This window comes from Cervus canadensis, chromosome 28 (genome assembly GCF_019320065.1).
Source record: "Cervus canadensis isolate Bull #8, Minnesota chromosome 28, ASM1932006v1, whole genome shotgun sequence".
Taxonomy (NCBI): Eukaryota; Metazoa; Chordata; class Mammalia; order Artiodactyla; family Cervidae; genus Cervus; species Cervus canadensis.
In genome coordinates, this window is record NC_057413.1 from 37,728,283 (window position 1) to 37,872,461 (window position 144,179).

The window sequence follows — 144,179 nt, forward strand, 5'->3', positions numbered from 1 at the left end:
CACATACACATACATACATATAGAACATTTTTAGTATTTTTGTAATATTGTTCAATTTCTACTTTAATTGCCCATCCAATATTATGGGAAAATAATATCATATGAGTAAATTCTTGTTGTTGATCAGTCGCTCAGTCATGTCTGACTCTTTGCAACCTCATGAACTGCAGCATGCCAGGCCTCTCTGTCCTTCACCATCTCCTGGAGCTTGCTCAAACTCATGTCTTGGTACAGATAGTCATTTCTATTTCAAAACTAGTTAACTGAGGATTTATTCCCAATTGCTTTCTGGGGCATAGTTAATTCCCAAGACTTATTTAGCCTTCCTTGGAGCATTGCATGATGAGAGGAAGGGAGAAGGGTATTTGGACCTCATCACTGGCAAAGAACTTTAGTTCTTTGATGAAAATGAAAGAGCCTCTTGATGAAAATGAAAGAGGAGAGTGAAAAAGTTGGCTTAAAACTCAACATTCAGAAAACTAAGATCATGGTATCTGGTCCCATCACTTCATGGCAAATAGATGGGGAAACAGTGGCAGACTTTTTTTTTTTTTTTTTTTTTTTGAGCTCCAAAATCACTCCAGATAGTGACTATAGCCATGATATTAAAAGATGCTTGCTCCTTGGAAGAAAAGCTATGACCAATCTAGACAGCATATGAAAAAGCAGAGATATCACTTTACCACCAAAGGTCTGTCTGGTCAAAGCTATGGTTTTTCCAATAGTCATGTATGGATGTGAGAGATGAACTATAAAGAAAGCTGAGTACTGAAGAATTGATGCTTTTGAACTGTGATATTGGAGAATACTCTTGAGAGATCACTGGACTGCAAGGAGATCCAACCAGTCAATCTTAAAGGAAATCAGTCCTGAATATTCATTAGAAGGACTGATGCTGAAGCTGAAACTCCAGTACTTTGGCTACCTGATGTGAAGAACTGACTCATTTGGAAAGACCCTGATGCTGGGAAAGACTGAAGGCAGGAGGAGAAGGGGACAACAGGATGAGATGATTGGATGGCATCACTGACTCGATGGACATCAGTTTGGGTAAGCTCCGGGAGTTGTTGATGGACAGGGAAGCCTGGCGTGCTGCAGTCCATGGGGTTGCAAAGAGTCGGACACAACCGAGCAGCTGAACTGAACTGATTGGCATTTGTCCATATCACATGCAGACATGATGCTCATTCTCCAGTTTGGTCTCCAGCAGGAGCATCCCTCTATTCAATGAGATGTCAGTCTCGTTGTCATTCTCCAGTCCATTTCTTTTTGGACTAATGTAATGATTCTTCCAAACAGATGTTTAACCTATGCTTGTTGATGAATAGCCAATTTATTCAAACTTAGAAGCCACTCTTGATATTTCCCTGTACCTGTTTGTTATATGAGATTTTTATGGTCTCTCTTATGTAACTTTAGAACTATGGGAGCCTTATAGTCATATCCATTTAGCATACCTAAGTGTGAACTCTTGTTTTTATCTCAAAGCTGCTTTTCCTGATTCTTCCACATCTCAGTGAATGACACTACCATCAGCTCAGCTGGCCAGGGAAAGATCTGAAAGATCTAAAATTCTCTGAAAATATAAGTTATTGTAGCTACTGTGGAAAACAATATGGAGGTTCCTCAGAAAACTAAAAACAGAATTACCATATGATCCAGCAATCCCACTCCTGGGTATGTACTCAGACAAAACTATCATTCAAAAAAAAATAGATGCACCCCTATGTTCATAGCAGCACTAGTCACAATAACAAAGACATGGAAGCAATGTAAATGTCCATGACATCACTTACATGTGGAATCTAAAATAGGACACAAAAGAACTTATGTAACAGAAATAGAATCACAGACATGGAGAACAGACTGGTGTGCCAAGGGTGGGAGGGGGTGGGGAATGGGTGGAGTGGGAGGTTGATGTTAGCAGAGGTGAGCTTTTATATAGAGAGTGGATAAACAACAAAGTCCTACTGCATGGCACAGGGAACTATATTCAATATTCTATAATAAATCATAATGGAAAAGAATATTTAAAACAGTGTATGTATACATGTATATCTATCTGAATCACTTTGCTATACAGCAGAGATTAACACAACATTGTAAATCAGCTGTACTTCAGCTGAAAAAGAAGATAAAAGTCTTCCACAATCACACAAGCACGTCTTTTTCTCCCTGCTTCTCATCATCCCCCACTCTTCAGTTGCTGCCCTGATCTGAGCATCCCCAACCTGTCACCGGCTCTGTAGCTATAACCTCCTTACTGTTTCCTTCTTCATCTTGATTTTTCTTCATTTTCCACACAGAAAGTAAAGAGGTAATAGTTTCTTAATGCCTTCCCACCACACTGAGAATAAAATCTAAGCTCTATATTATGGCCTTCACGGTCCACATGGGTTTGTTCTCTGCTGTTTCCCAAAATCACCTTGGTCTACCTCCCATCACATCACATCCCACTGCACTTTGGCCAGTTTATTTTTCCTTCAGCTATACTATTACATCGAGAATATTTATACCTCCCTTTTGAACAGGCTGTTTTCTTTTCCTAAAATGTTCTTCCCTTCTTCATTCACCTGGCTGATTTGTGAATACTATCAGGTAACTTCCCCATAAAAGGTTTTCATGATCATGCCATCTAGATGCATCCGCCCTTCTCCTATGTCCTCTATTCTCCCTTATTCCAGCCTGTTTGAACCACAAAACTAAGTCCATTTTTGAACCCCTACATTGAGAGAACTGGTCTCAATACTTAGCAACAGAGTAGTCATTCAAAAGATCTGTTGAATTAGATACCAAAAGTGCTGAGACATAAAAATTTACATCCAGTTAACTTTTGCCTTGAAAGCAGTATTTCTAGGATAGATTCAAGATTTGTTATTATTTTTCAGTCACTAAGTCATGTCTGATTTTTGAGACCACATGGACTGCAACACATCAGTCTCCTCTGTCCTCCATTTCCTCCCAGAGTTTGCTCAAACTCATGTCCATTGGGCCAGTGATGCCATCCAGCCATCTCATCCTCTGTTGCCTCCTTTTCCTCTTGCCTCCAATCTTTCCCAGAATCAGGGTCTTTTCCAAGGAGTTGGCCCTTCACATCAGGTAGCCAAAGTATTGGAGCTTCAGCATCAGTCCTTACAATGAATATTCAGGGTTGATTTCCTTTAGGATGGACTGCTTGGGTCTCCTTGCTGTCCAAGGGACTCTCAAGAGTCTTTTTCAGCACCCCACAATTTGAAAGTATCAGTTCTTCAGCACTTGGTCTTTTTTATGGTCCAAATTTCACATCCGTACATGGCTACTAGGGAAACTATAGCTTTGACTATGTGGACCATTGTTGGCAAAGTGATGTCTCTGCTTTAAATACACTGTCTAGATTTGTCACAACTTTACTTCCAAGGAGCAAGTGTCTTTTAATTTCATGGCTGAAGCCACCATCCACAATGATTTTGGAGTCCAAGAAAATAAAATCTGCTACTGCTTCCACTATTTCCCCTTCTGTCTGCCATGAAGTGATGAGACCAGATGCCATGATCTTAGTTTCTTGAATGTTGAGTTTCAAGCCAGCTTTTTCACCCTCCTCTTTCATCCCATCAAGAGGTTCTTTAGTTCTTCTTCACTTTCTGCCATTAGAGTGGTATCATCTGCACATCTGAGGTTATTGATATTTCTCCCACAACCTTTATTCCAGCTTTTGATTCATTCAGTCTGGAATTTTTCTTGATGTACTCTGCATGTAAGTTAAATAAGCAGGGTGATAATAAATACACATCCTTGTCTTCTGTGTGTTCTTGCCACCTCTTCTTGATCTCTTCTACTTCTTCTAGGTCCTTACCATTTCTCTCCTCTATCATGCTTATCCTAGCATGAAATGTTCCCATGATATTTCCAATTTTCTTACCTATGCTATTGTTTTATTCTATTTCTTTGCATTGTTCATTTAAGAAGGCCTTCTTATCACTCCTTGTTATTCTCTGGCACTCTGCATTTACTTGGGTATATCTTATATGATAGATTATGACCTCCATGTTGTAAAATTCAGGCTTATATTGAAGAAATTAGGGAAAACCACTAAGCTGTTCAGGTATGATCTAAGTCACATCCCTTATGATGATACAGTACAGGTGATGAATAGATTCAAGGGGTTAGATCTGGTAGACAGAGTGCATGAAGAACTATGGATGGAGGTTAGTAACTTCACGTATCCCTCTGAAAATCCCTGAGCTTTAACTTGGTTTAATAACCCAAACCTTTGGAATCCTTCTGGAATCCTCTCTTTCTTGCTCCTCATCATGGGTTTTAAATCAAGTCCCGATAATCTTATAACCTAAACACTTTGCCAAACAGGACATTTCTCTTCTCCATTTCCTGGTCTAAATCACCACTACATCTAGTCCCAAGCTTCTTAATCATCCACTTGATTAGTGGGAGCCTTATCTCTGGTCTTGCCCTCCTCAATCAACTCTTCAGCCAGCAGGACTTTTCAAAAAATTTTAATAGTCTCCCCTCATCATGGCTTTGGGGATAAAGGCAAAGTTCTCTAACATCATTCCTACTGTCTTATACAATTTACTTATCACCTACCTCCCTACCACCCTTATCTCACTCACTCACTTGCAAAAGAGCCTCTTCTTAACTCTTCTTAACTCTTCGCCCCCTCTTCCGGGTCTTTCTTCAGTTTAGTTCAATTCAGTCACTCAGTTGTGTCCGACTCTTTGCGACCCCATGAATCGCAGCCTGCCAGGCCTCCATGTTCATCACCAACTCCTGGAGTTTACTCAAACTCATGTCCATTGAGTTGGTGATGCCATCCAACCATCTCATCCTCTTCCGTCCCCTTCTTCTCCCACCTTCAATCTTTCCCAGCATCAGGATCTCATCAAATGAGTCAGTTCTTCGCATCAGGTGGCCAAAGTATTGGAGCTTCAGCTTCAACATCAGTCCTCTCCAATGAACACCCAGGACTGATCTCCTTTAGGATGGACTGGTTGGATCTCCTTGCAGTCAGAGGTAATCTGAAGAGTCTTCTTCAACACCACAGCTCAAAAGCATCAGTTCTTCAGTGCTCAGCTTTCTTTATAGTCCAACTCTCACATCATACATGACCACTGGAAAAGCCATAGCCTTGACTAGATGGACCTTTGTTGGCAAAGTAATGTCTCTGCTTTTTAATATGCTGTTTTGGTTGGTCATAGTTTTTCTTCCGAGGAGTAAGTGTCTTTTAATTTCATGGCTGCAGTCACCATCTACAGTGATTTTGGAGCCCCCAAAAATAAAGTCTTTCACTGTGTCCACGGTTTCCCCATCTATTTGACATGAAGTGATGGGACCGGATGCCATGATCTTAGTTTTATGAATGTTTAATTTTAAGCCAACTTTTTCGCTGTCCTCTTGCACTTTCATCAAGAGGTTCTTTAGTTCTTCTTCACTTTCTGCCATAAGGGTGGTGTCATCCGCATATCTGAGGTTATTGATATTTCTCCCGGCAATCTTGATGCCAGCTTGTGCTTCATCCAGGCAGCGTTTCTCATTTGCCACCCAAGTGTGACTCTCCCTAGTCTACTCCTACTTTTCCTTTGGGGACTAACCTAAATATTCCTCCTGAAAAGCCGTTTACCTGCCACCACCCTGAACTAGACCAATTCCTCCTGTTACAGCTTCTAGTCATGTGGAAATTCCCTCCAAAGTATTCCTCATAAATTATTGTAATTCTGCACTGAATATCTATTTTTAATACTTACTTATCTCTTCATTTGTCCACATTATAGTTGCAGCATGCAGATCTTCCTTGCATCATGAGGGATCTTTTGTTTCTGTGTACAGACTTTATTTGTGGCATGTGGGCTTAGTTGCTCAGGGACACGTGATATCTTAGTCCCTTGCAGCCATGAAATTAAAAGATGCTTGCTCCTTGGAAGAAAAGCTGTGACCAACCTAGATGGCATCTTAAAAAGCAGAGACATTACTTTGCTGACAAAGCTTCATCTAGTCAAAGTTATGGTTTTTCCAGTAGTCATGTATGGATGTGAGAGTTGGACCATAAAGAAAGTTGAGTGCTGAAGAATTGATGTTTTTGAACTGGTGGTGTTGGAGAAGACTCTTGAGAGTCCCTTGAACAGCAAGGAGATCTAAGCAGCCCATCCTAAAGGAAATCAGTCCTGAATATTCACTGGAAAAACCGATGGCTGGATGGCATCACCAACTCAATGGGCATGAGTTTGAGCAAGCTCTGGGAGTTGGTGGTGGACAAGGAAGCCTGGTGTGCTGCAGTCCATGGAGTCACAAAGAGTCAGATGTGACTGACCAACTGAATTGAACTGAACTGAAACAGATATCAAACCTATGTCCCCTGCATTGCAAGGCAAATTCTTAACCACTGGACCACCAGAGAAGTCCCTGGAAATTTTTTCATGACAGACTAAAAAGCACATTTCTGAAAGGAGAGCCCAGGTCTTACTTTTTCGCCCTAAATATCCCTGGTGCCTGACACAGAGTCTAATACAGAACAGACTCTCAATAAATTTCTATTTAAGTAACAAACTTCCAAACTTGGACATGAAAGAGACTCCTATCTCCAAAGTTCCAAAAAGACCAAGTGTGTCTGTGTCTACATGTGTGTACACATGTGCACATTCCCACCATAGAAAATGTCAGATTATTAAAACCATTGACAACAAGTGAATGTTGAAATTATCCTCCCACTGCAAGAAGTCTAGACGATCCTGGAAGACACAGATTTCCATTTCCATCTCCTAAAGTGAGATGATGTGTGTTTACCTCCAGGTTCTATCTGTAACTTGGAAATCTCTTTTCTCCCCCTGTCCTAGGTAGTCCTTGAAGGATAACTTGAAAACTAGAGGAGTGTCTGTTCTGTCTATTTAGAAACATTTATTCACATAGCATCCTGAGTAGTAGATTCTCCAGAGCCATCATGATGTCAAATAGAAGATCCCATGATCTCCCTAAGCACACGTGTAGATATCTGTCTAGGCACCCTAATGGTTGGATCAGAAAATATGGACACTGGCCTTACACAGAACCACTCTGAGGCAAGCTGCCCACCCTTAGTCACGGTGCAGGATTGGGAGTCAGGAGTGGGGGAAAAAAGCTTCAGAGACTTGTTTGGATCATCTGTGTTCCCTCCCTTTTGCCTTCACTGCACCTGCTGCCATCTTAAGATGAGGAGAAAGTTGTCCTGTCATTAAAAGAGCCTGTGTCTTCTTTAAATTATATCTCCTGGAGCTGCGTGAACCACCTGTTAGGTGAAGTGGAGACTCTAAACAGCACTTGTCATTATCACTCAGTATATAACAAAGGCTCAATAAATGTAGGTATGATTAATATGTTTACTTAATTGAATATGACCCCCCAAGAAGCAATAGACATTTAGTAACTTCTCAGAGGTCTCAAAGCTGCTTTACTTGATAATTTGATATTCACATGGAGAATTAAGACTAGTTTTACTGTGCAGTTGTACCTTGAACAATATGGTTTTGAACTGCATAGGTCCTCTTATACAGAGATTTTCTTCAATACTTACTACCTGATCCACAATTGGTTGAATCCATGGATGTGGAAGCAGAACCTTGGAAATGAAGGCCAACTGTAAAGTTATACACAGAATTTTGACTTCCCAGAGAGTCAGAGCTCTTAATCCCTACATTTTCAGAAGTCAACTATATTTCACAGGCACTCCTCCAAACTACATTAAAATAGAAAAATGCTATTTTTATTACTTCATTGCATAATCATCTTAATTATTCTATAATCCTTTAAAGCACTGTTCATATGCATGTCATATACATATGTCAAGTATCTGACAAATAGTCAAAAGGGGTTTTTTTCTACAATGGAGTTGCTTCTGTTTGAAATTAATACATTTCCAAGGAAAGATATCTTGTGTTGTATTAATTCATGAATCAAAAGAATAAATTAGACAGAGCTGGGTAAATGCTAAAGAGATTGCAAGTGACAATTATCACTGGTATTTGCAATGGTAAGAATAAAACTTTATTCCTGTGCACAAATATCTCTTTACTGGGAATGTACCTGTGAATTCGACATACCAAATGCCAAAATATTTTAGAGAAACACAACATAATACAAAATCAGAAATGAATTTTTAATGCAAAATCATTTATAGCATGCTTGGCTTTTCTGCTACTTTATTTTCTTTATCTGAAGGAAACTAGTAGGCTAAGAAGGGAGGGATCTCATAGCGAATGGCTCTTCAAAAAGAGAATCTTGTCACTTGAAATGAAAGAACTAACACTTAATGGCCTGGCCACAGAGAGAAGTTCTCCCTGGAAATATGACTTTCATAAGTAAATACATCTGAGAGCTAGCCTGCTGTGAATGTTCCAGCTTCAAATATGTATTAGAAACCTAAATATTGAAACGTGTTTCTTGCAATGCAAAATACATCAATACAACTAGTTACTAAACCATATAGTTGACACACTATGTGATTAAGTTAGTTCTACATTGCATTTGTAAACTCACTGGATAGAGATGAGCTAAGAGAGTACCTGAGAAGTAAAATATAACTGCAATTGATGCAACTTTTTTTGAGGTTCCACTTAATAGAAAATGTGTGTCTTTAAAAAAAAACAAGTAATTAGAATTATAAAGAGTGAAAGGAAGCCATGATTATACTGAGAAGCATCATTTAGAGGGCATCGTACATAAATACTTAAATTAGAACACCAGAAAAGCTCAGAATTAATGAGTTAAGGGTTTACTTTAAGAAGTTAGAAAAAATATTCAGAATAATTGCAAAGAAATTAGGAAGAAGATAACAAAGATGGGAACAGCTATTAACTATAACTATATAGAAAACAATGATGCAGAAGAAAATATGAAAAACCACAATTGTTTCTTTGAAAAGGAAAATGAAATAGACAAATACCTGATAAGTTTAAGAAAAGAGAAAAAATGTGTAAAGGATAAAGGATATTAAGGAGGAAAAGTGAGAAATAAATACATATCCAGAAAAATTAAAAGAATGATAGATAGTAACACTATAATATAAACTAATATTTTTTAGTAATATGAAAGTATATGAAATAGGAAAATATATATTTCTATTGCTTAGTATGCCACAAATATTTTCTCATTTACTTCATCTCTTCATTTTCCTTATTGTTTCAGTTGTGTCTTTTGTGGAATAATGTTATAAATTTCATGCAGTAAAATTTAGAAAGCCTATTTATTTCTTGGTTAGTGCTTTCTCTGCCTATTTATTTCTTCTTGGGTCATTTTGTGTTTTATATATATATCATATAATTTACATAACTATATAATATCTAATATATGTGTATATAAAACACAAAATGACTATATACACTATTTTATAAAACAGTAGTTTGTGAAATAATACATATAGTTGAGTCTGAAAATGTGAAACCCATGGATAAGGAGGGCCAACTGTCAGCACTGAACCATGCTATTTTGTGCATAAAAGGGACTTGAGTGTCTGCAGACTTGGGTATCTGTAGGAGCTCCTAAAACCAATTCCCCATGTATACTGAAGGACAACTGTAATAAATGTAGAATTGATAATGTGTCTTATTTAATGAGGATTTTTAAGAGGAAAGGGCTGTGGACATGCATGGAATCATTGTACACAACTGTACATGCTGTGTACAATGTTGTGTATGTTGTATACAATGAACCATTATATACAATGGTACATATCATATACATGTACAATTATGAAATAAGTCACACTTTTATGGCAAGACCAGAGAAATTTAAACAAAACTTTGCCCTTTGGTCTCCTCACCCCATACTGCACATTGTATATCTGCTTTATTCATCAATCAGACCTCCCCCACAGGCAGGAAGACTTGCTCAACCATAAAGAGCAACACTGTTTTAACATCAATGACAAAACTCTTTAAAAGGTCCATTCCTTCTTGATCATGCACAGGGTCATATGACACACCATGATGGTGCTAGATCTGATTATGTAGCTGTCAATAACACATCATTTGACATACAGACTTCTGCCTCAAAAATATTTATACAACTGTGCCTTGACTTCTAACAGGTGGAAGTGCTCTCAGAGTTTTCTGAGATTTCTGGGTTATAATCTTCAAAACTGCTTAAAAATAAAACTTTCCACTTCTTTCTTAGATGGACTTAATAATTTTTTGTCACTATGATGATCCATTGCATATAATGATACATGTTGTATACAATGTGTATGTTGCATACAATGAGCCATTGTACGCAATTGTGGATTGTATACAGCAGTACATGCTGGTCCCCACAGTGAGCACCTGGCCAGGTGAGTGAGGACAGAGCCAGGCAGAGTTTTGCCAGGTGTCCCTGCTACAGTAGAACTTCTCAGTGGCCTAACTGTAACCTGGGAACATTTTAAATGGTGGGTATAACCCAAGATAAATCTTGTATTCTATATAACTGACACTTTTTTATAATCTCAGAAGAAACAGACTTAGTTAATTGTATAGGGGGTGGAGGTTACAAACAGGGGACCAGGGAATGGATGATAGAGGGAAAAGTTATTTCCAGCTGCAGTAATTCTAACCAATGAGGTTGTGACTAGTGGTTCTTGGGAGAAACCTCACTTTATTGGGGTTACCCGCCAATTAAACATTTACTTTAGATATCTAAACAAAATGATGTATATTAGTGCTCACTACTGAAGGTGGAAGAGCTTTCACCTTCATTCAGTCACACCATTTCTGACAGTGCTGGCCTGATTTCCCTGCTTCATAGATACCTCTGAGGAGAGAAATGTCTGTATGCCCTTTCAGCTCAGTCGCTCAGTCATGTCCGACTCTTTGCGACCCATGGACTGCAGCACGCCAGGCCTCCCTGCCCATCACCAACTCCCAGAGTCTACTCAAACTCATGTCCATTGAGTGAGTGATGCCATCCAACCATCTTATCCTCTGTTGTCCCCTTCTACACCTGCCTTCAATCTTTCCCAGCATCAGGGTCTTCTCCAATGAGCCAGTTCTTTGCATCAAGTCACCAAAGTATTGGAGTTTCAGTTTCAACATCAGTCCTTCCAATGAATATTCAGGACTGATCTCTTTTAGGATGGACTGGTCGGATCTCCTTGCAGTCCAAGGGACCCTCAAGAGTCTTCTCCAACACCACAGTTCAAAAGCATCAATTCTTTGCTGCTAAGCATTCTTGGGCTTTCCTGGTGGCTCAGCTGGTCAAGAATCAGCTTGTAATGCAGAAGAACTGGGTTTGATCCCTGGGCTGGAAAAACCCCCTGGAAAAGGAACAGCTACCCACCCCAGTATTCTGGCTTGAAGAATTCCATGGACTATATAGTCCATGAGGTCACAAAAAGTAGGACAGGACTGAGTGACTTTCACAAGCTTTCTTTATGGTTCAATTCTCATGTCCATACTTGACAACTGGAACAACCATAGCTTTGACTATATGGACTTTGTCACAGCTTTTCTTCCAAGGAGCAAGCGTCTTTTAATTTCATGCCTGCAGTCACTGTCTACAGTGATTTTGGAGCCCAAGAAAAGAAAGTCTGTTGCTGTTTCCATTGTTTCCCCATCTATTTACCATGAAGTGATGGGACTGGATGCCATGATCTTCATTTTTTGAATGCTGAGTTTTAAGCCAGCTTTTTCACTTTCCTCTTTCACTTTCATCAAGAGGCTCTTTAGTTCCAGCTTGTGCTTCATCCAGCCCAACATTTTCATGATGTACTCTGCATATCAGTTAAATAAGCAGGGTGACAATATACAGCCTTGATGTACTCCTTTCCCAATTTGGAACCAGTCCATTGTTTCATGTCAAGTTCTAACTGTTGCTTCCTGACTGGCACACAGATTTCTCAGGAAACAGGTCAGGTGGTCTATGCTCCCATCTCTTTAAGAATTTTCCACGTTTCTTGAGATCCACACAGGCAAAGGATTTGGCATAGTCAATAAAGCCGAAGCAGATGTTTTTCTGGAATTCTCTTGCTTTTTGTATGATCCAGTGGATATTACCAATTTGATCTCTGATTCCTTTGCCTTTTCGAAATCCATCTTTAACATCTGGAAGTTCATGGTTTGCATACTGTTGAAGCCTTGCTTGGAGAATTTTGAGCATTACATTGCTAGCACATGAGATGAGTGCAATTGTGTGGTAGTTTGAGCCTTCTTTGGCATTGCCCTTCTTTGGGATTGGAATGAAAACTGACCTTTTCCAGTCCTATGGCCACTGCTGAGTTTTCCAAATTTGCTGGCATATTGAGTGCAGCACTTTCACAGCATCATCTTTTAGGACTTGAAATAGCTTAGCTGGAGTTTCATCACCTCCACTAGCTTTGCTCATAGTGATGCTTCCTAAGGCCCACTTGACTTCTCACTCCAGGATGTCTGGCCCTAGGTGAGCAATCACACCATCGTGGCTGTCTGGGTCATTAAGATCTTTTTTGTATGGTTCTTCTGTGTATTCTTGCCACCTCTTAATATCTTCTGCTTCTGTTAGGACTGTTTCTGTCCTTTATTGTGCCCATCTTTGCATGAAATGTTCCTTTGGTATCTCCAATTTTCTTGAAGAGATCTCTACTCTTTCCCATTCAACTGTATTCCTCTTTTTCTTTGCATTGATCACTGAGGAAAGCTTTATCTCTCCTTGCTATTCTTTGGAACTCTTCCCATTTCTCCTTTGTCTTTCAATTCTCTTCTTTTCTCATCTGTTTGTAAAGACTCCTCAGACAATCGTTTTGTCTTTTTGCATTTTTATTCCCTTGGGGATGGTTTTGATCACCGCCTCCTCTACAATGTCACAAACCTCCGTCCACAGTTCTTCAGGTACTCTGTCTATCAGATCTAATCCCTTGAGTCTATTTGTCACTTCCACTGAATAATCATAAGGGATTTGATTTAGGTCATACTTGAAATGTCTGACTTCCCTGGTATCTCAGTTGATGAAGAATTCACCTCCAGTACAGGAGACCCTGGTTTGATTCCTGGGTCAGAAAGACCCCCCAAAGAAGGGATAGGCTACCCACTCCAGTATTCTTGGGCTTCTGTGGTGGCTCAGCTCATAAAGAAACCACCTGCAATGCAGGAGACATGGGTTTGATCGTTGGGTTATAAAGATCCCCTGGAGAAAGGAACAGCTACCCACTCCAGTATTCTGGCCTGGAAAGTTCCATGGATTGTAGAGTCCAGTGGGTTGCAAAGAATCGGACACAATTGAGCAACTCTCACGTTCAGTTTGAATGGTCTAGTGATTTTCCCTAAATTCTTCCACTTAAGTCTGAATTTTGCAATAAGGAGTTCATGATGTGAGCCACAGTCAGCTCCCAGTCTTGTTTTTGCTGACTATATGGAGCTTCTCCATCTTCAGCTGCAAATAATACAATCAATTTGATTTCAGTATTGAACATCTGGTGATGTCCATGTGTAGAGTTGCCTCTTGTGTTGTTGGAAGAGTGTGTTTGCTAGGACCAGTACGTTCTCTTGGCAAAACTCTGCTAGTCTTTGCCCTGCTTCATTTTGTACTTCAAAACCAAGCTTGCCTGTTACTCCAGGCATTTCTTGACTTTCTATTTTTGCATTCCAGTCCCCTATGACGAAAAGGACATCTTTTTTGGATATTAGTCCTATAAGGTCGTGTAGGCCATCATAAACTTTAGCATCTTTGGGATTAGTGGTTGGGGCATAGACTTGTATTACTGTGGTATTGTATGATTTGCCTTGGAAATGAACAGTACCATTCTGCCATTTTTGAGATTGCACCCAAGTATTGTACTTTGGACTCTTTTGTTAACTATGAGGGCTACTCCATTTTTTCTAAAGGATTCTTGCCCAAAGTAGTAAATATAATGGTCATCTGAATTAAATTCACCCATTCCAGTCCATTTCAGTTTCACTGATGCCTAAAATGTTGATATTCACTCTTGCCATCTCCTTTTTGACCACTTCCAATTTACCTTGATTCATGGACATAACATTCCAGGTTCATATGCAGTACTGTTCTTTATAGCATCAGACTTTACTTCCATCACCAGTCACATCCACAACTGGGCATTGTTTTTGCTTTGACTCCATCTCTTCTTTCTGGAGCTATTTCACCACTCTTCTCCAGTAACATATTGGGCACCTACTGAGCTGGGGAGTTCATCTTTCAGTGTCATATCTTTTTGCATTTCCACACTGTTCATGGGGTTCTTAAGGCAAGAATACTGAAGTGGTTTGCCATTCCCTTCTCCAGTGGACCACGTTTTGTCAGAACTCTCCACCATGACCCGTCTGTCTTGAGTGGCCCTGCATGGCATGGTTCATAGCTTCACTGGGTTAGACAAGGCTGTGATCCATGTGATCAGTTTGGTTAATTTTCTGTTCTTGTCCTTTTCATTCTGTCTGCCCTCTGATGGATTAGAGGCCTGTGGAAGCTTCCTGATGGGACAGTCTGACTGTGGGGGGAACTGGGTCTTCTTCTGATGGGCAGGGCCATGCTCGGTAAATCTTGAATCTGATTTTCTGTTGGGTGGAGCTGTGTTCCCTTCCTGTTGCTTGGCCTGAGGCCAAACTATGATAGGGGTAATGGCAGTAATGGCGGCCTCCTTCAAAAGGACTTATGCCCTCACTGTTGTATTCAGTGCCCCTGACAGCACAGCAGGCTACTGTGATCCCACGCCTCTGCAGGAGACTCCTGGACACTCACAGGCAAGTCTGGCTCAGTGTTTTATGCGATCACTGCTCCTTTCTCCTGGGTCCTGGTGCACACAAGGCTTTGTCTGTGCCCTCCAAGAATCTGTTTCCCCAGTCCTGTGGAAGTTCCGTAATTAAATTCCACTGGCCTCCAAAGTCAAATACCCTGGGGGTTCTCAGTCCCCTTGCAGGATGGCCAGGTTGGGAAATCCATTGTGGGTCCTAGCACTTCCTTAACAGTGTGAGAATTTCTTTGGTGTAATTGTTCTTCAGTTTGTGGGTCACCTGCCCAGCGGCTCTATGGTGGGGCCAATGGCGACCTCCTCCAAGAAGGCTTATGCTGCGTGTTCCAGGTCTGCTGCAGCCAGAGCCCCTGTCCCCACGGCAGGCCACTGCTGCCCCGTGCCTCTGCAGGAGACACTCACACACTCAAAGGCAGGTCTGTCTCAGTCTCTGTGGGGTTTCTGAATCCTGGTGCATACAAGGTTATGTTTGAACCCTCTGAACATCTCTGGCAGGTATGGGTTTGACTTTAAATGCGATTTCACCCCTCCTACTGTCTTGTTGGAGCTTCTCCTTTGCCTTTGGACCTGGGGTATCTTTTTTGGTGGGATCCAATGTAATCAATCCGTGATAAATTGTCCCTTCATGAACTTTTAGTTTGCAGTATCTACATGGACTGAAACAAAAGTGTATTTTCTGTTTATTCTATCATTTATCCCTTATCCTCATCCTATTCTTTGTATCTGGTAAAGGGCGGAATTTAACCATGACAGCTTGATTTCATCACCTCCTGTATCCATTGTCTTTCAGCAGTATCAGCCAATGAGAGGCACTGTTGAGAGTTTGGAAGGTTTGAGCAAGGTAGAAGCTTTAGTATTTGTCTCCCTCTCTGCTTCAGGTGGCACAGTTGGCAACACCTTGCCTTTTCATAACTCCAGCTTTCACCAAACAGGTCAGTCCTGCTCCCATCTACCAGCAGGAAAACACCTGTCCCCAGATCCCAGTCACCCACTGCTTCACTTTGAGCCCTCAGTCTAGGGATTATGATAGCCTCCTCCTGCAGCACGTCCCTGGACTGACTCAGCATACTTTATTCTCTTCTCTGCTCCTCCATCACCTACACAACCAAGTCTTTTCACTCTATTCCTCTTATTGCAAACACTTAGAGACATTTCCTTTATTTCTGGTTGAATATCAACTAACAATTCCATTTGGGGGTTTAAAGAGAATTCATGAATATGAATTTTAAAAACCTGGAGAAGCCTTTTTCTTGTTTAGAATACAAACAGGTGGGACTCAAACATTGTGAACCCTGAAAGGACATGAGTCCTATCTTCCAGATCTTCTCTACTTCTTTCTTATGTATGTTTCCTAATGACATTTGAAGAAAGAAGCATGATTCAACAGCGTGGAGCAGCCAGGCTGTAGTTCAATCTGCTATCTTGGGAATATTTCCTCTTTTTTCCAGGAAAAACTAGACGAAGTAATGGATTTCAGCTGAGACCCATGAAGAGCATGTAAGTGGCACATACTCTGAACTGAACAGGAAGAAAACCAGGTCTGAGTGCTCACAGTGTCACCTAATCTAAAACATATTGTCCTGGCTGTTATGTGATCATAAGGACAATTCTTCCCTCCTATGCTCTAAACACAAAATAATAAGACCTCATATGTGTAAGCAGAGACTGGAATCCTGAAGACACATGGACTGAATGTGTGGTTCTTCCCATTGCTCAGTCCAGGCCAAGGTGAGTAGGGCATGCCTACAGGCCAAGAAAAATCACAGCATAGGAGGGCACGGTCTAGTCAGCAGTCAAATCCATTCCACAAACAGCTACTTACTTCTTAGTGGGCAAAGGAAGATGCCAATCACTATTTTCTGAAGGCCAACTCGGGGACTTCAGATAATAAATATAACCAAATATGCTCTTTAAAGTTAAAAGAATGAGAAAAATTTGATTATTATGTTTATTACAAGATATTGAATATACTTCTGTGTGTTATACATTAGGTCCTTGTTATTTAACTGTTTTATATACAGTAGTATAGTATATATCTGTTAATCCCAACCTCCTAATTTATCCCTTCCTCAACTTTGTACTTTGGTAACCATAAATTTGTCTTCTGTATCTCTATGTCTGTTTCTGTTTTGTAAATAAGTTCATTTAAATAATTTCTCTAGATTTGACATAGAAGTGATAACATATGGCATTTGTCTTTCTCCACTTGATTTATTTCACTTAGGATGATAATCTCTAAATACATCTGTTATTGCAAATGGCATTATTTCTTTTTTCTTGGCTGAGTAATATTATATATTACATTATATATATATGTACATACAAACATATATATGTGTGTACATACACATAGGTACATATGCATATATATATGCACATCAACCAACCACAACAAGGTGAATGAGACTCCTGTATGGTTTCTAGGGGAGAACTAAGTGAATAGATGCCTCTTCTGATGACACAGCAGAGATTAATGGAGAAAACAACCATTGCAGCAGCACTTCACAATTTTGTATTCCATTTTCTCACATTTTCAGCACATCTGGCTCATCTAACCAGGGAATTGTTGGATGCGACCACATAAAAGAGCTCTACACTGGAAATCCAGACAATAGAAGGCCCAGAAGTGAAGGTCATGGGTATCCCACCACTGTCATTATAATCCGCTAGGCTCACTGACAGGTCAGCTTTGCTTCTTCATTTATTAGTTTGTCATTCAAGATGTCAGTGAATTATTAGAAGATTGCATCCCTTCCCAACAAGGATGATGAGGCTATTTTTGTTTCTCTGACTATTGAGAACTGAAATTAGATGCAAATTTGTGACAACTGAGCTTATTTTTTAGCATCTCCAGCAGCAAATTGTGAAATGGTTGTGATAAAAGTGTATGTATTCATTCTGAGTCATGACATCAGGTTGCTGCTTTAGGGGGTAAATATGTGATCTCGCCAAATACAGTTTTGCAGCTCATTTTAATAAACTTTACACCAAGTGCACTGGTTTTCAAAAATAGGAGTGTGTGTCCTACATACACATTAAGACTGTACTTCCATTGTCAGCATCTAAGTTTTTTGTTACTTATTATCTTCCCCACATCATAAGCAATTACATAGTAGGGTAAAGAGTAGTTCTTTCCTATGGTAGTGACTCTCCCTTTGAGTTAGATTGCAAGCTCAGTTTAAACGAATGAAAAAAAACAAAATGTGAGCTTACTGAGAGGAACAATATATTTCCACTGCTTTTTAGCAAATCATAAACAATGTCAGAATTAAGAAAGCATTATTGGGCTGAAAATAATTGTAAATGATGGCAAATTGGTGTTTTCAGTGCTTTTTGTTGTCTAACATCTTCATTGCTCAAAGAGAGAAACTGGGTCATTTCCACAAACAAATGCTATGAACTTTTAAAACAAATGCCATCACACTGTTTGCAAATGATCAAAGTCAAAAAGAACATTGTCATGCGAGGGACATGAAGGCTACTAGGGAACTTAAAAGGCATTCAGTCCCTCTGCTGTCCTCTGTTAGTGTTTTTACACTCTCAGCGACATAAAGGAAAGCTTAGGGCCTGGGGTGAAACAAGAAAACATGCAGGTTGTGATAACAAGGTGAAAAGGCCAAGACTGCACTGTCACAGAGAACCTCACATGGCTTAATTTCAATTTAAAGGGTGACTTGAATGCTTGGCCTGATGGAAATTTAATGATATGCTATGGTTCATCTGCACTTGTCAGCTGGCCCCAAGCTGCGATAATCAACTTTTCAATGTCAGACTCATTTACTCCTCGAAGAATCCTAAAATAGCCATTCTCTCCCCAGGACTTTCCCCAGGAATTGGCAGCAATCTGTAGAAAAACCAAAAAAAAAAAAAAAAAAAGAGAGAGAGAGAGAGAAATACTGAGTACCATGCTTGGATATTTTTAATCCAGTCTGTAATGTTACAAGGGATTCCTGTGTCACTTAATATGACACTATGACTTATTATAGACTGTGATTATTAAGAACCTGCATATTTTCTAAATAAGAACAAAACAATTATGTTAGTCATTAATTACATTCATAGGCATGTACCCTCATGTTCAATAAGCAGAATTGGTGAATCCCCCAGAGTACAACATATGCATGAGGGTTTGAAATGCCACATTCGAAGATGACACAAAACTGCACTCACAGAGGGTCTGCTACGTGACTGGTCCATGATGAAAAAAATATCCTGTGTTCAGGGAGTTTACAGTCTAACAAAAGATGATCAACATAAGGCAAGTAATAAGGTAGGAATATGTGCATAGAGAAGCATCTCATTTACCTGAATGGTTCAGGGAGGTTGTAATGGAGGAAGTACCACCCAAATGCTTATTAAAGTCTGGAAGTCAATTGACCAGAAGAAAAAAGAGAAAGAGAGATACAGGTAAAGGGAAACAGTAAAAACATAAATATAAAAGCATAAAGCATTGAAATAAAGCAACAAAGTTGTCATTGATCATAAAACAAAAGCATGTTGGTAGCTTATGAGGCTCGGAGAAGGCAATGGCACCCCACTCCAGTACTCTTGCCTGGAACATCCCATGGACAGAGGAGCCTGGTAGGCTGCAGTCCATGGGGTTGCTAACAGTCGGAAACGACGGAGTGACTTCACTTTCACTTTTCACTTTCATGCATCGGAGAAGGAAATGGCAACCCACTCCAGTGTTCTTGCCTGGAGAATCCCAGGGACGGGGGAGCCTGGTGGGCTGCCGTCTATGGGGTCTCACAGAGTCGGACACGACGGAAGTGACTTAGCAGCAGCAGCAGCTTATGAGGCTAGAAGGGGAGGAAAGGAAATCCACGCAGAGAAAATAATGGTGAAAACGATGCAAGTCGTTGTTACTTCCAGCAGGAAAGCAGGCGGACACATTTATATTTTGATTACATTATTCTCTATGAACTGAGATGGGTTAAGTTTTAAAAGGCTGGAAAGAAATGCAGGGGTGTAAGCAGCCCTTTGCAGAGAACAGTCCTCAGCAGGGAACCCCTTTTCTTGCCATGTTAGCGAAGCTATATTTTAACTAAACTTAAATCAGGGCCTCCTCATGCTCAGCTCATTTCAACCTAAGCATGCTTTTCAAATCTTTTGATCGCACACTACCGTGTCTAACCCGTTGGTTCTTCCCATAGATCAAAGAAGTAGAAATGAAGATTAAGTAACCAGCAGGTGACCAGACCTCTTCCCCAGCTTCCCCTTCAGTAATCTCAGGAACAAACTATGTGAATAAGATAACAACTAAAGAAAGACCACAAGAAGTTGACAAGGCAGAAGGCAGTGGGGGACACTGATGACTCTGACCCCCACCCCAGTGATTAACTGAGATCATTTCCCTTTTCCCTTTAAAACTTTTGTGATGGAGCAGAATCTTCAGATTTGTTTTTGGGGGGGCACAAACCCACCTTCTCCCCAAGTTACTGGTTTTCTGAGCAAAAGAAACTTCCTTTTCACCTTTATTTCCAAGCTCTCAATTCTGTTCCATTAATCTGTCTGTTTTTATGCCAGAATCATTACTATAAATTTATAGTATAGCTTGAAATCAGGTAAGATGATATTTCTTTTCTTTTGTTATTTCAAAGGATTGTTTTAGCTACTCTTTTTTGTTTCCATATAAATTTTAAGATGGTTTTTCTATATCTATAAAAGTGTCATTGGAATCTTGATAGGGATTACACTGAATCTATATTTTTTGGCAGTATTAAATTTTTAATAATATTAATTCTTCACATTCAAGAACACAGGATACCCTTCCACTTATTTGTGACTAAAAAGTAAAACAAACATCTTTCATCAATGTCTTATAGTTTTCAGAGTAAAGGTTTTTCACCTCCTTTTATTTTTTTTGACGCTAGTGTACATGGGATTGCTTATTTTCTTTATTTTTTCTGATAATCTGTTGCTAGTCTATAAAAAGGCTATTGATTTTTGTATGTTATTTTTGCCGTCCTATAATTTTACTGAATTAATTGATTTGATCTGACGACTTTGGGATGAAGTCTTTAGGATTTTCCAAACATGTATACCTTGGAGATTTTGCAGATTCAGTTCCAGTTCACTGCTATAAAATGAATATTGCAATAAAGTGAGTCACATGATATTTTTGGTTTCCCGGTGCATATAAAGCTATGTTTACACTATACTGTAGTTTATTAAGTGTACAGTAGCATTATGTCAAAAAATAATGCCCATACTTCAAGAATACTTTATTGCTAAAAAATGCTAACCATCATCTGATTATTTTGCAAGTTGAAATATTTTTGCTGTTAGAGGGTTTAAAATGTTGCAAGAATTACCAAAATGTGACGTAGAGACACAAAGTGATTAAACGCTGCTGGAAAAATGGTGCCTATAGGCTGCTCAACACAGTCCACTGCCAGAAATCTTCAATTTGCTAAAAAAGGAAAAAAGTTCACATAAAGTGAAGTGCAATGAAACACAGTATACCTGTATATAAAATCATGTAATCTACAAATAAAGGTGATTTTACTTCTTTCTTTCCAGCTCTGATGACTTTTATTTCTTTTTTTGCCAGATGGCTCTAGAAAGGACTTCCACTACTATGTTTGTTTCTTTTAAATTAATTTATTTATTTTAATTAGAGGATAATTACTTTACAATATCATGCTGGTTTTTGCCGTACATCAGCATGAATCAGCCACAGGTGCACATGTGTCTTCCATCCTGAATTCCCCCCCACCTCCTTCCCCACTCCATCCCTCTAGGTTGTTCCAGAGCACCAGCTTTGGGTGCCCTGCTTCATGCATCAAATTTGCACTGGTCATCTGTTTTACATATGCTAATGTACATTTCAATGTTATTCTCTCAGACTATACCACAAAATTACAGTGATCAAGACAGATTGGTACTGCCACAAAGACAGCAATATAAATCAATGGAACAAAATGGAAAGTCCAGAGATAAATTCACACACCTATGGATAGCTTATCTTTGACAAAGGAGGCAAAAATATAGAATGGAGAAAATATATTCTCTTCAACAGGTGGTGCTGGGAAAACTGGTCATCTATGTGTCGAAGAATGAAACTAGAACAGTTTCTAACTCCATATACAAAAAGAAACACAAAATGGATTAAAGACCTAAATGTAAGACCAGAAAAAGCATAACTTTTAGAGGAAAACATAGGCAGAACACTCTCTGACATAAATCCCAACAAAATCCTCTATGAACCACTTCCAGAAATGGAAATAAAAACAAAAATAAACAAATGGGACCTAATTCAACTTAAAAGCTTTTGGACAATAAAGGAAACTATAAACAAAGTGAAAAGACAGCTTTCAGAATGGGAGAAAATAATAGCAAATGAAACAACTGATGAACAACCTAATAGAAAAGTGGCAAAAGACCTAAACAGATATTTCTCCAAAGAAGACATGCAGATGCTAATAAACACATGAAAAGATGCTCAACATCACTCATTAATAAATAAATGAAAATCAAAACCACAATGAGGTATCACCTCACACTAGTCAGACAGCCATCATCAAAAAGTCTACAAAATAAATGCTGAAAAGGATGTGGAGAAAAGGAGACCCTCTCACACTGTTGGGAATGCAAACTGGTACAGTCACTATGCAGAACAGTGTGGAGATTCCTTAAAACCTGGAAATAGAAAAGCCACATAACCCGATAATCCCACTACTGGGCATACACACCAAGGAAACCAGAACTGAAAGAGACACTTGCGCCCCAGTGTTCACTGCAGAACAATTTACAATAGGTAGGACATGGGAGCAACCTAGATGTCCATCGTCAAATGAATGGATAAGGAAGCTGTGGTACATATACTGAGCCACAAGAATACTGGAGTGGGTGGTTTATCCCTTCTCCAGCGGATCTTCCCAACCCAAGAGTCAAACCAGGGTCTCCTGCATTGCAGGCAGATTCTTTACCACCTGAGCTATCAGGGAAGCCCTCATATACACAGTGAAATATTACTCAAGTATAAAAGAACACATTTGAGTCAGTTCTAATGAGGTGGATGAGCCTGGAGCCTATTACATAGATTGAAGTAAGTCAGAAAGAGAAAGACAAATGCTGTATATTAATGCATATATATGGAATTGAGAAAAATGGTAATGACCACCCTACATGCAGGGCAGAAAAGGAGACACAGACTTAAACAACAGATATTTAGGCCTATGTTGAGTAGGTGTGGTGAGAATGAGCACCATTTTCTTGTTTCTCAACTTAGAGGAAAAGATTTCAACCTGAAACCATTAAGTACATATATATATATGTGTGTGTGTGTGTGTGTGTGTGTGTGTATAATGCTAAATATACAGTAAATATATGTCACATATATGTTATTAAGTATAATGTTATCAGTATATATATATTAATTATGCTATATATTATATACAGGAGATATAGATATATATTATCAGTATATGTATATATATAGTATATACTGACAATATACAGTCTTTATGCACTCCTTTCCAAATTTGGAAGCAGTCCATTGCTCCATGTCCAGTTCCAACTGTCGCTTCTTGTTCTGCATACAGGATTCTCAGGAGACAGGTAATGTGGTCTGGTATTCCCTACTCATTAAGAATATTCCAGTTTGTTGTGATCCACACAATCAAAGGCTTCAGCATAGTCAGTAAATCAGAAGTAGATGTTTTTTGGAAAATGTTTGCATTTTCTATCATCCAGTGTATGCTGGCAATTTGATATCTGGTTTCTCTGCCTTTTCTAAATCCAGCTTGGACATCTGGAATTTCTTGGTTCACGTACTGCTGAAGCAGAGCTTGCAGGATTTTGAGCATAATCATGCTGGCATGTGAAATGAGTGCAATTGTAAGGTAATTTGAACCTTCTTTGGCATTGCCTTTCTTTGGGATTGGAATGAATACTGACCTTTTCCAGTCCTGTGGCCACTGCTGAGTTTTCTAAATTTGCTGGCATAATTAATGCAGCACTTTCACAGCATCATCTTTTAGGATTTGAAATAGCTTAGCTGGAATTCCACCACCTCCACTAGCTTTGTTTGTAGTGATGCTTCCTAAGGCCCTCTTGACTTCACACTCCAGGATGTCTGGATCTAGGTGAGTGACCACATCATGGTGGTTATCTGGGTTATTTAGGTCTTTTTTTGTATAGTTCTGTGTATTCTTGCCACCTTTTCTTAATCTCTTCTGCTTCTGTTAGGTCCTTGCCATTTCTGTCCTTTATTGTGCCTATATTTGCATGAAATTTCCCTTGGAATCTCCAATTTTCTTAAAGAGATCACTAGTCTTTCCCATTCTATTGTATTCCTCTATTTCTTTTCATTTTTCACTTAAGAAAGCTTTCTTCTTTCTCCTTGGTTTCCTCTGGAACTCTGCATTCAGTTGGATGTATCTTTCCATCTCTCCTTTGTCTTTGTCTTTCTCTTCTCTTCTTTTCTCAACTATTTGTAAGGCCTCCTCAGACATCCACTCTGCCTCCTTGCATTTCTTTTTCTTGGGGATGGTTTTGTTCCCCACCTCCTGTACAATGTTATAAACCTCCATCCATAGCTCTTCAGGCACTCTACCAGATCTAGTCCCTTTTGAATCTATTCATCACCTCCATTGTATAGTCATAAGGGATTTTGTTTAGCTCATACCTGAATGGCCTAGTGGTTTTCCCTACTTTCATCAATTTGAGACTGAATTTTGCAATAAGGAGCTGATGATCTGAGGCACAGTCAGCTCTAGGTTTTGCTTTTGCTGACTGTATAGAGTCTCTCCATCTTTGGCTACAAAGAATATAATCAGTCTGATTTTTGTATCTACCATCTGGTGATATCCATGTGTAGAGTTGCTCCTTGTGTTGTTGGAAGAGAATGTTTGCCATGACTAGTGTATTCCCTTGGCAAAATTATATTAGTGTTTACCCTGCTTCGTTCTGTACTGCAAGGCCAAACTTACCTGTTACTCCAGGTATCTCTTGACTTCCGACTTTTGCATCCCAGTCCACCATGATGAAAAGGACATCATTTTTCAGTGTTAGTTCTAGAAGGTCTTGTAGGGCTTCACAGAATCCTTCAACTTCAGCTTCTTCAGCATTATTGGTTGGGGCATAGACTTGGATTACTGTGATATCGAATGGTTTGCCTTGGAAATGGACCAAGATCAATCTTTCACTTTTGAGACTGTAACTCAAAAGGACTCTTTTGTTGACTATGAGGGCTACTCCATTCCTTCTAAGGTTTTCTTGTCCACAGTAGTAGATATAATGGTCATCTGAATTAAATTCACCAATTCCCATCCATTTTAGTTTACTGATTTATAAAATGTCAGTCTTCACTCTTGCAATTTCCTGTTTGATCACATCCAATTTATCTTGATTCATGGACCTAACATTCCATGTTTCTATGCAACATTTTTCTTTGCAGCATTGGACTTTACTTTCACCACCATATACAACCGCAGTTGGATGCCGTTTCTGCTTTGGCTCAACCTCTTCACTCTTTCTGGAGCTATTTTTCCACTCTTCCCCTGTAGCATGTGTGTGTGTGTGTGTTAAGCTGCTCAATCATGTCCCAACTCTTTGCAATCCCATGGAATGTAGCTCATCAGGCTCCTCTGTCCTTGGAATTCTCCAGGCAAGGTAATGAAGTGGGTGGCCATTACCTTCTCCAGGGGATCTTCCCAACCCAGGGATTGAACCTGGGTCTCCAACATTGCAGGCAGATTCTTTACAAGTGAAGACTCCCGGTAGCATATTGGACACCTACTGACCTAGGGGTTTATCTTTCAGTGTTATATCTTTTTGCCTTTTCATACTGTTCATGGGGTTCTCAAGGCAAGAATACTGAAGTGGTTTGCCATTACCTTCTCCAGTGGACCATTTTGTCAGGTCTTAACTAGCAGCCCTGATAGACAGAGTGTCTGAAAAAATATGGATGGAAGTTTGTGACACTGTATAGGAGGCAGTGATCAAGAGCATCCCCAAGAAAAAGGACAACAAAAAGGCTAAATGGTTGTCTGAGGAGGCCTTACGAATAGCTAAGAAAAGAGAAGCAAAAGGCAAATAAGAAAAGGAAAGATAGACCCATTTGAATGCAGAGTTCAAAAGAATAGCAAGGAAAGATAGGAAAGCCTTTCTCGGTGATCAATGCAAAGAAATAGAGGAAAACCATAAATGGGAAAGACTAGAGATCGGTTCAAGAAAATCAGACATACCAAGGGAATATTTCATGCAAAGATGGGCACAATAAAAGACAGAAAAGGTATGGACCTAACAGAAGCAGAAGATATTAAGAAGAGGTGGCAAGAATACACAGAAGAACTATACAAAAAAGATCTTCATGACCCAGATAACTACCATGGTGTGATCGCTCACCTAGAGCCAGACATCCTGGAGTCTGAAATCATGAGGTCCTTAAGAAGTATCATTACAAACAAAGTTAGTGGAGGTGATGGAGTTCCAGCTATTTTCAAGTCCTAAAAGATAATACTGTGAAAGTGCTATACTAAATATACCAGCAAACTTGGAAAACTCAGCAGTGGCCACAGGCCTGGAAAAGGTCAGTTTTCATTCCAATCCTAAAGAAAGGCAATGCCAAAGAATGTTCAAACTACTGCACAGTTGTACTCATCTCACATGTTAGCAAACTAGTGTTCAAAATTCTCCAAGCCAGGCCTCAACAGTATGTGAACTGAGAACTTCCAGATGTTCAAGCTGGACTTAGAAAAGGCAGAGGAACCACAAGTTCCAAAATAAGAGAGTTCCAGAAAAACATCTATTCCTGCTTTATTGACTACATCAAAGCCTTTGACTGTGTAGATCACAACAAACTGGAAAATTCTTAAAGAGATGGGAATACCAGAACACCTTACCTGCCTCCTGAGAAATATGTATAAAGGTCAAGAAGTAACAGTTAGAACCAGGCATGAAACAAAAAATTGGTTCCAAATAGGAAAAGGAGTACATCAAGGCTGTATATTGTCACCCTGTTTATTTAACTTATATGCAGAGTACATCATGTGAAATGCTGGACTGGATGAAGCACAAGCTGGAATCATGATTTCCAGAATAAATATCAATAACCTCAGATATGCAGATGTCACCATTATTATGGCAGAAAGTGAAGAGGAACTGAAGAGCCTCTTCATGAAAGTGAAAGAGGAGAGTGAAAAAGCTAGCCTAAAACTGAACATTCAAAAAATAAAGATCATGGCATCAGGTCCCATCACTTCATGACAAATAGATGGGGAAACAATGGACAGAGTGACTGACTTTATTTTCTTGGGCACCAAAATCACTGCAGATGGTGACTGCACTCATGAAATTAAACAATGCTTGCTGCTTGAAAGAAAAACTATGACCGACCTAGACAGAATGTGGTCCACAGGAGAAGGGAATGTCAAACCACTTCAGTATTCTTGCCTTGAGAACCCCACAAACAGTATGAAAAGGCAAAAAGATAGGACACTGAAAGATGAACTCCCCAGGTCAGTAGGTGCCCGATATGCTACTGGAGATCAGTGGAGAAATAACTCCAGAAAGAATGAAGGGATGGAGCCAAAGCAAAAACAACACCCAGTTGTGAATGGGACTGGAGGAGGAAGCAGGGTTCAATGTTGTAAAGAGCAACATTGCATAGGAACCTGGAATATTAGGTCCATGAAACAAGGCAAATTGGAAGTGGTCAAACAGGAGATGACAAGAGTGAACATCGACATTCTAGGCATCAGTGAACTAAGATGAACTGGAATGGGTGAATTTAACTCAGATAACCATTATATCTACTACTGTGGGCAGGAATCCCTTAGAAGAAAAGGAGTACCTGTCATAGTCAACAAAAGAGTCTGAAATGCAGTACTTGGATGCAATCTCAAAAATGACAGCAAGATCTCTGTTCGTTTCCAAGGCAGACCATTCAATATCACGGTAATCCAAGTCTATGCCCTGAGCAGTAATGCTGAAGAAGCTGCAGTTGAATGATTCTATGAAGACCTACAAGACCTTCTAGAACTAACACTCAAAAAATATGTCCTTTTCATTATAGGGGATGGGAATGCAAAGGTAGGAAGTCAAGAAACACCTGGAGTAACAGGCGAATTTGGCCTTGGAGTACAGAATGAAGCAGGGCAAAGGCTAATAGAGTTCTGCCAAGAGAACGCACTGGTCATAGCAAAGACCCTCTTCCAACAACACAAGAGAAGACTCTACACATGGACATCACCAGATGGTCGACACTGAAAACAGATTGATTATATTCTCTGCAGCCAAAGATGGAGAAGTTCAATACAGTCAGCAAAAGCAATACTGGGAGCTGACTGTGGCTCAGCTCATGAACTCCTTATTGCCAAATTCAGACGGAAAGTGAAAAAAGTAGAGAAAACCACTAGACCATTCAGGTATGACCTAAATCACATCCCTTATGACTATACAGTGGAAGTGAGAAATAGATTTAAGAGACTAGATCTGATAGATTGCCTGATGAACTATGGATGGGGGTTGGTGACATTGTACAGGAGACAGGAATCAAGACCATCCCCAAGAAAAAGAAATGCAAAGAAGCAAAATGGCTGTCTGAGGAGGCCTTACAAATAGCTATTAAAAGAAGGGAAGCAAAAAGCAAAGGAGAAAAGGAAAGATACGCCCATTTGAATGCAGAGTTCCAAAGAATAGCAAGGGGAGATAAGAAAGTCTTCCTCAGTGATCAATGCAAAGAAATAGAGGAAAACAATAGAATGGGAAAGACTAGAGATCTCTTCAAGAAAATTAGAGATACCAAGGGAACATTTCATGCAAAGATGTGCTCAATAAAGGACAGAAATGGTATGGACCTAACAGAAGCAGAAGATATTAAGAAGAGGTGGCAAAAATACACAGAAAAACTGTACAAAAAAGATCTTCACGACCCAGGTAATCACAATGGTGTGATCACTCACCTAGGGCCAGACATCCTGGAATGTGAAGTCCAGTGGGCCTTAGAAAGCATCACTACGAACAAAGCTAGTGGAGGTGATGGAATTCCAGTTGAGCTATTTCAAATCCTGAAAAATGATTCTGTGAAAGTGTGACACTCAATATGCCAGCAAATTTGGAAAAGTCAGCAGTGGCCACAGGACTGGAAAAGGTCAGTTTTCATTCCAATCCCTAAGAAACGCAATCCCAAAGAATGCTCAAACTACCACACAATTGCACTCATCTCACACACTAGTAAAGTAATGCTCAAAATTCTCCAAGCCAGACTTCAACAATATATGAAGCGTGAACTTCCAGATGTTCAAACTGGTTTTAGAAAAGCCAGAGGAACCAGAAATCAAATTGCCAACATCTGCTGGATCATTGAAAAAGCATGAGAGTTCCAGAAAAATATCTATTTCTGCTTTACTGACTATGCCAAAGCCTTTGACTGTCTGGATCACAATAAACTGTGGAAAATCTGAAAGAGATGGGAATACCAGACCACCTGATCTGCCTCTTGAGAAACCTGTATGTAGGCCAGGAAGCAATAGTTTGAACTGGACATGGAACAACAGACTGGTTCCAAATAAGAAAAGGAATACATCAAGGCTGTATATTGTCACCCTGCTTATTTAATCTATATGCAGAGTACATCATGAGAAACACTGGGCTGGAGGAAGCACAAGCTGAAATCAAGATTGCTGGAAGAAGTATCAATAACCTCAGATATGTCGATGACACCACCCTTATGGCAGAAAGTGAAGAAGAACTAAAGAGCCTCGTGATGAAAGTGAAAGAAGAGAGTGAAAAAGTTGACTTAAAGCTGAACATTCAGAAAACTAAGAACATGGCATCCAGTCCCATCACTTCATGGCAAATAGATGGGGAGACAGTGGACACAATGGCTGACTTTATATTTGGGGGGGGGGGCTCCAAAATCACTGCAGATAGTGATTGCAGCCATGAAATTAGAAGACACTTGCTCCTTGGAAGGAAAGTTATGACCAACCTAGACAGCATATTAAAAAGCAGAGACATTACTTTGCCAACAAAGGTCAGTCTAGTCAAGGCTATTGTTTTTCCAGTAGTCATGTATGGATGTGAGAGTTGGACTACAAAGAAGGCTGAGCACCGAAGAATTGATGGTTTTGAACAGTGGTGTTGGAGAAGACTCCTGAGAGTCCCTTGGACTGCAAGGAGATCCAACCAGTGCATCCTAAAGGAGATCAGTCCTGGGTATTCATTGGAAGGACCGATGTTGAAGCTGAAACTCTGGTACTTTGGCCACCTGATGTGAAGAGCTGACTCACTTGAAAAGACCCTGATGGTGGGAAAGATTGAGGGCAGGAGGAGCAGGGGACGACAGATGATGAGATGGTTGGCTGGCATTACCGACTCAATGGATATCAGTTTGAGTAAACTCCGGGAGTTGGTGATGGGCAGGGAGGCCTGGCGTGCTGCAGTCATTGGGGTCACAAAGAGTCAGACACAACTGAGCTACTGAACTGAACTGAATATCAAGAAAGCTTGCTAAATATGCTGTTTGTAAGTTTATTTCTAAATGTATTTTTTTAATTTTCTATACACATAGCCATGTCATCTGCAAAAATCTTCAATTGTATTTCTTTCCACACTCTGCCTTTATTTTTGGTTTGTTTGTTTATTTTACTATGCTAGATGGAAACTTCAATAAAATTTTAACAAAGATGACAATAAATGTTTTACTTTTCATTGATGAGGGGAAAATGTTCAGCATTTGATTCTTAATTATGATGTTAACTACTGGGTTTTTGAGAGTAGACTTTATAAGGTTAAGGAAGGTAGATTCTTTTCCTAATTTGCTGAGGTTTTTAGGTCATAAATAATGTCTGAGGTCGGCAGAATTCTGTTTTGTTTTGTTTTGTTTTGTTTTTTCAGCAGGATTCTATAATGACCCCCACATTCCTGCTCCTTGGTGTGGTTGCCCCACATAATCCTCTCACTTGATTATGGAAAGGACCTGAGGATATAATGGGATGTCACACCCATGATTAGATCATGTTGTCTCACAAAGTTGAATAAGTTTTGAAGATGTGATCAAATCCCCAATCAATTGGCGTGAGTTAATTAAAAGGGAGATTATCCTGCCTAAGCTAATCATGTGAGCCCTTTGAAAGAGTCTAGAAATCAGAAACTGTTGCTCTAATGATCTTGCAGCTACCATGTTTGGAGAGGATGTATAAGAGTATCTATGAGGGGGCAGGTTGCAAAAAGCTGTTACTATTACATTTTAGCACCAATTAAAATGAGGCTTCCCTGGTGGCCCAAACAGTAAAGAATCTGCCTGCAATGCAGGCAGTCCCTAAATTGAGAAGAAACCCTGGAGAAGGAAACGGCAACCCACTCCAGTATTCTTGTTTGGGGGAAAACTCCATGGGCAGAGAAGCCTGGTGGGCTATGGTCCACAGGGTTGCAAAGAGTTGGACAAGACTGAGTGACTAACATACACACACACCAGTTAAGATAATCATTTTTTTCCATCTTTAGTCTGGCAATGTGATGAACTGTATTCATTGATTTTACATTTAAAACCAACCTCACACTCCTGTCATAAACCTCATTTGATTATAATATTTGCCCTTTTTACCTCTTACAACTGCAACGTTTTGTTTAGAATTTTGTGTTCATGAAAGATACTGACCTATAGTTTTCCTTTCTTGAGTTGTCTCTGTCAAGTTTTGGCATTGGTGTTATGCTGATTTACAGTCAGGAACTGTTTCTCCTCTATTTTCCTAAGGTATACTGATGTAAAATTGATTTTATTTGTTCTTTAAATGTCTGGAAGAATTTACCAGTGAAGTGATGAGACCCTGATTCTGGAAAAGATTGAAGACAAAAGGAGAGGAGGGCAACAGAAGATGAGATGGTTGGATAGCATCACTGACTCAGTGGACATGAACTTGGGCAAACTCTGGGAGATAGTGAGGAACAGGGAGGCCTGGCATGCTGCAGTCTGTGGGGATGCAAAGAGTTAGACATGAGTTAATGACTGAACAACACCAACAATATCTATTGAACTGATAGATTTGAGACTTCCTTTTTTATTTCTACTGTAATTTTTTTCTCTCTCTCTTGATTTCTTTACAAGCTTTCCTAGGAATTTAATCTTATCAAAGAATCAAATCTTTGCTCTCTTGATATTCTCTATTGTATGTCTGCTTTTTCACTATTTTTCGCCCTTTTCCTTTTTATTCCCTTCCTTCTATTTTTTGTTTGTTTGTTTTTGAGGTTTGAGTTCTTTATCTAGATTATTAAATTGCTATTTTCAACTTTTCCTGTTTTAATATTAACCTTTTATTTTTCAAATACATTCATTTCCTATTAAATTCAGTACTGCTTTAGCTAACTAACACGAGTTTTTCCATAGCACACTCTGTAAAATTTAAATCCTTTCAATTTGTTGAACTTTCCCTATAACTAGCATATGGTCAACTTTGGCAAATATTCCATATGCACAAAAAAGTGTCCATTAATATTTGTTTCTAGTGTTGTATGAGTTTTAAGCACATAAAGCTAGCTAATAGTTTTTTTTTTTTTAACCTTCTATATCTTTACTTATATTTTAGCTGTTTTCTGTATGAAGTTATAAGTGGGATGTGTTGGAATATGCAACCAAATTGTAGATTTGTTTTTCTGTTTTTTCTATGACCTTTGCTTTATCTTTTTGATGCTGTGTTATTTTAGCTTTTGTTTGAATGTAAGTGTTTCCTATTTGCCTTCTTTGAAGAAAGTTGTCAATTGATATATTAATAAAATTCTAGTTTTGCTTACTTGGAGTTTATTGAGCTTCCTGAACTTAGGTTGATGTCTCTCGGTTTTGGAAAACTTTTGACCATCAGTTCTTCAGATTGTGATACTGCCTCATCCTCTCTCTCATCCTTCTGAGAAATATAGTTATACATACAGTGAATTAAGGCAGAAGGAGAAAAACAAATATCATATATTTACACATATATGTGGAATCTAGGAAACTGGTACAGAGGAACCTATTTGCAGGGTGAGTACAGAGATGCAGATGCAGAGGGCAGACAGGTGGACACGAGGCGGGGCAAGGAAGTGGGGTGGGATGATTTGGGAGATTGGGATCTCCATACGTACACTACCACATGTAAAACGGTGAGGAGCTGCTATACGGCACAGGGAGCTCAGGTCTGTGCTCTGTGATGACCCAGAGGGGTGGGACGGGGAGGTGAGGAGGAGGCCTAAGAGGGTGGGGACATGTGGATACACAGCTGATTTACTCCATTGTACAAAGAAACTAACCCAAAGTTGTAAAACAGCTATACTCCAATGAAAACCAACAAACAAAAGTCTGATGTGTCCCACTCATCTCTTACTAGTGTTTTGGATTTTCCATTATATTTTCCTTTGTGTTCTGCAACTTGGATATATTTTATTGCATTTATTTAAGATATCTAATTCTGTATGCTATTTAACCCATACATTGAGTACTTAATTTTAGACATTGCATTCATACCTACAATAACTTTTTTTTTTTGTATATTGAAACCATTCAATGAAATTCTCCATCTTTTCATTCATATTTTAAAATATTTTTTTTTGCAATGGTTATTACATCTATTGCTTCTATTGGTAGCCTTTTCCCTTGGTTATTGTCATGTTTTCTTCTTCACATGTCTCAAAATGTTTTTTCCTATATACTTGGTCATAATAATTACAGTTGTCCCTTGATGTCTGTAGGGGATTAGTTCCAGGGGACCCCTCTCCCTCTGCATCAAAATCCATAGTTGCTCAAGTCTGCCAACTAAAAATGGACACCTTCCAGCATGGTGACCCACTCCAGTCTTCTTGCCTGGAGAACTTCACGGACAGAGGAGCCTGGTGGGCTCAGTCCATGGGGCCACAGAGAGTCGGGCATGACTGAGCGACTAAGCCCAGTACATCTGCCTCCAAAAGGATGAAGTCACCAGCCACTGCAGCCTCTCAGCCTCAACACACCTCAAAAAAGTTCAGGGATGAGATCAGGAATGAGGCACCCTGCATTCTGGAAAACTGGCAGAACAGGCCTTTGGATAATTAAATATTTTCAGGAGACTTTATGAGCTCAAATTCTGGCATCTTCTCATATCTAGAAAAGCACTCAAATCTTTAATGGAGACATCTGTTCCTTGTGACTAGCAGTAACCTCCATAAAACTAGCAGAAACCTTCTGCAAAAACGTGTATTTGATTGCATGTACTCGCCCTTCACCCAACCATATATATATAGGCCTCTTCCTCATCTCTCTCAAGCAGTTTCTCAGAGCTATCTGAGAGGCTATCTCCTGGGCTATAGTCCTTATTTTGCCTCAAATAAAACTTAACTCACAACTGTCACAAGTCTTTTTTACAAACTTTTATATAAAATGACATAATATTTGTGTACAACCTGCACAACTCCTCTCATACACTTTAAACCATCTCTAGGTTACTTATAATACCTAATGCAATGTAAATGCTATGTAAAAAGTTGAAAATACAATATAAACACTATATAAATAGTTGTCAGTGTACAGCAAATTCAAGTTTTGCTTTTTGGAATTTGTAGAATTTCTTAAATATGTTGGTTGAATTTGTGGATGCAGAACTGGCAGATATGGAGTTCTAACTGCATAGATATTGACACTGAGATTATTTCCTAAAGAAGGTCAACCTTTTCTTCTCTGGGAGAGGTATGGTGAGGGATGAAATCCCTCAATTTAGTCAAGAACTGAGCAGGGTCAGGGCTACAGAAAAGTTTGGTTAAACTTAGTTATGCATGTGTGTGTGTGTGTGTACCTGTTTACAAATATTTCAAGGGCTATACCTACCATGTGCATGTTTCAGGCTCTCTTCAGGCTTTTCCATCCTCAGTTTTGGCAGCAATTTAGACACACTGTTCCCTACTCATACTATTCCAGCAATCAGAAATATTCCAGGAGACTCAAATAATATATTCTCTTTCAAATATTATAAAGATTAACTATTGAACACGAATGTTATTATTGACTACCTCAAGCTGTATTTTAATAAGGAAAATGATATTTGAGAAAGCTAAGTTTAAATACAAAAAAGCATCATTCTACTCAAGGGAACATGTGTGTGCCTGCTAAGTTGCTAAATCATGTATGACTCTTTGCGACCCTATGGACTGTAGCCTGCCAGGCACCTCTGTCCATGGGATTCTTCAGCCAACAACACTAGAGTGGGTTGCTATGCCCTCCACAAGGGGATCTTCCCAACCCAGGGATCCAATCCGTGTCTCCTGCTTTGCAGACAGATTCTTTACCACTGAGCCACCTGGGAAGCCCATACTCAATGGCATAACACCTCTATATATCAACAAGACAAATACAGGTGGTGACCACACACCTGTGCGATTGATTTTCTGTAACTGCGTTTTGGAAAAATCTAATTAACAAGAGTCACTCGAATGAGCACAAGCCCTAATAGTTAGCATTTTGTAAGTTATAATGTGCCTTCTAATGCATACGTTCAAATTACAGTTCTATGATAAATAGACCTACAGACTGTAGTCATGTATGGATGTGAGAGCTGGACTGTAAAGAAAGCTGAGTGCTAAAAACTGATGCTTTTGAACTGTGGTGTTGGAAAAGACTCTTGAGAGTCCCTTGGACTGCAAGGAGATCCAACCAGTCCATCCTAAAGGAAATCAGTCCTGGGTGTTCATTGGAAGGACTGATGTTGAAGCTGAAACTCATTACTTTGGCCACCAGATGTGAAGAACTGACTGCTTGGAAAAGACCCTGATGCTGGGAAAGATTAAAGGCAGGAGAAGAAGGGGACGACAGAGGATGAGATGGCCCACCAACTCAATGGACAAGAGTTTGGGTAAACTCAGGGAGTTGGTGATGGACAGGAAAGCCTGGTGTGCTGTATTCCATGGGGTTCCAAGGAGTGGGACAAGCCTGAGCGACTGAACTGAACTGAACTGATGATAAATAGCATTACCTAAACTTTATTTCTGACAGAATAGAGGGTATATGGGGTTTCCCTAGTGGCTCAGCAGTAAAGAATACACCCACAGTGAAGGAACTGCTGCAGGAGAGACGGAGTCCATCCCTGGGTCAGAAAGATCCCTTGGAGGAGGGCATGGGAACCCAGTCCACTATTCTTGCCTGGAGAATCCCAAGGACCAAGGAGCCTGGCGGGCCATAGTCCACAGGGTCACAAAGAGTCCGACACGACTGAAGCGACTTGGCACACACACACACAAAGGGTATATGATATAAGGACCTAGGACAATTCTTCAAAGTTTATTGTAATCAACCAGGTAATAATTCTAATCTTCTTCACTGTTTCTTACATATAGCTTTCTATAATGTTAGCCTAATTATTGTCTTTTGTCAGTAAAGAAATGTGTGTTATAAGTTGGTGAAAACAAAAATAAACTATATATGTATATTCAATACTAACATTACAAAAGCATCACCCATAACAAAAATAATGTAAGAATACAAAGTTGATTGACCTGTATGAGAGACCACTGATCAATTTTTTAAGTTTATATAGATGATAACAGACAAGTTTTTCTATTGATTTCCTTTTGAAAAAAAATACTGATTCACAGTTACAATTTGAAATAAGAAGAGTTGAAAACTATTAGGATAACATAAATGATTACAATGGATTTTGTCCTGGAGAAAATACCAATATTACCATCAACAGTATAGTGATTTAGGGCATGACTAAAGAATACAAAACAGGGAGTAGAGACACAGATGATTCTAAAATACTCACGTCACAGTAGGAATTCAACTGGAAAGTGTTACTTACCCAAAATTTTTCTTTCTGCCCCTGTGCTCCTCTTAGTGTGCCCCATCTAGAAATAATAATAAAAATTATTGGCGTGGTTAAAAATGCTTGAGTTGCATCTTCATAAAACACTAATTATTGTCGGAATTGTATCTTTTCTATTTCCCTTTCTCCCACCACGTTTCATTATGGAACTATCATCATTGCCTATATAAAGGTGAATGCACTGTTTCTTTTTAACCAAAACATCTTTGACTTTTCAAGAGTACACTTATCTAGTCCAAATGGCTTGAAATCAAACTTGCTGATCAAAGGAAATAAGCCTTAGGGCAGCTGGAATGTAAAGGTTTAAAGTATTTAAAGACATCTCCCCTCTTTATATCTCATCTTCTGAAACTCTACTAAAACTCTCCAAGAATACTGATAAAACCATGATGTAAATAAAGATAATTGCTATAAAAGTGTGTTTTTGCAAAAATATTCATATGCATATATTTTTTATAAAATGGCTATATGAATTTCTCTATATACACACACATATGGAAATCAAATCCTATATTCTCAGTAACTGAAGAGGAGAAAGTGGCAGGAAGCGAAGAGGAACTAAAGAGCCTATTGATGAGGATGAAGGAGGAAAGTGAAAAAGGTGACTTAAAACCCAGCATTAAAAAAACTAAGATCATGGCATCCAGTCCCATCACTTCAAGGCAAATAGAAGGGGGAAAAGTGGAAGCAGTGACAGATTTTATTTTTTGGGCTCCAAAACACTGTGGATGATGACTGCAGCCATGAAATTAAAAGATGCTTGCTCCTTGGAAGGAAAGCTATGACAAACCTAGACAGTGTATTAAAAAGCAAAGATATCACTTTGCTGACAAAGCTATAGTTTTTCCAGTAGTCATGTACAGATATGAGAGTTGGACTGTAAAGAAGGCTGAGAACTGAAGAATTGATGCTTTTGAACTGTGGTGTTGAAGAAGACTCTTGAGAGTCCCTTGGACTGCAAGGAGATCAACCAGTCCATCCTAAAGGAGATCAGTCCTGAATATTCATTGGAGGGACTGATGCTGAAGCTGAAGCTCCAAAATTTTGGCCACCTGATGCAAAAAGCTGACTCATTTGAAAAGACCCTGATGCTGGGAAAGATTGAGGGCGGGAGGAGAAGGGGATGACAGAGTATGAGATGGTTAGATAACATCACTGACTCAGTGGAAAGTGAAAGTTGCTCAGTCGTGTCTGACTCTTTGCTACCCATGGACTATACAGTCCATGGAAATCTCCAGACCAGAATACTGGAGTGGGTAGCCTTTCCCTTCTCCAGCAGATCTTCCCAACCTAGGAATCAAACTGGGGTCTCCTGGCAGATTGTTTACCAACTGAGCTATGAAGGAAGCCTGCTCACTGACTCAATGAACATGAATTTGAGCGGACTGTGGGAGACAGTGAAGGACAGAGGAGCCTGGCATGTTACAGTCCATGGGGTTGCAAAGAGTTAAACATGACTTAAAGACCAAATGATGAGGATGATTCTCAGCACTGGTACATTCTCAGTGTAACAGATGACGATTCTTTAAAAAAAAAAAAATCAGGACTTAAAATGCCTCTTCTTTTTCTCCTGATTAAAGCCAGGGACATAGATGTTACTAACATGTTCTATTTACTAATGAAATATCAAGGTTTGTCCAAGATCGAAGAGTGGGGATGTTGAACCACAGCTCCAAATCCCATGTTCTTCTCAATATGTAATATTGCTTCTTTTATGAACATTCAGTCCCCAACTGCAGTGTGCCGTGAATGGCGTCAGTCTTACATGCAGAAAGCATGTTGACCACCACTTTCATGAGCTTTGGTGGATTATGGGAAAACAATCCTGTTCACATCAATTAATCCCTAGTACCCCAAATCTCAACATCAGAGTGGTTTTCCATTGTATAAAAAGCATTCTGGAAAAGATATGAATTTGTTGTTCAAATATTATCACTATGTCTATTTCCCAGAAAGCTGTTTTTAATAGAGTATAAATAGAATTATGCTGTGGTACCATAGAAGTATTGTTTAAAGATGGCAAGTTTATTGCAAGGATCTTTGGGGCATTCATGAGAATAAGTAATAATGCATTTGGATCATTTTATCTTGTGACTAAGAGGTTATCTCCTCCTCCTTCCCTGGTGGCTGAGATGGTAAACAATCTGCGTGCAATGCAGGAGACCTGACTCCGATCCCTGGGTCAGGAAGAACTCCAGGAGAAGCAAATGGCAACCCACTCCAGTATTCTTGCCTGGAGAATTCCATGGACAGAGAAACTTGGCAGACTACAGGCATGGGGTTGCAAAAGAGTTGGACACAATTGAGTGACTAACACTTTCACTTTTCAAACTGATTCAGTTTTCAAAATCATTTTTCAACTTTATAATTACATCTACATTCTTGTAACTTTTCTAAATAAGCTACTGACATTGAAAAATTTACCAGTCAAATGGGAGAGGGCAAGGGTGGGGTGATTTGGGAGAATAGCATTGAAACATGATCATACATGAAACGGATCGCCAATCCAGGTTCGATGCATGAGACAGGGTGCTCAGGGCTGGTGCACTGGGATGACCCAGAGGGATGGGATGGGGAGGGAGGTTCAGGATGGGGGACACATGTACAACCGTGGCGGATTCATGTCAATGTATGGCAAAACCACTACAATATTGTAAAGTAATTAGCCTCCAATTAAAATAAATAAATTCATATTAAAAAATGATTTGACCCCAAATATTCAAAGGGTATTATATGCTTCTACCAGTAGATCATATCTGAAATGTTGAGTTGCTCATTTTCTGCTCATGATGGCTATCATGACAATTTCAGAAAGGGCAAATTCTGGACCACTCAAGAAAACATTCCTTCAGGCAGTCTGTCCACTGATCACTTTAGCTATTTATACCAAATACAAAATACACGACTACATCAGAAGAATCTAAGAAGCCACTTGACTTCAAAACCATATAGGCAGGAGAGGACCCCCAAATCTGAGATCCATCAGACATGGTGAGAAGTTGAGGTACATTATGCTTGAGGCACTAAAGAGCCTCATAGGAAAGAACTTCCATTAGAGAAAGAGATATCTAGACACAACAAGCTCAATCCCGTAGTTAAACATTTGTCAACAATGAGGAGGAGCCATTGAGAGTACAGTCCATTCCCTGTCACTCAGATTCATCCAAACTGAGCTCCATGCTAAACTCAGCTCAGTTTGGAGTTGGGGCAGAAACAGGTCAGACTCTTTATTAAAATCTGAAAAAGCTATTTCACTAAAAGCTGTGTATGCCATAAAACACTTTTAGTAATACTCAAATAGAGGGTAATGATAGAAATGCATAGGTTCCTTTCCCACTTTGTAAGAGATTTCTCACTTCCTAGGTTCCACTGCATTGAGGATGGTGCATGGGAAGACAAAGTAGTATACCAGAAGGAATTGAAAAGACATCATGGCAAAATGCACCATGAAGTAAGTATTGCATGTATTATTAAGTCCATTTTAGATATTCTTATCACTCTCAGAAATATTGAGACTGTTTTGGGGCATGAAGATCCACAATTGCATTATGGATTTAAGATATACCAAAATGATTGACTACACAATAATCCCATTACCAACAGATCAAAGACTAACTACAGTGGACATTTGAATAATATGGGCTTGAATTGCATAGGTCCACTTAAATGGAATTTGTTTTCACTAAATACATACTACAGTACCACAGGGTCTGAAGTTGGTTGAATCCATGGATGCTGAAGTGTGGGTGCTGAGAGCAGACTGTAGAGTTACATTCAGGATTCCAAATGTGTGGGGCTGGTGCTAACCCCAGCATTGTTCTAGGGTCAACTATAATTCTAAGAAGCAGCATTTCATCACAAAGGAGAAGAAATGTAGCTGTATAATTTTTCATATTCTAGTATCACTGAAAAAAAAAACAAATAAACTATTCTGGAGATATCTAAGAAGTAAAAACTAACACCTTTACTTTTGTTCAAATGTGATATTTTTCATATGTTCCTAGTATTTTGTTCAGTTCAGTTCAGTTCAGTAGCACAGTTGTGTCCAACTCTTCGTGACCCCATGAATCGCAGCACGCCAGGCCTCCCTGTCCATCACCAACTCCCGGAGTTTACTCAAACTCATGTCCATCGAGTCGGTGATGCCATCCAGCCATCTCATCCTCTGTCGTCCCCTTCTTCTCCTGCCCTCAATCTTTCCCAGCATCAGGGTCTTTTCCAGTGAGTCAGCTCTTCACATCAGGTGGCCAAAGTATTGGAGTTTCAGCTTAAGCATCAGTCCTTCCAATGAACGTCCAGGACTGATCTCCTTTAGGATGGACTGGTTGGATCTCCTTGCAGTCCAAGGGACTCTCAATATTTTGTTATGACTATCTAAATAATATTTAATGATATAATAATCATTCTTATCTTATAAATCTATTAACTCTTTGGACTTGCCTTAAATTTATTTTCAAGTAGTACTGCTGTTTATTATCATTTTAAGATGCATTATTTCTAGCACCAATCATTTTTAACCCAGGGAGAAAGTCAGTGTTCAAATTATTATAAACATTCTCAAGGTAGACAGGAAAGTTCATCAAATCCTTCAATAAAAGTGAAAGAGGAAAAGGAAAATAAGTAGGATAAAGCTGATAGTTTCAGGGGTTTGGCTGCTTGTGAAAAAATTATAAACAAAGGATGTTGACGTTTATGCGAAATTCAGTCAGAAAGAACATATCACACCTCCGCACAGAAGCTATTGTTCAGTTTCCCTGTGTTACAGCCTCTGTGTCAATGACAAGCAAGTTTCATCCATCAGAGACTCTAATGTTTGCACTGCAACCTTCAGCTATCTTTTCTTTCCTCTGTCTTCTGTAGACAGTTCTAAGATGGTAATCCAAGTCACAAAGAAGTGTTATAGCAAGGTAGACGAGTGGGTTATTTTCTAAATATCCCAGGCTCTGCATGACTGGGAAGAATCAGACCCTAGGTTATTAATATCATAGTGAATGTACATATATATATATATGAATAGTATATAGTGAATCCATACACACACACACATACACACATATTTATACTTTCCTGAATTATGGTACTGGATTTTGCTTGCCATTGTACCAACAGGTTGAAAATTTTAGGAATGTGTATATATTTTTTACAAATATCTACTCATCAGACAACAAATATCTTTGAGGACATGAAGATTTTCTTTTTATTCATATTTGCTCAAAACTTGTTTACACTCTTCTTTGCCTCCCTTGTACCTCTTCAAGTTGAGAAGTATTCACAAACATTTGTTAAAATGAACCAGTACCTTAACTATCCTTTGCTGAGATTCTTTCCTTAAGATGTTTTATATAAATTATTCCAATTTGGGGGCTACCCCACATGGCATGTGGGATCCCAGTTCCTCAATCAAGCCCATGCCCCCTGCAGTGGGAGGGGATCACCTTAATTAACCACTGGACCACCAGGGAAGTCCCTGAGATCGTTTCTTAGGGAGGGATGAATTGGGAGATCGGGATTGACATATACATACTACTATATATGTGTGCACGCGTGCTAAGTCTTCAGTCGTGTCTGACTCTTTGCGACCCTATGCACTGTAGCCTGCCAGGCTCCATCTGCCCATGGGATTCTCTCAGAAAGAATAATGGAGTGGGTTCCCATGCCCCTCTCCAGGGGATCAAACCCTTGTGTCTTATGTCTCCTGCATTGGCAGGTGAGTTCTTTGCCACTAGCGCCACCTGGGAAGCCCAGTGTTATAAATAATATATAACTAATAAGGACCTATTACATAGCACAGGTAACTCTACGCAATATTTTGCAATGACCTATATGGGAAAAGAACTTTTAAAGAAGAGTGGCTATATGTATATGCATAACCTAAACTCTGCAGTCTGGATTTATCTTATATGCTCACTTTCAGGTAGTTTTGGAAACACTACTCTTTTGCATAATATTAAGTCTTTCTTAGAGAGATCATAAATTCTGCAAAGTAAGCATTAAAGAATGATGTAAGATTTTGTATTGCTAAGGTTATTCCTTTTGAAAAGGATGTTATTCTTTTCAGACAACTGTACTAAATGATACTAGACTTCTTAAAATGCTGTTTTAAGTTCTGTCTAGATAGTAAATTCATTGGAACTAAATAAGTACTTTTTATCGATATAAGATTTTAAATGATTTTTTTTTCTCTCCTTTGGTTTCACTTGGTTTTGCCATTCAGACCCATTTATCCAATGTTGGTCATATTCAACATGGTAAATGACAGAAAACTGAATATGCAATTTTTTTAAAGTAATACTGATATTCCTATAAGTATTTTTTAATATGAAAGCACAGAATCTCTTGTGTACTTCATCCATTTATTTCTGCCTTTATTCAGCAAGCTACTCTTTCATACAAAGAAAATGTATCTTCTCCCTTCAAGATGCTGATTATCTAATGGGAGTGATGTTGGGAAATGAAAAATAAATGAGTTTTTGTACTTTGTTCATGTCCCTGGATATTTTCCAGTGTCTTCTAGTTTACAATCGAAGGGAACTTGAATAGAATTTGTATCCTACTGTTGTGTGAAATTGTATAAATCTTAATTATATTGAATTGGTTCAAAAATAAAAATAAAAAATAGTAGAAAATAAAATAAATAAGTCATGGGCATGTAATGCACAACTTAGGGAATATAGTCAATAATATTGTCATAATTTTGTATGGTGACAGATAGTAAGGAGAGTTATTGTGGTGATCATTTATTAATGTATAAAAATATTGAATCACTATGCTGTATATCCAAAACTGATATGATATTGTAAGTCAAAAATGTATAAGAATAAATTGAACTCTATAATAGCTACTTTTTTGAAAGAGTGTTTCACAACTTTTCCATAGGTTACAGATGAAGACATTAACCGTGAGGGCAAAGACAACTCCCTTCACAGAGTGGAACAGAAATTCGTCAGGTGGAAATGGAGGGTAGAGTTGTAAGCATGAGGGCAAAGTCACAAGAGAGCGGGGAAAGCTCTCTTGCAGCCTATTCTTACAGTAGCACTTAGTCCAGGGGGACCGGAGAACGGCAGTGGGAGTGGCTCAGCCCATAGAGAGCACTCCAGGCTACAAGCTTGGCATTTACAAATGCCATAAATCTGCTGATAAAGAGTCATCCAAATTCGGGATGTCACATGACCTGGGGACAACTTCCGTGTTAGCATAGGAATAGATTCCAGAGGGAGGAGACTGACAGCTTAAGATGAATGTTGTCATTAGAGCAAGACATAATGAAATGCCCAGTAAGAATGGAAGCCCTCTCAGGCAAATGCTGATTCTTTTAACAACTGTGTCTCCAACTCCTGAAAAAGTGACTCTCACATAGGCAACCCTCAATAGATACTTTTTTGAGCAAGTACTGGGAATGAAGAGGAGGGCATAGGTTTGAGAGCTATGTTGGAGATAAAAGGGATGGAATTTACTGGCTAATATATACCAACTGTGAGGGAGAAGGACTTGAGAATAACTGCAGGATTTCAAGGGTGAATGAGCAGGAGGGTACATCAAATATGGCAAATCTTGGCATACACGTCACAATATACAAAGGTATGTTCCTGACAACCAGGTTGACTGATCATCACCAAGACTGTAATTACAGAACTGCTTGTTCTCCTTGGGAGTTCTCTCTACTGATAGTGGTTCTGCTTATTAACTTTTAAATTCATGGTTTTTCAGGGGTTCTGACAAGTAAAACACTGAAAGAAAGAAGGAAAGCTGATGATTTAAAATAATTGTGAAAGTGACTTTCTGCAGAGTGAGAACCTGGAGGAGGAAACTGCAACCCTCTCCAGGATGTTTGCCGGGAAAATCCCATGGACAGAGGAGCCTGGTGGAGGCTGGTGGGCTACAATTCATGGGGTCACAAAGAGTTGGATACAAGTGAATGACTGAGCACACACACACACACAAAGTAAGGAATTCTGTGATGAGAACAATTATTTTCTAACCTACAAAGTCAAGATATATTTGCTTAGAAATCAAGTTCTTTATATCCAGCTAAGAATTTGGAGTGACAAGAAGAAAAAAATATTATATTGATGGTAAGTATATTACACTGTGATCTAAATATCTAGATCAAAATGTTGCAATGCTTCAGATAATTTTCACATCTGGGGTTCCAGCATTTATCCAATAGACTGAACAGAGGAGTTCAAACTCATGTTGTCTGGGCAGACCAGTTCCATATTAGTGAATGCAGATCCAGACAGATAAAAAGCAAAGTTTCTAAACAGTGGACATGTAAAGAAATCTGATGCAGTACAGACAACTAAAACCGGAAATTTTGGAAGAAAACAGGGAACAGATACATTAAGAGAGCCTGATATGAAACTCCAACCATTCTTATTAAGGAAATGAAAGTCAGATACGATACAAGTATAAAGAAACCACCAAATGAGTTTCAAGTCATAACAATGATAAGACTACTCTGGATCTAGGACTTCACTTTTAAAGGTGAGACTACAGCTAGAAAATTAGGGCTCTTTAACACAAAGATTTGAAAGACAACTGCAGTAATAATGAGGCAAAGATCCACAGGGATTTGTTGTTTTATGAGTGTTCTAATGGCGACACTTAGTAACTTCATTCAAAAAATTACTCAGGCTTGGGGAGCATGGCCATCTTGAATAGGACAGAGAGACATCACAAAGTGCTAATTAATGCTAGATCAGAGATGAATGAGAATAGTTTGCATGGGAAAGCAAAAAAAAATGAGGGTCTCCCTCACCCTTCTTCATTTTTCCATTGAAACAAAATGTACATCAAGCCAGGGTTCACTGAATCTAAGATTGGCTACTTTTATTGATGCATTCTGCTAATGAGCTATAAACTTCATCATTGAAAAAGCATATGGAGATGTCTGAAAGATCATTTTCTGTACGAAAGAGTCAGAGAAGATTGTATGTTTTGTGTGCTCCTTATATTAATTAGTCATCCAAACAACACTGTTTATTGAGTTGCAGGAATATTGCTTACACTACCCTATTGTAATATTTCAGGAAGCAAAGGATTGCTGGGTGTACTATCACATTTAATTTGACCTACGGAAAGGATTACGGACGAAATTGATGACAAGGTTGTACTCAGTTCATGCTCTGGTTAGAATGACCTGCTCTGAGACTGGGAGAAGTACTCCTCTGCATTTACTACGTCGACAGAATATGTGCTGAGATGTCTGTGCCATGAGAAACGTGCTGGGAGAGACTGTAGGACCAAAACTATCCATCACCATCAATGACAGTGAACTAGGGTAATATCTAATGAAACTACACTGTAAGGGAAAACTTCAGCAATTTGATGTTGGGAATAGAAATGGCTTTCTATTTTCTTATAAAATCTTAGCACTGAAAGGAGACTTTGGGTTTGAGTATATGACTAATAGGCTAAACCTGGTCCACAGCCTGTTTGGTTGTTTGTTATTTTATTTTATTTTTTATTGGGGGAGAGGTGATTTACAGTGTGTTAGTTTCAGGTGTACAACAAAGTGACTCGGTTATGGAACAGTCAAGCTCATTCATCTACATATTATTTATGTCAGCAAATGGCAGAGTTGAGTAGTCAAGATCAAACAATGTTGCCAATTTAATCTGATTGTAATCCAATTTATCTCCACAGATAATGCAACTGAGGCCAAAAGAAGTTAAGTAACAGTTCAAAATTATATAGTAAGTGGCCAAATTTCCCTAGTGTCTGAGGAACACAAGCAACAAATGTAGGACCAGATTGCAGAAATGGGTGGAGTCCTTTCCAGCTGTGAAGAGGCAGTGAATGGTGGGACTTGAGCAATTTGTAGAAGATACCAAGGGAACGGGGGCACACCTGAGGGAAGAGATGGAGATAATGCCAGGGGTTACCTTTTGTGACTTCATGGAGGTGTCATGAAAGGTTTGGAATGGGAAGGATTGTAGGCAGCCCTAGAAGGATAAAGCTGGTGATGGTGAACAAGATGGACTAAAGTGAAAAGTGTGGGGATGGAGTCAGGAGGGACAGCTTGGTCATGATAACATTCCATCAGGGTTGCATCCACTCACATCCAGCCAACTCACATATACCCAGAAACATTATTAACTTAATTATTAGAATCATGGGATGAAAATAATATTTGATACACTTATTTTGAGGATGAAAATAAATCAAAGTTTTCATTTAGTGTCACAGGTAGTACTCATTTGTCATCCACGAAATTTAGTTCTCTGCCATCTTCCACTTTCTTAGTGAAACATAGACTCGGCCTGACCTTCTCTTTGATCTTCTCTTACTGAAGGAGTGAATCACATCCCACATGTTTTTGTTCAGGAACATGTAAATTGCCATAGCAACACATGCTTTTAACAAAACCTCCCGGTTCATTCATTCATCAGAATTGTTATACTCCTGGAGCAGAAGATAAAATCCTGAGCCTAGATTACAACACAGTAAACTTCTATAATTGGTTTGGTCACAAAGCTTGTTTGGGTTTTTCCATAGCATCTTATGGAAAACCTGAACAAACCATTTGGCCAACCTAATACATACTTTCTAAAAGTGTATAGTGATTATTCTGAAAGTACTCTGTCTTTCAAGGGGCAATCTTGAAAGTTCACAAACATACACTTTACCTAACCTTCATGTGAACTCTATCATATTTGAAATTTTGAGGACACTACCTACCCTAGTGATAAAGAACCCACCTGCCAGTACAGGAGGCATAAGAGATGCAGGTTAAATCCCTGGGTCAGGAAGATCCCTGGAGTAGGAAATGGCAACCCATTCCAGTATTCTTGCTTGGAAAATTCCATGGACAGAGGAGCCTGGCAAGCTACAGTCTACAGGGTCTCAAAGAGTCAGATGTAACTAAGAATGTAATGACATACCTACCACAGAAGGTATTAGATTAGAAACAGAAATAAAACAGAATCACCAAAAATAATATACTAAGCTACAAAAAGGAAAAAGCTAAATTTGAAAGGTAGCACTGTTCCAGGGACTCATAATAAAGCTCCATCACACAGGCCTCCCAAATCTGAAGCATCCACAGGCATTAAATCTCATCTCAGCAGGAAGATAAAGTGTGCTTTCCCCGTGCCTAAAAACCATTCTCAGCCTTGTTATAATCCAAGTTCTCCATAAATCTAGGGAATTGTCTATAATCACCTTCCTCGACCGAAACACTTGTTCATGTACCATGTCTTTCCTCGATATTTACCAAATAGAAAATTATTACTTCAAACCACAAGTTTTACACAAACCCTACAGAATTAAAAAGTATGTGAAACCAATGTAAGTTTAAACGTAAAACCAAACTCCCAACTACCTGACTTTCTTGGTGCAAACAGAATCATACTATCTAACATCATAAGAATGTTATCACATTTATCAAAGAAATAAAGTTTTCCCTCCTGTAGTCACATTTCTCTTTCCCTTCTCATTCTTAATCAATTGCTTGTCTTCTCAGAATAATTGAGTCATTGTCTAAAAAGAATAATAAATTGAAATGATAAGGGTAAAAGTACATCATGTCCTTGATCAGTACTAATGCCCTAATTAGAATCAGCTTCATATTATACTTTTAAAAAATAATTCTTAAAACAGATTCAAGGTAATACATTTAAAAGTTCAAGAAAATACAATTTTTTATAGATATTAAAGAACATGTAAAATGAGTAGCGTACTAGGAAGCAGACACACTGTCTCCCTTAATCCTAACAAGACAGTGAGGAAACTGTTATTACTCCAATGAGAAAACTGAGATTTAGAGATTAAATGACCTGCCTGAGATCACCCAGGGAGCAGGGCAAGGACCAGCTTCTGCACCTAACCTTGTCTTTAAATTACATGTTCTTAATGCTCTACAGAGTTGCCTCCATAATCAAACTTAGTCTGTACTGTTCTGGAGCAAAAACCATCTTAGACACCTTTCCGCGTTAGTGTGTGTGCATTAGTCACTCAGTCGTGTCCTACTCTCTGTGACCCCATGGACTGTAGCATGCCAGGCTCCTCTGTCCATGAAATTCTCCAGGAAAGAATACTGGAATAGGTAGCAATTCCCTTCTCCAAGGAATCTTCTGGACCAAGGGATCAAACCTGAGTCTCCTGCACCGCAGGCAGATTCTTTAGCATCTGAGCCAGCAGGGAGGCCCTGTGTGAGTGTATGTACACACAAATATGTGTTTCGTGTATATATTTATATGTGTTAGAGATGTGTTTTTATGAATGTCAGCAGAGATTTCCAACAGCTCTTTTTATCTTTTTGATTTAATTTTTATTTTATGTTGGAGTATACTTGATTTACAATGTTGTGTTAATTTCAGGTATACAACAAGGTCCCTCAGTTACACATAAACATATACCTATGCTTTTTCAGATTCTTTTTCCATGTAGGTTATTACAGAACATTGAGCAAAGTTCCTTGTGCTATACAGTAGGTCCTTACTGGTTATCTATTTTATTAATATATATAGTAATATATATATGCTTACCTTAATGTAATATAATCTCTCCCTCGCCACCAAGTTTCCCATTTGGCAACCTCTAGTTTGATTTGGAAATCTGTTAGTCTGTTTCTGTTTTGTAAATAAGTTCTTTTTGTATCATGTTTTTAGGTTGCAAATAAGATGCTGAACCTGAAACTCCAGTACTTTGGCCACCTCATGCAAAGAGTTGACTCATTGGAAAAGACCCTGATGCTGGGAGGGATTGAGGGCAGGAGGAGAAGGGGACAACAGAAGATGAGATGGCTGGATAGCATCACCAACTCGATGGACATGAGTTTGGGTAAACTGTGGGAGTTGGTGATGGACAGGGAGGCCTGGCATGGGGTTGCAAAGAGTCGGACATGACTGAGCAACTGAACTGAACTGAACTGATAATTGATATCATATATTTGTTTCTCTGTCTTTCTTCACTTAGTATGATATTCTCTGGGTCCATCCACATTGCTGCAAATGACATTATTTCATATGAATTCTTTTGAAAATTATTTATTTTAATTGGAGGCTAATTACTTTACAATATTGTGATGGTTTTGGCATACATTGACATAAATCAGCCATGGGTGCACATGTGTCCCACCATCCTGAAACCCCCTCCACCTGCCTCCCCACCCCATCCCTCTGGGTTGTCCCAGAGCACCAGCTTTGGGTGCCCTGCTTCATGCATCGAACTCGCTCTGGTCATCTATTTTGCATACGGTAATATACATGTTTCAATGCTATTCCCTCAAATCACCCCACCCTTGCCTTTTCCCACAGAATCCAAAAGTCCGTTCTTTGCATCTGTGTCTCTTTGTCTGCCTTGCACATAGGATCAGCATTACCATCTTTCTAAATTACATATACACATATATATGTGTGTGTGTGTGTGTGTGTGTGTGTGAGAATTCTTTTTAAACCAACCCTTCTACTTTGCCTTTCCTTAAATGAAAATAAATATACTTTTTTCTATTGCTTTGTTTTATAAAAGCAATAATTTTTGCTGTTGTTAGTAACAGCAGTTACAGAGTGAACAGACCTGGTCAGTGTTCCAGATGACAGATCAGTGAAAGACCAATGTCAAACAAGAGAAAGGCAGGGAATACAGACTGTGCTGTCTGTTTGATTCAGCATTGACAGACAAGGCAATGTGATGCCATCAGCTCTGAACACAGAAGAAAAATAAAACCAGTTTCACCTCCCTGGGTCTCTCTTCACCTCCACGCTTCTGTCAATGAACTCAGCTCAAAAGATCCCAACAGTCTGTGTAACCACTCAATGGCTTTCCTAAATGATCGATAGCTTTCCCTAGCCAGCTGCATCAAAACAGTGGGTCTTGTTTTATTTATTAAGGCTTTCAGTGTTATTTATCTCAGTATCCTCAGCTCCTAGCATGTATAAATTTAAAATCTTTGAAAATATTAGAAAAGAAACATCAAGCCAACTTTTAAGAATTATTTAAGATAATGTCACTTATTTATAACACCCAGAATGGTTTTGCTTTCCATAACATCAGTTCCATTTTCTCAGATTAGAAGTTCAACTTTCATTCACAAGGAAAGAATCTGAATAACATTTAAAATTTGAGAATGTCATTGACAATTATTAACCTCTTCAAAATGTCCCATATTGGTGGGGCAGGGGTTGGGGAGGAAATTCAGCAAATTTTAAAAGGTTTTTGGGATTTCCCTGGCAGTCCAGTGGTTAAGACTCTGCCCTCCAGTTCAGGAGGTGAGGGTCTGATCACTGATCAGCGAGCTAAGTCGTTCAGTCGTGTCTGACTCTTTGTGACCCCATGGACTATACAGTCCATGGAATTCTCCAGGCCAGAATACTGGAGTGGGTAGCCTTTCCCTTCTCCAGGGGCTCTTCCCAACCCAGGGATCACACCCAGGTCTCCCGCATTGCAGGCAGATTCTTTACCAACTAGCTGCAATGCAGGAGACCTGGGTTTGATCCCTGGGTTGGGAAGAGTCCCTAGAGAAGGGAACGGCTACCCACTCCAGTATTCAGCCTGGAGAATTCCATGGACTGTATAGTCCATGCATCATGAAGAGTCGGACACGACACCACTGAGCGACTTTCAGTTCACTTCACTCCAGGCAGCTAAGACCCCGCATACTTCACAGCAAAGCACCAAGGCATAAACAACAGAAGCAGCAACATAACAGATTCAATACAGACTATAAAAATGGTCTACATTAAAAAGAAAACTTTAAAACTTAAAAAAAAAGTTGTTGAATTATGTATCTGATTACAAGTATGGCCCAATCTATCCCCACTGTTGATATTATTACTAATAACAGTAAACATTTATTGAATGTTCCCATATATCCAGCATATGAGTACTGTGCTTGCATGATCCCATTTATTCCTCACAAACATCCTTTTATCCCAGCTTACAAAAGAATAAACATTTAAGTAAATTAGAGCAATAGCTTTGATATAGATTCTGTAATGTCAGTCCAGTGGTTTACTAAACAAGATTAGTATTGAACTGGTGTCAGCTGAATATTGGGTCTGCAACTAACCAGCATGTAATCTCTGGAAAATCTCTATTACTATGCCCTCTTTTTTTATATTAGGTTATTGGGAAGATAAAATCCAGGGTCCTTTACAGATCTTAGATGGATAAAATATTTTAAGTTTGAAAAAGTAGCAAATTATCTAATCAATTTAATCAAATTATCATTTTAATACTTCTTTTATTTGTAATACTATTTACAATTGGAATATTTCAACACAGTAATAAAAGTAAAATAAAATAACAATTTAGCAGTCAAATAACCTCATCTTTAAAAATTATGTTTAAGAAAGATATAAAAAGCTTAGGGTATAGTGAAGAGAAAAAAACTTTTATAAAAAAGAAAATCTTTAAAACATAGCATTTCTCTAAAGAAAAATAAATGCAAGGGACTTAATAGCCTTTAAAGTAAGAAAGTTTATGTTATCTTAATTATAAATAAAACATACAAGTTCCAATTTAAGTTGCTCTGAGTATTTTGTTTGTTTTATTATTAGATAAATATTGAAAAATGAGAGCAAGACAGCAATTTGAAACAATCTGATAGTAAAATAAAGCTGCCGGAAACTTTAGCATGAACAATAGCGTGTCTTTTGAACAGAATACCCCAGAGTCAAACCATAATAAATTTATATAATAACTTAATAAGCTATAAAAAAATGCATCTCAAAGGGTAAAGAAGGAATGCATTATTTATTATGTGGCCTTGTTGCTTTTAGTTCAGAGTTTAGAGAAAAAAATTAGATCATCACCACACATCATTCACCCAAATATCTTCCAGGTAGATCTTTGACTTAATTACCTTAGAAATAGAAGTTTGAAAATCTAGAATAAAAGTTAAAGCCTTGTCCAGGTCAAAGTCATTAAAAGTAAATTTATGAAGCCAGAAATAAACTGGAGTTTAGTCAATAGTATAAAAAAGTCAGTGTTCCCAATACATTATGAGCTCAGATCCATCAAGATTTTAAAATTGAAGTCTCTGCTAGAAAAATGAATAAAGGACAAGAATGCTAGTGACTTTTATTCTAGGGTCACTTCCTACTCTAGTCCTCACCTGCACACTTTTTGGTGAAGATTGCCCCCAACCCCAGGCTTTCAAGCACTTTGACTCCATCCATTTCAAAACCACTTACATTTCAATGCAATTCCATTATACGGGTTCTTTGTTTGTTTCAGTTGCTGGAGATCAGTCAAAATGGTGGAGTAGAAATACCCTGAGCTCACCTCCCCTCACACCGTGTGTTTACAGGGCTGTCTGCACTACCGGAGTGGAAATAGTTGAAGACCAGGCTAACACATGAACAATACTTCCCAGAGCTCAGGTCTGCCACAATGTGTCAGGGAAAGAAAGATTCTTTTTCTGTTTTGAATGTTATTCAATTTGTCTGCTTGCTTTATAGCAGAAACTGAACAGTGGATCTTGTTTATTGAAATCCCATTTCTATTCTTTGGTGACAATTTCTGCTCTCAGATACACCTACATCTCAAAGTAGAATGACCCAGAAATAGGCTGAGCTGAGTTAAACTGAACATCACAGAATAAGGGGAGCAGAAAAACCACCTGGGCACTTGGAACTTTCACTGAAAACCAAACAATGTTGCTGCGAAGACATACAAATTCCTGCAGTTGATGGGAGGACAGGGAGGCAAACCCAGAGATGCTGAAGCACTCAGACCAGGTGAGGCCCCCGAACAGGTAAGTTAATCATCATTAAAAGACAAATGCTCCAGGATTAGGCTACCTTCTAGTCTCAGTTGTCACTAGATTCCCCCTTGCTCTACTCGCTACCTAGTCAATACTTCCAGTGTCTTAAGTGGATCATATTCTCTCTTACTATGAGATTGGCCATTTTCTGCTCACTTTTCCTGAGACATGCTCTTCTCTTTCCACATAGCTTTGGTAATTCCTCTCTGCTCTACTCACCTCCACAGCAGGTGTTACTGCTTCCCTGGAGTTTTCGCTGGCCCCAGAAGTGGAGTTGTGTGCCTTCCTATATGATACCTGCCCTCACTACTCAATTTAAATTCCTATTATATTTGCATCCCCACACTTAAGACATTGTGTGTTGTTAGCACTGCTTTCTCCTCTCTCTCCCTCTCTGTCTCCCCATCTCCTTCTCTGCACCCCCTGTTTCTCTCTCCCCACCTGCTTGAATATAGGAGCAGAGCAGGATATTTTTGCTGTTTGTATTCTTAATGCCTAGCACAGTACTTGACACACATTACATACTCAAAAGAAGTTTCTTGCTGAAAAATGAGGAAAAAGACTTTACGTATAGATTAAAGGTGTGTGATCAAAGCAAGGGAGAATATAATTTTATATAGGAAAAAAGGATACATCTATTTTTACCCTAATGGAAATTTTTTGTAAAAGAAGAAATAGAACAGTTCCTTGAGAAAACCTATGTGGTAAATATACAATGAGTAAATCTTGACACTGGACCTTCCTTGATAGATAGATAATAGATAGGAAAGAAAGACAGATATAGACAAATATAGTTAACATTTATATATAACCATAGTATTGTTAAAATAGATATTTTGAAGAACCTAAAGTTTTCTGAAACATTTTCAGGCTCTTATTTCTAGTAAAGTGGAATGATAATTCCATCTCATAAGGCTTTTTGAACAGAGGACTGTGCGACAGTGCTGCTCCAGCAATTATAAATATAGTTGGTATATTCATTAAATGCATTTATTAATTGGTGTAATCTTGCAGAGCAGTAATTCTTAGAATTTACCAAGAAGATTCTCTAAAAGCAGAACACATAACCACTGAAGGGGCATCTCCTAATGCAGATCAAGTCAGCTCTCCACAACCTGGAGTTTGTGTTTCTGTTTTCCTTTTTTTTTAAGTTTATGCAAATTTGGAATTCTACTTGAAGATATACCTCTATTTGTTCTGATATTATAATGTTACTGTCAAAACTTTTATACTTCCCTGCTGACTCCAGCTGGGTAGAGTGACATCAATGCGCTTTAGCCAAACAGACATGAATGGACTAGAAAGGTCATTTCTGAGTCAAGGCTTTAAAAGAAATGAATTTAAAAAGTCCTCCTCATGCTCTTCTTATTTTCCAGATGCAGAATAAAATAAAAACATGTGACCTTAAAAGATGGCAGAGCAACAACGTAGAAAAAGCTTGGGTGCCTGAAACCACATAGGGGAAAGTCACCCCAAATCTAAGACCTCTGATCTTGAACTATTAAATGAATAATATATTTCTATAAAAATGTATTTGAATTATCAAGTATTTTGAGTCTATTTATTGCAGCAGCTACTGTTATTCAAAGCAGTGCGCCCTCTAGTCCCCCTCCCAAAAAGAAAGAACTAAGTACTTTGCCATTAAAGATACCCCAAGACCCAAACTCAATGTTTTTGTGCTGCCTATACTTAATTATCACATGTTTATTTTCATTTTCTAAGTAAAGTGTTCATTGATCTGCCTTAGACTTCGCCATTCATTAAAGACCTCTAATTAAAACATCTGCTCAGAATGTAACAATTTGCCAGGGGTTAAACATAATATAGCATGAAATTTCAGGTTTACCATTCAGTTATTATTCAGAAAGGAAGAAGGGGAAAAAAATGAGTGGGGAAAAACAAGTGGTGGCCCTAATAACACTACATAAAAAAAGGTGCAGGTGCACTTAATAGTGATTTGTGTTCCTGGAATCCTTTCTCTTTGTATGTTTAGAAAATATGAGGAAATTATATTAGAAACTTAACTCTGAAGCATTATTTTTACTTTTTAATGAAATATAGTTGATTTTATAATGTTGTCTTAGTAAAATGAATTATATATATACACATATTTTATTTTCTTACATTCTCTTTCATTGTAAGTTATTACAAGGTGAAGCATAGCCTCTTTCATAGCCTCTTTGGGGTAACTTTCTTTAAATGGATAGATGAATAGATAAATAAATATATAAGATAGATCGGCAGAAATCAAGTGTTTAGGACCTAAAAGATACTAAGTATTCCAAGATAATTAGGTGCTAACATATAAAATTATGACTTAGTCATTCTACCATGATGTTCATAATCTGTAAAATATTAACTCATTATTACACAATTACTTTCTTCTCATAAACAATAAAAATAAAACATTAAAGCTCTAAAAGGTAAGAAAAATAAGTTACAGAATCATAAAAATCACAGAGATTAGAATCATCATGATCTCTAGTCCAATGATTTGTCTATTTTCTTTGAATCCATCAACTCTTTCTTAATCAGACTGATTAAGTTTTCTGCCATCTTACTCATATCCTAAACCCCTTGCTTTTCCAATGCTTCATTGCATCCATATGGAGAACTGTCAGTCTTAAATGAACTCATTTCTCTTTGCATCCACCAAAGTGCTGATTACAGCCGCAGAGATCATATATATGAGGGCAGAAGGTACCATCAGCAATATGAGGCAATTCCTATTGATTCCTGGGGCAACTCCCTCACCTAGATATCCAGAGGACCACTGCAAACCACCTCTATCCTCAAATTTCTGATCATTCATCCTCCCACCACCTCCTCCCTCTACAGATAACCTCGCCTCCTAATTCCTGGAGGTTAGGAAAAGAAAAGCAATCTGATAGGAATTTTCCTCAACTGACCACTACCTTTCATGTCAGAAGTTTCGTTTAACCTTCTTTATTCCTCCTCTGTTGATATAATAGACTTGCCACTCAGTCTTTCTCTAAGACAGATGTCTTCACATACTCTGGATCCCAAGCTTAACAGTTTTCCAGTTTTCTCCAGATCTTACAATAACCACTTTTTAAAACATCTTCACTGGTTTCCACTCTTTCTTTGCAGGCTCATCATTTTCTAGCCAGTTATGAATATTAACTTTTTCCCATGCCTTAGCCTCAGTCTGTCTTCCTTTTTTTTTGCTTTCCTTATTCTGTTCAGTACCATTCATCTTCAACCCTTGCCTCTACTATGACCTTGAGATCCGTATATCTACCTGTCTTCTCTGACATCTATCTGCATTTTTATGTCTCAAAGACATCTTGAAGTCACCAAGCCCAGTAGTGAACACCACATCTCCATTTTATCATCCATTTCAATATTAAATCCACATCCCATCTTCCAGCTTTTCTCTTGAAATCTTTTTTGACTCACCCTTATTTTCTCAACTCTTCCACCATCTAAGTCCAGAACATTATCTTTTATCACCATTTGCCTTTTATATCACATTCTTTATATTTATTGCTTTAACAAAGCAATATTTTTTAACAATACAAAGATCATACCACTTTCATATTTAAATCTTCAATGACTTCCCTTTGCTCTTAAGATCCTTAATGGAATACTTAATATCTTTGACTAAATTCTCCACACTAGCCTACAAGTCCTTGCCTTCCAAAATTCAGCAAACACAACTTTCTTTGTGTTCGTGTACTACTTTGTATCCTGACCACAAGGACTTCACACAAACTAGTCCCTTTGCCTGCTACTAAACAACTCATAAATCTTATCTCCTACTTTTCTTCCTCAAGTGTCTTTCTCAGATCTTCAAGTCTAGATCGGGTATTATAATAAATGTTATCACTTTCCACCCTGCCTTTGTTAAATATATCAAAACTTCCCATTTTTGAGTGTTTTTGGTTAATATATAGTTGCACTGCGAGGGCAAAGGCTGTGTGTTTATGTTTTTGTTTTCATTTTTCTCTTCACACCTGATACCTAGCACAACATGATGAAGAAGATGGGCTTTCTTTTAGTGTTTGTTGAATATGTAGAAAAGAGAAACGACTCATTCTGTGTCCAATTTTAAGTAACATTCTGGATTTGCATCAAGCTTACAGAAATCTCTGACTTGGATTTTCAATAATTTACTCAAACCAAATGCCTTCACAGTCATTTTTTGGAAATATGCCCAATTTCTATCACTTTGCAACATTTTAATGTATTTGGGGCTGTGACTCGATGGACATGAGTTTGAGTAAACTCCAGGAGTGGGTGATGGACAGGGAGGCCTGGCATGCTGTGATTCATGGGGTCGCAAAGAGTTGGACACGACTGAGTGACTGAACTGAACTGAACTGAATTTAATTTAAAAAACTGCAATCCTCATTCACAATCTACTTGAAACATCTTTGTTATTTTTTCATGTTTTTCTTGAACTTCTCAGTGTTTGCTTTCCTTTTGGCCTCCACCTTCCAATTATTTGCCTTTTCTCTCTCTCTCTCAGTCAATTTTTATATGTTAAAATTTTGATACTTTTGACCCCAGACACACAAACATACCAACTTTAGCATAAAAATTCTGGTCTTTCATAAACACAATTGTATTTCCCTAACAGCCATACATCAACTCATAGAATATAAACTTGATGAAGACCCTGTGTCTATTTTGTTTCCTGATATATCCCTAGCTTCTTAACAACACATCTGGAACATAGAAGTACTCAATAAAATATTTGCTGAATAAATAAACTTTCACATAAAGCATTATTGAACCATGGCAAAAATATGTAACAGAGAGATTATTCCTCAATAAAATCCTGTCCCACAAGCAGGGATGACAATGACTTATCCACATAATTTCCCGTAACTTTCTAAAATATTTAGCTGCTACATTTTTTTTCATTTGAGTTCTAGTGGTAATTCCTGGAATCATATGCAAAAGTGAATGCCTTTAAGGTACTACTTTATACTTCCAAATGAGAGTTTAAAGAAAGTTCATAAGTTTTGGTGGACAAAGACACAGGATGAGCTGTCTCTCATATAGAGGACCATAACATAGAGACCACTGGCCACAATGAAAATCTTAATTATCATATTCTTCATTGTGTGATACACTTTCACCCTACATTTTAACATCTCTAAATTGAAATCCATCTAATAATCAATGGAGTTGCTTAGTTTAATTAGTAACATTTCATTCTTATTATTATTATTGGCATATAAAATAAGCCATGTTTCAAAATATCTGGCCTTTTTAATTCAATTAAGTCCTTTCATGACCATAGTATCCAAAGCAGAGGTTTTGGTAAGAAAAGAGAGAAGAGTAAACTAAAATGGTGAGGCATGAAGCAGACAAGAAGATCTAGGAGGAAATAAACACTAACCAGAAGAGGATTACCACAAGGGCTGTGAGGATGTCTATTACTGTGCTTCAGAGTACTTTTGAAAATGCGGGTCCCTATATGAAATCTGTCAGCCAGACAAAGCTTCCTAATGGAGCAGTGGCTGTGAGGAGACAGAGCACCCCAGCTATAACAATGAACACAAAACATCTTCTGAACACTGGCAGAGGACCCCAGACATCCAGAAAGGCAAACCAACATCCTTGGAACGAGTCCATGAATCTCTCTGGGTGTTCTTGGCTGTTGAGAGCCATTCACCATTAATCTAGAGGCTTTGTCTTCTGTGCTATGTCACCTGAGAAGTCTCGATGCTACTGTAAGGAGTCAGGTCTGAACCCCAAAGGCAGGAGACTTAAATCTAGGCCTTTGGACCTTCAGAGAACTCCTCACCACATGGAACATTAATAGACAAGAGCCCACCCAAAGGCCCCCAACTCAGCACAGACCGAGTACCACCCCAGAGCCAGCAAGCTCCAGTTTGGGATGCCCCATACCAATCCTTCAGCAAAACAGGAGCGCAACTCTGCACATCAACAGGCAGTCTGCCCAAATCCATACTGAACTCACAGATACCCCAAAACACACTAGTGGACACAGCACAGCCCTCCAGAGAGACAAGATCCAGCTCCATCCACCAGAACACAGGCACAAGTCTCCCCACCCAGGAAACCATCACAAGACACTGGTCCCAACCTACCCATGGGGGACCGACTCCACAATTAAGAGGAACTGCAACCTCCCAGCCTGCAGAAAGGAGACCCCAAACTCAATACATTAAACAAAATTAAAAGACAGAGAAATATGCAGCAGATGAAGGAACACAGTACAAAGCTACAAGACAAAACAGGCGAGGAGGAAATAGGTAGTCCACCTGAAAGAGAATTCAGAATAATGATAGAAAGATGATTTAAAATCTTGAAAGCACAATGGAGGCACGGATAAGTAGACTGGAGGCAAGTCCAAGAAGATGCAAGAAATGTCTAACAAGGACCTAGAAGAATTAAAAAATAATCAACAATGAACAATGCAATAACTGAGCATAAAAATATACTGGAGGGAACCAACAGTAGAGAAACTGAGGCAGAAGAATGGATAAGTGAGCTGGAAGTTAGAATGGTGGAAATAACTGAAGCAGAGTAGAAAAAATAATAAAAAGAAATGAGGACAGCCTCAGAGACCTTTGGAACAACATTAAGCATTCCAACATTCAAAGCATAGGTGTCCTAGAAGAAGAAGACAAAAGGAAAGGGCATTAGAAAATATTTGAAGAGATTATAATTGAAAATTTCCCTGAAATGGGAAAGGAAATAGCCATCCAAGTTCAGGAAGCCCAGAGAGTCCCATACAGGATAAATCCAAGGAGAAACGCTAAGACACATATTAATCAAACTAATGAAAACTGAACGCAAGAACAAATATTAAAAGCAGCAAGGGAAGAGCAACAAATGACATACAAGAGGACCACCATAAGGCCAACAGCTGACCTTCAACAGAAACTGTGCAGGCCCGAAGGGAATGGCAAGATATATGTAAAGTGATGAAAGGGGAAAAACTACAACCAAGATTATTTTATTCAGCAGGGATCTCATTCAGGTTTGAAGGAGAAACCAAAAGCTTTAAAGACAAAAAAATTAAGAGACTTCAGCACCACCAAACCAGTTCTTCAATAAATGCTAAAGGAACTTCTCTAGACAAGAAACATAAAAAGAAAAGGCCTATAAAAACAAATCCAAAAACAATAAAGTAAACAGTAATAGGATGAAACTTATCAATAATTACTTTAAATGTAAATGGGCTAAATGTTCCAACCAAAAGACACAGATTGGCTAAATGGATACAAAAAGAAGACCCCTATGTATGCTGTCTAAAAGAGACCCACCTGAGACCTAAGGAGACATACAGACAGACAGTAAGGGGCTGGAAAAAGATATACCATGCAAATGGAAATCAAAAGAAAGCATGAGTAGCAATACTCATATCAGAAAAAATAGACTTTAAAATAAAGACAGTTATGAAACAAAGAAAGACACTACATAATGACCATAACATATTGTTAGCCAGACTCATCAGGAAAAAAAGGGAGAAGGCTCAAGTTAATAAAATTAGAAGTGAAAAAAGAGGCGTTATAACAGACAACACAGAAATACAAAAAATCGTAATATCCTACTATAAGCAACTATATCCCAATAATATGGACAACCTAGAAAAAAACCATCAAATTCTTAGAAAAGTATAGCCTTCCAAAACTGAACCAAGACAAAATAGAAAATATGAATAGGCCAGTTACAGACACAGAAATCAAAACTATAATAAAAAAAAAATCTTCCAGTAAACAAACACCCGGAGACAGATGCCTTCAAAAGTGAATTCCAACAAAAGTTTAAAGAGCTAACACCTATCCTGCTCAAACTCTTCCAGAAAACTGCAGAGGAAAGGAAACTCTCAAACTCACTCGATGAGACCAGCAGCATGCTAATACCAAAACCAGACAAATATGCCACAAGAAAAGAAAATTATAGGCCAATATCACTGATGAACATAGATGCAAAAATTTTCAACAAAATTCTAGCAAACAGAATTCAACAGCACATTAAAAAGATTGAAAGGTTGTTGCTGAACGATAAGATGCCGGGGTTCTTGGCCTCTGGAGGAGACGAATTCAATCCAGGGCCAGAGACAAGGCTGGATCGCTCAGAGCTTTTGTGTAATAAAGTTTTATTAAAGTATAAAGGAGGTAGAGAAAGCTTCTGACATAGGCATCAGAAGGGGGCAGAAGGAGTACCCCACTCCGAGTCTTTAGCTGTAAGTTATACAGTCACTCACAGTCTGTTAATGAAAAGAAAGGAATGTCTTAGAATTTAGAATGGCACCAGATAATTCATCTGGCCATAAAACAATTGACTTGAATCTTGTAGAAGGGCAGATTACCAAACAAATAGTTTCATTTGCATAGATTAGGGGAACAATATCTGAGTAAGTTAGGCCATTTGGCAGAACTTAGAGTCTGGGGTAAATTAACATATCTTAAGACAAACATTTCCATAAAAAAGAAATGTATTGGTTAACTCAAGCTTTGAGAATAGTTAGCTTCAGGTGAAACCAGGTGTCATGGCAACACAGCATTTTAGGAGAAACCTCCTTTTAAATTTGTATAGAGAAGAAAAAAATATATTGCTGGTTTGTTTCCTCCTGCCGCTTAAGAGAGATAAAAATGTCTGGGACTTGCAGCCTATTTCCTCCGTTTGGAGACCCCTGGCTTTCCTGCCTGTTACCCTCTCAAGATCATGAATCATTACCAAGTGGGCTTTATCCCAAGGATATAAGGATTCTTCAATATCCGCAAACCAATCGATGTGAGACACCATATTAACAAGCTGAAAGATAAAAACCCTATGATTATCTCAATAGATGCAGAGAAACCTTTTGACAAAATTCAATACCAATCTATGATAAAACTCTCCAGAAAGTAGGACCAGAAATGACCTACCTCAACATAATAAAGACTATATATGACAAATTCACAGCAAATATTTTTCTCAATGATGAAAAATTGAAAACATTTCTTCTAAAATCAAGAACAAGACCAGGGTGCCCACTCTTGCCACTCATTCAGCATAGTTTTGGCAGTCCTAGACACAGCAATCAGAGAAGAAAAAGAAACAAAAGGAACCCAGATTGGAAAAGAAGTAAAACGCTCACTGTTTGCAGATGACATAATTCTTTACAAAGAAAACTCTAAAGATGTCACCAGAAAATTATTAACAGTAACCAATGAAAATAGCAAAGTCAAAGGATGCAAAGTTAATACACAGAAATCATTTGCACTCTTATACACTAACAATGAAATATCAGAAGGAGAAATTAAGGAAACAATCCCATTCACCATTACAGGAAAAAGAATAAAACACCTAGTAATAAACCTACCGAAAGAGACAAAGCAGAGACATCAGTTTGCCAACAAAAGTCTGTATAGTCAAAGATATGGTTTTTCTGGTGGTCAGGTACCAATGTGAGAGTTGGACCATAGAGAAGACTGAGTGGCAAAGGATTGATAGGCAATTCCTGTCAAACTATCAATGATATTTTTCACAGAATTAGAACAAACAATTTTATAATTTGCATGGAAACACAAAACACCCCAAATAGCCAAAGCAATCTTGAGAAAGAAGAATGGAGCTGGAGAAATCAATCTTCCTGACATCAGACTATACTACAAAGTGACAGTCATCAAGGCAGTATCATACTGTCACAAAAAAAGAAATACAGACCAATGGAACAAGATAGAAATCCTGGAGATAAACCCATGCACCTATGGGGACCTTGTCTTTGATGGAGGCAAGAAAATACAGTGGAGAAAAGACAGTATCTTCAATAATTGGTACTGGGAAAGTTGAGGAACTACATGTAAACTACATGTAAATTGCATGCAAAAAATTAAAACACCTCATGACACCATACACAAAAATAAACTCAAAATGGATTAAAGACCAAAAAATATAAAACTCTTAGAGGAAAATTTAGGCAGAACACTCTTTGACATAAATGACAGCAGATCTGTGACCCGCCTCCTAGAGTAATGGAAATAAAAGCAAAATAAGAAAATGGGACCTAATTACACTTGAAAACTTTTGCACAGTGAAGGAAACTATATGCAAGGTGAAAAGACAACTCTCAGAAAGGGAGAAAATAATAACAAATGAAGCAGTTGGCAAAGGATTAATCTCCAAAATATACAAGCTGCTCATGTGGTTCAATACTAGATAAACAAATTACCCAATCCCAAAAAGGGCAGAAAAACTAAACAGACATTTTTTCAAAGAAAATGTACAAATGGCTAATAAACACATGAAAAGATGCTCAACACTGCTCATTATTAGAGAAGTGCAAATCAAATCTACAATGAGCTATCACCTCACACCAGTCAGAATGGCCATCATCAAAAAATCCACAAACAAGAATTGCTGGAGAGGATGTGGAGAAAAGGGAACTCCCTTGCATTGCTGATAGGAATATAAATTGATACAGCCACTATGGAGATTCCTATAAAAACTAGGAATAAAACCACCATTTGACCAAGCAATACCACTTCTAGACATATACCCTTGGGAAACCCAAACTGAAAAAGACACATGTACCCCAATATTTATTGCAGCACTGTTTACAATAGCTAGGATGTGGAAGCAACCTAGATGTCCATCAACACATGAATGGATAAGAAAGCTGTGGTACATATATACAATGGAAACTACTCAGCCATGAAAACGTACATATTAGAGTCAGTTCTAATGAGGTGGATGAACCTAGAGCCTATTCTATTATACGAGTGAAGTAGGTCAGAAAGATAAAAATAACATCATTATTAATGCATATAAATGGGATCTAGAAAGATGGTGCTGACGAACCTATTTGTAAGGCAGCACTGAAGATGCAGACATAGAGAGGAGACTTATAAACAAGGGTGGGGGGAGGAGGGAGAGGGTGAGATGAATGGAGAAAGAAGCATGGAAGCGTATACACTACAGTAATGTAAAGTAGATAGCCAATGGAAATTTGCTATATGATTCAGGAACAAACTGGGGCTCCATAACTACTTAGAGGACTGGGAAAGGGCAGAAGGTGGGAGGGATGTTCAAGAGGGAGGAGACACATGTACACCTATGTCTAATTTATGTTGATGTGTGGCATAAATCAAACCAGTATTGTGAAGCAATTATCCTTCAATTTAAAAAATAACTAGAAATAAAACTGTCATATGACCCAGCAATTCCACTACTGGGCATACACCCTCAGGAAAGCATATTGAAAAAGACATCTGTACCCTGATATTCATTGCAGCACTATTTACAGTAGCTAGGAACCAAAAGCCACCTATATGTCTATCAACAGATAAATGGATAAAGAAACTGTGGTATATACACACAATGGAATATTACTCAGCTATAACAAAGTAATGCACTTGAGTCAGCTCTAATGAGACGGCTGAACCTAGAACCTATTACACAGAATGAAGTAAGTCAGAAAGAGAAAGACAAATACTGTGCATTAGCACATATACATGGAATCTAGAAAGCTGGAACTGATGGTCTTGTTTGCAGCGCAGCACGGGAGACACGGACATGAAGAGCAGACTTAGGGTCCCAGTGGGGAGGAAGGGGGTTGCAGAGAGTAATAGTAAAACAGTACATCACCATATGTAAAATAGATAGCCAGGGGGAATTTGCTATACGATGCAGGGAACCCAGGGCAGGCGCTCTGTGACAGCCTGGAGGGGTGGGATGGCGAGGAAGGTGGAAGGGAGGTTTAAGAGGGAGAGGACAGATGTTTACCTCTGGCTGATTCATGCTGCTGTGTGACAGAAACCATCACAATATTGTAAAGTAATAGTCCTCCAGTTAAAAATAAAAGGATGAGGAGCAAAGAAATTTAAGGGTTTATCTATCTACCTACTGTAAACATATAATGTATATAAATATATAATATATATGCAATATATACAATATGTATGCAGTATATATAAAATAGCATAAGTATATATTTGTAAATATATATATTTTATAATGCTATCATATGGAAATACACAACTTTTATCACCTTATACTGGAATCACTTGTAAATGTCTCTACTTTATTCCCTAAACTCCTTAAGAATAGGACTACGTATTAATCTTCCTTGTATTCCTCAGTGATGGGCATTTGATAGTTTAAATTCATTAAGTACAAGTGAGTTAAATCTAATAGCTTTGTGTTTGACAAATTCATAGCAAATAGGATTTGATGCAATAAATTTGTAAGGTATTTCATAGAAGTACACTAAGCTCTCTGATAAGGAACATTAACTTACTTGGGTTATTTGATTACTCTCTAATTCACTGATGCATTAATTTTCCGAATACAGTAATTACCAAATCAGACATTACTAATAGAGAAATGAATAAAAATCTACTGCCTCAGGGCATTTAACAATGCCCAAGGGCCCTAACATATTTCTGAAAAATAAATAAAATCTCCAAAAGTTATTTGTTCACTAGAAGAATTAGCCTTGCTAATTGTCACACAGATGAGATAAATTTTGAAATGTCTCAACCTTTTAGGAGTTTATTATAAAAGTGAACACATTACTTCAACTGACACACTCAACATGGAAAATACACAAACAGTGCAGAGTGATTAAATAGAAACACATTCATATTGTTCAACCCCAGCATGAACAAATTTAGGAGCACAATGAAGAGAACCTGACCAGCATGGCAGGAGAGAGATGATAAAGGATCAGTTCTAATCAGTCAAGAAAGATTCCACGTCAAGGTTGCCATTTCCAGAGTTCTCTGAATAATAAGAAAGATCATTTCAATCACCCAGTGTACGGGAAAAATTTTTCCAAATCATGACTGTTACTAGGGGACACGAAAACTGACAATGAAACACACATAGGAAGGAGATTTAGAAGAAACAGGGCTTTCAAACTGAAGGGAAATGGAACTCCAGCAGCACTGAACTCCCAGCTCCAGTAGCAGGGTAAAGGAATTTTTTACTCCATTTGCCTTTCTGAAAAGTCACTGAACAACTAAGAATGGAAAAGCAAAGTAAGACAAGTTTTCACAGTTCTCACATAGATTTAAACAAATAATTTTACATTGGATAAAAAGAGATCTTACCCTCTCTTCCTGCTTAATCTCTACCATTTGTAATTCCATCCAAAACCTTCTCCCCACATCCTAGCACACCTTGGTTTTGCACACTTTCCTTGATCACCCCATATGTAGAATTCCAATCGTCTATTTCCTTGCCCTTAGAACAGATTCTTAGGATGGATTCCCAAGTAACTGAGAGACTTGCTTTGGTACCTTTCCTAAAATAATGAGTTAATTTTTTACTGGACTTTAAAATAATGACTAAATAATGTCAAGGTTTTACAATTTTTAATTTGTATGAGAATCTCTCATACCAAGAGGAATTCTGGCACCTAAATGCACCACATGATCTATTTTCAATTTTATTTTCAGGAAGTATTAAATGAAGATTTTTGAGAAATCACCTTACCCAGTGAGTTTGACTGCATGTGTCCGAAACTTTCGGTATTTTTCTGAGTCTTCATTTGTGCTGGTAATGTGTCTATATATCCCTGTCTTATAATTGAAGAAATCCTCATGAACTTGCATTATAGCTAAAATAAAATCCAACAGGATAAATGACATGATTTTAAATCATTATATTTAAAAAAAAAAAAAACCTTCAGAAATTCTTACAGAACAGTCAACAATTACCAGGGGTAGAATCTAAAAAGGAATTTTGCAGTTCAGCTTAATTTTCTTTTCTACTTAATCGATTGACATATTTTCTAGTTCTCTTATAAAAGTAACTTTTAGCTACTTAGAATATTACTTAAGGTCACATTATACATTTAGAACTCGATCTATTTTTAATTGACAGAAGCAGTATTATCAGGAGCTGAACCTTTGCAGGAAACCCACTACACTCACTGGTGATCACTATTTCTCCATTAACCGTGGGCTTCTCCACCAGTCCTTTAAAATTCCAATTAAGCTATCAGTGAAGAGTGAACCTAATAAACAGGATTTAAAGTAATTGTCCTTCCTCCTTAGAAGTAAATACAAAAGTTTCCTTGGTGAGTTTGAATAAAAAGTAAACCCTTAGCAAAAAGATAGTCTGACAAGATTGCATCCCTCCAGCTCTGGGGAGCTAAGCCAATAGTGTATTATTCAGAAAGGAAGAGCTTATACTCTTTAGAAGGAAGAGCTTATATTTTATCAAACTCTCCTTTCTTCCCTCACCTAGATTATTTCTTTTTCTTTCCTGTATTGTGGCTGTTTTATTGAGAGGCTTGAACAATTTATGGTGAATACTTTAAACTTCTCCTCTAGAAGACATGAATTGAAAGCATTTTTATTTGGGCTAGTTACATATACCTTGACAACTATGCACAATGCTTGTCTTAGTTTGATGTGAATTTTAAATAAAATAAGAAATAAAGCCACTAACATTTGATAGATCCTAAAATGAAGCTTCTCCTCCAAAGTCAAGTATTACTTTTGATTTCTACTTTTTGTTTCATTTTTTAATGTTGCATGCCTTTTCTGATGGTGTTCAAATATTCATAAAAGAGATGAAATCTTCTTTTTTTACTTAAACACACCTTTCCATAGGATGTTAAGAATTTATATAACTGTACTCTATGCAGCTCTTTGCTTTTGTCCTCTTTCCCGCACCTAAACTTCTTTCAATTCTACAGATTTTAGAAGAATGCACACAGTACTATTTATTCACCATTCTATCACATTTTGCATTCTTTTGTAAGGCAGAGGGGGAAAATTTGTACATTAGCACTGGCAACAACATGCAGACAGCCATGTTGCATCTACAGCAAGACGAGGCAACCAGCATTTATAACTGTGAAGATATTGCTATTGGCAATCTCTTCCACAGAGCTACTGACTTAGCATTCATAGCACCATGAATAAAAAGTACTCTTCAATGCAGAAAAATACCCTCCCCAACTAAAGAAACATGAGTGAGATGCCATGACAATTAACTTGAAGATGGATTCTTCCTTGAGTTTCTGACACCAAACAGACCTGATGCTCTAACTACACAAGTTACCACGGTATAATTTTACTTTTGGAAAACCGCACAAACTTATTACTTTCTACCTACACACAAGGGTAGGATACTGAGCTCTGTCTTCTGCTCTTGGTTCAGGCTGGCAGGAGGAAGGTTCTCAACAAACATTGGTTCCATGGATGCTGAACGATTTGAACTTCAACTTTATTATTTTCAAATTTTACCTCTGTATTTTTGATTTAGTCTGTAAAATTCATGAATACTTAAGTACCTGACCATTAAATAAACATAAGATATTCTCAATTTGCAATCATTATGCTGCAAATTTCTTTTAACTGATTAAAAGAATGAGAGAGAAACTTTAAACAGTAATATAATTATTTAAAGACTGAAAGAGGTTTAGATAATTCGACCAAAGTCATTTAAGTAGCTAATGTCAAAATTGGAATTTCAAATTCAACCTTGACTTCAAATGCCTGGCTTCCTTCAAGTTTGTCACACAAACTCTAGTTAATGAAGGATATATTTAAATTAAACATTAATTCTCTACTGTTTTTCTAGCCTTCAAAGATTACACAACTGAAAGAAGAAAAAAAAAAAAAAACATTTCTTTTTATTCGTTTCAGGTTTTTTGTAAGGCCCCAGGATTTTAAAAATTGAATTCAGGCCATGTTCAGAATAAGCTTTGGTTTCTCAATAAATGCTAAGTGATGATAAAGATCAATAAAAGTCTTTCCAACACAATTTTAAAATCTGTAGTTCCTGTTAGCTGTTGAACCAATCAATATTGATTAGGCCGGCATTCAGAAACACAAAAATACATATAACCAATAGTTTCTTGTGTATACATCAAATGTTTTCAATTTAATTTTGGTTTGTTTAACCTAATTATTTTATTTATTTATCAATTCCACTGCATTGATAATATTAATGTATTTTTGGACTTTTCAGTATTCACAGCCTGAATTTCTATTTTAGGCCTCACTGGTTTTGTTCTTCCAAGCATTTCAAGGCAATATTTAATACTGGAAATATACACTGTGAACTTATTTTTATTCATACCATTGGTGCAAAATAAATTCCAATAGATAAGCAGAGGAACTGTGTATCAGATATAATATCTTCATATCAAATCAATGGACATTTTATAAATTAGTATATGATTTCCTTATTGATTTTAGTTTACTATCCATAACACATTTTCAAAATAGATCAAAATGGAAAGCATTTTATAAAACACAAAAATCATCCTGGCTTATTTGATTTCTTTCGAGCTTATAGGAAAAGGGAAGTGTCTACTTTGTTTCTATTGCTAAACCTTCATTTTTTTACAATCCATAATCTAATCCATTTAAACTGAAGTGAGAAGATTTTTAACACTATGTATGAGTCAAATATAACTAAACAAGCAAACAAGCCCTCAGCACTTCCTATTTGAATGTCTTTTGGGTCCATGATCACTTTGAATAGACTAAGCTGACTTTCATCCAATGTGTCATTAACATTTGTTCAACAATTCAATTTATGAATGAGTCTATCTTCTTCAAGTACAAGGGGAGCTAACGAGGCTATTAGGTGAGAATATCTCCTATAATTATATTGGTCTCACAACCATTGAATATTTAAGAATTATCTAAAAGCAAAAAAAGTCTATCAGTTATTAAGCTCTTTATATAGGAGTTAAATGCAAAGTTATTTATTAAAGGAATAAATAAGACACAATCATATTTCATCCAAGCCTACCTTGGGTGCATGCTAAGCCACTTCAAACAAGTCCGACTCTTTGCGACGCCATGGATTGTAGCCTTCCAGGCTCCTATGTCCATGGGATTCTCCAGGCAAGAATACTGGAATGGATTGCCATGCCCTCCTCCAGGGGATCTTCCCGACCCAGGGATCAAACCCACATCTCTTATATCTCCTGATTGACAGGCGGGTTCGTTACCACGAGTGCCACCTGGGAAGACCAAGCTTACCTTGAACTGGTCCATTTTGCATGATTTCTCTCATGATCTCAGTTTCCTGGAAGGAAAAATATCAGTGAGCACCATTACTGTCGTCAGAGTACACTACACCTACTGTTTGGTCTATGATGTTAGGGGTTGTACAATCAGTTTAGGAATTATGGAACCCAGTGTGTCTTGATGACTTGCAATTTACTCTTAATCATGCTTTGAAACACTTGCATGTGAATCTCCACATCGGTGAAGTTGCTAAAGACAAGACACACCATGTTTCATTGACTCTTCCCACTGGCAAGATTTTGGAACAAAGAGAAAATATAATAATTTTTATGGTCAAAAAGAAAAAATTAAATAGAACACTGTTATATCAGTGGAAAGTAGTGTCATCTCCATTCTTTGGTCCACAACAGTGATCCCAGATGATTATTTTGTAAGGTTCCTCAGTTTTAGCATACAAATATTTCTCTGTTTTCATCCACTAAAAAGTTGTAATGCAACTTTTAGGAATGACGAAGTTCATTCACATATGCACTTTGATTAGAGTACATCCCAGAAACTAGGACAGAAACAAATATTAACCCTACACCAGTCCTCAAGATATTTCCATTTCGGTGAAGTAGACAGACAATCCCATAACTAATTGCTAAGTAACATAACTATGAAATACTAAGTGACATAACTAATCATGATAAACTAAGTTTGATTATAGAGACAAGCACAAATACCATGGATGCAAACAAGAAACGGACGTTGATTCTGCCTAGAAGTCAAGAAAACTTCTCAGAGAAGATGAAGTTTTGACCTACTTACTTGACTTGGAAGTGGGTGGGATAACCACTGGTGTGAGAGGAATCATCACCCGTCTAAGTAGAAGCAAAGAGGGCCGGTACACGTGGGGAGCAGACAGCAGTCAGTTTATGAGGAACATTATGGGCAGGTCGGGGATGGGTAGGTTGGTTGGACATGAGTCCAAAAAGCAGTAGTTCAGAACCAAGTCATGAAAGATCTGTATGTTATGGTAAGAATGTTGAACTGTATTCTACAGATAATTGGAAATCACTGAAGCTTCAAACAGTCTGAAAGTGAGAATGTCTGGGTGACACTGATAAGATGCAGAAAAATTCTCCCAGGATTTTAACATGACAAACTGGAATCCAGGGGGATCTTTTTCCCACCATGACTATGTCCATTTCAAGTCTTTTGTGGAGTAAAGCAAAGGATGAATAAAATAAGCTAATACCACAAAAAAGTCAATTTTTCATTGAGGTTTGCTTATCTTTTATCTGTCAAGTATGTATCTATGTATGTGTGTATAGGCTTCCCTGGCGGCTCAGTCAGCAAAGAATCCACCTGCAATGGAGGAGGTGCAGATTCAACCCCTGGGTCAGGAAGATCCCCTGGAGAAGGAAATGGCAACCCAGTCCAGTATTCTTGCCTGGAGACTCCCATGGAAAGAGGAGCCTGGCAGGATCACAGAAGAATCCATGGGGTTGCAAAAGAGCCAGACACAACTTAGCAACTAAACCACCATTTACTTTATATACACATATATACGCGCGTGTGTGTGTTATATAATAAACATAATTATAAAACTCTATTCCCACATTTTAAAATTTAAGGCAATCATTTGCACAGCTAATATTACAAAGATTAAAAAGTATACCCAAATTGGAAGTCATTAATAAACACTTAAATAATATCAAAAATTATATCTGAAAGCATAGTATTATTTTAGAATATGCTTGTTTTTAAATAGTTTTAATAACAGCAGTATATATTTTTGAGAAAACTAACCACCAAGAAGTCCTGCAATTCAGACTTACATTGGAAGAGACCCTGTACGGAGGAGAACACTGGTAGATCCTATTGGATTTCTCGATGCTGTTGGGACATGGGGTGGTGGCATGCCGCTTCCCCCGTCCATCAGACCTACTTGCCATGGCGCAGCCATTGTTGGTTGCATTTTGGTCCTTGAAAAGTGGATAGCACGCATGCGATACCAGTCTATGAGGAATAAGCAAAGAAGTAAATGTAATACTTAGGAAATGCAGTAATGACTTATCTCCATACGATTTTACTGATTTGAATATCTATAAATTATTCTGGCTACTTACATGTAAGTTTCATGACATTGAACATAGTCGTTCAATCATAAGAACTCTTTCCCCGTCCCATTCCTATTTCTTCACTATAATTTTTTTTATGGTAAGGCATTTTATTTTAAATATAGCAGTGTGTACATGTCAATCCCAAACTCCCAATCTATCCCTCCCTCTAACCCTTGCCCTCTGGTAACCATAAATTTTTTTCTCTAAGCCTGTGAGTCTGTTTTGTTTTATAAATAAGCTTATTTGTATCAATTTTTTTAGGTTCTAAAACCTTGCTCAAATCCATTCTAATAAACACATTTATCTACCAAATAGAATTTTGTGAAGATGAAAAGCAACCATTAATAAAATACGTGGTAATATTAATAGGGGAAGGACTTCTTAAGTCTTCATCCATAACTATGATATAAAAAAGCCAAATAGATAGCCAATTTGATGCAAGACTCAGGGAACTCAAACTGGAGCTTTGTAACAACCTAGAGAGGTGGGATGGGGAGGGAAGGGGGGGTTTCAAGAGGGACGTGTGTATACCTATGGCTGATTCGTACTGATGGTTGGCAGAAACCAACACAATACTGTAAAGCAATTATCCTTCCACTAAAAATAGATGAGTTAAAAAAGCCAAATTTCATATGAAAAAGAACAGGTTTTATCATATTCAGATGGAGTATTCTGATAAATTATGTTTTAAAATTAAGCATTTTTTTACATTTTTATTGTTATAAATACTTCAATTATTATGTGCTTGTAATTCATGATCCTTTAAGAGAAATTGTATATACTATACTATAGTATTGAAGTTAATAAGGTAGAAAGTTATCAAATATATACATTATACAAATGATAAAAGAATTTTTATTTTTGATTTTGAAACTGAACATAGAAAAATACAAATTATTTGGATCCAAATCTAACACAATTCATTGAATATGGAAGCAGATGATAAGGAAAATAAAACAGTGAATTTATTTTATGGATAGTTGATGTTCAGCTGGCCATAGAATTATGGCACTAGGATTGCCTCAAGGAAATTCAATAGTGTGAAAAAAGTAAGAGAATCTGAGTAAGGAGCATGATGAAAGCTAAGCCACTTCCAAAAAAGGTACCAGTGGATTACTTAGGGATAATGAGTACTATGGATTGAGGTGTGTCATCCCAAATTTATGAGTTTAAGCTCTAATCACCAATGCAATTTAGAGATGGGACATTTGAAAGATAATTAGCTTTTATTTGTGTGTGGTAACATAACTTTATTTAAACCAGTAGTGAAAATATTCACATTCTTGAACAATATTACTAGATTGGAAGCAAACCATGATTATCAGATCATGCATGAACAAGGTAAGGTTATGTACAAAATTTTCAGAAAGAAGAAAGCATAGAGTCTATATATGTGAATTAGCACTTTCTCTCCAGAAAATTTTTCCTTATGTTAACTTTCAAATCTCCCTACAAAACTGCCCCATGTCAGTTTAGTTATTCTGTATTCATTTACTTTTCTCTACTTTTCAAACATTTGTGTGCTTTACTTTTCAACCACAGATTTATATTTCTATATACAGATAGATAGTTATATCAGTATAGACAGATAATTAGCTTTAAATGAAGTCATGAGGGTGGGACCCTCATGCTGAGATTAGTACCCTGATAAGAGGAACAGAGACGTCTCTCTGCAAGTGGGGACTCAGTAAGAAGGCAAGCCAAGAGGAGGGGTCTCACCAGAAAGTGATTTGACTTTGAGCACCTTCGTCATGAACTTAGCCTCCAGAAATAAAAACTCTGTGGTTTAGGCCAGAGTCTATGGCATTTTGGTATGTTAACCTGAGCAGACTAATACAAGGAGATTTAACTGGCTTTCAATGTTAAGTTATGTTTTTAAGCTCCTAAAGGGCTTTAACTTTTATTATAGTAAAATAATAAAAACAGAAGCTGACCAAGCACTATTAAATCAGGAAGGTATTAGCCCAAGTTGCCCATTCTAATCACCATCTTATTAGCAAAGCATTAGATAAAAATTTTGAAGAACTTTATAAATACCTAACATTCAGTCTCTTGAAGCACACCCAGAGCACCCAGTGGATGAGGAAAGAACACGTGGGCAGCACATACCTCAACTATTAGTTATCAGCTGCTAGTTCCTTTGCCAGATAACTCAACTTTTAAGTAGATAAGTACTTATAGTAAACCCAGTGTTCTGCATGAGTATCAGACTACATGGGAGTAGAGAAATGCAACCTGCATCGTCTCAGCAGATGGGATTAATGGTGACAATGACGCTGATGAGTGGAGGCAACTATACAGCATGTCTTTATATCATTCCTCTGAGTCTTAGGCTAATTTTCCCCTGGCATTATCTATTAATCTGCCCGGAGAACTAAGAGTCTCAAGATAAGTATCAACTCTACCCCCTTGGGGGACTCTACAACCATTTGGCTCAGAGCCACAAGAAGACAATGCTTACTTGTCTCTATTAATTTAGCTAGAAAAGTATGCATTTTTTCAAACAATTGCTTTTGATAGCTTATAACTTCAGTAGATACCAAACAGGGATTATACTTAAATGAAATTCCTGTGTTTATATAGATGTCGCATATATATTTGTAGAGTTTTGGGAAAATGCAAAATGTTTTTTCCCCCTTATTCTAACCCAAGCAGCACTCTTAAAAATCCTAGAGATGCATGTTGGGGAGCTATTTACCCACGTTTTCTCAGGTACCACCAAGCCCTATCAACACTTCCGCTATTGCATCCATGGCGCTTCTTGGCACAGCAAGAGATCAAATTCTGAGGGGATAAGTTGGCGGTGTATCGACCTTGGGACTGAATTGCTATGCGGTCAGCTGCCACACCTGTTTCAAAGAGAATATTAATTAATATTCAAATGGCATATAATATTGCCAAAATTTGCATACCCTTTTTGTCTGAATTATTAAACTAGTCTCTGAAATTTAATGGAACTTAAAGGCCAAATGTGATGCATATTCCAACACATTCCACCATGTCATAATTTCAGTCATAGTTTATGTCCAGTTTTGGCATTGCTTCATTATGGTACCATCTTCAAAGTCTTTTCTAGTTCCTTGTTCTTTTCATGTTCTATATACTTCTGAATTCTTCATTAAGAAACCTGTCAAGTGAAACACCTTACAAGCAAGAGTCATATCTTGCTTACATTTATATCACCTGCACTTAAAATGTGTGTGTGTGTGTGTGTGTGTGTGTGTGTGTATTGAATATAACTAACCTGAGGCAATCAGAAAATTTAATCACAGAAATATTCATTGAAAATTTATCCATGTTAATCTGATATAGTGGAATAAATAAAATTTTGGTTTTAATAATTGAGACTAACATGAACCTACATTACAAACTATCACTAATTAATACTTATGTATGGAATCTAGAAAGATAGTACAGATGGACCTATTTGCAGGGCAGGAGTAGAGACGCAGACATAGAAAACAGATTTGTAGATACAGTCAGGGGGAATCAAAGAGTGGGGCAAATTGAGAGAGTAGGATCAACATACATACACTACCATGAGTAAAATAGATGACTGTGGAAAGATGCCATATAACGCAGAGAGCTCAGCTCCTTGCTCTGTGATGACCTAGAGGGCTGGGATGGGGGCATGGCTCAAGAGGGAGGCGATACATGTATACATGTAGCTGATTCATTTTGTGGTACAGCAGAAACCAGCAAAACATTGTAAAGCAATTAAACTCCAATTTAAAAAATTATCAAAAAGCTACCTAGCACACTTTTGTGCTTATAATTTTCTCGAAGATCATGTTCCTAATCTCAGTAGATGTAGAATTCACCTTGTTTTATGTATGTGTCTACCCTTTGTGACTGAACATTCTATTTGTTTAAATAATTCCCTAGCACGGTTGTTGTTGATGTTTGTTCCTTTCCCCAGCATACATTTGGTCACCACCTGCTAGGTGGCAGGCACAAGTCTAAACAGTAGAAATTGCAACAATGAACAACATCAAGAGTCATCATCCTGACCTCATAGAATAATAGACTGGGGAAACTAATCAACCAGCAGCAGAAAACTATATATGTGAGCATTTTGATCACGCTACCATGATAATATGTGTGTGGAGATCACAAGAAATTGGAGTCAGTGACATTTTGGTACAGATTTTTGTTGTTGTTGGAGGCCTGATATAGTCTTCCTAATGTCTTACTCACTTTTGATTAAAGGAAGCACATTCATAACCTTGCTTCAACCTATCCACTTTTCTCAGAAGTTGTAGTTTTTAGTCATCAAAATTTTCTGTGTACTGGAACCCCTCACAGTGCTAGTTTAGAATTATTAAATTAGCACTGAAATAAATTATTTAACAATAATTCCTTTACATATGTATTTCTGTATACACATAGTTTTTATGTAATTATAGCACATGTACAATTCTGTAGTGCAATTGCTGGCATATTTTAGATGCTCAGTGTGTGTTGGATCTATAACCTCCTACTTGCATCTCAATTCCCATGTATTTTGTGCTAGGATACATTTCATAGGAGCAAAAATCATTATACCTCCATCTCTCTCAGTCTCAAGAAAATAACTCCCTGTTTCATAAAAGAAAATAGAAATTCCTTGATGCTTTGACTTTCAGTACAAGGACTCAGAATCAAGTATTCCTGTAACTATTCTCTGGTTCATAAAAGACTTTCACAAATAATATTGAAGAAGACAGAAACCTGCCTCTGGGGCCACTTCTGGGACTTCTTGCCTTTCACTTCAGGCAGGTCACTTCCTTTGTTTGTGCCTCTTTTACAAAAGCAACGGCTTGAAAATGGGGACTTCTACTTTCCCTTCCAGCCCCATGAATCTGCAGACTCCAACCAAAGGATAAGAGCTTTAAATTCTAATGATATTCAACATGTTGCTCTTATTACAGACATTCCTGAATCTCAGTGAAGGTTTAATCCAAATTCTCTTGAAATACTTAGAAAAGGTCAGAAGATTTAAGAATGACTCAGTTCAACAAATTGTTTTCCGCTCTTTATCTGAAAACTTTCACCGGGCTTTACCTCTGAGACTCACACTGTTATTTTTCCTGCTTATTTTATTCTGTCTCCAAATTTGCTCTGCAGCCGGCATCACCCCTACCATTCGGAACTCCTCCACCTCTTAGCTTCTGACATCTTGCTTAAATTTTATTTGCCTATATAACTATATTTTTATATGTGTGTATATTTTTAATTGTCTTCTTTATCCCATTTTATAATTTTTAGCTTCTTTGAAAGACAAATTTTCTCATTGTAACTATTGCTACATTGAATATGCAGGGTACAAAACTGTCATCCGTTAGGGAGAGGGACAGATGGACTTAGCCCTGTGCTGAGGCCGTCTATGGGACTGTGATCAATGGACCCCAAAAATACACAGCCCAGATCAGCCTAGCAGGTTACTTTCAGTATTTCACAACAAATATATTTCCTAAGACATCTTCAGAAATGCTGGTCTAGCTTAAACTTAAAGTAAAATTATTATATATCCCTTAGGAGGTGTAATACATTAACCACATAAACATAAAATGGCAAATGATGTATCTAATTAAATCTGTCCCCATCCAGTTGAAACCAGGCTCAAAGAGATTCCCATGCCAGAGAATGTTGCCCTGGGGGAATAAGCATTGCCATAGAAGTGACAGATGGAGATGCTCCAGGGTGAGCTCAACCAAATGCATCTTTTCTAGAACAAACTAGCTTATTCTATGAAGTGATATAGAGAGGCATTTAGAGAAAGTCTCAGCACTCCTCTGTCCCAAGAAGTGCCACCCTTCAGAGCCCATGAAGTTATTTCATGATGCATTCAGTACTTAGTCTCTTTTTGAGGACTCTTGGAATTATTTCTAAGCGTAGAGCACAGTTTTATGAAACTGATCTTTGCGAGTAGACAATGTTGTGTGAGGTTGAATTGTTGTAATACAATCAACACATTTTGAGGATACTTTGGAGACCAAATCTTGGGATTAATCTGAGTACTGATGTACTGGCCTTGTGAAACTGTATGAAGTTGCTGTAACAGTGGTATGTTATCCCTCACACTGCTTTTAATGAACTTTTTTTTAAGTCTTTACTGAATTTTTTTACAATGTTGCTTCTGTTTTATGTTTTGGTATTTTGGCCAAAAGACATGTTGGATCTTAGCTCTCCCACTAAGGTTCAGACCCACACCCTCTTCACTGGAAGGCAAAGTCTTAACCACTGGGCCTCCAGGGAAGTCCCTCCTTACACTTCTGAAGTAGTTTGGAAACTACTCTTGTTAGAAGATCAGTTGTATCACTGTAGAGTCAGAATCTACAAAACTGATTTTATCTAAAATGAGATAAAGTCCATTTAATCCATTATCACTTAGTTCTGAAGTCTCTACATCAAATATATTAATTTCATAATTAAATATATTTCTGCAAATCTAATCAAGAGAAAATAATATAAGAATTATTTGTCTGTATAACATACATATTAGGATTACAGATAGTAATATGGGTAAAGAGGAATCTTACACTCTTCTTATGATCTGGCCTTAACTCTCAAAGAGCAAACAAATTTTGGCAACTTTTCTCTGTTGCTCTTTTGATCTACTCTCTATTTAAAATTAGTCTGTGAGGATAAAGACCAATTTCAGAGTAAAAATGGATTTTTATTTAATCTTCAGGTTGCTTTCTCTGGTCAGAGTAAGATTTTATTCTATTGACCAAGTGATAATATTTAAATGTTCTAAATTAAAAACCCTTTTAATTACTATCCCAGGGCCTAGAGTAAAAGGGAGAATTTAAGGAAGTAATTAAAATGATTTTATTACTTGCAGTGGAAAAAGCCCAGGATGCAGCACAATTTTTTTGATCCAAAGGGCTATGGGTCCATCCAGGCCATTTGTAAGATGCAATAAAGAATTCTGGAAGATCAGTAGTTTCAGGTAAAGAAGGCTAAAGAAGAAAAATAAGCAAATGTGTCAGAGCTTTTCCAATTTATCCCAATAACCACTATAAGAAATCCCCATGCCCTGTTATAATGTTTTATTATTTTGTACATTCAACTGTTCTGAATGACATTTCTTAAATGTATTACTTATGTAACATATCTATTTCACTCTATGTTTAAAAATAGCAATTCAATGTGGGGAATCATAACATAGTACAAAATTGAAAGAACAGTACATAGAATGTGTTTTCTCAGTTACTCTATAGCTCAATAATTCTGGCCATTGTTTTTGTTATCTTGAATATCCTGAGTTTCCTTACTAAAAATGCTGCTATTTAGGTGATGGAAGAAAAGTGTCAAATTCTCAAGTAGATTGTGATAGAGCGTCTGCATGAAAACGGGAAGAGCAGTATCACAGAAATCCTAGAAATCTGGGTGGTTTTAGATTCTTATGTCATCAGATTGGCCACACCGCAGAACCTTGGAGTTGAAGCAGAATAAATTTGCTCCTCTGAGTAGAGAGTTTCAGAGACATAGACACGGTCTCAAAGTCTTTCTACCTGGGACAGAAATACACATACCTTATACATTACTCATACCTTCATTTATTGGCTAATCAGTGTGCTTTTAGGAATTTATAATATTAAGCTAGCCCATGTTCCAGAAAAATAGCTAGATTAACATTGTTATTGCAATTTATCACTTTAGAATTCCATTTTAATAGTGGAGCTGGGCTATTTCCCTTCTGCTCTGTGGAAGCAATAAAGGTGTAACACATTTTTTCAGGGTTGAGCTATTCAGAATTTGACATCCACTTGCCAAAGTTGACCAGAGAACTTTGTATATGGGAGGTATGCAGTATGATATGGGAGGTATGATAATAATGAGGAAACACACATCTATCTGATAGATTGCACAACTTTAAGAAAATCATTTCCTCCCCACAGGCATAATGTTATAATAATAGCATGTATTTTTTTTATGATTTACTGTTTAAAAATAAAAGTATACGAATGTATAATCCTTCTCTATAAGAAAAGGTGATAGAGAAACAACAGGCAAAATACCATATTTATTGAAAACATATTTACAGTTTTTATCAATAAGATCAATTCATGAAGCTCACCTGTCAGATCTTGCAAGACTTTTTACCAATTATTTAATATTGCTTTTCTTTAAAATAAGCCCATAGGACTTGAGATCCAAGAAGCACATATTACCTTGAAACTTTATTTACTTTATGATACCAGACAATTTGATGTAATAAACACAGGGCAAATTTTACATCTCATTACTCCATGATTATTGCATTCCTCTATAAAGTAAGAATGTTTTCAAGAGCTAATAAAGAAAAGTAAACACCACAGAATAACTGTTTTTAGGAGTTGGTAATGAAGTCTGACTTCATTAAATGATTTTTTTTTTCTTGGTCAAAGGATAACTTAATAAAGGAAAAAAGTCAAGAGGATCAACTGACAGAGACAGAAATTCCAAAATGACAGTGACCTAAAAGAAGCAAAAATTTAGTTTTAAAAATCTTTACACTCTTACATATGGACATTTTACTTTCATTGTAATGTTGAAAAATGTCAGCCACATTCTATTTCCAGATTAAGATTAGTCAAACTTGAACAGTCTCCCTGCCTTAATATTTCAGTTTTCATTAGAGATTAAATATCCTGTGAAGAATGTAAGAATTAAAAGCATTGGTGAATGCTGGGGAATAATTTACAATAATTGTTGCATTTAATAGAATCAAAATCTCTAAAAGTAATGGAAACCCAGTCACAGAGCAGATTGAGAAGTAACTAATCAAATTCTGGATATTCTGGACAGTGTTACTAAGAGCCCATGCCTGCACAGTATCCACTCGGCGAAGCCCCCCTTCATCCCCTAGTTGCACTTACTCCCACTTAAATGTGGATAAGGAGTGACCCAAGAATCAGAAGAAGTCTACAGAAAATATTATTCTCTTCTGACCAAGTTCAGTAGCAGTGCATACCAAGAAATTTCTTCTAAGCTACTTAATATTGGAGAAGAAAGGGCTAACTTCCAGTTGCTAACGGCAAAATGAATTTTTCATCTTCAATAATATTTGCCTTCATACCTGAAATCTGAAAGAGTTTTGCTTTGTTACTTGGCCAGTTTGGGTTTTTTATATGGAACTAGTTTCTTGTAAATATCATTAATCAGTGACCACACTATGGCAAGTACTGCTAGTCCTTCAGGGCTCCTTCTATTTATAAGTTTTAGTGATAGCAATTTTAGTTCAGTGCCTGCAGGCTCAGAAAAATGACTATATTTCCTGATCTCCCTTGGCTCCCAGGTGTGGCCACATTACTAAGTTCTGTCCCATGGAATTTTACCCCTTTTTATTTATCCTTTTATCTTTTTTTTTTTTTTTTTTTTTTTTTTTTTTGCTTGAATCCAGGACATTGTCAAATGTAAGAAGCATCCCAGCTTCAGAGGTGTGATAATAAAGTAAATGTGCCTGTGGAAATTGATGAACTGCTCTCTCTTAAGATGACTTCCTCAGAACACTAGTTCTGAGAAATTGTAATAGATAATTACAAGAGGAGCAGCTGATTAATCAAACAGTTCTAAGAAACAGTGGCTTTAAAAATTAAATAGTCTTTTTTTTGTCCTCACTGCAATATTTTTTAAAAACTACCTAAGTGCTGAGAGGCTGTAAGAAACAAAAATAATATTTGTGATTCTCAATGTGCGTGACCTAATGCAACGTATTCTACTCTATTTCATTTGATTTAACATCATTTTTGCTGTGAAGCAGATCAGAGGACTAGTGTTTCATGGAACTCACTTTGGGCAGAATCATCATATAGACTAAGTAGTTTCTAATTTGGGGAGTCTATGTAACCCAGAAGGACGCTACAAGATCATCTGGAAACAGACCCCCACCCATGTCCTCCACCTGCCTTTTGTCTTTAGAAGTGAAGTGAAGTCATTCAGTCATGTCCGACTCTGAGACCCCATAGACTGTAGCCCACCAGGCTCCTCTGTCCATGGGATTCTCCAGGCAAGAGCACTGGAATAGGTTACCATTTCCTTCTCCATATCTTTAGAAAACTTTAGGTAAAGAATGAATTTAATTAAAGAAATGAGAAAATGCAGAAAGAAAGGAAAACAGTGAAGCAAGACAAAATAATAATACTTTAGCCATTAAACAAAATCCAAGGCCTCCTTTAGTTATTCCTCAAGGACTCTAGATAAATATTCAAGTCATGTCCCTTGAACTGTTTTGCAGATACTGAAACTCCTACCAAGGAGGCGAAGTTAACTATATGCCACCCGCAAGGACTTAGATCTCAGATGACTTTGAAGCAGAAGGTTAATGGTGTGGACTCCCACTTGCCTCACCACCAACCAGTCAGAAGAACGTCCACAAGCTCACGATGCCCTCTTTGACCTGTTACTATAAAACTCACTACCCTCTCCAGGTCAGAAACACAGTCTTGAGGGCAGTAGCCCGCTGTGGCCCTCTTGCCCGGCAAAGCAATAAAGTTATTCTTTTCTGTCTCACACAAAACTCTCTCTCTCTGCATTTCTATTCAACACCGGTGACCAGAGGCCATATTTCGGCCACAGCCAGAGCGCAGGTATCAATTATATCAGCACACCAAATCACCTCAGGAATCTACTTTTCAACAGCCCCCAATTTTTGTTCCCAGAAAAGGGAAAAAGTAAATTTTCACATTTCTCTCTCGAAGATGTGTCCCGTGGTGATCAATTTGGCCCCATGATGTTGATTCAATTACATCACAGTGCTATGCATCAGGCTTCAACTAGTAAAGAAAATAAAGTGAAAACTCAGGAACAGACGGATAACACATTCATTCTGCCACAAGTTCAGCTGAATAAGGAGTGAGGACAGTGTGTATTTCCTCAAGTTTGCTGAAGGGTTTGCAATTCTATTTTGAGGAGAGAGAGAAAGAAAAGAGAGAGCCTGGAAGAAACATAAGGAAATGCTTGATGCTCTTCGAATTTCAAAACTCTTGTTTCAGAGACATCCAGTTCTGTCCCTGGTTCTTCACCCGCAGAGTGGAGGAGATGCTGGGATGAACTAAAGGAAGTGTGCACTTAAAGTCCACCATGACATCTGCCTGTCATGTTCTTCTGCCATATCATTGACACCTACTGTATGCTATGACAAACCTAGACAGCCTATTAAAAAGCAGAGACATCACTTTGCTGACAAAGGGCTGTATAGTCAAAGCTATGGTTTTTCCAGTAGTCATGTGAGGATGGGAAAGTTGGACCATAAAGAAGGTTGAGTGCCAAAGAATTGATGTTTTTGAACTGTGGTGCTAGAAAAGACTCTTGAGAGTTCCTTGGACAATAAGGAGATCAAACCAGTCAGTCCTAAAGAAAATCAATCCTGAATATTCATTGGAAGGACTGATGCTGAAGCTGAAGCTTCAATACTTTGGCCACCTGATGTGAAGAGCCGACTCATTGGAAAAGACCCTGATGCTGGGAAAGATTGAAGGCAGGAGGAGAAGGGGGCGACAAAGGATGAGATGTTTGGATGGCATCACCGACTCAATGGACATGAATCTGAGCGAGCTCTGGGAGAGTGTGAAGGACAGTGAAGCTTGGAGTGCTTGCAGCTCACGGGGTCACAAAGAACTGGACATAACTGAGTGTCTAAACAGCAACATGACAGGTAAAAAGACCTTGGTAACAGTCACTCTGATATTTCCCAAAGGTACCTCTCATTGCTCAGTATTTACCAACACTAAAATATGTTTCAGAAAATAATAAACAACTTCCTCCTAGAGAAATGGATTTAGTCAATCAAATACTATGTTTTATCTAGATAATGACGATCCAGGTGATGGAGTAAATTTTTCTTTCTCACTTCAATGATTAGTGGTTTTAAAAGTTATATAATATATAAAATGTTATTTTACTTTAACTTCCAACAAACAGAAGAAAAAGATGTTATTTTTTATTTGTTGGTGATGCCAACTTAGACACACTAATATCATGCATATTGAGTGTCTGAGAAAAGATGTGCTAGTAAACAATGAGGTTATCCCCCAAATTTAGAACATGTTTATATACATCAATGTGATACCATATAATGTAGTAAAGTTACAGGCTATAAATGTTTATTATTGCTTATTGATTTGGCTGCATCGGGTCTGAGTTGTGGCATATGAACTCCTTAGCTACAGGTTTTAAATGTTATACCAGCTTTATTAATGTTTTAATAGTTTCCAAATAGCTCCAACAAAGAGGTGAGTCTTATTTGTGATAACTTAGTTAACTTCATTGTTCTTCCAGGGAATGAACAACAAAGCTATTAAAATTATATTTTTTTAACTAAGCCAAGTAGAGAAATGAACTCTGACTTTCCCTATCTCTGTTTGAAAACAGTATCTTTTATTCAAAATATTTGCAATATTTATAATAGGATATAACTCAGGGAAGCTTCTTAAAGTTATCTCTTAAATTCAGTGCACTTGAACTTGATGCCTGAAAAACAATCAGGTACAGAACTGTTCATTTGATTAGATTAGACTTGACATGATTTGATTTGATTTGATTTAGGAGCAGGGTAGAATTTTCAGGTTCACCAGAAATACATAAAGTCCGTCAGGGCCAATAAATCCAGAACAACACTCTATTTATGAAATAAAATGCTCTAAATAATGAAGCCTTTCATTATTTAGCTCTTACAGAATTAACCAGTTTCAGAAATCTGTTATTCTCCCAAGGTTAATGCAAGGAAGAAAGAACAAATTTATATATTATATAATAACATTTCTGTTATGCTCAACTATTATATGAGCATAGTAGATTATGCTCAATCTATTATAACTGTGTGGTAAGTACTTCTTATTCATCATTTCATGGACTTCTCACAGGCCTGTGAGCTGGGTACCTCTGCTAAAACCATTTAAGCCAGGCTAAATAAGACCCAAGCACACAGAATGCAGAGCTCATGTCCATCAGGGCATATGAAACACAGCCATGTGACTAAACGCACTGCCTACATGTACCTATCAACAGACCTCAACTGTGTTGCTTCTGTTGGCTTCAGAGGACCTCAGTTCTCAGTTCAGTTGTTCAGTCCTGTCTGACTCTTTGCAACCCCATGGACAGAAGCATGCCAGGCTCCCCTGTCCATCACCAACTCCCAAAGTTGCACGCCAATTTTGCCTACAATCATAATAATTCTTTTCTTTCTTAGACACTGAGAAACCTTTGTTTTATTCCTGAATGTATTTCTGCTCCCTCCAGCACTCTTCTTTCAATATTTTAGCATCTCCTAAGTGTGTTCTGTGGAATATAAATCCTGTGGAATATTAGCCATCATTATACACAAAGGAGAAAAGGTTCTATGATGTCATGAGTTTAGGAAATATGGGGTAACAAAAAAATGTCAATGAAGGAACAGTTCTCTTCAGTATATTAATGAAGTGTGACACTTTGGAAGAAAGATACACCATTTCACAAATATATTTGACCACAGATAGGACACCTTTACTCCAAACCATGCAGGATTGATGGCTAATGGCACAAATGTTGAGAAATATTGAAATAAATTTCTGTGTTTTCTAACCTGTTTTAACTGTGTTTTTAACAGTTTCTAACATGTTTTTCTACCATAAAGAGAAAAAAAGTCTTAAGTGGTAGAATTTAAATTTGCAGGGAGCTATGGTCTTCTGAAGACCAGCTCCCCATCAGTCCCACTGTGAATTTATCAAGACAGCACACAAAGTCCCAATGGACTGACAGAGAATTGTTGGTTCATCTAATTTAGAGGAAAACAATTTGGAACAGAGTTGTCCAATCAAGACATTATTTTGAACAATCTCAAGAAAGCACCTTTAAGAAAAAGTTAGGCAAAGGTTGATCAGCCGATGTCATTTGACTTGACACTAGACATAATTCTAAAGTGGGTAGAAGTGAGTCTTCCTACGAAACAAGGAACTTCATGGTCTAGTCAGGACCCTCTTGGCCTCGTCCTTGCCCCTCTCACTTCCTCTTATTCAGTCTGCTTGTACCAGGGAAAACAATAAGATTTTATTTCCTCTTGTCTGCTCACACTTAGGACTGTCATCCAGGAAGGGTCACCAAAATCTTTAAGCTAGATTCTTCCTAACCTCCCATGATTAATATATTCTATTCCTCATTGTTACACATTGCAGTCTACAAAAATTCATTTGGGTTGAATTAATTCATACAGATTAATCAGGTTTTTCATATTTATATGATCATGGAACTCTTTGTAGAAGACTGGTTGATAAGCCTCTAACTTAGCTCAGAAGACTTATTATGGGAATAATGGCTTCAGTCAAGCCATGAAGCCAAGAAGCCAGCTAGAGAAGAGAAGAGCTTTCCCAGGAACCAGGAATGACTCACAGTTCACCTTTCCCACTCAAGATAAAGAATATGATCAATCTCAGTTCTCATCCAGGTAATGTGCTCAAGGAAAACACCATGTCTTGGGCTGGTGATGCAGGGTTCTCAGAAGAACCACCCCAACTGCTGGTAACTGCCTATCCAGTTAGCACAGCTAGTATGTAACACACCATTCTATGTTGAAAATTGTATTTTAAAAATGTGGGGGAGGGGGAGTTATCCAGAAGCAAACACACACAAAATAATTCATTTCTACTGTATTCAGAGTCCATTTGATGTATTGGGGGTATTTTGTATTATATGTAGTCACCAGGCTAAGAATTAGCCTATTTTTAAACCTCTTCCTGTAGCAACGATTTTAACTCAGTTCATTTGATCCCATGTTATTCACTGAAGTACTTGTTATGTTTCTGATTTTCTAATATTTGACCAGATATCAGGACAATTTCAACACTCAGAAATTTTTTGAAGAGACTTCAGCCCTCAAGCTATTGTGCCTTAGAAATGGGAAGCTATTTCCTTGCTTTGTATAATAAGTGAGTAACAGAACTCTTACAGATCAGCCAAATTTTCCTTATTGCCTTCCTGGAATTACTTGGCAACTTTATTACATTAATTCATAGTGTTGGGTAATTTAAATTCTCCCAAAGCACTAATCATTTTTCATTTAAATATCACTTTAGTGACTTTTATGCAAACAAATCCCCGGGAGCCAATAAGTGATTTAGAATTAGATTTCCTTTTCCTATGCTATAAACTGTGGCAACCTGGGAAAGAAATGTACCTCATTTCCCCTAGAATATAAAATACTCTAAGTTGCAAGAAAATAGAGCTTCAAAAGATATGTTAGAAAGAATTCAGAGAAAATGTATATTGACACCTAAATGAGTATTTGGCTTAGTGGGCCCTCACTAGAAGCAAGGGAAAAGTATTCCTTATAAAGGGGATGAATGTTTTATTTTCCCAAACAATTCAGTCTCTTTTTATCCAGATAAGGACAAAAATGAAAAAGAAAACAATGATCATATAATTAAGTCACTCAAAGTTATGATAACCTCTAAAGATATTATAATTTACTGATTGTAGAAAAAAATCTAAAAATATATCTATTGTAGCTGTTCAGTCACTCAGTTGTGTCTGACTCTTTGCGACCCCATGGACTGCAGCATGCCAGGCATCCCTGTCCATCACCATCTCCCAAGATTGCTCAAACTCATATTCATTGAATCAGTGATGCCAACCAACCGTCTCTTCCTCTTTCATTCCCTTCTCCTCTTGCCTTCAATCTTTCCCAGCACCACTATCTTTTCCAATGAGTTGGTTCTTCTCGTCCGTGACCAAAGTATTGGCATTTCAACATCAGTCCTTCCAAAGAATATTCAGGATTGATTTCCTTTAGGATTGACTGGCTTGATCTCCTTGAAGTCTAAGGGACTCTCAAGAGTCTTCTTCAACGCCACAGTTAAAAAAAATCAACTCTTTGGTTTTTAGCCTTCTTTATGGTCCAACTCTCACATGCATACATGACTATTCGAAAAACCATAGCTTTAACTAAAGGGACCCTTGTAGGTAAAATAATATCTCTGCTTTTCAGTACACTGTCTAGGTTTGCCATAGCTTTTCTTCCAAGGAGCAAGTGTCTTTTAATTCCATGTCTGTAGTCACCATCTGCAGTGATTTTGGATCCCAAGAAAATACAGTCTATCACTGTTTCCATTGTTTCCCCATCTATTGGCCATAAAGTGATGGGACCCGATGCCATGATCTTAGTTTTCTGAATGTTGAGTTTTAAGACAGCTTTTTCACTCTCCTCTTTCACCTTCATTAAGAGGCTCTTTAGTTCTTCTTCATTTTCTGCCATAAGGGTGGTGTTATCTGCATATCTGAGGTTATTGATACTTCTCCGGGAAATCTTGACCCCAGTTTGTGCTTCATCCAGCCAAGCATTTGGCATCATGTACTCAGCATATAAGTTAAATAAGCAGAGTGACAATATACAGCCTTGATGTACTCCTTTCCCAATATTGAACCAGTCTGTTGTTCCACATCTGGTACTAACTGTTGCTTCTTGACCTGCATACAGGTTTCTCAGGAGGCAGGTAAGGTGGTCTGGTATTCCCATCTCTTTAAGAATTTTTCACAGTTTGTTGTGATCCACACAGTCAAAGGCTTTAGTGCCATCAATGAAGCAGAAGTAAGTGTAGTCAATGAATCATATTTGTTGATTAGAAATATATCTAAGCTGATCATTTCAGAAAGACATATGGTTCCAAGATTAAAAGCCATTTTGCTATTTTGAACCTGATTGGGTCAAAGTTAACTGATTCTACAGGAACACTCAGTACCATTTGGGATACAGATCTTTTAAAGTCCTGGCTCTGCTCATGATACAGAGCAACTTAGATGTCTATCAACAGATAAATGGATAAAGAAGACATGGTACATATATATATATATATATACACAATGGAGTATTACTCAGATATAAAAAGGAACAAAATTGGGTCATTCGTAGTGATGTGGATGAAACTAGAGTCTGTCATACAGAGTGAAGTAAATCAGGAAGAGGAAAATATCGCATATTAATGTATATATTATGGAATCTAGAAAAATGCCACAGCCGAACCTATCTGCAGGGCAAGAATAGAGATGAAGACATAGAGAAGGGAATTGTGAACACAGTAGAGTGGGGAGTGGCTGAGATGAACTGAGAGACTAGCATTGACATATACACACTAACATATATAAAATAGACAGTAGAAAACTGCTTCTCGCACATACAGTGAACTCTGCCCAGTGCTGTGATGACCTAGAGGAGTGAGGTGGGAGGGGAGGGAGTCTCAGGAGGGAGAGAATAAATGTATATATATAGCTGACTCACGTTGTTGTATAGCAGAAACTAACACATTGTAAAGCAATTTTACTAGAGTAAAAAAGTATAATAGTATAGTCCTGGCTCTGCCATTTAAGTCATTCTAGGTGGCGTCTCTCTACTTCAGTGGGACTTAGCCTCTCTCTTTGTCAGTGCTCTTGTCTTTAAAACATAGATATTTACAGTACCCACTACATCAAGCCAAGAATTAGATGAGATAATGTATGAAAGTGCTAGTAAGTATGCTTGGCACACAACTACTCAATCCATGGCAGCTATTATGATCTTTTCACATACTAGTTAGAATTTAGCAGAGTCTGCTACTTGAATGTGAATTGGAATAATAACTCAGGGGATTACATCTTTCCAAAGCAAAGCACATTAAACATTTAATGAGAAACTTGTGGATTTACAACTCATCCAACAACAAACAGCGGCACTGCTTGCTCTCAAATGCTGAGAGCTTCCAGACAGCCAGGAACTGACATCTTCATTTCAGAGTGAAGTGGCAGTTCTTTAGCAGCCTGGGCATTTGTTCTTTGGGCTTTTTTAAATTTAATTTTTATTTTATATTGGAGCATAATTGATTTTCAATGTTGTGTTTGTTTTAGGTGTACAGCAAAGTGATTCAGTTTGTCTGTATGCAAATATTCATCTTTTTTCAGATCCTTTTCCCATGAAGTTTATTACAGAATATTGAGTAGAGTTCCCTGAGATATACAGGGTGTTTTGTGTTAGTTCCTCAGTCATATCTGACTCTTTGAGACCTCGTGGACTGTAGCCCTCCAGGCTCTTCTGTCCATGGAATGCTCCAGGCAAGAATACTGGAGTGGGTTACCGTTCCCTTCTTCAGGGTATCTTCCTGACCCAGGTATTGAACCTGAATCTCCTGCATTGCAGACAGATTTCTTACTATTTGAGCCACCAGGAAAGCCCCAAGATATACAGCACTCTTTTTTGATTATCTATTTTATATACAAGGGCTTCCCAGGGAGCTCAGTGGTAAAGAATCAGCCTGATACTGCTGGACGCAAGAGACATGGGTGGCAAAGAATCGGACCATACAGGCACGCACACAATGTGTATATGCCAATTCCAAACTCCTAATTTATCCCTCCTTTCCAACTTTCCCTTTTGGTAACCATAAGTTTGTTTTTGAAGTAAGTCAGACAGAGAAAGAAAAATATCCTATGATATCACTTATATGTGGAATCTTAAAAAAATACAAATGCCCTGGGCATTTATAACAGGCCTTGAATATAATCAACATCTCAATTGAGAGGTCCACACATGAGGTGGTAAAGCTGTAGTTCTAAGTTAGAGATTTGTGATAACTAGAGAAGGAGAAGTCTCTTTATACAAGACGCCTATGATCAGAAGATAACACCTCTCAGGAACGAAAGGGAAAACTAAATCAGTAGTACAGAGCAGGAAGGCGTTAGGAAAAGTGGCAACTTCATGAAGGAATTTGCCAGCTTGTCAGGCAAAGTTTGAAGGTGTTCTTTAAATGAAAAATGTGAGGATTTTTGAAGATAAACTTTATTAATCATCAAAGCACACTCATCTGCAGTTACTGGCTTTTTTTTTTTTATTTCATAATGGAGAACCCAAGGGAGCCATCAAAACTCTGTTTTGATGAATTCACAAAATAACTAAGTTTACTTAAAAAAAGATAAATAAGGACAATTAATGACTTGCTTAAAGCACTGAGTCACTGGAAAGCCAGTTATCAGAAACATGAATTTCCCTGAAATGATTATCAGTGTAAATGGACACATAATCATTCTTGAAGAGACTATATCTAATTGATATTAGTGAACTTTCAAAGTCCACATGAAAATTTTGAGGGGAGTAACAACCATTTTGTGGAAAGGTTTTTTTTTTTAATATGACAAAATTATCTCAGAATGCTCAAAACTCACTCTTTCGATTATTTTAAATGATCTTATTTGCAAAGCAGACATAGAGACAGAGACAGAGAGAACAAACGTATGGAGACCAAGGGGGAAAGGGGGTGGAGTGGGAGGAATTGGGAGATGGATACTGACATGTACACTATTGATTCTATGTGTAGATAGGTAACTAATGAGAACCTACTTATAGCAGAGTGAACTCCACTCAATGCTCTGTGTGACCTAAACGGGAAGGAAATCCAAAGAAGAGGATATGTAACTGTGGGCTTCCCCTATGTCTCAGTGGTAAAGAATTCCCCTGCAATACAGGGGACACAGGAGATGTGGATTTGATCTCTGGGTCAGGAAGTTTCCCTGGAAGAAGAAATGGCAACCCGTCCAATATTCTTGCCTGAAAAATCTCATGGACAGTAGAGCCTGGTGGGCTACAGTCCAAAGGGTCACAAAAAGTCAGACATCTCTGAATGCCTGAGCATATGTATAATTATAGCTGATTCACTTTGCTGTATAGTAGAAACTAACACAATTGTAAAGCAACTATACTCCAATGAAAATTAATTTTGAAAATTGCTTTAAATGCACCTATGAACACACTTATACAAACACACATATACATGAATCAAACTGAGCAAATACTTACGGTCACTTCGTTCATGCTCAGAAGCAGGGGGCTAGGTGGTAAGGTGCCAAGGCGGTATTTGAAACCCTCCTCTAATGTCATTCCCCAGAACTGGCTATAGTTCTGGGCTGTCCATCTGCCTTACAAATGAAAGAGAAAAAGTAGGTACAGGTTATATGATGTCACTTTCATCAATATAGGTTTGTGTGTTTTTCTGAAATTATACAGAAGCAAGTCTGACAAAATTGGAACCATTACTGAGACTTAGATATTTGTTATATTAATGATGCATTATTGATCACTCTAATATGGAAACGTATCACTCTTCTTAAATTAGGTCTATGTCAATGATTTAAATAACTCATATGAGGAAACTAAGGCTGTATCAACACAGACTAAATTTAAGAATATGGAATCTCTACTTATGGTGAAGTGATTTTAGTAAAAGGCCAATATATGTAGTTTCTTTTAAAAATCATTAAATGCATTTTAGAAAGAAGCTCGAACATTCAGGAATGTATTTAAAGGTTAAATAAGGTAATGTTTTATTTATAATTTAGATTTGAAAAGAAGTTGACTGTGTAAAAAGAAGTATCCATGAAAAATTGAAGACAAAATAGTTACACTTAAAAAGATTATAGCAATGCTCATTAATTTTATTGAAATATTTTATTTAAATATTAAAATAGTCTATTACATATAAATGAGTTCATTTGTGTTAAGCGCCCAATAATCTTAGTCATTATTAACAACAATATGAATTCAATTGATGTAAAATTAGATAACAAAACAGCACATACTTTTCTAGAAACATATTTCATGCCTTTTACATAGAAAAAGAAGGTTTGTTTTCAAAATCTTACGTTGATATTTGAAGAAAATTCCTTAAGAGATGATAGGAGATGACAAATGAAAAAAGATGAAAAGTAATTTAATCAAGTTTGATTAATTTAATCAGAAAAAGGTGAAAGTAATTTAATCAATGTTGTTTGAATTAGCTACAAATTGAGGACAATATATTTTCAGTACTTAAGTCAAAACTAAACTTTATCCTGCTGTGTTTATACCCAAAATTGCTTATAATGTGAAAGGGTCTAAGGAATGATTCAAGATACAACTTAATTTTCAATAATATGCCTGACAAGTTAATGCTTTTCTTTCATAAGATCTGTTAGTTCATAAAACCTTAAGCAACTTTGAGCCACAGTTTTTAAATATAATGTCCATCATCCAAGGAATTTCAATAAGGAAATTTCTGAATATATTAGATACTGCAGCCTTTATTTAAGAGACTACCAGGACCAGCCTTAGGCAAAATCATGATGTCAGTAAAGCATGCTTTTGGTGCTCCACACTAGTAGTCTTCAAATATTGAGATATCTGTGAGTCTTTTAATTAATCATTCAATTTAGTAAACAGGGATCAATATTTTAAAAGATAGAATATGGGGAAAACAATAGGAAATATTAGAGTTTATCAAACAGAGTGAGAGTAGGTACTATTTCTATACATTTAAGTATATGTATAGGTGCACACACACACACGTGTGTGTGTGTGTTGTTGTTGTTGTTTAGTCACTAAGTCATGTCTGACTCTTTAGTGACCCCATGGACTGTAACCCACCAGGCTCCTCTGTCCATGGGGTTTCCCAGACAACAGTACTAGAGTGGGTGGCCATTTCTTTCTCCAGGTTATCTCCCCAACCCAGGAATCAAACCCTCATTTCCTGCACTGGCAGGCAGATTCTTTACCGCTGAACCCCCAGGGAACCCTGGATATTATATACCTTTTTTAAAAAAGAAATTTAAATATTAAAGAAATATTTAAAATATTTTTATACATATATATTTTCTAAAAAAAGAAAAATTCTATTATGGTTTATTTCAATATATTGAATATATTTCCCTGTGCTACACAGTAGAACTTTGTCGTTATCCATTCCATATGTAACAGTTTGCATCTACTAACTCCAAACTCCCAATCCATCTCTCCTCTACCCTGCTCCTGCTTGGCAACCACAAATCTGTTCTCTATGTCTGTCATCAGGTTCCAAGTTAGCATTTACTGAACCTTCTTAATTTATCGATCATATTCTCCAATAAACACTGGGAACATAGAAATAAATAAAATTCTCAACCTTCAGAAATTTCATACCCTAAAAAATGACAAAGAGAGAAATGACTTCAGTTTGTGTTATTTATTAGCAGTAGGTCAAATCCTGATCAGAGTAGAGAATTGAAACATAACTCTGCCTGAAGCAGTTAGAACAATTTTTTACAGACAGTGACTTTTCAGTGCTCATCCTAGAAGAATGAGAATGAGTTAGGTGGCCAGACGTGAGAGAAGATAGAATTTATTCTAAACAAAGGCAACTCTGGAGCAAAGCAGATTTGAAATTGGTAAGCACATTTAGTGAAGAGGAGATATGTAATGCTTAAACTATGACAGAGACCAGAAAGACAGGCTGGAAAGAGTGTAAATGATGAGGCGGTAAAGAATTTGGGCCAAATTGTCATTTATGAAGAGGAGCGTAATTATATTCTAAAGCAATGGAGTGTCATTGAAGAGTTTTCAAGAACAAGAGTGACAGAAGCAAAGCTTTGTTTTAGAAGGACAGCCATGAAAGTATAAAGGATTGGTTTGAGGTTTCATTAAGCTGGAAACAAAAGAAAAAGTCAGATCACTTCAAACTAGGCTTGATCAAGAAATGCACTAGAATATAGCATCAAATAAGGAAATAAATTTCTAAAATAAGCTTTGTGAGAAAAATAAGAGCATAGTGACTCAGAGTGAAGAGGGAAAAAGCCTGAAACTAACTTTGGATATTCTGGCTTAGTTGACAAGGTAGAGGCAGCTGCCAGTAACCAAGGACAAGTCAAGGGCTAATCTTTTTAGTTTGGGGTATTTTTGATTTGACACATTATTGAGAAATGAGGACCAACTTATTCAATAGACTAGACATTGAGTTCATAATAAAAAATCAGGTTTAGCGATATGACAGATTAAAAATGGACACAAATTCTTTGTGGCTCTTCCCATTAAGAAATGGAGTTCATTTCTCCAACTGTTGAAAGAGCTGGCCTGATGACTTGCTCTGCTCAGTAGAAAGCAGTGAAACTGGCAATGTGAAAACATCAAGCCTTGGCCTCTGAAGGGGCCATTTCTAGCCTCCACTCATGTCCCACTTGAACACTGTCATTATATGAAGATGACAAGGCTGTCCTCCTGGAGACATGTGGGCCCCCAACAACCAGCACCAATCACCAGCCATGGGAGTGAGGCCACCTAGACAGTGCAGCCCAGCTAAGGCTCCAGATGTCTGTGGACATATGAGTAACCCAAGGAAAGATCAGGAAAAGAGCCTCAGCTAAGCCCATCCTGTATGCTTATGTGAACGTAAAAATGAAGCCATGGGTGTACATGTGTTCCCCACCCTGAACCCCCCCACCTCCCTCCCCATCCCATCCCTCAGAGTCATTCCAGTGCACCAGCCCTGAGCACCCTGTCTCATGCATCAAACGTGGACTGGTCATCTATTTCACATATGATAATATACATGTTTCAATGCTATTCTCTCAAATCATCTCACCCTCGCCTTCTCCCACAGAGTCCAAAAGTCTGTTCTTTACATCTGTGTCTCTTTTGCTGTCTCGCATATAGGGTCATCATTACCATATTTCTAAATTCCATATGTATGTGTTAGTATACTGTATTGGTGTTTTTCTTTCTGACTTACTTCACTCTGTATGATAAGCTCCACTTTCATCCACCTCATTAGAACTGATTCAAATGCATTCTTTTTAATAGCTGAGTAATATTCCATTGTGTATATGTAACACAGTTTTCTTATCCATTCTTCTGCCAATGGTCATCTAGGTTGCTTCCATGTCAATGTATGGCAAAAAGCACTACAATATTGTAAAGTAATTAGCTTCCAATTAAAATAAATAAATTAATTTAATAAAAAATAAATAAATAAAGCTTGTGCCCCTGTTTGAGTTTCCTGAGCCATACAGCGAATTCCCGTTGGCTATCTATTTTACATATGGTGATGTAAGGTAAGTTTCTATGATACCGTATCGGTGGAGAGGGAGATGGGAGGGAGTTTCAAAAGGGAGGAGATATAGGTATACCTATGGCTGATTCATGTTGAGGTTTGACAGAAAACAGCAAAATTCTGTAAAGCAATTATCCTTCAATAAAAAATAAATTAATTTTTAAAAAGATCCCATATGCTGCAAGGTGCAGTCAAAATAAAGAGAACTCTTAAAAATAAATAAATAAATAAAGCTTGTGGTTTTAAGCTACTAAATTCCGAAGTGATTTTGTTACACAGCATCAGATAACTGAGACTGTCTCTTTCTACCTTCGTTCTAACTTGCTGGTTATCACTTGTGCTATGAATTTGGGATTTATAACAGCCCTATCATTAGAAACCCTTTTACAAAGCTATGACATGTGGGCTCCTCAGCTGGATTGTAAATTCCTCTAAGACATTATTTATTTGTATCCTCAGCAGTGCCAAAAGGGTACACATGTTTTGTTAATATTAATTGCATGAAAACATAATACAAGGAATAAATAAGCACCAAAGTAGGTTATGCAGAATGAATAAAGGCTTGGATCTAGATACTACCAAGATGCCAGAAATAAATGCTTTAAAGCAAAGGCTGCATATATTTGCCTGTAGGTTATTTTTAAAAGAGACTAAAATAGACACTGAATGATATAAAATGATTTCATTTTCACACAAGAAAGCAACTTGAACATCAGAAACAGTAAATATCTGAGAATTAGAACTTTCTTTTAAATCCAAGGACTTTCTACACTCTGTCTTTTTCTTCCCTGGTAAATAGTTTTAGTGTTAGCCCTTTTCTTCATCACTCATCTCTTTTACTTACCTCTGTGGGCAGAGAGCAAACTGGCCAAGATGGTGTGTTCAGGCTCTCTCGCCCCATGTTTTGTAAACAGTGAGTATGTAACAGCAGAGATCACTTATAGCACTGCACATGCATGTCACGAGGTACTCGCATGGTCACGGGTTGTGTGGGGTACACATATATGTGAGCTCCACCCATAAAGTGGGGGGGATTACTGTGGTGTCACGGCTGTGTCTGTTGGATCAGTCACAAGAGGAGAGGATTGTATGGCTGCTGCATCAGCCAGGAGAGAATACTGCTATGGTTGCTGAACCGGCCAAGAGAGAGGCTGTGTTATAGCAGAGAATAAACGTGCCTGCAGTTCCTGGGGCCCCTCAAGTCCCCTTCCACCCTCTTAGCTCACGGCTTGCCTTCCCTGGGTTCAATGAACAGTGTACACAGTGAGATACAGCAAGACAATTGGCATCACAAACAGGATGATCAGCGATATAACTGGCATAGTTGGCAGGATACCCAGCGGGTAGGGGAGTCTGAGGCTCCACTAGATGGAGGAAGCCAGCGGCCAACAGATAGCATATGGTACTGTGTGGCCTCTCTTCTCTTGACATGGGCTCCCGTGGAAGACTGGGACTGGATGGTTCACCGGATACTACTGAAAAGGCATTACAGGCAGCGAGTCCCCATTTGCCAAACAAGGCGGCAGGAACTGCCTGGCACAGTGGGGTGGGTTTTCCTGAGTGCCCTGAAGGCAAATACTGATAGTGCTCTCTGTGATGCCACCCCGGTGTGCAATGTAGAGACACTTGGAAGAACTAGAGCAGTGTATATTGGTTTTAGAGCAAGAACCCCGTGGCCCCGAAGAACCCAGCATCCCTGACAGCGAGGTGGTAAGTGACAGTGATGATGAACATCATGAGACCGTGGGTCCCCGCTTGGCAGCGAGGCCCGTTGTGCAGCAGGGGAAAAAAAGTGAAGCGTGAGCAGCCGAAGGCTAAGGTGGGATGGGGGGTATCCTCAAGGGACCCCAATGTGACTGAGTTTATGACATACCAACCATATACTCAGGTGGAGTTGGCCGACTTGGGTAAGCAGGTTCAGCAAACGCACAGGAAACACTTGGAAGCATGGTTTTTGTGACTTTGGGACACGGGGTGGGCCCGGCACCTGAGAGGTTTTGCAGGTCCTTACTGAGAGAAGCCCTGGAGAAGGAAATGGCAACCCCACTCCAGTACTCTTTCCTGGAAAATCCCGAGGATAGAGGAGCCCGGTAGGCTACAGTCCATGGGGTCGCTAAGAGTCGGACATGACTGAGCGACTTCACTTCACTTCACTTCACTGAGAGAAGGAGAGAGACGGCACGCAGGACGCCATTTTGAAAGTGCGAAGAACCCACAGGGGGCCTGAGCTAGCAGGCGTCCCGACCTCTGGGTTATGCAGATGCAAATGTGGGCTAATTTATGGGGAGGTGTACTGTAAAGGCCATGTCCTCAGATTTAGAAAAGTGTAATCATGTGGGTGGACTGTGAACACCACAAAAGATCCCTTCCTTGAGGGGTGGGCCTGGTGCCTCTTGGGGGTTTTGTGTGTCCTTAATAAAAATTCCGCAAGAGTGGAGTTGCCCCTGTGGAGGCTCTCCTACAATCTCACAAGGACAGATGGTGGACTAGACTTGGCCGTGGAAGATAAAGGCACTCCACGTGCAGTGGGTAACTCTTCTAGCCCCATGAGGGCAAGGACTGCAACATGAGTCCCAAGTGATACCTGGTGTTGGGCTTTGCTGTGTGTTAGGGAAGTAACTGTTTGCTGTTGTAGCTACTGCTGTTGCAAGATTAAATCCAAGGGTCAGTGTTACTGGCCACGGGAATATCACAAATGGACGGCACATAGAATGTGAGGTGAGCGACCTTGAAGGGGTGGAGTGTGGGGAGAGAGCAAATTGGCCAAGATGGCATGTTCAGGCTCTCTTGCCCCACATTTTGTAAACAATGACTGTGTAACAGCTGAAATCATTTATAGCACTGCACATGCTCGTCATGAGGTACTCAGTTGGTCATGAGTTGTGTGCAGTATGCACATATGTGAGCTCCACCCATAAAGTAGGGGGAGTTACTGCTGCCTCATGGCTGTGTCCACTGGGTCAGTCAGGAGAGGGGAGAACTGCAGTACCTCTGCTGAGCCAGCCGTGTTATGGCTGCCGTGCCCACCAGGAGAGAATAAACGTGTCTGAAGTTCCTACGGTTCCTCGAGTCTCTTTCCAGCCTCTTAGCTTGTGCCTTGCCTACCCTGGGTTCAACGAACATTGTGCACAGTGGGAGACAGCAAGACAATTGGCGCCACAAGCAGGGCGATCAGTGATACTCCTCTTTTTCCCCTTTTGTCTGTGTATATTTTCTTTTGCTGCAATTCTATATCACCTTTTTTTTTTTTCTTTTTTGAGTCATCTATGTTTGCTACTAAAAGGTAAGGCCCATGCCTCTGAAATATTCCTCGAGTACTCTCAACAGTAAACAAATGATGGAAAAATTCTTCCTTCCAAGAGAGATAGCATTCCCAACAGATCTAGACTCTTATATGACTTTTTTTCCACATTGCTTTAGGTGGTGGTTTCTTTTGGGTTCTGTGACAGCAGAAAGGTTGGCTGCTTATCTTGGCTTTCTGGAAATGCATGCTTGTTAGGTCAAGCATTTGAATCCTTTTAGGAACCTGATTCAGATAATCTCTCATGATGACACATACTCTCATGTTCTTTTAATAATTTAAATATCACTTAGCCATGGAAAAGAATTGATTTTCCCTTGAAATACTTAAAATGTCATCATATTATCACCTAAAATATTGGTGAAACACACACACAGAGGAGTTTAAAATGGTTTGAGAATATTAATATCAACAAATGTGACTTCTGTCTTTCATGTCTTCCAAGAAAATACTCAGGATACATTGAAAATTAGTGTCCCATTGTGCTGGGAAACATACAGCTTAAGTGTGGGGAGAAACTATATTTTTAGTTTTAAAAAATTCATTTGAGGATGACTTCACTTTTATAGTTGCTAGACAATAGATCTTTTCAAGTGAAATCTTTTCCTGAAGGTGGAAAATGTTACCAAGAGTAGAGAAATCCTGAGGCAGAAACCATCCCACCATCCCTCTTCCTTTCAGTTCTGTAAAGAAAGCCAGTGTTGGCATTTTTACTTTATTCCTTCTATGTAAGTGGGAAAGTGACTTTGCTAATTTATCAGAGCATCAAACCATTATTTTGTCAATCAGCCCAAGTTTTTGTTTATTAGCAAAGTAAAATGGCCTGATCTTTCTTTTGACTCAACTATGAGTGAAATTGGCTAGATATCAATCATCTCAGTGAAACTGTCTAGATGGACTGGTCTTCTGGGGAATCCTCAAGATAAAATACTACTCTCTTAAGGTAAGATTCTGCACAGGATAGCTTGAGCCTGTGATTGGCTAGGTCAGGGCAAATGTGGAAGGAAAGAAGATAAACATCAATGAATCAGTTTGATCCTGATTTTGTCTGACTACTTATTTAAACTAAACTTCCTCCTGCGCACCTCACTCATACCATGACACTGCTCCTTCCTGAATAATTTAAGACCATGCTCCATATTTCTCCTTTGTACATTTTAATTTTTAGTTGTTTGACGTTTACCTCTGTGTATTCCAATTTCACATGTCTTTCTGTCTCCCTCTCCATTTCTCTCACACTCTTTTTTTTTTTTTAAGAATGATCTTTTTTGCAGGTAAGTGATAGGAACTACCTTGTTTGAAACCTGAGGGGTAACAGGGAGGTGGGCACCAAAAATCCCAGAAAGCAAAATTTTTCTCACCCATAGTCTCCTTTATTGACATGTTCAATTAATCCTGGTTGAACAAGGCATACATGCTGGGAACATTTCCACTGCTGTCCTGAGCAGGTGCTGTAAAAATACAAACATTATGAAAGTGACTTGGCCTTTTAGGAGTACATTTACAAAATTAGTACCAAGAGTGGCACTTTGTTAAGGTATAAAATATATTTTTGATTAATGTTAACTGTATGACCATTTAATTCTTGACAAAAGCAAATCACAATACGTTCATTAAGTACGCTACAACACAACATCTTCTACTCCAGGCAGTTAATGAATGAAATGACCATTCAGTCATTGAAGTTTGAAAATAGACAACAATGAAGACAGCAGATTCAGTATGTGTAATTGGAAATTTTCTGCAGGATAATCATTTTAAGGCAGTCTGATTATAATATATTTAGTTACTGTGCTCAAGGAAACATGATTTGATTTGCCTATAGTATATCAAAATGTTTGTCATTAATAGATATACTTAATGCAGTGTCACAAACATCAAACTCAAAAGAAATACTCATGTGTAGATTTTACACATCTATTAAAATTAAATATGCTCATAAAGACTACTGATATGTGATATCTTATAATTCTGTGTATCTGTATTTAAACATATGTTTTGTTTCACAGATATTAAACATACACAGACAGTAGAATTCAGTTCTGTGCCACTTAAATTCATTACCAGGAATTGCAGTTTTCTTTAATTACTGATCCTTCTTCATAATGTTGACCATCTCTGTGGCAGCCTGTCAACATAACATGTAAACAAATCAAAATTCTAAATTGATTAATAAAATGTATTCACATAACAAGTACTCTAAAATTTTGTTTAGTTTTTTCAAATATGCAAAAATATTTGGTGCCAATCTGACAGAAATCTACGTGGGGTTTTTGTCAGGGTTTATATATCCAATTTTTCTGGATCTGCTCCATGAGCTTTTATCTTTGCTCTGTGTATTTGTTCCAACTGAGAGGATTTGTAAAGCATAAAAACTAGATTACTGAGGTATTAATCACTAAACACACTCAAAAAATAATTAATGTGTTTAAATAGCTAGGCAGTAAAATAGTGTTTGAAATGATTAATAGCATTTCTCATCTTAAAATCTAATCAAGTCTCATGTGGGTATAAATAGTTGCATATGATTAGAGGAAGGAGCTCAAGGTTTTGGACCAAAATATGAAGCCATTTCAGCGAATTCACCTTACAAAGAGAAACTCTATTTTTTCTCCAGAATTTGAATCAGGAGAAAAGTTTATAAGATTGCAGCCCTTTGTGTTCTAAATCTAAATGTTCCTCAACTATTAACCAAAAAGTGAAAGTGTTTAGTTAGTCAGTTGTGTCCAGCTCTTTGCAGCCCCATGGACTGCAGCACTCCAGGCTCCTCTGTCCATGGATTTCTCCAGGCAAGAATACTGGAGTGGGTAGCCATTCCCTTCTTCAGGGGATCTTCCCAGTCCAAGGATTGAACCTGGGTCTTCCACCTTGCAGGAAGTTTCTTTATGGTCTGAGCTACCAGCCAAGTCACATTAACTGAAACTTTTTGCTAACTATTTTACCAGATTATTGAAACTACTCCAAAGAGATCAATGGTGAATTATCCTTGCATGAAAACCAACCAGAAAGATATGGTAAAATAGTGCCCTGTCTACAAACTAAATCCCTTTGTAAATTTAACTGACACAAATTACTGAATTAGCAAAAGTAGCATAATTCACTCCTGTGTCCCATGAAAACCTTTTTGATAGAAACATATCATTGAGAGATCACATCAATGGCCCCTAGTTAAATAAAATGAATTCTAATTTTTTTTAAAAAAATTATTTATTTTTAATTGGAGGATAATTGCTTTACAATATTGTGTTGGTTTCTGCCATACATCAATGTGAATCAGCCAGAGGTATACATATGTCCCTTCCCTCTAGAAGCTCCCTCCCACCTCTCATTCCATCCCACCCCTCTAGGAATTCTAATTTACTGTATATAATAATAGGAGTAAATCTACATATTTAGAAAGCATTTCAAGGGACCTGGTTTAACTACAAGCCATAATGTCACAAAAGCAAATTTCAGATTAGCTGTCTTCCAATTTTTCAAAAAATTGTTTCTCAGGAAACATTTACAGCTGCTTTCTTTCAGCAAGCACCATGTTCTCACAGTTCAATGTTTTGCTTAATGAATTTCAAATCTCCTTGCACTGGCATCTAACCATCCCTTTTACGTGAATTCCACCATCACAGGAAGAGAGAATGAAAACACTTCTCTTGTGGCCCACAGGGGAGGGAAAAGATTAAACTTTAAATCAAGTTCAGAGTTTTAATTACTACCCAGGATTAAACACTTTTTGTAAATAAATTTCTATGCTTCCAATTTACGAACACCCTAGAACTTTTCATTACCTAGGCAAGCAACAGTAAAAATGCAAGCAACAATTCAAGTTTCACTCAAAGTCAAGGAAAGTATTCCACCGACTAGTTCTAAAGGGAGGATGAAGGGTGGCGGGGAGAGGGGGAAGCTGATTTTTAAAATTTATTTTACTGAAGTATAGTTGATTTACAGTGTTGAGTTAATTTCTGCTGAACAGCAAATGATTCAGCGCTCAGTGGCTCAGTCATGTCCAACCGGGACCCCATGGACTGTAGCCTGCCAGGCTCCTCTGTCCATGGAGGAGAATACTGGAATAGGTTTCCATTTCCTACACCAGGGAATCTTCCCAACCCAAGGATCAAACTTGTGTCTGTTGTGTTTCCTGCATTACAGGTATATTCTTTACCTCTGTACCACTTGGGAAGCCCATAGATAGATAGATAGATAGATAGATAGATAGACAGACAGACATATGCATCTATCCATCCATCTATTCATACATACATATATACACTGCTGCTGCTGCTAAGTTGCTTCAGTCATGTCCGACTCTGTGCGACCCCACAGACGGCAGCCCGCGAGGCTCCCCTGACCCTGGGATTCTCCAGGCAAGAACACTGGAGTGAGTTGCCATTTCCTTCTCCAATGCATGAAAGTGAAACATGAAAGTGAAGCGTTCAGTCGTGTCCGACTCTTAGCGACTCCATGGACTGCAGCCTACCAGACTCCTCCATCCACCGGATTCTCCAAGCAAGAATATATATATATATATACACACATATACATACATACATACATACATACACTACATTGTTTGAAACCTGAGGTGTAACAGGAATGTGGGCACCCAAAAGCCCAAAAAGCAAAAATTTCTCTCTCTCTCACACACACACATACACACATATATGTATGTATGTATGAATGCCAAAGAATGCTCAAACTACCACACGATTGCACTCATCTCACACGCTAGTAAAGTAATGCTCAAAATTCTCCAAGCCACTCTTCAACAGTACATGAACTGTGAACTTCCAGATGTTCAAGCTGAATTTAGAAAAGGCAGAGGAACCAGAAATCAAATTGCCAACATCCATTGGATCATCAAAAAAGCAAGAGAGTTCCAGAAAAATATCTACTTCTGCTTTATTGACTATACCAAAGCCTTTGACTATGTGGATCACAACAAACTGGAAAATTCTTAAAGAGGCGGGAATACCAGATCACCTGACTTGCCTCCTGAGAAACCTGTATGCAGGTCAGGAAGCAACAGTTAGAACTGGACATGGAACAACAGACTGGTTCCAAATCAGGAAAGGAGTATGTCAAGGCTGTATATTGTCACCCTGCTTATTTAACTTATATGCAGAGTACATCATGAGAAACTCTGGGCTGGATGAAGCACAAGCTGGAATCAAGATTGCCAGGAGAAATATCAATAACCTCAGATATGCAGATGACACTACCCTTATGGCAGAAAGTGAAGAAGAACTAAAGAGCCTCTTGATGAAAGTGAAAGAGGAGAGTGAAAAAATTGGCTTAAAACTCAACTTTCAGAAAACTAAGATCATGAAATCCAGTCCATCACTTCATGGCAAATAAATGGGGAAGCAATGGAAACAGTGACAGGCTTTATTTTTGGGTGCCAAAATCACTGCAGATGGTGACTGGAGCCATGAAATTAAAAGACATTTACTCCTTGGAAGAAAAGTTATGACCAACCTAGACAGCATATTAAAAAGCAGAGACATTACTTTGCCAACAAAGGTCATCTAGTCAAGGCTATGGTTTTTCCAGTGGTCATGTATGGATGTGAGAGTTGGACTATAAAAAAAGCTGAGTGCTGAAGAATTGATGCTTTTGAACTATAGTGTTGGAGAAGACTCTTGAGAGTCCTCTGGACTGCAAGGAGATCCAACCAGTCCATCCTAAAGGAAATCAGTCCTAAATATTCACTGGAAGGACTGATGTTGAAGCTGAAACTCCAATACTTTGGCCACCTCATGCAAAGAACTGACGACATTAAGGAGGGAAGACCAAGAAATGGAACTTTTTTTAACACTATATGTAGTACTAATGATTTTGGGTAGGCCTGGGGATAGCATTCTCTTGACTTCAAAATTAGTAGCTGGGGAACAGGTCAGAGAAAGGACAGCTCCCTTCAATTAGAACCTTTGTGATTTCTGGTCCCTTTACCTATATAACTAGTACATTGAACAAGCAACGTTTAAACAATATGAATAAAAACCAGCTTTCAGATATACATATGTATACATACATACATACATCAGTTCAGTTCAGTTCAGTTGCTCAGCCATGTCCTACTCTTTGTGACCCCATGGACTGCAGCACACCAGGCCTCCCTGTCCATCACCAACTCCCAGAGTTTACTCAAACTCATGTCCATTGAGTCGGTGATGCCATCCAACCATCTCATCCTCTGTTGTCCCCTTCTCCTCCTGCCTTCAATCTTTCCAGCATCAGGGTCTTTTCCAATGAGTCAGTTCTTTGCACTAGGTGGCCAAAGTATTAGAGATTGCTACAATCTCACTTGAGAGTGGCTTCTTGAACAGAAACCATTATTTGTTCATCCGAGCCTGGCCAAAGTACTGATAAAGCGAAGCAATACCTTCTACACTAATATATAAATTCAGTTCACCACCTTCCTCTACTCCTGCCTGACTCCAGTGTATCCTTCATCCCCTGAACAGCATTTAGAGATATCTCTTAAGATCTGTGTTATGTCACTCCCTGCTTAAAATCCTCAAGTTTTTCTGTATTAAATTTAGACTAAAACTGAACTTCTTACAAGGACTTATAAGACCTTATCCAGAAGATGGCAGAGGAGTAGGACCGGGAGACCACTTTCTCTCCTACAAATTCATCAAAAGAATAACCGAATGCAGAGCAAACTTCACAAAACAACTTCTGATCGCTAGCTGAGGTCATCAGGCGCCCAGAAAAGCAGACCATTGTCTTCAAAAGGAGGTAGGACAAAATATAAAAGATAAAAAGTGAGGCAAAAGAGCTAAGGACGGAGACCCGTCCCGGGAAGGGAGTCTTAGGCGGCCTTGCTTGGGCTAGGGTCCGGGCCTGAGTGCCCTGAGGACAATCGGGGGGAGCTTCTGTGAGGTGCCAACTTGAACTGTGGGAGACCAAAGGAGAGAGAGAAAATTGACCGGCCGGAACACACTGCCGGCCGTTCGCAGAACAAAGGGACGGGGAAAGTCCCGAAAAGAGCTCGCAGGCTGCGGACCGGCCCAGCCCCGCCGGAGGCAGGAGGCAGGGGGGAGGGGAAGGTCGCGGCGAGACACAGGGCGCAGGCACCCGACCGGCGCGGGGCGGGGACTGGGGCTGGGGACGCGGAGGGCGGAAGGCGCGCGCACCCGCCTGGCGCCAGCGGAAACTGAGACTGGGTCCGCGGAAGGGAGTGGGTGCGCCACACCTGGGGATAGCGCGCCCACCAAGCCCCTGGCTGCCTGGACCGCTCTGACGGGAAAGGCACAGAGAGCAGGCGCAGCTTTTCCTTCCGCGCTTTTGTGTAACACCCGAGGGCTGGAACCTCGCGCAGCGCGGGGCGCGCTCCATATAGAACAGCCGGGAGCCTGAGCAGCGCAGACGGAGAAAGCAGCGTCAGCCCCTCCCGGCAGCGCCAGCCCGCCCCCGCAGGGCCAGCCCCTCCCCGCAGCGTCAGCCCCGCCCCGCAGCGCCAGCCCCTCCCCGCAGCGCCAGCCCCTCCCAGCAGCGTCAGCCCCGCCCCCGCAGGGCCAGCCCCTCCCCGCAGCGTCAGCCCCGCCCCGCAGCGCCAGCCCCTCCCAGCAGCGCAACGGAACTAGCTACCTGAATAAGAGTCCGCCTCCGGCCGCCTGTGTCAAGGCGGAAATGAGCCTCTGAAGAGACCGGCAAACAGAAGCCAAATAAACAAAGGGAACCGCTTCAGAAGGGACTGGTGCAACAGATTAAAATCCCTGAAGAAAACACCGACTTCACCGGAAGGGCCCTGTAGATATCGAGAAGTGCAAGCTGGAACGAGGAGCTATCTAAAACTGAGCCGAACCCACACTGACCGCAACAGCTCCAGAGAAATTCCTAGACATATTTTTACTTTTTTTTTTATTTTTCTATTTTTTCTAAGTAACGAAAAAAAAAAAAATTTTTTTTTCTTTTTATATTTTTCTTTTTTATTTTTTCTCTTTTATTTTCCTTTAAAATTCCCTATTACTCCCCCATTACTCCTTAACTTTCATTTTCATAGATTTTTACGATTTTTTTAATTAGGGGAAAAAAAAAATTTTTTTTTTCTTTCTTTTTTTTCTTTTTCTTTTTTTTTCTTTCTTTTTTTTTCTCCTTTTTCTTCTTTTTTTTTTCTTTCCTTTTTCTCTTCTATTTTCTATTTTTCTTTTTCTCTTATTTCTTTTAAAGTCCTCTAGTACTCCTCTACTACTCTTCATTTTCATCTTCACTACACTATAACCTTACAAAAAAAAAAGAGAAGCCCTATCTTTAAACCGAAGATTATTCCCTCCCAATCTTGACTCTCTGTTTTCTACCTCAGAACACCTCTATTTCCTCTTTTCCCCTTCTCTTCCCCATCCAATTCTGTGAATCCTTGTAGTTGTCTGAGATACGAGAACACTCTGGGAACAGACAGCTGCGTAGATCTGTCTCTCTCCTCTTGAGTCCCCCTTTTTCTCCTCCTACTCATCTCTATCTCCCTCCTCCCTTTTCTCCTGTTCATGTAACTCTGTGAACCTCTCTGGGTGTCCCTAACGGGGGAGAATCTTTTCGCCATTAACCTAGAAGTTTAATTATCAGTGCTGTATAGTTGGAGAAGTCCTGAGACTACAGGAAGAATAAAACTGAAATCCAGAGGCAGGAAACTTAAGCCCCAAACCTGAGAACACCAGAAAACTCCTGACTACATGGAACTTTAAGCAATAAGTGACCGTCCAAAAGCCTCCATACCTACACTGAAACCAACCACCACCCAAGCGCCAGTAAGTTTTAGAGCAAGACATACCACGCAAATTCTCCAGCAACACAGGAACATAGCCCTGAATGTCAACATACAGGCTACCCAAGGTCACACCTAACACATAGACCCAACTCAAAACTCATTACTGGGCACTCCATTGCTCTCCAAAGAGAAGAAATCAATTCCACGCACCAGTACATTGACGCAAGCTTCCAACCAGAAAACCTTGACAAGCCAAACCCAACCCCACCCACTGGTAAATCCTCCACATAAAAAGGAACCACAGACCTCCAGAATACAGAAAGCCACTCTCTCCAACACACAATCTAAACAAGATGAAAAGGCAAAGAAATACCCAACAGGTAAAGGAACATGAAAAATGCCCACCAAGTCAAACAAAAGAGGAGGAGATAGGGAATCTACCTGAAAAAGAATTTAGAATAATGATAATAAAAATGATCCAAAATCTTGAAAACAAAATGGAGTTACAGATAAATAGCCTGGAAACAAAGATTGAAAAGATACAAGAATTGTTTAATAAAGACCTAGAAGAAATAAAAAAGAGTCAATTAAAAATGAATAATGCAATGAATGAGATCAAAAACACTTTGGAGGGAACCAAGAGTAGAATAACGGAGGCAGAAGGTAGGATAAGTGAGATAGAAGATAAAATGGTGGAAATAAATGAAGCAGAGAGGAAAAAAGAAAAAAGGATCAAAAGAAATGAGGACAACCTCAGGGACCTCTGGGACAATGTGAAACGCCCCAACATTCGAATCATAGGAGTTCCAGAAGAAGAAGACAAAAAGAAAGGCCATGAGAAAATACTCGAGGAGATAATAGCTGAAAACTTCCCTAAAATGGGGAACGAAATAGCCACCCAAGTCCAAGAAACCCAGAGAGTTCCAAACAGGATAAACCCAAGGCGAAACACCCCAAGACACATATTAATCAAACTAACAAAGATCAAACACAAAGAACAAATATTAAAAGCAGCATGGGAAAAACAACAAATAACACACAAAGGGATTCCCATAAGGATAACAGCTGATCTATCAATAGAAACCCTCCAGGCCAGAAGGGAATGGCAGGACGTCCTGAAAGTAATGAAAGAGAATAACCTACAACCTAGATTACTGTATCCAGCAAGGATCTCATTCAGATATGAAGGAGAACTCAAAAGCTTTACAGATAAGCAAAAGCTGAGAGAATTCAGCACTACCAAACCAGCTCTTCAACAAATGCTAAAGGATCTTCTCTAGACAGGAAATGTAGAAAGGTTGTATAAACGTGAACCCAAAACAACAAAGACCTTATCCAAAGTATCTCTTCCATAATCTGTGTCCTCACCTCTCCTATTCTGCTGCCTGGAATGGTAGTCCCAGAGGAATGAAGGATTTGCCTGATACAGATAAGGGTGGAAAGAACTGGATGAACTTAATTTGGAGCCAAAGCAAATGGGATTAACTATTGGAGAATCAGGAAAAAGAAGGGTCACAGAAGTCTCACTAAGATTTTGTCTTTAGGGATAGAGAAGCAGTGATGCTATTATTGAAATAAGGAACAGGTTTTTGGTGAGAAATCAAACTTCTGCTTTACATGTTTTAGACTAAGATTAAATCTAAGTTAGACATCCAAATGGAGAACATCAAGTAGAGTAGTAATGGAAGTCCAAAGTCAAGTCAAGGCTGGAACATGAATTTCAGAGCCAGTAACATGCATATCTTTAAGTTTTTGAGAATAAATAACAGTCTCCTTGAGAGAGTATTTGTAGGTAAGAGAAAGACATCCAGGACTGAGCTCAAACACCGTAACCAACAGACATTCAGAAAAACAAACTGGGAAGAAGTGACCTGGGAAGAAGGGGGGAATTCAGGGGATGGTGGAGTCCTGGAAAGCAACAGACATATTCCATAGAAGCAGAAGCTGTCACCTACATAGAGTACAGCTGAGGGGTCAAGAAAAGAATGGAGATCTGGGATTTCCCTGGTGGTCCAGTGGTTAAGACTCTGCACTTCCAATGCAGGGGAGGCAGGTTTGATCCCTGGTAGGGAAACTAAGAACCCACATGCTGAATAGCACAGCCAAAAAATAAAAGAGAATTGGCACCTGAATACTGCACTTGAAAACATGGAAGTCTTCAATAATCCTGCCAAGACAGAGCTCAGTAAAGTAGCAGGGAACAAGGTCTTGTAGGAATGAGCTGATGAGAGGTTTAGAAGTCAGAAAGTGAAATGTTTCTTTCAGATATTTTGCCATTAAAGGAAAGGAGGAAATAAGATAAAACTGGTTAAGGACATGGAGATGAGGGTGGGCTTTTTCAAAGTTGGGAGCTACAACCACCCACCAGCTTCCTGCAAGACAATGTCTTGTAAATGACATTTGCTCACTTTCTCAGTTATTTCCTCAGGAAAAATTCCAAGAAGTGGAAGTTCTGGGTCAAAATTGAGGTTTGGACATCTTTAAGGCATTTAATTCATTCATCATTTTTTTTTTTTTTTTGGAATGATTTCACCAATTTACACTCACCAACAGTGAAAAGATGAATTATCCTGTGTCACCCTAAGGAATAAACTGTAACTTTGGTTCCCATGCTAGGTATCACTTCATCACAGAAACAGAGTCAGAATCAGAAATTAACCTTTGATGTTGTCTAGTTCCATCTCCCAAGCAATGTTTGTATCCTGTTTTGGATTCTACTAGTTTTAAATAAAAAATATTTCTTTTAAAATGTTAATTTGAAAATATGATTGATGCTTTAAAGGTAGTAGAAATTGAGGAGTTAAAGAAAAGTTGGGAGCTACAAAAACACTTTCATAACTCAGTAACTTTGTAAATTGATTGATCCAGAAAAGAAGGAGGGAAATGATGGTTTAGGAGAGAAAGAGGGAGAAAAAGGGAGAGAGGAAAGAAGAGAAAAGGAGAGGGGGGAGGGAGGAAGAGGCAATTGTAAGGGTGGAGATCTTGAAAAGATAAGAGATGATGGGATTCAGAGCTCAAGAAGAGGAATCTACTTCATGGAAACAGTAACCAAGATGGAAGTAACTTGAAAATTATGATGAGAGCTGAGAGAATTCCTGGTGTCTTTATTTTCTCAGTGAAAAGCTTATAAAGCCCTTCAGTGTGAGGTAATCAAGCTGGTTACACCTTGATATAAATAAGTAGATAGATGCATAGTAATGACTGTCAAAACCAAAGGAGTTTTGCAACATTAACAGCCATTATTACAAGAATTAGGTAAATCAGATTTTTGGAAAGTGAAATAAGTCTCTTGATTTGAGAAAAAAATGACAGTATGATATAATTTACTTAAAAATACTCCATCATAATGTGTTCTACTATCTGTGTTGGTCTCAACATCACTTCAGGGAAGGCAGTTGTCTGCTTTAATCAGGAGTCTGCCTCCCATGGGTGGTCAATATCATTTATCCTGAAAGTCCAGACTCAAGGGCAGCTCCTACAAGGGGTTCCGCTATCCATCTTTTAATGAACACTAGAGTATAGCATAATGGGTGTCAGAAATGGGCTTTTATTGGTAAAATTAGGTTAATCAGCATAATGGATATAAGCAATCAACTCTTATCACTTAACAATATTTAATTTATATAGATTAGTTTAAATAGTTAAAAATCATATCCCACTCATACTCCCCAGTTTTTATGTATCTCTTAAGATCAAAAGACTTCATGCTTAAACCTGATACCCTAGGATTAATCTCTAAAACATCTGTCCAGCCACTGGGTAGGAGAATTTATTATAACCTGATAATCTGTAATATTATCAGATATGGGAAAATGCCAATAAATTTTTCAAGCATGGTAGATGTGGCAACATCTAACAGGATAGGGACCTGAGACTTCATGAAGCTTACACAGGTTTATAGACTAGTGTAGGTCTCTGTACCAACATATATTTTTGTAATTATCAGTATACACAGCAGAATTTGGAATGTGATTTATCTTCATTGTAATGTGGTTAAGGAGGTTGTGAAAGGGTAAATAACCTTCATTCAATTCAAATGCCAGTAATTTACATCCTTTTTTTTTTCTTTTTTTACCAAGGTGAACATAAGAGTTGTGTATAATCAAATTAGCTTATGTCTGTTCACAGCAGATGGTTCACTAGACTCTTTCCTTAAGATCTGTCACATTGGAGATTTTGTCTGGAAAATCCAGTCTGATTCCATTTCAAACTCTATCACTTGTTTTCTGTATCTGACCTTTGAAATTCCCCAATGACTGGAAGTAACTATATGTCCACCTTCCAGTTTATACAAAAGAGACATTATAAACAGTGCTGCGATGAACACTGGGGTGCACGTGTCTCTTTCACTTCTGGTTTCCTCGGTGTGTATGCCCAGCAGTGGGATTGCTGGGTCGTATGGCAGTTCTAGTTCCAATTTTCTAAGGAATCTCCACACTGTTCTCCATAGTGGCTGTACTAGTTTGCATTCCCACCAACAGTGTAAGAGGGTTCCCTTTTCTCCACACTCTCTCCAGCATTTACTGTTTGTAGACTTTTGGATAGCAGGGATTCTGACCGGCGTCAGATGGTACCTCATTGTGGTTTTGATTTGCATTTCTCTGATAATGAGTGATGTTGAGCATCTTTTCCTGTGTTTGTTAACCATCTGTATGTCTTCTTTGGAGAACTGTCTGTTTAGTTCTTTGGCCCATTTTTTTATTGGGTCATTTATTTTTCTGGAATTGAACTTCAGGAGTTGCTTGTATATATTTGAGATTAATTATTGTCAGTTGCTTCATTTGCTATTGTTTTCTCCCATTCTGAAGGCTGTCTTTTCACTTTGCTTATAGTTTCCTTCATTGTGCAAAAGCTTTTAAGTTTAATTAGGTCCCATTTGTTTATTTTTGTTTTTATTTCCATGACTCTGTGAGGTGGGTCATAGAGGATCCTGCTGTAATTTATGTCAGAGAGTGTTTTGCCTATGTTCTCCTCTAAGCGTTTTATAGTTTCTGGTCTTATGTCTAGATCTTTAATCCATTTTGAGTTTATTTTTGTGTATGGTATTAGAAAGTGTTCTAGTTTCATTCTTTTACAAGTGGTTGAGAACATGGAAGCAACCTAGATGTCCATCAGCAGATGAATGGTTAAGAAAGCTGTGGTACCTATACACAATGGAATATTACTCAGCCATTAAAAAGAATACATTTGAATCAGTTCTAATGAGGTGGGTGAAACTGGAGCCTAATATACAGAGTGAAGTAAACCAGAAAGAAAAACACCAATACAATATTCTAAAGCATATATATGGAATTTAGAAAGATGATAACGATAACCCTATATGCGAGACAGCAAAAGAGACACAGATGTATAGTACAGTTTTTTAGACTGTGCGAGAAGGCAAGGGTGGGCTGATCTGAGAGAACAGCATTGAAACATGTATATGATCATATATGAAACAGATCACCAGCCCAGGTTTGATGCATGAGACAGGGTGCTCAGGGCTGGTGCACTGGGATGACCCTGAGGGGTGGGATGGGGAGTGAGGTGGGAGGGGGGTTCAGGATGGGGAACACATGTACATCCATGGCTGATTCATGTCAATGTATGGCAAAAACCACTGCAATATTGTAATTAGCCTCCAAGTAAAATAAATAAATTTTTTAAAAGGGGGGACATTATTTACTTAATTGACAATTTTTTTTAAACCTTAAGATAATGCAATTTTAAGTCCCAGATTGAAAAAGAATTACAGTATAAGAAACTAGACCATATCATGCACTTAAATAACTGAAAAGCATTTCATAAATCAGTGATTTTGTTTCTAGCATCTCAGAGGAAAGCCACTTCATTCTTGCCAAAAATTACTACAAATAGTACGCCATTGTCTATTTATTTTATATAATTTTGTACCATTTTTCAATATTGTGTACTGCTATTTTCTTTCAACAAGCTACTTTCATAAGAAAGAAAAAACAAAACAATTACCTGCATGAGTATAGTTATGATGTGAACCTTTTGCTACTACATAAAATGATGAATTGCATCCCTCCATCATGAATAGAATAAAAGCTATACGAGGAACATAGTCTACCTAAAACATAACCCTAAATTAAAGTCTTACCTTTCAAGCAAAAACGGACATAGAAGCAGAAGCAGTTTCTTTTCTAAATGGGCTACAGGGCTCAAATAAGAAAAACTCAAGTATGCTTTAGCACATCAAAAGTACTGCAGCTAATACATAATACTCACCCTCAACGTTCGTGAAGCCGATCCTGCTCATACCTGACAACTTTCAATGAGTTCTCAGGATAAAATCTAAAATTCTTGATATAGCCCATAAGTCCCAGTGAAATCTGACCTCTACTCCTCTCAAACCCTTTCTTATGTCACCTTCAAGCCTCTGCTGGCCATGACTCTCCAGAAATGGAGGTCTCCATCAAGCACCTAGACCACACCAAGCTCCTGGCTCCCAGATCCCGCTCCATCAGCTCCCCAGTGACCACACCCCTCACTCTCCAAGCTAATACTCTACACTGCTTTCCATGTTGACATTATATTCTGATAGGCTTTCCCATAGCACCCTAAATGTTTCCTTCTGAGAATTTAACACAATTTGCAACTGTATAGTGAATTTGTTAAATATCTTACACCAAGCACCACGACCCCCCCATCCCCCGTCCCACAAAACTTGACTGTCACTCCCATGAAGATAAGATTTGTCTTTTTTCTTCCCCATGGTTGCCCCAGCAAAAGTGCAATGTCTGGCATGATGGAGATGGTCAATGAATATTTTTCAGTGAATGACAAGATCGCCCATTTCTGATAAACTATCGAATTGCTGTTTGCTGGGAAAGGCAAAGGTCTAGCAGGAATGACTATGCTGTGGAAATTTTAACGTAGCATGTGTGTGTTTTACAAACAAGATGACACTATTGAAAATGAAAGCAAAATCAGCATCTGGATTTTGCTGTAAGGATACAAATCCTAATTTGTCCTGCAGTGTCTTCTAATTGTAATTTCCACTCACCACCACCTACTTATAATTATGTGACAGAGCTTTGAGGAAACCTGAATTTTCCCTCATATGAAGTGCAGGAGTAGAGTTTTGTTCTGTGTTTTTTGCAAACTTTAGATATATTGATTGCTCAGAACCTACAATCATTCTACTATAATTAAACCAACAGAGTAAGTAGCACCGTTCTCCTTATGAATTATTGAGTTGACCAAAATATTCATTCAGGTTGCTCTATACAATGTAATAGAAAAACCCAAATTAACTTTTTGCCCAACCCAATATTTGTATTTATTCACTCAGTCTTAGACTGTTAAAACTACTCTGTATGGAGCACTGTTTTGTTTTTCCCAGTTTAAAATCCCTGATTGGCAAAATGAACAAAAACACACAGGGAGAGTCTTTGGTATTACTTAGGCAGGGAGGGTGGCCACTTTTATTATGCTCCTGCGTTGGTTTAAATGGCATTGCTGTGACACAGGTTCTAAGGCCACTTATGGGAAAATAAGTAAAATGTTACACATATCTGCAGAGGATCAGTCTGGTGACTTTGATGTGATTCTCTGAGGTTACACTCAAAAAAGCATGAGAGGCTGTTTTTTGTCAAGACATTTTACAAAGAAAGAATCTTAAGTAACTTTTTATAAGTTGAGTGACTATTCAAAGCAGAATGGAAATCAGCCTTTGTGGCTGTCACAGCAGGACTTTGCTGAAGGTGCTAGGCTGAGGCAGGTACCAGCATCTGAATCAAAGCACGTTAACAATCCAAAGACATTTAACCTGGTGATCAAAGTATTCATTTTTTCATTTCAACTCAAGAAAGGAAGGGAGGAAAGAAAGGAGAGAGAGAGAGGTAGGGAGGGAAAGAAGGAAAGAGGGAAGAGAAGGAGAGAAGGAGGCAGGAAGGAATGAAAGAAAAAGACAGCTGGACAGATCTTGTAATGAACTAGGACAATGCTTGAACACATTCCCAAACCCTACCTTCTGGGAACCAAGGCTTTGTGTGAGGAGGCCATCCCTTTTCTTCATGGCAAAATGACTTGTAATCAGGACAGCAGTCAGAATTTTCCCTTTCACAGAATTTATCACAGTAACACAGCGCATCCGCTTCATAGAACCGAGTCACACAGCCATCATCTCTGTCTTCACAGCAACCAAAACTTCTACAGTACTGCCCTTCGAAAGCGGCTCTTTTTAATCGAGTACCTTCCAAAATGGTGTGATTCCTAGTGAACTCAGCTCCTGGGTCCACTTCTTGTTGTGAAAAATACTGTCTCTCCATCCAAATTTCTGTGGTGAGATAAGCAAGGATTAAGATCTTACAACCGGCCCACATTCTCCAGAGGTCAGCAAGGCTCCCACTGGTTGTTATGTTCGATCCCCTTGGCCTTGGGGCTTCTCCTTGGAGTCTAAGTTCTAATCATCAAGACAACTCAGCCTGAATCCAGAAACTGATACTTCACTTGAACTGACTGTATTTCTTGTAGTTAAACATTAATCAAGAATTTCAGTGCTTGCCAAAGATAACGTGCATGTTACCAATAGACCATTGTCATTCCTCCAACATTAAAATTTTATATTTCATATTACAGGAAAAACATCCATTGCCATAAAAATAAATACATAAAATCTTAGGTGTAGATGATACATTGAACATTGCTTACCTTCAAAATAACCTAGATTCTTAAATCAAAAACCTCTCTGGAATACACATGGCCCAAATTTTGGCTGCAATGACTACTGGCAAGGTGTAGGAAATTCAAAAGTCAAAAGCACAATTATTCATCTCACTTATTCGCACTGCCACTAAAATCCAGACTCTCCTGAGATTGCCTGCTCGGCTCTGTCATATCAATAACAAATGCCCAGTCACACACAGGCTTGATATCACATCCGTACAGCACTCACCTACCAGAAGCATTTTTATTTCAAAACTTAGTGGAGCCTAATTTAGCTAGAAATTCCCTGAAGGTGACCTTAGTTTTCTCTACCTGAATTTCTGCTTGACATCAATGCAGGGGTCTGCAATATCTGAAAGGCAGTTTATAGTCAAGAAAAGTCAGTGCTCTGAGCTAAGGAGCTGTTGGGGAGCGGGGAGGGAAGAGATGTGAAGGAAACTCAAAGGTCAAGATATCTTTCATGTTTCTGTAAAGCTGTGGGTTTTGCCATACTATATTTACTCATTAACTATAATATCTTCCTTTGGACTGGAGATAAATAACCAGCAGACAATGATTCAGCAAGAGTGTCTGGGTTGCCTAGTGGAAAGGACTTGTCCTGAAGATCAGAAAACCTGGACCCTTGTCCCTGAGCTACTATTTAATTGGCTTTATGATCTTAGGTTCATGATTTGCTTCTCTGGTCCTCAGTTATTGTCCTATAAAATGAGTGTCTTTCTCTCTAGAGTTAATCCATAACTCTGACATATCAAATGTATTCCCCAACTTTGCTCTGTAAATTATTTAACTCATAATTTTACCTTCATTGTTTCCTTTTCTTTGGCACTCTTCTCTCAGGCTGTAAGCTAGTGCTAGTCTTTATCTTTTGTTGTTTTAATTTAATATCATCTTGGTGTTGATATCCATAATCCCACCTGTGCAATCCTAATTCTGCTGCCTCTGATTCCTTGCCACCCACTGAGTCACTAAAGTACTGCAAAGTGCCATTTCCAGCCCCATTCAATCATCTCGAACCTCGATTCTCATTGACCTGAGTCCATCTCATTACACCTGAGTCCTCCACAGCATGTAGCCCGGTACAATGAACTGGTCAAGAAGAGGAGCCTGAGAGACTTAAGGAGTTCAAATCATAGTTTCACCAATGATTAGCCACACATCTTTGAGAAAGTGGCTTAGCCTCTCTATGCTTCAATTTCATCAGCTGCAACATTTAGATAACAAAATTTATTCCCGTATCAGGTGGCTGAGAAATTTAAATGAGATAATATATTAAAGTCCTTAGCACATCATTCATGCTAGTTTAGTCACTCAGTCGTGTCCAGCTCTTTGTGACCCCATGGACTGCAGCACTCCAGGCTTCCCTGTCCATCACCAACTCCTGAAGCCTGTTCAAAGTTATGTCCATGAGTCGGTGATGCCATCCAACCATCTCATCCTCTGTCGTCCCCTTCTCCTCCTTCCTTCAATTTTTCCCAGTATCAAGGTCTTTTCCAATGAGTCAGTTCTTCATAACAGATCGCCAAATTATTGGAGATTCAGCATCAGTTCTTTCAATGAAATTCAGGACTGATTTCCTTTAGAATTGACTGGTTTGATCTCCTTGCTGTCCAAGAGACTCTCAAGAGTCTTCTCCAACACCACATTTCAAAAGCATCATTTCTTTGGTGCTCAGCTTTCTTTATGGTCAACTCTTACATCCATCAATGACTACTGGAAAAACCATAGCTTTGATGGCCCTTTCTCAGCAAAGTCATGTCTCTGCTTTTTAATATGCTGTCTAGGCTGATTCATGTCAATATATGACAAAACCCACTACAATATTGTAAAGTAATTAGCCTCCAACTAATAAAAATAAATGGAAAAAAAATATGCTGTCTAGGTTGGTCATATTCTTTCTTCCAAGAAGCAAGCATCTTTTAATTTCTTGCTTTCAGTCACCCTCTGAAGTGATTTTGGAGCCCAATAAAATCAAGTCTGTCACTCTTTCTACTGGTTCCCCATGTATTTGCCATGAAGTGATGGGACCAGATGCCATAATCTTAGTTTTCTGAATGTTGAGTTTTAAGTCAACTTTTTCATTCTCCTTTTTCACTGTCATCAAGAGGCTTTTCAGTTCCTTTTCAGTTTTTTGCCATAAGGGTGGTGTCATCTGCATATCTGAAGTTATTGATAATTCTCCCAGCAATCTTGATTCCAACTTGTGCTTCATCCAGCCCAGAGTTTCTTATGATGTATTCTGCAAATAAATTAAATAAACAGGGTGATGATATGGCCTTGGTGTACTCCTTTCCTGATTTGGAACCAGTCTGTTGTTCCATGTACAATTCTAACTGTTGCTTCTTGACCTGCATATAGGTTTCTCAGGAGACAGGTCAGGTGGTCTTGTATTCTCATCTCCTGAAGAATTTCCCACAGTTTGTTGTGATCCACATGGCCAAAAGCTTTGGCATAGTCAATAAAGTGGAAGTAGATGCTTTTTTGGAACTCTCTTGCTTTTTCAATAATCCAATGGATGTTGGCAATTTGGCCTCTAGTTCCTCTGCCTTTTCTAAATCCAGCTTGAACGTCTGGAAACCTAGCTTGGAGAATTTTGAGCATTACTTTGCTAGCGTGTGAGATGAGTGCAATTGTGTGGTAGTTTGAGCATGCTTTGGCATTGCCTTTCTTTGGGATTGGAATGAAAAGTGACCTTTTCAAGTCCTGTGGCCACTGCTGAGTTTTCCAAATTTGCTGGTATACTGAGTGCAGCACTTTCACAGCATCACCTTTTAGGACTTGAAATAGCTCAGCTGGAGTTTCATCAACTCCACTACCTTTGCTCACAGTGATGCTTCCTAAGGCCCACTTGACTTCAGATTCCAGGATGGCTGGCTCTAGGTGAGTGATCATACCATCCTGGTTATCTGGGTCATGAAGATATTCTTTGTGTAATTCTTCTGTGTATTCTTGCCACCTCTTCTTAATGTCTTCTGCTTCTGTTAGGTCTATACCATTTCTATCCTTTATTGAGCCCATCTTTGCATGAAATGTTCCCTTGGTATCTCTAATAATCTTGAAGAGATCTCTAGTCTTTCCCATTCTATTGTTTTTCTCTATTTCTTTGCATAATAACTGAGGAAGACTTTCTTATCTCCCCTTGCTATTCTTTGGAACTCTGCATTCAGATGGCTGGGTCTTTCCTTTTCTCCTTTGTCTTTAGCCTCTCTTCTTTTCTTAGCTATTTGTAAGGCCTCCTCAGACAACCATTTGGATTTTTTGCATTCCTTTTTCTTGGAGATGGTCTCTATCACTGCCTCCTGTACAATGTCACAAACCTCCGTCCATAGTTCTTCAGGCATTCTGTCTATCAGATCTAATCCCTTGAATCTATTTGTCACTCCCAATGTATAACCGTAAGGGGTTTGATTTAGGTCATAACTCAATGGTCTAGTGGTTTTCCCTACTTTCTTCAATTTAAGTCTGAATTTGGCAATAAGTAGTTCATAATCTGAGAAACACTCAGCTCCCAGTCTTGTTTTTGCTGACTGTATAGAGCTTCTCCATCTTTGGCTGCAAAGAATATAGTCAACCTTATTTCGGTATTAAATCTCTGGTAATGTCCGTGTGTAGATTTGTCTCTTGTCCTGTTGGAAGAGGGTGTTTGCTATGACCAGTGAGTTCTCTTGGCAAAACTTTGTTAGCCTTTGCACTGCTTCATTTTGTACTCCAAGGCCAAACTTGTCTGTTACTCCAAGTATCTCTTGACTTCCTACTTTTGCATTCCAATCTCCTAAATATCTTTTCATGGTGTTAGATCTAGAAGGTCTTGTACATCTTCATATAACTGATCAACTTCAGTTTCTTTGGCATTGTGGTTGGGGCATAGACTTGGGTTTCTGTGATATCGGATGGTTTGCTTGGAAACAAAGAGAGATCCTGCTGTCATTTTTGAGATTGCATCCAAGTACTGCATTTCAGACTCTTGTGTTGACTCTAGTGGCTACTCCATTTCTTCTAAGGGATTCCTGCCCACAGTAGTAGATATAATGGCCATCTGAGTTAAATTCACCCATCCCAGTCCGTTTTAGTTCACTGATTCCTAAGTCGATGTTCACCCTTGCCATCTTCTGTTTGACCACTTCCAGGTTATATTGATTCATGGACCTAACATCCAGGTTGCTATGCAAGATTGGGCTTTACATCTTCTTCACACTCTTTACAACTTATTAGCATTCATGCTAAATAAGGGTTTATTATCATTCAAAAGTATATTGTCCACCTAAGAACTCTCTCGTCCTTTAAATCCTACAGTTTCATTGATAAGGGGACAACAGAGAATTTGATGGTTGGATGGCATCACTGACTCGATGGACATGAGTTTGAGTAAGCTCAGGGTATTGGTGATGGACGGGGAAGCCTGGCGTGCTACAGTCCATGGGTCACAAAGAGTCAGACATGCCTGAGTGACTGAACTGAACTTCATTCTCCTCTGCTTCTCATCCCATTTTTCATCAGGCCCCCAATTCATCTTCTTCCTCTTGGACTCACTTCCTCCTCTTTTATGTGGCCTTTTAAAATATGCTTTTATAATATCTTCAATCTTTTCCCTCCTTGGTCCTCTCAAATAATCTTTCCTCAATACTCTCAACATTAAACCAACCTGAAAGCCATAGACTACAAAGATCTTATACAATGTGGACCTCCAGCTTTGGTATCTCTCTGACCTCAATTTCACCAGTTTACTCCTCGCTCATATCGGTCCAGCCACCACACTAACTTTGCTCTTGTTCATCATGCTGTGCACTCTCCTATCTTAGACCCCTGATGCTTGCTGTTCATTCTACTTGGACCATGCTTCCCTGAATCCCCAAGACTTCATTTCTCACCTCTTTTAAGTCTTTCTTCAAATGACATCTTCTCTGAGAGTCCTGGTCCAGATTTCCTATCTAAAATGACACCCCACCTCCAACCCCAGCTCACCCTAATACACTATAATTGTATTATCAATTATTTGCTTTCTATATTTCCCCTCCAGAAAGTTCTGTAAAATCTTAGAATTTTGTCTAATTTGTCTGTTGCCTGTTTTATCTTCAGCCCTTTTCTCCTAACACATATTGGGCACTCCATGAACATAGATTTCATAAATGTATGAGTCCTACCATTTTCATTCTTTATGCTTCTACAGTGTCTCTTAGGTACTATTGGAGATGATGCACCGCAGTCCTGGTGTCACCACAAATTTTCGGATTTTTGTCTCAGCTAAGCTCTTAGAGGCTGCTCATATGTCTTTAACTTGTTTCCTTCATAGCTATTGATTTCTTAACTTCTCAGAGATCATCACTTTCCAGGGAAGATGTAGTCTCAGAAGTTACCAAGGAGACAAAGACAGTAAATGTCAGTCCTATGCCTTCAAACACATAAACCCGTGTCCACCTGCAGCCATCCTTCCCATCTTCTTTCCAGACTCAGAAGATGAGGTGTCATCCTGTTCCCAAACAATCCTCCTGCCTATGATGCTTAAATCTCCACCATCTCTCTTCATCCTTCACTATCTTTTAGTTCCCATCCATATTCAACCCCTTTCTCATTCAGGGACTTCAGTCCATGAATAGGATTACAGCAGATGCTCCTGGCATTCACACATATTATCTGCACAGCTTACCATTTTAGGACAAGCTGGCTGAAACTGCAACAGTATGATTTACTGACCAGAATCCTCCCCTTCCCCGCCCCTTCCCCACTCCAATCCCAGAGAGCTGAGAATAAACACCTTCTCTGTAACCCAGGAGCAGTCTTTAAATAAAGCATGGAAGAGTTTATGTGTCAGTACCTCTCCTTGTTCTTTGATGGGTTATCTCTGATACCCACAAACACATTACTTTCACCCTGAGGTAAGAATGGGGACCCTGCAGTTGGGAGGGATTGGTGGTGCCCTAACTTGTTTCCAGAACATTGTTAAATATTGCAGTTCAAGTGTATCTACTAATTATACTATCTCATTTCAATCAATTTATGGTCTAGAAATTGACAAAAGCTTTCAAATATTCCTGCAAAGAAATTTCACATTGAAAGTGACATATGTGACACAAATTCTACAACTAATAAATTCCTTTAGACTAGTAGTTTTCAACAAGGGATGACTTAACGTTCCAACAGAAATTGAGCCATGTCCAGAGACTTTATTTTTTAGGTCAGAGACTATTTTGGTTGTCTGGACCACAAGGATCTAGTGAATGGTGGCTAGGGATGCCGTAGAGCTTCCTAGAATGCACACGATAGAGCTCACAACAAAGAATTATCTGGCCAAAATTGTCAGTAATGATGCTGTTTATGAACCTTGATTGACACATTACAAACATTTTGAAACAACCAACAAGAAATCAGAAAAAAGAAAATGAAATGCTCATGTTTACTTGCAATTTGGATTTACATAAAGGTTGATCAGATGAATTTCCAATAAATGACTTCTTTGAGATAGTAACCAATAACAGTAGTACATAAATATTGGGGTAGCTTTTCAAAAAATTGGATGTAGGATATGCATAACTAGAAAGGTCAGAGCCTGCCGTGCTACACTGTCTTTCTACATGAGCATTCTCCTTGGATGGCCTTCATTTCGGATGAGAAGAAAAGCACTGAATTCCCTCTTCTTGTGATTTTTCCTACCATCATTACACAAGAACAATGAAGGGAATCAGCATCTTTAGATATTTTCTTGGAAAGAATGAAGTTAATCAATTATGTTTCTTAACACTAGATCTTAGCTAGATGCTGTGAAGATTGACTGGACACTAGAAATTTTAGCCACATTTACCCATCTGATTCACAGTTTCCCCTTCTGTGGTTTCAGTTCCCCATGATCAAGTGTTGTTTGAAAGAAATTAAGTGGAAAATTCCATAAATAAGCAATTTTTTAAGTGTTATTAATTTTTATTGGAGTGTATTTGCCTTACAATGCTTTATTAGCTTCTTGCTGTGAAGCAGGGTAGATCAGTCATACACATTTATAGCCCCTCTTTTTTGGATTTCCTTCCCATTTCGGTCACCACAGAACACTGAAGAGAGTTCCCTGCTATCCAGCAGGTTCTCATTAGTTACCTATTTTATACATACGTATATGTGTCAGTCCCAACCTCCCAATTCATCCAACCCCCCTTTCCCCCCTTGGTGTCCATATTTTTGTTCTCTTTTTCCGTGCCTCTGTTTCTGCTTGGCGAGTTAGTGCATCTCTATCATTTTTCTAGATTCCACATTTATAAGTGATGTAACACAATATTTATTTTTCTCTTTTTGACTTACTTCGCTGTTTGACAGTCTCTAGGCCCATCCACACCTCCGCAAATGGCACTACCTCACTCCTTTTAAAAATCACACACTGTTCTGAACAGAGTAGTGAACTCCCACACTGTCTAGCTTCATCCCACACAATATACTAACCATCCCTCTGTCTGGTGTGCCCATGATGTATGTGCTACCCACCTGTCATCACTTATTGGCCTTCTCCGTTATCAGATTGACTGTTGGGGCATCCCAGTCCTTATGTTCAAGGAACTCTTATCTTACTTAAGGCTCATGTCCCCAAAGCACTAGAGTAGTGATGCTGGCAATTCAGATATTCTCTTACTGTGCCCAGCTTATAAATGAAACTTTACCATCGGCAAGTTTGTATAGGAAAAAAGCATAGTGTTATTCATATACAGTTGGTAGTAGCCAAGATTTCAGGCATTCACTGGGGCTTTTCAAATGCATGTGCTGTGGATAAGGGAGTAGTAATACAATTGGAAGATTTAGCTTTTTTTTTTCATTTATTTTTATTAGTTGGAGGCTAATTACTTTACAATAGATTTAGCTATATTTAAATAGGCAAATATAGGGAGAGAGATAGAGAAAGAGAGAGAACAGGAAGGCGGGCTTGCCGAAAACAGTTTATTTTATTGGCTTAACTTCCACCATTAGCGATTTCTCTCTTCAATTTATGGAGGCTGCAAAAATGTCCTGCAGGAGTAAGTGCTCCTCGGTGAGGTGAGTTAAGAGTTACCAAGTCAGCTTTGAGGGTCTGGGACTTGGTCCCTTCACCTGCATGAAAGGTCTAGGATGATCTAATGATGTGATGGGATGGACCAGTGAGGATGTCAGAGTGGGGATTGGTTTGAGGAAATGGATGTGCTCATCTTCATACACTGGGTCATCAGCAATAGTTTGAAGCTACATTCTTCTTATTTCTACTCCACTGAGTTATCTCAAATTTTAGAGTAAAGAATTTCAGTGAGACATAAAATCTCTGCCTATGTAGTTGTGTTTGGATTAGGTTGCTAAGGAGACCTGGAAGATTTTATACATTGTAACTCCAATATATGTCTGTGTATGTACCTCGATCCGATCCCTGGTTCAGGAACATCCCCTGGAGAAGGGCATGGCATTCCACTCCACTATTCTTGCCTGGGGAATCCCATGGATTGAGGAACCTGGCTGGCTATAGTCCATAGGGTCATAAAGGGTCAGACATGACTGAAGTGGCTGAGCATACATACTCAGGTGCATTGTAAAAACATTCAAGTGAAAGCTACTCCTCTGTGGAACTTTATGGCGCAGACTTGGTCTCTAATCGAACATTATTAAGAAAATTGAAAAAAAAGTCAAAACTTAGTAGATCCATGAAATGGAAAATAGGATCATATAATAGCTCCCCAACTAGTGATAGTTCAGGATGCTGGGCCCAGGTCCGAGCAAGAAGCAGTTTGCCTCAAAACCTTCCCACCTCTCTCACAATAATTAAATAGGTACTTTGGTTTTACTTTTCCTCTGTTTTTTTTTTTTTTTTTTTGAAATGGCATTTTCAACATCTCATTCCATTTTTTAAAAATTTTCCAACATAGAATTGTACCCACACCTATTTATGTAGCATGCATTTGCAGATGAAGATAGCCTCAAGAGAGTATTTGGTTTAGCACAATAATCATCAAAGCAGACTCTAATGGGCTGAGAGGATGCATCCAATTTGGGCCTGGAAGGCAAAGACAGGCCCTGACCAAGGCCCCATTTTCCTCCCATCTGGTCTCCCCTCTGGTTCAAGGACCTCCTACAGGGCTTATGCTGCCTTGTCTTTGCCCAGATGTAAACAAGGGAGGAGCCTTTGAAACCTCATAAAGACAAGACCCAAAAAGAAACCAGATAAGTAAATAAATATGAAGGACATTGCATGAAGGCATAGGAGATCACAAAAGACTACAGCAGAGAAAAAGCTAACAGAAGAAAAGTTATTAGAGAAATAAGTGTGCGTATGAGTAAGAACAAAATTTTCTTTCACATCAAAACTAATTTCAATATATTTAAACAGGAAACAACTTGGAAAGCAAATAGTTATCCTCTAGAGTTAATAAAAATTTTTTAATCAATGTTTTGTTTTTTTTTTTTTTCACAAGAAGCACTTGAAAATAATAGACCTGTCATCTAATTCTCTTAGCATGCTTTTACAGCACAATGTTTTGAGAAAAAACAGTTCTATTCATTCATTATTTTACTCAAAAAATATATATACATGTAAATATATGTTATATGTACATATACATATATACATACATACATACTCCAGACCTGTATGTATATGCGGCTAAAGATTCCACCTGCAATGCAGGAGACCCGGGCTTGATCCCTGGATTGGGTGATCCCCTGGAGAAGGGAATGTGAACCCACTCCAGTATTCTTGCCTGGAAAATTCCACGGACAGAGGAGCCTGGCGGGCTACAGTTCATGGGGTTGCAAAGAGTCAGACACGAATGAGCAACTAAACAACAATAACATAATCTAGGCACATTTGGAGGAGGCAAAACTTAGTCTTAATCTTAATCCTTAAAGAATAACCCAGTCTAGCCAGAGACGCCAGCTTGTCAAGAAATCATTGCAAAGAGCCTTGATTAGAGTAATTACAGGGGCATGCAAAGTGTTTAATGAGAGCACACAGTGGCCAACCCAACCTGCTGGAATTAGGAAAAACGTTACTGTGGAAATGACATCTCAGTTGAGCTGTAAAAATGGATTGGGGAATTTGGGGTTAGTAGATGCAAACTATTATATATGGAATCAATAAACAACAAAGTTCTACTGTGTGGCACAAGAAACTATATTCTGGGATTTTTTTTTTTAAAGGATGTATATATGTGTATAACTGAGTCACTTTACTGTACAGCAGAAATTAACACATTTTAAATCAATCATACTTTAATAAAAATGAGTAAGTAGGATATTTGCCATGTAAAGCAGATGGAATTCTAGACTGAGAAACCAAATATAAAAGGTGACATATTTGAAAAACTGATAAGATTCAGATAATTTTGTACCTTGAATGACAAGGACACACTAACTATAGACTTCAATTTAAAAATAAAAAAGAATATGAGTCAGTTGTTACATATTTTTGGTCACCCTCAAATTTTTTAAGTAGCATCACACACTTTCCTTTGGGTATCTGCTCTTCCTCCAGGCCATGCACTCCTGGTTTAAGTGACCATTCCGGGTCTTCATCCTACCACTTCCTAGAGGTCTCATGGCATATAAACTGAGCCCATCACTCTCCCCTGAGAACTGAATCTTCAGTGGGGTCACTGCCATGAGTTACTCAGATACCAACAGCCTCACAACAGACTAGAAGACACCGACCAGGATCCTCAGTCAGTCAGCTTTTCCTTAAATTCTGTGACTATCAAGATCTTTCCAAAACCCCCTTTGGGAGGACTTCCAATTAACCATGGTCGGTATCTGACAGTTGCAGTGAATTCTTGGAATGGGAAGTTAGTCCAAATTCATAACAGGACAAGGATATGGTCAGGATGGCACTTGCTGTTAGATCATCACACTGGCAGAACAGAGCATGGATCGGATGAGATGAGCTTGGAGACCAGGAAACTATCGCAGGAGTCTTGGCAAGGCTAATGAGAACTTGGCCTTGAAAAGTGATTCTGAAACAGAGTTAAATAAGAGAGATATGAAGGAAGTAATACTTGTAAAATGTCTTACTGGATGTGGAGACAAAGGGATAGGGCCTCCTGGGGTGAGTTCCAGGTTTCTCACACTTACAGCCGGTGAGAAGCACCAGCTACAAAAGACCTTTGAGCAACAGTTAGCTCAGTTTGGAATCTATCATTTGATTTTTCTGATATGTTATCCAGATATAGGTGTCTAACGAGAAACTAACTTCCATCTTTGCTTGAGCATAGATTTGCAAGTCACCAACATATACTAAGAACCATGAACATGAATAGCGAGCTGGAGCAAGACACTGGAATGATGTTACTGAATAGTCTAAATGCGTTTGTAAGGAAATTCATTTTAGAACCTCATGGGCTATACTGAACATTTTAAAATCATTTTTCACAAACTATAGGAAAATTCCAAATATTCCTCAGGTATATGTTTTATGAGAAACATCACTGTATATGAGAATGATTCTTAGCTTTGGCTTTTCTTTTTTTTTTTAAGTCAAAAGTTGATTGAAATTCCTTACCAGCCACATGACATGAGTCAAGTTGTTTTATATTCTTATGGATTTGGTTAACTCACATATAAAAATTGGAAACATAATACTAATCTTACAGAGTTGTTTTGAGGATTAAATAATCTATGAGAAAGTACTAGAAATAGGCAGAAGCTCCTTTCCTTGCAAAGGATTAGTTTGCAAAAGGTTGATCTTGAGCCAGTGTGTTTAAAATCCAAAGGGGACCCATTCTTTTTTTTTTTTTTTTTGTCCCATATAACTTTATTTTTTTTAATTTTTTTTGTGCAATAATAATTTTATTTTATTTTTTCCCAATTATTTTTATTAGTTGGAGGCTAATAACTTTACAATATTGTAGTGGTTTTTGACATACATTGACATGAATCAGCCATGGATTTACATGTGGTCCCCATCCTGAACCCCCCTACCACCTCCCTACCCACCCCATCCCAATGGGCATCCCCTAGTGCACCAGCCCTGAGCACTTGTCTCATGCATCCAACCTGGACTGGCGATCTGTTTCACACTTGATAATATACATGTTTCGATGCTGTTCTCTCAGATCATCCCACCCTCACCTTCTCCCATAGAGTCCAAAAGTCTGTTCTATACATCTGTGTCTCTTTTTCTGTCTTGCATATAGGGTTATCGTTACCATCTTTCTAAAGTCCATATATATGCGTTAGTATACTGTATTGGTGTTTATCCTTCTGGCTTATTTCACTCTGTATAATGGGCTCTGGTTTCATCCACCTCATTAGAACTGATTCAAATGAATTTTTAATGGCTGAGTAATATTCCATTGTGTATATGTACCACAGCTTTCTTATCCATTCATCTGCTGATGGGCATCTAGGTTGCTTCCATGTCCTGGCTATTATAAACAGTGCTGTGATGAACACTGGGGTACACGTGTCTCTTTCAGATCTGGTTTCCTCGGTGTGTATGCTCAGGAGTGGGATTGCTGGGTCATATGGCAGTTCTATTTCCATAAAATCCAAAGGGGACCCATTCTTTTAGCTTGTGGTCCTAATGCGTTTCCTTAAAATGACTTAAAACTAAACATAATCTTATCCTCTTTGCTAATATGTACTTATTTAGAAATATTTTTCAAAACCTGATTGTTTCATTAATATGAAATGTGTGAATATGGCCAGACACTTTCTCAATGATCTCTGCACAAGTGAAAGTGGATTTCCTAGAATATGGCAGTAACATTTACTGCCTCATCACTAGTTTTAATTTGGAAACTGAAAAAGCTTTGAGTCTGTGGAATCCCCACCAGCTTGAGGCAATCATCCTAAATGTATAAAACCAGCACACCCAATTTTTAAAAGCCTTTTCATTTACAAACCCATTGCCTCCCTTCTGACATCCTAACCCAGGGGTTCACACTGGCTGCAGAATAGAGTTACTGGGAAAGTCAAATTTATAAAAAATAAAAGTAAACCAACCTGGACATGACTTAGCTACTGAACAACAACAAAAAGTAAACAATCTGCAAATTTTATCTCAAGAAATGATTATTTTATTGGTATGATATGAAATATGGTCATACTCAAAAACAATCGCTGGAATCCCACACTCAAAAGTGGTTTCATTTCCTCAATCACTTTTTCTTATCTCTTGTCTATTAATTTCAGTGGTACAGACACAAGGCCTTCCTTCAAGTGTTTCATGATTTGCAACATGTGCTCTGGATTCACTGAAAAATGAGTCACTCCATACTCTTCTGTAATACTCATCCATTTCTTTATCATTTTAATTTATAAAAATTGTATCTACTTTTCATCCCATCATGTCTTTTCATTTTGGCACTTACTTTGTACTTATCCACCAGAATGGGGGTGTTGATGATAATGAAAAAGTAACACATGCATGCAGACTTCCTGATATGACTCACGAAACATAATAACCAAAAATTACCTAAGTGTGTCTATTGGTGATACGTGCTTGTAATTGCAGCACAACTTCATTCACAAAATGAGAGTCTATGAATCAAACTTTTATGAGTGGAAAAGCTTCTGCGAAATGCCGTTTGCAGCAACATGGATGCAACTGGAGATGATCACACTCGGTGAAGTCAGTCAGAGAGAGAAGGACAAGCGCCGTATGATAGCAGTTATATGTGGAATCTAAAATATGATACCGATGAAGCTATCTATGAAACAGACTCAAGGATAAAGAAAACAGACCCATGGTTGCAAGGAGAGAGAGAGGGAAGTGGGGAAGGGATGGACTGGGAATCGGGGTTAGCAGATGCAAACTATTATGTGTAGGACGGATAACAGCACAAAGAACTATATTCAATGTCTTATGATAAACCGGAATGGAAAAGAATATAAAGAAAGAATGTGTACATACATATGTATAACCAATCACTTTGCTATATGACAGAAATTAACACAATATTGTAAATCAACTATACTTCAGTTTTTAAAAAGCTTCTATTCCAGATATATAATAGCCACTCAATACATACTCGTTTCCTCTCCAGATCACGCTTTCTCTGCTTCTCCCTTTCCTATCATTCACCTTTGAATTAAAAAAAACCCTAGGCAGAACTTAAATTGTCTAGCCTTAAATTCTAATCTCTTGTGAGTTTCTTCAGTAGTTGAGTTTCTTCTTCTGGTAGAATAAAAGCGAGTTTTTATTCATGAGCAAAGATCCCGAGGTCATTCACCTCCCATTTACTCACAGAGACGGTGATAACAACCCCTTTGAAAATGATGATGGTCAATCAGAACACAATGAGGCAAATGAGATTAAACACTTGGTGAGACGGTTGTATGTGAATTGGGAGGGGGGGGGGGGCGGGTATTCATTGGAAGGACTGATGCTGAAGCAGAAACTCCAGTACTTTGGCCACCTCATGCGAAGAGTTGACTCATTGGAAAAGACCCTGATGCTGGAAGGGATTGGGAGCAGGAGGAGAAGGGGATGACAGAGGATGAGATGGCTGGATGGCATCAACAACTGGATGGGCATGAGTTTGCGTAAACTACGGGAGCTGGTGATGGACAGTGGGGCCTGGCGTGCTGCGATTCATGGGGTCGCAGAGTCGGACACGACTGAACTGAACTGAACTGAGGGTTCCAGACAGGACAAGTGTCCTTGTTTCTCATCAGAAATAGACACCTCCTGTGTGTTTTAAAGGAATGTATGCAGTGGGTCCTTCACTCCCCCAGCATTAGGCAGGAACCAGAGCTGATTGGAAAAGCTGAGTCATTTTGAACAGCTTCTCTAGTAAAAACCGGGAGAGAGAAAGAAAGCATTTCCATTATTATAAGCAAAAGAGAGTTTGGAGACAAATGACTACCTGAGATGTTTTAAAACACTAAGGAGAAAGAAAGAGTGGAACACAATCCTTACACAATGTGTGTGCATCCTAAGTTGCTTCAGTCATTTGGGACTCTTTGCAACCCTATGAACTATATAGCCCGCCAGGCTCTTGCGGCTATGGGAGTCTCCAGGCAAGAATACTGGAGTGGGTTGCCATACCCACCTCCTGTATTGGCAGGCGGCTTCTTGACCACTAGCGCCACCTGGGAAGCCCCCCACCCTTACACAATACCGAGGGGTATAAATAACACACCTACACACCTAAAATGACTTCATTCAAAATACTGTGTTCAAGAAGAGAAAGTATGGGGTTTGGAGTGAAAGAGGACCAAATTTTGGTTTTGATATTAAGCCCTCATATTTTGGTGCATTTTTTAGAAGTAACTTAATGCTTATGCAAATCAGTTTCAAAGTGAAATGACAATCAGTAGACCAGTTCAGCATATTTCCTCCCAAGCAGGTTGTCGATGTGAAGGACATTGACAGTGTAGACCATGAGCCAAGTCAAGCCCACTTCCAGATTTCTGACTCTCCTGCAATATGCTGCAAATCTCATGTCCACACATTTTTGCTGCTTGATTCAGAGGCAGTCTAGGCACCTAATGACTATCTGAAACCATATCCAGCCTCTGCACCCCAACACTGAATGAAATCTTGGAGACAGAGTTTTGGGTAAAGTAGAAAAGAATGGCTTTATTGTTTTGCCAGACAAAGGGAGTCATAGCAGGCTAATATGCTGTCAAAATGCTGTGTCCCAACTAGGAGGGGATATTGAAGGGTTTTATAGTAACAGTTCAAAGAAGAGGGCATGATCAGCATGTGGACTTTCTTTTGATTGGTTGGTGGTGAGGTTAAGTGGGGATCAGCATCATCGAGCTTCTGGTTCCAACCAGCCTGGGGTCTACATGCTTGTGCCCAGCTTAGAGTTAGCTTCTTCCACCTGATGGGGGTTTCAGTATCTGCAAAACAGCTCAAATATTGTTGTGTGTATTTATGAGAAGGAAAAAGAAATCTGCTCCAAGGCTGCACTGCTGTTTTCTTGATTGCTCCTTCCTTGTCTCTTCATCCTCTCCTTTTCCTAATTAGCAAGTGTTTGAACTTGCTCCTTGGAATTCAGAGGGGCCAAATAAAGCATATTTCCTGTAACTAAGAAATGAAGGACACAGAAAGGTTTCAATGCCCAGGATCCCCACAGAGTTATGCTTGGTATCACAGCCAATGAATTCATATCAGATTCTGTCTTATATTTTATCCCTGAAAACAACAAAATCTTAAGCATTACAAACTACTTCAATCTTGTAAAATTTACATTACCAAATAGCTCTCTTAGCTTCTGTGTCTAAATGATATTTAGATTATTTTATAGCTGTCCACAATAATCTATTGGTACTCATGTTACAAAGGTTCCTTTTACACAATTTTTCAAAATAACTCCTAGTTTGAACATCACCTAAGTAAAAACTGGTTGCAGATTTCTAATAGCAACTGTTTGCTTTTCCTGCCCTTCTATGAGGTGCAAGTTGATTCTTCAATTTACATTCAAGCAGGGCACACTGATGTCTACAGCATCAAGAAGAAGGGTAAAAAAGAAAATAGCTTTATACTACATGGTGATATTGAGAAGCTTTGTACTCAACATGGTGATATTGAGATTGACTTATGCAATTTTAAAAGTAAAGGATAAAGTTTTCTGGGATTCTATTGCTTTCTTTAAAGAACAAAACAAGAGACCTTTTCAGAAAATGATATGCTCAGTTAGATTAGAATATTTCAGTTCAGTACAGTCATTCACTTGTGTCTGACTCTTTGTGATCCCATGGACTGCAGAATAGCATACTTCCCTGTCCTTCACCAACTCCCGGAGCTTGCTCAAACTCATATCCATTGAGTAGGTGTTGCCATCCAACCATTGCATCCTCTTGTCCCCTCCTTCTCCTGCCTTCAATCTTGCCCAGCATCAGGGTCTTTTCCAAGTGTCAGTTCTTCACATCGGTGGCCAAAGTATGGGAGCTTCAGCTTCAGCATTAGTCCTTCCAGTGAATATTCAGGACTGATTTCCCCTAGGATTGACTGGTTGGATCTCCTTGCAGTCCAAGGGACTCTCAAGAGTCTTCTCCAACACCACAGTTCAAAAGCTTCAATTCTTTGACATTCAGCTTTCTTTAGAGTCCAGCTCTCACATCCATACATGACTAATGGAAAAACCATAGCTTTAACTATAAGGACCTTTGTCAGCAAAGTAATGTTTCTGCTTTTTAATATGCTGTCTAGGTTTGTCTTAGCTTTTCTTCCAAGGAGCAAACATCTTTTAGTTTCATGGCTGCAGTCACCATCTTCAGTGATTTTGGAGCATAAGAAAATAAAGTCTGTCACAGTTTCCATTGTTTCCCCATCTATTCGCCATGAAGTGATGGGACCAGATTCCATTATCTTCATTTTTTGAATGTTGAATTTTTAAGCCAGGTTTTTCACTCTCCTCTTTCAATTTCATCAAGAAGCTCTTCAGTTCCTATTCGCTTTCTGCCATAAGGGTGGTGTCATGTGTATATCTGAGGTTATCGCTATTTCTCCTGGCAATCTTGATCCCAGCTTGTGCTTCAACTGTCTGACAGTTTTATGACATACTCTGCATATAAGTTAAATAAACAGGGTGACAATATACAGCCTTGATTTACTCCTTTCCCAATTTAGAACTAGTCCCTGGTTCCATGTCCAGTTCTAACTGTTGCTTCCTGACCTGCATACAGATTTCTCAAGAGGCAGGTAAGGTAGTCTGGTATTCCCATCTCTTTAATAATTTTCCACAGTTTGTTGTGATCCACACAATCAAAGGTGTCTCCATAGTCAATTAAGTAGAAATAGATGTTTTTCTGGAATTCTTTTGCTTTTTCTATGATCCAACAGATATTGGCAATTTGATCTATGGTTCCTCTGCCTTTTTTACATCCAACTTGAACATCTGGAAGTTCTCATTTCAAGTACCATTGAAGCCTAACTTGAAGAATTTTGAACATTACTTTGCCAGCGTGTGAGATGAGTACAATTGTGCAGTAGTTTTAACATTCTTTGGCATTGCCTTTCTTTGGGATTGGAATGAAAACTGACCTTTTCCAGTCCTGTGGCCACTGCTGAGTTTTTTAAATTTGCTGGCATATTGAGTGCAACACTTTAAGAGCATCATCTTTTAAGATTTGAAATAGCTCAACTGGAATTCCATCACTTCCACTAACTTTGTTCATAGTGATGCTTCCTAAGATCTACTTGACTTTAGCATCAATTCTTTGACACTCAGCTTTCTTTATGGTCCAACTCTCACATCCATACATGACTACTGGAAAAACCACAGCTTTGACTATATGGACCTTTGTCAACAACATAATGTCTCTGCTTTTTAATATGTTGTCTAGGTTTCTTTTCTTAATCTAAACATCAGAATGTGTAGGAATCTCATTTCTCACATTGCTTCCCTTATTGGTTATTCACTTATTATCTTTTGAAATCTATATTCCCAGCCTTGATTTTGCCTCAAATCCCTTACCACATTTTAACTATATACTGAACATGTCCTCTCAAATATCTCTCAGTGAAAGATGAGTCAGAGTGGTGAATGAATATGTGGATGTGGAGTACATCTCTCTTCACAGATGCATGAAAATTGCATCTTCAGTTGCAGAGGATCTTGCTGCGAACCAGGTGAGTACTGGCTGAAGTCCCTGACCCCTGGAAAGGAATGTGTAGATCCATGCAAATGTGACAAAATGAAAAGATAGAGAAATATTTTGTGAATGAAGGAACAAGGTAAACACCCACAAGACCAAATAAACAAAGAGGAAACAGGCGAACTGTCTGAGAAAGAATGCAGAGTAAAGATAACAAATATGATCCAAAATCTTGAAAATAGAATAGAGAAAATGCAAGAATAATTTAACACACTTAACAAGGACCTACAAGAGATAAAGAAAAAGCAAACAGTGACAAAGAACACAATTACTGAATTTAAAAATACTGTAGAAAGAATCAATAGCAGAATAACTGAGGCAGAAGAATGAATAAGTAACGTGGAAGATAGAAAGGTGGAAATAACTGCTGAAGAGTTGGATAAAGAAAAAAGAATCAAAGAATTAAGGATAGACTCAGAGACCTCTAGGACAATAGTAAACATACCAACACTTGAATTATAGTGGCCTAAAAGAAGAAGAGAAAAAAGAAGGGGCAGGAAAATTTTGAAGAGATTATAGTTGAAAATTTTCTTAACATGGAAAAAGAAATAGTTAATCAAGTCCAAGAAGTGCAGAGTCTCATATGAGTTAAACTCAAGGAGAAACACACTGAGACACATATTAATCAAACTAACAAAAATTGAACACAAAGAAAAAATATTAAAAGAAACACATAAAATGCAAGGGAAACCCCATAAGGTTAATAGCTGATCTTTCAACGGAAACTCCCCAAGCCAGAAGGGAGTGGTAAGATATATTTGAAGTAATGAAAGAGAAAAATCTACAACCAAGTTTACCCAGCAAGGATCTCATTCAAAATTAATGGAGACATAAAAAGAAAAACTTTACAGAGAAGCAAAAGTTAAAAGAATTCATCACCATCAAAACAGCTTCATGACAAACGCTAAAAAGACTTCTGTAGGCAAGAATCACAAGAGAAGAAAAAGACCTACCAAAACAAACCCAAAACAATTAAGGAAATGCCAATAGGAACATATATATTAGTAAGTACTTTAAATGTAAATGGATCAAGTACTCCAACCAAAATAAACAGACCGGATAAAAGGATACAAAAACAAGACCTGTATATATGCTATCTATAAAAGGCCCACTTCAGACCTAGAGGTATATACAGATTGAAAGTGAAAGGATGGAAAAAGATATTCTATGGAAATCAAAAGAAAACTGGAGAATCAATTCTCATATCAGACAAACAGACCTTAAAATAAAGGCTATTATAAGAGAAAAGGAAGTACACTACAAAATGATCAAGAGATCAACCCAAGAAGACATAACAATTGTAAATATCTATGCACCAACATGGGAGCACATCAATACATAAAGCAAACACTAACAGACATAAAAGGGGAAATCAATAATAACACAATAATAGTAGGGGACTTTAACACCCCACTTACACCAATGGACAGATCAGTAGGACAGAAAATTAATAAGGAAACACAAGCCTTAAATGACACATTAGATCAGATGAACCTAGTTGGTATCTCCAGGACACTTCACTCAAATGTAGACAACTACACTTTCCTCTCAAGAGCACAAGGAACATTCTCCAGGATAGATTACATCTTGGGTCAAAAATCAAGCTTTGGTAAATTTAATAAAATTGACATTTGTCAAGCATCTTTTCTGACAACTCTGTGAGACTAGATATCAATTATGGGAAACAAAAAACTGTAAAAAACAAAACACAAACACACAGAGATTAAACAATATGCTTCTAAATAACCAATAGATTACTAAAGAAATCAAAGAGGAAATTAAAAAATTGTCATTGCTATTGTTCAGTTGCCAAGTTGTGTCTGACTTTTTGTGCCCCCATGGACTTTAGCATGCCAGGCCACCCTGTCCTCACCATCTCCCAGAGTTTGCTCAAGTTCATGTCCATTGAATCAGTGATGCCATCCACCCATCTCATCCTCTGTTGTCCCCTTCTCCTCCTTCCTTCAATCTTTCCCTGCGTCAGGGTCTTTTCCAATAAATCAGCTCTTCACAACAAGTGGCCAAAGTATTGAAGGCTCAGCTTCAGCATCAGTCCTTCCAATGAATATTTAGGACTTATTTCCTTTAGGATTGACTGGTTTGATCTTCTTGCTGTCCAAGGAACTCTCAAAAGTCTTCTCCAGCACAACAATTTGAAAGCATCAATTCTTTGGTGCTCTGTCTTCTTTATGGTCTTCTTTATGGTCCAGCTCTCAGACCTACACATGACTACTGGAAAGACCATGGCCTCGACTATGTGGACCTCAGTTGGCAGTGATGTCTTTGATTTTTAATACACTGTCTAGGTTTGTCATTCAAAATATAGCTAGAAACAAATGACAATGAATATATGATTACTCAAAATTTATGGGATACAGCAAAAGCAGTTCTAAGAGAGAAGTTTATAGCAATACAATCCTGCCTCAAGAAACAAGACAGCAAGAAAATTATTGAACTGACAAGCTAATCTTACACCTAAAGCAACTGGAAAAAGAACAACAACCAAAAAAAAATCCCCAAAGTTAGTAGAAGGAAAGAAATCATGAAAATCAGTGCAGAAATAAATGAAAAAGAAATGAAGTAATTAGTAGCAAAAATCAATAAAACAAAAAGCTGGTTCTTTGAGAAGATAAACAAAATTGACAAACCATCAGCCAGACTCACCAAGAAAAAAGAGAGAAGACTCAAATCAACAAAATTATAAATGAAAAATGAGAGGTTACAACAGACAATGCAGAAATATAAAGGATCATAAAAGACTATTATGAACAACTATATGCCAATAAAATGGACAGCTTAGAAGAAATGGACAAATTAATAGAAAAGTGCAACTTCAAAGACTGAGCCAGGAAGAAATAGAAATTATAAACAGACCATTCACAAGCACTGAAATCAAAACTGTGATCAAAAGTCTCTCCTAAAGCAAAAGCCCAGGGACAGATGGCTTCACAGTTGAATTCTATTAAATATCTAGAGAAGAGCTAAGGTCTACCCTGATCAAACTGTTTCAAAAAATTTCAGAGGGAGGAACACTTCCAAACTCATTCTACAAGGCCACCATCACCTTGATACCATAGAATTGTGATAAAGACATCACAAAAAAAGAAAATTGCAGGCCAATATCACTGACGAATACAGATGCAAAAATTCTCAACAAAATTCTAGCAAACAAATCCCAATAACACATTAAAAGGTTCATACACTATAATCAAGTGGTATTTTCCTAGGGATGCAAAGATTTTTCAATTTATGCAAATCAAACAACATGATACACAATTTTAGCAAATTGAAAGATAAAAATCATATGATAATCTCATTAGGTACAGAAAAGCTTTTGACAAAACTCATCACCCATTTATGATAAAAACTCTTCATAAAATGGAAATAGAATAACCTACCTCAACATAATAAAGGTCATATATGACAAACCCAGAGCAAACATCATTCTCAATGGTGAAAAACTAAAAAAATTTTCTCTAAGATCAGAAATAAGACAATGATGCCCACTCTTGCCACTGTTATTCAATATAGTTTTGGAAGTCCTAGCCATGGCAATCAGAGAAGAAAAAGAAAAGAAAGGAAGAAAAAGAAAGAAAAGGAATCCAGATTGGAAAAGATGAAGTAAAACACTCACTGTCTGTAGATGACATGATACTACACACAGAAAATGCTAAAAATACTATCAAAAATTACTAGAGCTAATCAGTGAATTTAGTAAAGTCATAGGATACAAAATTAATACATAGAAATCTTTTACATTCCTATACACTAACAACAAAAAAATCAGAAAGATAAATTAAAGAATCAATCCCATTCATCATTACAACAAAAAGAACAAAATACCTAGGAATAAACCAAGTAAGGAGGCAAAGGACCTGTATACAGAAAGCTGTAAGACACTGATGCAAGAAACCAAAGATGAAATAAACATGTGGAGAGATATACCATGTTCTTGGATTGAAAGAATCAATATTGAGAAAATAACTATACTAAAGCAATCTACAGATCCAATATAATCTCTATCAAGCTACCAATGGCATTTTTCACAGAAGTAGAACAAAAAATTTCACAATTTGCATGGAAACACAGAAGACCCCACACAGCTAAAGCAATCTTGAGAAAGAAGAATGGAGCTGGAGGAACCAATTTACCTGATTTCAGACTATACTACAAAGCTACAGTCATCAAGATAGTATGGTACTTGCACAAAGACAGAAATACAGATCACTGAAATAAGATAGAAAATCCAGAGATAGACCCATGTACCTATAGGCATCTTATCTTTGACAAAGGAGGCAAAAATATACAATGGAGAAAAGACAGTCTCTGCAGTAAGTGGTGCTAGAAAAACTGGAAAACTGTGAGTAAAAGAAAGAAATTAGAACACTCCCTAACACCAAATGCAAAAATAGAGTCAATATGGACTAAAGACCTAAATGTAAAACAAGAGTCTCAAACTCTTAGAGGATAACATAGGCAGAACACTCTTTGGCATAATCACAGCAAGATCCTCTATGACCCACTTCCTAGAGTAATGGAAATAAAAACAAAAATAAATAGGATCTAATTCAACTTGAAAACTTTTGCACATCAAAGGAAACCAAAACAAGATGAAAAGACAACCCTCAGAAAGGAAGACAATAATTGTAAATGAAACAATTGACAAAGGATTAATCTCCAAAATATATAAGAAGCTCATGCAGCTCAATATCAGAAAAAACAGCCCAATCAAAAACAGGCAGAACACCTAAACAGATATTTCTCCAAAGAAGACATACAGATGGCTAATAAGCACATGAGAAATGATAAACACCACTTATTAGAGAAGTGAAAATCAAAACTATCAGTTATCATCTCACACCAGTCAGAATGTTCATCATAAAAAATCTACAAACAATAAATTCTGGAGAGGGTGTAAAGAAAAGGGAACCCTCCTGTACTGTTCGTGGGAATGTAAATTGATACAGCCACTGTGGAGAACAGTGTGGAGATTTCTTAAGAAATAAAAAACTAGGAATAAAACTATTATATGACCCATTAATCCCCACTACTGGGCATATGCCCTGAGAAAACCACAATTCTAAAAGACACATGTACTTCAGTGTTCATTGCAGCAGTATTTACAATGGCCAGGGCATGGAAGCAACCATCAAAACTACTTGTCCATCAATAGATGAATGCATTAAAGAAGTTGTGGCATACATATATATATATATATATACTGTATATATATATATATATATATGTTGGAATGTATATAATTGTATATACTGTATATATACATATATATACACATATATGTATATATAAACATTGGAAAATTACTCAGCCATAAAAAAGAATGAATTTGAATCAGGTCTTTTGAGATGGATGAACCTAAAGCCTATTATACAGAGTGAAGTAAGTCAGAAAGAGAAAAACAAATATCATACACTAACACATATATATGGAATCTAGAAAAACGGTACTGATGAACCTATTTGCACGGCAGCAATAGAGGTGCAGACATGGAGAATGGACTTGTGGGCACAGTGGGGGAAGGAGAGGGTGGGTTGAATTGATAGAGTAGCGTTGAAACATATACATTACCATATGTAAAACAGATAGCCAGTGGGAATTTGCTATATGATGCTGGGAGCTCAGTCTGGTGCTCTGTGACAACCTAGAGGGTTGGGAAAAGGTGGGGTGGGAGGGAGGTTTAGGAGAGAGGGGACCTATGTATACCTACCTATGGCTGATTCATGTTGGTATATGGCAGAAACCAACACATTATAAAGCAATTATACTCAATTTAAAAATAAATAAAAAAGAAAAAATACCTCTCAGTGACCTTAAACTCAACATTTGTACAACTAAATTTACCTTCTGCCTTTTCTACCCTATTTTTGCCTCCAGCCCCACAACAACACACACCCAAACACACACACATCCCCATACTCAGACACACACACCCAAACACACACACACACACACACACACATACACACACACTTTTATGTTTCAGTATTTTTCAGGACAGACTAGCCTTATTCTGCAAGAACATCCCCAATCTTAAAGTGTAACATGAAAAGTCTGTTTCTGGCTCACACAATGTCCCTCCCGCCTGGGAAACAATCCGGAGCAGCTGCCTCCACAGCATGACGCAGGGTTCTCAGCTGCTTTGATTCTGTGGCTCTACCGTCTCCACATATGGTCTCCCCACTTCTACGAAAGAGGAAGAAAGAGAGAAGATGCACTGGGTTTTCTATGGCTTCGTGCCAGGTTGCAGCCATAACCTCCACGCACATCTCACTAACTGGCAATAGCTACACTGTCTCTCTTCACTACCAGAGTGTTGCCAAGTCTAGTCATCCACGTGGTAGAAGATGGAACAGAAAATTAAAACTATGCAGCATTATCTTTGACTCAATTTCTTATTTCAGATTCCCAGGCCAGAAAGCAGACTTCATCCATTTTTCTCCGTCATCCTCACATTCTTTTCATCCATAATTGTGTGTGTGCATGCCAAGTGGAGAAGGAAATGGCAACCCACTCCAGTCTTCTTGCCTGGAGAATCCCATGGTTGGAGGAGCCTGGTAGGCTACAGTCCACGGGGTCACAAAGAGTCGGAAACAACTGAGCGACTTCACTTTCACTTTCACGCCAAGTCACTTCAGTCATATCCTTCTCATTGTGACTCTATGGACTATAGCCGGCCAGGCTCTTGCATCCATGGAACTCTCCAGGCAAGAATACTGGAGTGAGTAGCCATGCCCTCCTCCGGGGGATCTTCCTGACCCAGGGATCTCCTGCAGCTCCTGCATTGCAGGTGAATTCTTTACCACTGAGCCACCAGGGAAGCCCATCCATCCATAAGCGGATGCCATTAATTCTGCTTTCTATCTCCTTAGTCAGCCCACTTTTCTTTATTCCCCCACTTAGTAAATTCAAACTCTCATCACGTCTGTCTTTGATGACTGTAGCCACTTCCTCACAGAGCTCCCTGCCTCCAGTATTTTCTCTGATCAATTCTCTACACAGCAGCCATGGCGATCCTTTTAAAATACAAATATGATCATATTGATTTAATCTCAGCTTAAAATTCTTCAGTAGCTCCCTGTTGCTTAAAAAAATGCCCAAACCTGTAACTATGACTTGTAAGACTCTATATCACCTGGAATGTTCTCACCTCTCTAATTGCATCTTTTACAGATTCACTCCTTGTAGTGGGTGCTGTGCTGCAGAGCCCCTTCAAGTCCTGGCTCTTTTCTTGAGTCTCTCAAAGGTGGCCAATTGACAGCTTACCACTGAGACCCTTTTCCAGAATTGCCTTCTGCCAAAGGAAGCCGCCTCAGCCAAGGTGACTCCTTCACCCCCAGGTAACGTTTATCCAAGGTCAGTGGAAAATACAAGAACCCTCTCCTCTCTTCGCATCTGTGATAATTTTAAAGAGCCATCCTGGTTCTAGAACTTATTATGGGGCAGCCTGTGGTCCCTGTTCTAACTGCATCACAGCCCACCTTCTCTGGCTGCCCAGCCTCGCCTCCTCCTTTCTCCTTGACGGATGCTGTCAACTGAATACACGTCCCAGTAACTTTCTATACTGACATCTTGGTCTTAGACTCCATTTCTCGGGGAACCTAAAATGTGACTCAAACTGTCCTGTGAGAGTGAAAGTTACTCAGTCATGTCTGACTCTTTGTGACCCCATGGACATCACCAGCTGAGCCACAAGGGAAGCCCAAGAATACTGGAGTGGGTAGCCTACCCCTTCTCCAGGGGATCTTCCTGACCCAGGAATCAAATTAGAGTCTCCTGCATTGCAGGCAGATTCTTTACCAACTGAGCTGCAGCCACGTGAAATGCAGCACCCAGAATGTGTCCTTTCTCCCTCCTAGACCTATACTCTTGTGATGTCTGAGGACTGAAATGTCAATCCCACCTCCCTATTTTGTCTGAGTAAACTCTACTTATCCTTAAGGATGTGGAGATTACATGATGTCAATAAAGTACATCATAATCGAAAGTCTTCTCATCAAGTCCATATTGGATTATGGCAGATATATGTGTGTATATATGTATATTATATAACATATATAAACTAATATAACTAAATGTAAACTAACATAACCTAAAACGAATACAACATTGTAAATCAATTATACCCCAGTAAACTTAATTTTAAAAACTACACCCAGACTCGGAGCAATGCAGTCTTCTTATCAAATCGCATTGCAGGTCCCTGGGAAGTAGCTCCTGAGTACTCTCAGATATATAGTGAAAACCATTTGGGATGGCAGGAAAGACCAACCATAAAAATCTGTGATCCCAATTATTTGCCTCTGGGCTTGAAGCTCAAATATATTGCTTCTTTTCTTAAAAAAATTTCTGAACTTAGTCTGTGCTAGCACTCTGGGCTCTTAGCACTGTCTTCTGACCTGGGAACTTCTGAATCCCCAGAACTCTACACAGGGGTGACAGAGATCTCCCCAGATTCCTCCTTTTGCATAGTCCACATGTTTACCTACAGATCAGGTAGATATGGTGCCAATCTGAAAGCTAAGATTTGTCCAGAAATCTTCAGTATCTCCCACCTGACATCTTTCCCTCCTCTTCTCTCACTAACATCAAGGGTAGAAGCTGGCTTTCTCCATCCTCTGCCAATCCCCTCAGATCTCTCTGCCCTTACCACAGGCTGCCTCTTCAGTGCAACCCACTTATCTTTGGATATGCTAGAGGTTGTGACCAAATAGGACTGTATGGGATCTTCCCATGGCAGATCCTCCCCTCAGGTCCTCTGTTTTAGCTCCTCTCTGAAGTACCTGATAATAGTATCTGAAGCACATTTCCTGAGTTGTACAGATGCTAAAAACCCCCACCAAATGGAAGAAATTAACTAATGATGACCATGAGTGTGTAGCCCTCAGACATACCGCAGCATGAGAACTGACAATGCTAACCTCTGTGACATGGCCCTACCACCTCACCATCGACCACTCAGAATTGTGTACATGCTG

The 144,179-nt window shown here is 38.4% G+C and overlaps 1 protein-coding gene across 3 annotated transcripts; it reads right to left on the bottom strand.

The window, feature by feature from the left end:
* Positions 1–17,621: 17,621 nt before the first annotated feature.
* On the bottom strand, positions 17,622–116,454 carry TINAG (tubulointerstitial nephritis antigen). 3 transcript variants are annotated; one of them, XM_043450857.1, is made up of 12 exons: positions 115,955–116,410; positions 101,340–101,403; positions 100,637–100,726; positions 91,939–92,053; positions 79,003–79,126; positions 74,881–75,031; positions 71,898–72,078; positions 70,087–70,132; positions 66,572–66,695; positions 36,412–36,457; positions 18,974–19,030; positions 18,394–18,512 (listed from the first exon to the last, which is right to left on the bottom strand). In XM_043450857.1, the coding sequence occupies exons 1-11, from the start codon at positions 116,307–116,309 to the stop codon at positions 18,983–18,985; spliced, it is 1,344 nt and encodes a 447-aa protein (XP_043306792.1). In that variant the 5' UTR covers positions 116,310–116,410; the 3' UTR covers positions 18,394–18,512; positions 18,974–18,982. The 3 variants fall into 3 exon arrangements, with proteins under 3 accessions (XP_043306791.1, XP_043306793.1, XP_043306792.1); XM_043450856.1 differs by lacking the exon at positions 18,974–19,030 and having other exon boundaries at positions 17,622–18,512; positions 115,955–116,454; XM_043450858.1 differs by lacking the exon at positions 18,974–19,030 and having other exon boundaries at positions 17,622–18,512; positions 116,180–116,410.
* Between the last annotated feature and the right edge of the window lie 27,725 nt (positions 116,455–144,179).

Bases quoted from the DNA above. Each gene is read 5' to 3' on its own strand.
- TINAG (XM_043450856.1), bottom strand. From the start codon at position 116,309: ATGTGGGCCGGTTGTAAGATCTTAATCCTTGCTTATCTCACCACAGAA. The intron at 75,032-79,002 runs GTAATAAAATCA...TCTTTGAAACAG, and splicing joins CTGGGCTTTTTCCACTGCAA to GTGTGGCAGCTGACCGCATA. The intron at 36,458-66,571 runs GTAAGGTGATTT...TATTATTTCTAG, and splicing joins CATGCAGTCAAACTCACTGG to ATGGGGCACACTAAGAGGAG.